This window comes from Pezoporus flaviventris, unplaced genomic scaffold (genome assembly GCF_033815535.1).
Source record: "Pezoporus flaviventris isolate CSIRO_AGI_PZ_B2104156 unplaced genomic scaffold, CSIRO_AGI_Pfla_v1 ptg000029l, whole genome shotgun sequence".
NCBI lineage: Eukaryota > Metazoa > Chordata > Aves > Psittaciformes > Psittacidae > Pezoporus > Pezoporus flaviventris.
The window spans coordinates 280591-424769 of NW_026892577.1; the positions used below are offsets into that span (position 1 = coordinate 280591).

General features: G+C 40.2%; 2 protein-coding genes across 4 annotated transcripts; one reads left to right on the forward strand and one right to left on the reverse strand.

Annotated features, from left to right (window-relative positions):
- The first annotated feature begins 2938 nt into the window (after positions 1 to 2938).
- Positions 2939 to 81202, forward strand: CPXM2 (carboxypeptidase X, M14 family member 2). 2 transcript variants are annotated; one of them, XM_061458557.1, is made up of 13 exons: positions 2939 to 3483; positions 30067 to 30176; positions 36730 to 36869; positions 51778 to 51862; positions 52376 to 52526; positions 60012 to 60100; positions 65301 to 65424; positions 66740 to 66936; positions 67726 to 67905; positions 68842 to 69139; positions 73410 to 73549; positions 74054 to 74153; positions 79613 to 81202. In XM_061458557.1, exons 1-13 carry the CDS (start codon positions 3156 to 3158, stop codon positions 79864 to 79866), a joined length of 2196 nt encoding a protein of 731 aa, XP_061314541.1. In that variant the 5' UTR covers positions 2939 to 3155; the 3' UTR covers positions 79867 to 81202. The 2 variants fall into 2 exon arrangements, with proteins under 2 accessions (XP_061314541.1, XP_061314542.1); XM_061458558.1 differs by lacking the exons at positions 2939 to 3483; positions 30067 to 30176 and adding an exon at positions 34936 to 35048.
- Positions 81203 to 109112: 27910 nt separating this feature from the next.
- GPR26 (G protein-coupled receptor 26) lies at positions 109113 to 122991 on the reverse strand. Of its 2 annotated transcripts, XM_061458549.1 has the most exons (3): positions 121895 to 122991; positions 117031 to 117144; positions 109113 to 109620 (listed from the first exon to the last, which is right to left on the reverse strand). In XM_061458549.1, exons 1-3 carry the CDS (start codon positions 122560 to 122562, stop codon positions 109389 to 109391), a joined length of 1014 nt encoding a protein of 337 aa, XP_061314533.1. In that variant the 5' UTR covers positions 122563 to 122991; the 3' UTR covers positions 109113 to 109388. The 2 variants fall into 2 exon arrangements, with proteins under 2 accessions (XP_061314533.1, XP_061314534.1); XM_061458550.1 differs by lacking the exon at positions 117031 to 117144.
- Between the last annotated feature and the right edge of the window lie 21188 nt (positions 122992 to 144179).

A 144179-nucleotide genomic window follows, 5' to 3' on the forward strand; every position in this document is an offset into this window, starting at 1 on the left:
CCTGTTCTCAGCATGCTGATGTGCTGGCCTTTCACTTGGTGAGGAAGCCCTTGCAGGGACTCCCAGCTATCTGCAATGCATGGAAACTTCATTGGGATCTTCAGTGTTTTGTAATATGCCAGAAAAATCCAAAATCATTAGGGGTGAGATGACAGAATGAGGCAAAATGCTGCCTGTAGGTGGCTTGGCCCCTAATTTAACTACCAACACCTCACTTAAATGACATGAACATAGAACAATGAGTTACTGGATACAGGAATGATGAGGCATTGTGATGGGTGAGCTGGGTAACATTTGGGTGGGTATTTGTGTCACTTAAATATATTTTTTTATATACATGAAATAAGTACATGTCTGTTACTGCCGGAATGCTTTGCTGCTATACTTTATACATACAGCTAACTATGCATACTCACCTTCTAAAGAGGTCCAAATCCAATATAGCACATTGTATACGAATATATAGAATAAATTAAAATATATGGAATAAATTAAAAAAATAAAGCCCACACAGTTGTCTCTTTATAGATAGAAAAGTTAACATATGGGAGAGAAAAGACATAATGTTTACACACATAAATTACTGAAATCTATACATTTAAAGTTGCCAGAAGCAGATAAAGTAAAATTCCCCCTAATCACAATCCTCATTCTTTTTTATTAATGTACTTTTGACTTGATATTTTATGAAAACACTTCTTGTTATGTTTGGAAATGTAAATCCTCTCCTGCTTCTACACGTCCTTCGACTACTGCAATGAGTCAAATACTAATTTGTAGCTAAAGCTCCTTTAGTTACTGGAAAAATAGATCATTAATGACGCCATGGAAAAGTCTATTTTTCTATTACTTCTCTAGGTATGTGAATGTCCACAATACTTGCAAAAGAGTGACTGTGCTGCAAACGGTAACAGAATTATGCCTATTTTGTGTAGCTTGTGCTCTGCCCTTAGAAGTTAGGACCAAAGGAAGAGAGGACCGGGTAATTTGGAAAGGGCAAACAGAGTAAGAACTCTGTGAAGTCACTAAGATGGGATATACAGGATATTCAGCATGCCACCGGATACAGGGAACAAGCAGTCTGTTGCACACACCATATCCAGTGGGTCTTAGCTCCCACATTGCACCCACTCACTGCACGCTCTGTGCCAAAGGGGACAATGCTATTTCAGATGAAGCTATCTGAAAAGTTTGATGGGAAGCAGTTTTTCATCAAATGAAATCAAAATAAAATACATAATTCAGTAAAGCAGTGAAAAAGCAAAGTGTGTTTTATTGTAGTTTTAGAAAATGAAAATTTCTATATTTAAAATAGAAAAAGTCATAGTTTCCAGATGTTAAAACATGTAAAACTGAAGGATGACAATAGAATTGCTGGGGAAAACATATTTTCATTTGTCTTTTTAGAAAACAGACATCATATAATCACAAAATTGCTTTTAGAACTAGTGATTAGAAAGGAGGGACCATCATTAAATATATGGGACTGGATCACCACAGTCTAACACCAAATACACCAAAAGATATAGGAAGCAAGGTATGAAATTGTGATAATTACAGTATTAAAGTTATGAGAAACACACATGAAATGTGATTGCAAAGGCAGAATAAAGAGTGGGGTAACAGATGTAATGCTGTCTCTCAGATGACTGGACAATGGCAAGATATACAATATACATGATGAAAATATAAGCTGGTGTTTTCAACACAGGAGTAAGGATTCATATTTCATGTGAGCCAAGTGCTGCACGTTTCTTTCAGCAGAGAAGGTTGTTTTTAGAAGTATGAAAAAGATGAAAGATAAGATTTTTATCTTCAAACAAATTGATTCTATTGAAGACACAGGGTTGCATGCGTGCAGCTGCTAGCACAATACATCCTAATCTGTTTAGAAGATGTTCCAGAGTGAATAAAAGTCAAGATCATTCAAAAAGAGTGAGAAAAGGGGCCAATGATGAAGCATGTCCTTGTTTTTCAGGTGGGCTGAGTCCAGAGAGCTCCCATATACCCTAGGAGAAGCATCTTAAATAGGCACACGTTGAGATTTATTAGTTATAGAATCACAGAATCCCAGACTGGTTTGTGTTGGAAAGGACCTTAAAGCTCATCCAGCTCCAATCCCTGCACGGGCAGGGACACCTTCCACTAGAGCAGCTTGCTCCAAGCCCCTGTGTCCAACCTGGCCTTGAACACTGCCAGGGATGGGGCAGCCACAGCTTCTCTGGGCACCCTGTGCCAGCGCCTCAGCACCCTCAAAGGGAAGAATTTCTTACTAATATCTATATAGATAGACTTGTATATTACTTATATTTTTATGTATATTGATAAAAAATAACATCTAAATTTTCTATAATACACTTTTTATAGAAAGTATGTCATATATACATAACATATATATATAATATATAGACAAGTGAGGCTGAGATGAGTGCTAGAGAGGGATCCCACATTTGTTAAAGCTAAAAAGAAAAGAATGTAATACAATGAAAGGGAATACAGCACAACATACATGGAATGAAGCTCATCTGCCACAGACCCACATCTTCATGTGCACCCAGGGTCAAAGCACAGGCGGATGAACCCTGCCAGCCACAGGCAGGGCTCATCCTAGGCTCTGTGTGCCCACCCCATCTGCACAGCACCTCCTGGGGTGGGGGGGGGAACACTGTGAAGACAGGCTGGGAGGCAAAGGCTGGCTGCCAAGTTTACTGTTCTCTGAATAAGTGCTCTGAGATCAGCTCCGTGCGGGAAGGCTGCAGAAACCGTTGGGGGATTCAGCTGGAACTCTCTCGTAACTCTTACTTTGGAAAGAAAGCAGCCACAGCGACACAAAAGGCATGAGAGGGCAAGCAGGAAGCTAGCCGTGCTGGTGATCCCACCTGCCAAAAGCCGGCGCAGCGCAGCGCTGGTCCGTCCGCCTGGCTGGGGAGCCCGACGATCACATGCATCCCCGTCCTGCCTCCTCCCTCCGCAGCCCCGTCCCGCTGCGCTCCTCGCAACTCCTGCTAAACTATCCCAAAGCGGAGGCGCTTTTCACAGGCAGGATCCTGTAGCCCTCTGCGTCCCCTTCGGAGGGGGTTTGGTGCCGAGGCTGTTTTCTCCCTTTCCATATAAAGTTCTGGGGCTTGCAGAGATTGCTGCACAAGCAAAGGGTAATGATTGCCCTTAGCAAGAAAGGCTCATGCTCTTCTCAACTCTGCCTCGCTCTCTGCGCCTTTGGGGTGGCATTGCTGAGGGACGTGTCCCAGGCGGTACCCATGGACGATCAGGATTATTACCTGCAGGAGATTAGCAACAGGGATCACTATTATTCCTTTCCATATCCCGGTGAAGAGTTTTTCCCTTTCACGGAGCAGCCCGGAGAGGAAGAACCTATCCGTGCTGCAGATACAGAGGAGCACCCCCAGTTCAAACCCAGCAGGAAAGAGTTAAAAGCGAAGAAAAGCAACAAAAAAGGAAAAGCCATTCTTGAAACTCCACCAGGTAACTTTCCACCTCCTCCTCCAGAGCTTGGAGTCTGCTAATCTCATGCTGACTGTGACTTTTAGCATTAATGAATATCCAGTTAATAGCAGTCTTGGTAATAATAACAGTAACCATGGTCGTGGCAATGATGATGACAACACATTATCCCACAGAACAGAACTTTTATAGGCTTTTTAACCCTTTCTTCATCAAGTAAAGACATTTTAGAGTGGTGATTATTACTTATGCTGCGCTCTAGCTAGTATATGGATTTTAACTTCTTACTTACACTTGACAACTGGGTTGCTGTTAAAGCTGTTGTTCTATAAGCGAAGGAGGAGATGGATCCTGTAAAAGCTGATTGTATATGGTGCCACCTTACTTTGTTCTTTGGCTTTCTTTTTTTAATTTATGAGAGGTTCCTGAATTACTTTACTTGTAAACCTGTGAATTGCTTTCAGATTTCACTTTAAAGGCCTCCAGAGGGAGATCTGTAAACAAAGATCTTCCTGTAAAAGGCTAAGTCATAACAAGTTCAATTTAATTACTGACCTGCAAAAATAAAGAAATTAAACAGCAACAAAAATGACTTACACTAAAAAAGTCTACCGTTAATCCCATTCTCTATTTTCTCTGTTTGATGGGATGAAAATATGCAGCTATTAAAGTCTGCAGAAACTTGATCAGCTTTTACCATTCAGTTGTTCCTGGAAGAAGAGTAATTTCTTTCTGTGCTTCCCACACATATGGTTGGTGCTTTAACGGTTTGGGATACCAGTAGGTTTAGGAGTGAGTTTCACCCATGACCTTTTGACTTATAAATCCCTATAGCTACACTCTGCTTTACTTCAGAAGGAAACTTATAATGTCAACAGCTGGAGCATAAGGAGCAAAGTTTGCAATGCAGAGCCATTAATACATGGAGTACAGGAAAACAGCGGATCCAGGGTTGTAGAGTGGCTTTAGCTTTTGCCAGTTACATCTGGGAGATAGTAAACAAAATACTTTCCATTTAATATTAACGCTAACAAATTCATTACCTTTTGATAAGCAAATAGATGAGCTCTTGTAATAATAAATACTGATAAGAAAATACCATTTCTGAAGTATGGAAAACTGTGGGGCAGGCAGTTTGAATTGCCACTGAAAATACTGCCTGGACCATGACAAGGACTAGTTTATTGGCTTTATTATCTAACTATGTGCAACACATGGATTTTAAAGCTACCTACTTAGGTACCAGGCTTACTCTTCTTCAGTGTGGTGCAGACAATACAGATTTCCAGCCTGCAATGGGATGTTCTCCAGTTCAGCTCTGCTTTCACCTTCCCTGTTGGCATTTCCCTGATTTCCTCAACCCCATGGCTTCACATACTCCACCAAACATGACACCATTAAGGACAGCAACCAGTCTGCAAGAGCAGGGTTCATTTCTCTTTACAGATGGGCATCTTCCTTGTTCTCCACCCATGGCAATGAGCACCTTACAAGTGCAAAGAAGGCAGCAGCAGTACCAACAACCACCTCCATCATTGTGGAACACTCATCCCTTCCAAGCCTGATTTAGTTTATGCACTGCAGGTACAGCAGTACAAAATTCAAACTGTGTAACACTGATGACCTACTAGGGGAGCATACTGAGGTCTTGCATGTAGTCTGAATTTGGCCATGGTATCACATTTTTGTATATAGGAAAATACGGAATTAGAAAAAGAAAAATAGACCTCCTTAAGCCTTCTCTAGAAAACACTTCATTTTGTGCCAACCAATTGACATGTGAAGAATTCTTCTAATTTACTCGTTTTTACCTTTCACCCTACCTGGCTCTCTGAGTCCAGGGAATCATTTTATTTCTGCATTCCATCAGGTAAGGTCCTTCCTCAGCCTCCTCCTGTTCCACAGCATGGCCAAGCAGAAAGTCAAGGGGATCCTGGCAAGGGCTTGTGATGCACCACCAAAAGCACCTGGAAAGAGCTCAGTCCCTCCTGGCTGATGCTCTTTTGAACCAACTGAGCTACCAAGCTTTCACCAGCCATATGTAATAAGAGGTTTTAAAGCCTATGAGCTTATGAGCGCTGGAACAGGTTGCCCAAATAAGTGATAAATGCTCCATCCCTGGCATTGTTCAAGGCCAGGTTGGACAGAGTTTTGGGTTACATGGTCTGCTGTGAGGTGTCCCTGCCCATGGCAGCGGGTTGGAACTGGATGATCTTAAGGTCCTTTCCAACCCAGACTAGTCTGGGATTCTATGATTCTAATAAAAACAACAGCCAGAGGTATAACAAGCCACTAATTCCCTCCACCAAACTCACTTCTTGCTCCAGCACAGGAGGGCTTGACACCAGCTCAGCAATCTGCCTGTTAGACTTACTTCAATATGGGAAAATGCTGTATTTCGTTGGGAGCAGCTGAACTATTTTAACTGCAATAGCCATAATAAGCCCTCAGGCAAACACACAGCAAGAGGATGGTTACCATTTGTTAAAGATATAAGTGAAAACAGGAGGTTTTTAGCAGGAAGTGTCTGGCATTTTTAAATGCAGCGTTAAAAGGTCTAGCTATAATACTTGAAATGTTTCCTTTTAACTCTCCCAAATGCAGGTGAGGGTCAGGTCCTGCCAGAGCAGTGACCCCAATGCTTAATGCCATGTCACTGTGTCACCAGGAATTGGTTTGAAATGAAGATCTGATAATCCCAGGTGTCTAAATAATGATACATGACTATAATTTCTCACATCTGACCTGTTAAGAGGACAGCTAAAAGTAATAATAGCAGCTATCAAACAGATATCCATGACTAGTAACTCTAAATCTGGCTGTGTAAATATGGGTGTTGTGTGTATGTGTATACTTTAATGTGTTAATAAATATATCCAGAACTGGAATTAATGTATTAGACACGCAATAAATACAAAAATGTGGGGTTTGTGAGCTTCCCTGGCAGCCAGGGCATGAGGGATTAATTAGTTACAACAAACAATAGTCTGGCTGGGAGCTGGGATGAAGAAAGAGGAGAAACAAGAAATGTGTGATCTGCCCTTTGGCTGAGCAGCTGGTACTGATCAGCCCTAGCTTTGAATCAAAGTTGGAATCGAACATAGCAGTCTGAAGGACACGGCACAGAACAGATGACACCGACTCCATTTATTTAACCTTATTACTGAAGGTAGAGAGAACATATATATTTTATCTGTGAAAGATCAATGTAGAGAGAAGTCCTATTGATGATAGTGGGGTTGCAATGTGGGGGGGGGGTTCAAATAATTATTAGGATCAATATTTGCAAATACTTGATCCAGGTAACAGTTCAAAATATCAATCAGTTTCTTTGCCCTTTAAACAGCTTATAAATGAAGTGGTATCAGGTCATCCTTGGGTTGGATTGACAGGTTTCTGTATATACATATTTCCATTTTCTAATTCCATCCTTGTTTATGTAGGCTTCTATCCAAAGCCTATTCAAATCACTGGAAAGAGTCTTGTTAACATCAATATTTTTCTTTTATGAGGCCTTTTAATAGATTTAATATATGCCTTCTTGGTTATGAGCTGTGGGGCAGACCCATATAAATGGTTTGAGAGGTCTGCCTGCATACAGGCAAAAATCTGTCACTAGGAGGTTTATGGGGTTGAGATCCCTATGAACACTGCTCAGTGCTGCACGTTGCTGTGGGTTGTGACTGAAAGGTTCCCCCTTTTAATTTCTGTTGCACCTAAATCTACCACAGTTATATCTATAATTATTTTTATTTGATTTATAAAACTAATACTTTTTAGAGTAGTTCTTGTTCTGGCCATGCCTCCATTCTTAATGCCCTCAAAAAATAAAGGAGTAATGTTTATTTATATGGCAGCATGGGGTTTACTGCACATTTATTTTGTATTTCACAAATCTCACAGTATTTTATTTCTGTGTAATCTCTGCATAATGTGTGTTTGTATGTAGTTATCATGATTTCGTAGAATCAGAGAATCCCAGAGTGGTTTGTGTTGGAAGGGACCTTAAAGCTCACCCAGCTCCAACCCCTGCCACGGGCAGGGACACCTTCCACTAGAGCAGCTTGCTCCAAGCCCCTGTGTCCAACCTGGCCTTGAACACTGCCAGGGATGGGGCAGCCACAGCTTCTCTGGGCACCCTGTGCCAGCGCCTCAGCACCCTCACAGGGAAGAGCTTCTGCCTAAGAGCTCATCTCAGTCTCCCCTCTGGCAGGTTAAAGCCATTCCCCTTGGCCTGTCCCTACAGGCCCTTGTCCCAAGCCCCTCTCCAGGTTTCCTGCAGCCCCTTTAGGCCCTGGAGCTGCTCTCAGGTCTCCCCTTCAGGAGCCTTCTCTTCTCCAGGCTCACCCAGCCCAGCTCTCTCAGCCTGGCTCCAGAGCAGAGCTGCTCCAGCCCTCGCAGCAGCTCCGTGGCCTCTCTGGGCTTGCTCAAGCAGGTTCATTTGGACAAAAAGGACTTTGCCTTGTCTCATCTGTTGCTTTCCCCAGGCTTGATGAAACTCTTTAGATGCATCCCTGTTTGCTTGCTAAATATACTTTTTTTGTGTGTAATGTTGCCAGCTGCTCAACACTGTAATTCTGAGGGGTTTTGGTTAGTTGTTTTTTTAAATTTATGTAGTGTATAGGAATTTCTTGTCTGGCTCAGGATCTCGCTGGATTTGTATCTGAGGAGGAGTTAGTAAAGGAAGGCAAAAAGAGGATAAAATGACCAGTGCAAGCAACCATGAAATTATCTTGCAGAAAGGATTTGCATGGATAAAAATAGAACTGGTGGTGCATTAATCGAGGCACTTATCAAGAGATGAGATAATGAAGGCTTGGAGAGAGACATCGATGAGTGACTGAGGAGGAAAAGCTGAATCATAGAGATGTTATTCAGGAAAAACTGGAAAGATTTGTCTGTAAAATGGTGATGAAGGCATGAAGAGGGTATGAAGTTGAAAGCATGGATGTTTGTGGTGTTGCTGGCATTTGAATGATGAATTTGTTCACTGCGATGAAGATATGAGTGATATATAAGACATTGAACAGATAGCTGAAAGTACTTAAGAAAAGGTCACCAAGACACACCAGGTTTCCAGATAGAACAGAAGGAAACACAGAAGGAAAAGGTAGCTTGTGAATCAGCAGCACTGCTTGCTAGAGTTGTGATTTTGGATGGGTTTAACTAGAGCAAAGATGGAAAAGGGAGCAAAGATGCAAAAATGGGAGAGTGAAAACACAGGCAGGCTGAAGGCTTACCTAGAGAGTCAGGAGGAAGCCTAGGAGCAAAGAGAGTCATCGAAGTCAATTTTGCAAAGACATTTGCAGTGCAGCGTGTTGAGCTTTGCTGGCACATTGAAGATATGGTAATGCCTCAGAGCTCTGGCTTGGAAGCAGCTATTAGACACAGGGTGCCTTCAAGTGAAACGCGAGGGCCACAAGCCAGATGGGGTAACTGGTATGGGTCTGTCAGGGAGCAGAGCCAGCAAAGGCTGTCAGCAATGTGTCAGGGAGCTTATGGGGATGATATGAAGGGGAATGGGGCAGGAGCTGGAAGTACAAATGAGATTCAGGGGGGACAAGAAACAGGTTTTTGGGTTAGGGAGCTGAATCAGAGGGTAAAATGAAGGTTGGGGGATGACTGCTTACATAGGCTGTTATTTAATGAAAGCTACTTAGCGATAAATGACTTGTATAGGGACTAAGAAGAAATAAGCACAGAATTACCCATATGCTGGGTAATTACCAGCACTGCTGTTTTCTAGCCCATTTGTATCACTTCTGTTAAATCCTGTAGCTGGCTCCATTCCTGAGAAGCCGAGAGAAAGTGGAGCGCTCTTGTGACCTAGAATGTAGATTTCAATTATAAAGCTTTTGCTTATAATTCTTATGCCAGCAACTTCTCAGAATGAACTCATTGGCCCTAGGTGCATATCCCATGAATTTTAATGTGGCCTGTATCACATCCTAATTGCCAGATGTGACAAGCAAAGATGAAAACATGTGGCTTTTAATGAGTGTGCTTTCATCTACAAGCTTCTATTTTTCCCTCAGCACTTCTACAAATATGTAGAATAATAAAATGTAACATAGCCATTCCATTTAAGAGCCTGTACTTTAAAGAACGCCACAACGAAAGGAGACAAAGGATGAGCAAGAATGAACAATGAGCAATGCCCTCAACACTGGCCAAATCTTTTTGATTAGCATCTTTCCTTACTCATGATTTCAATGAATAATGTAACATGAGAAAAATAAATCAGAATAAACACATTTGATTATGCTAGAGAAAACTTTCCTACAGTAATTCTCCCATCAGCCTTCTCTGAATTCAAACGTAAGGTGAGAAAAATACCTCTTTAAAAAAGGGATGGTTTCACTGAATAGATTTTAATAGCATGAACTTGAGTCTAGACTTGTTCCTGAAATTCCAGCATATTGCGAGTCACTCATTATTTGAATTCATTCTTGGTTTTTAATGTTATTCTCTGTTCAGTGAGCTGGTTAGACAGGTCAATCAGACAGCTCACAATCAAATTTCACTTATTTCCTTTGGTTTTGGAATGAACACTTCTGTCAGCTGTGTGATCATAGAATCTGTCAAAAAGATGAAGTAGTGGAAGCGGAAGACATGGTGCAGAAGAAGTAATTTATTCCTTTTTCAATGTCTGAGCCTTTTGTTCCTGGGATTTTTGAGCCTTGCCCAATTCGTTGTGTTAAAAGCAGACTACCAACAGATTTGTTATCAGTGTACAGAGCTGAGATTTGGTTCTCATATTCACACATAATTGTTGCTTGTGCTTGTGTTGTTATGATAAAAAGGCTACATTAGACTTGATCTTTTTGTCAGGCCTATGGTGAGTATGTATCTTCTAATCCTGCATGTTTTATTAAGCAGAACTTTTTGAAATGAACATGTAAATACATGCCTTTAACACTAGGGGTTTGGGTACTCAAGGAAAATGGGAACAAGCAAAGCTCTGATGTAGTCCAAATTATTTGCCTTTTACAATCCAGTGATTACACATGAAAAACATTCAGTAGCCCTAACTCAGTTCAGATATTCACCAGAGAAAATAGGGGTTGCAGGAATAGTCACTCATATTGGAAACATAAAATCACCTTTAATCTTTCTGTCCCAAGGATATACCTTAGTGGACACTTTGGTCCTATTTAATTCAGTAAGCCATTAATCAAAGAGATCATTTGAGTTTCCTTCATTTTTGCATGGGATTTCATTCAAGGATGGTCATGGCCATCATATCTGTGCAGTTACATCTCCAGTGTAGAAGTTACTTCTCAGTAACCTGCCTGAACACACTGTTCATGTGCAAACAAGAACAAAGGGCATGGACAGTGGAATAAAGGCATTTAGAGGAAACTGTGGCCAGCCCCAGATGGGTCTCTAACACTGCTGCTGTCTGATTATTTTCCTGTTGGGGACTTCTTTTCCTGAGCCACAGATGATGCTGATCACTGAGCACATCTGCCTCTTTCAGGGGCTAGCCTTGCTCCTCCAGAAGCCTTTCTCTGGCTATTTTGGTTGACTTCAAAAGGTGTTTGGTTGGGTTTTTACACATCTGATCAAGTAATGAAAACTACCACATTAAACTGTTAGCAAAATACACTGCAGTGTTAATTCATTATTTCTGATGCAAGCGCATTTCCAATTTCCTTGTAGCACAGCTAACATTTGTGAACATTTGTGATTCCATTCCCTGGCAGTTTTATCATCCCAGTGTGGGAAAGAACAGGGTGCTCTGGGTGTCTGCTGTGTGCTGGAAGGGATGGTACACCACCAAGAAGAGCAAGGAGGTTTATTTTTCATGCAATCACAGACAGTGCTAAATCGATAGGTGTAAAAGGAAAACTGCTTCTCTTTTCTACCCGTAGCTAAAAATGGCAACCTAAAAAAGGTGAGAGAAACAAGAGGGGGAATTAAGAGATGCCAGATGGTGACTCAGAGCCAGAGTGCCTATGAAGCCATCAGCGGAAGTATGTGGGGATCATTTAAAGCTTCTTTAGGGTACTTGGGTTTAGCTGTGAATCTCTCTCACCCTGTTTGAATTGAATTATGAAGGATAGTCTAGTGAATCTGTTGATAGATACCTAAGTGCCCTTTTGGACATAAAATACTTCTGGTAGGTAACGTATGGGCATTGGCGAGCAAGGATTTGTACCATTATTATAGGCTAAGTGGACACAAGGAAAGATAGGGTTTACCTTCCTTATTTCCACAGTGATCTGCATCATTTTTCTAAGCAAAAAGAGGCTTTAAAGTGACTTTCTGGTTCTGGAGGGGTGCTTAAAGGAGCTTTCTTATAGAGGGGAATCAGGCCAAATACACTGTAAAGTGTATTTTACAAGAATTTCTTAAAAATATTGCATGATATACTACTATATGTCAGAGCTGAGGAAACATATCTAAACTTGGATTAGGAAAAGTGAATGATTTCCTGTTCCAGCACATGAGTGAGCCCAAAACTGTGCTGCACGGTCTGTGTGGGACTGCATTACTCTGTGTCTGTTGGGATTTAGATAGGCAGTGCAGAAAATCACAAAAACTCTGGCAAGCTTCAGCAGACCATAATGACTTCCAGTAACTATTGCTCATGGATGAATTGAGTATCTTATTTAATAGTGGAAGCTCCCAGAATTAGGATTAATCCCCTGGTTGCTTGTGGTTATTTACAGTGTGGGAATCCTGTAAATGTACAGGTCTGCAAATAACAGTAAACCCAGTTCTGCTACTGCTTTCACACAAGCATTAGCAGGATAGTGTAGTTGCAAAAGTGCTGCTGCATCGAACAGTCCAAGCAAGGAATGTAATAGAAACATAACTCATGTACTGGGAGCTTGCATGTCTTCTTACTTCTGTCTGCTACTACATAATGCATTTACTCTGCAGTTTCTGGCTACATAAAACATATTACTCTCAAAATGAATAGTGAACCTCATTAATTGAGCACCTTTGTGGCTTTTGGTTTTTGGTTAATCACAGATTTATTTTGTGGTTTATCTTTTCCTTTGTTGTTTTTAATGAATTGCCTGACAGACTTCTTGTATAACTGTACGTCAGTCTTGAGCTGCTTGTGAATTATGTGAGGTATGTGCCTGGCAATAGTGTTGTTCTGTAATCAAAATGACTCCCAATGACCCAGTTCAACTAACAACACAAAGTAGATATTCATGAAGTCAATATTAAAGGATTAAGTGTATTTTTATAGTTATAAACTTCTAAAAAGATGAGAGTTTTGAAAGAGGTATGATTTTTGTGCTTAACAGATTGCAATCTAAGCTCCTATCCTTAGAAATACCGCCACAGGTAGTGATTGTTTTGGTGGTGGTGATGGAAACCAATTGATATTTCTCTATTTCATTCATTGAAAGCTAATACAAATACCAAAATGTACAAATACTCATCTTTGTCCTCCAGCCTCCATTCAGCTCCTTCTGATGTTCATGAGAAAAGAAGTATCTCCTGCAGCATGGGCTGATAGCACCCATGTACGTCAGTAGGTTGATGTTCAGCAACTTTCCCTATGAGATGTGTGTTCATGACAGCCATGTGGGTGCTTTAGCCATCTGGGGCGTCGTTTGAAATCAGATAAAGGGAAACATCCTGTTCCATTGCCTTGTCTGGTGGCCATGTTCCTCCCACAGCTTGTTATGTTGGTTAAGTTTACAGTGTACTGATCCATTCAGGACAGGCAAATGCTTAGTTTTGAATCCTAGTACATGGCAGACAGATCTTCACCACCCAGGAGACACTACTAGGTACAGCATTCACCTGTTCTATAATGGGACTCAATTGGCTAAAGCACCAGAGACCTGTATTTAAGTTGTTCTTTCTTTTGGACCTCAGTATCTCATCCAGACAGCGGCTGACAGAGCTTCCTAAATCTAATTTGCTTGCTTAGATCATGGAGCTTCAGTGCTTCCTGTAGATGATATCTTCCTCGCGTTCTCATGCATCACGAATTTAGTAGTTTTCTTGTCATTTCCCTTCTTTTTGGCTCTACAAGATTGATCTTCCTGGCTGGGACCTAAAAGGAAACCTGAGGGGGAACCCCAAATGTTCCTGCTTGACTTCTGTTTTTCTTTGGCCTATGGAGGGGTTCAGGAGTTCTGCAGTCTCCGTTGTCCCTAGATTTGCCTTTTACCTGTTTCCTCATAAGAACTTTAGAAAGCAAAACAGTCTCCCATTTCAAGGGGAGTTATGTTTGACATAAGAGCACAGAGCAAGGCCAAGTATCTCCTTCCTCTAACACATCCAAGATTTACTGTAAACTGCCTGAGTGCATTAATCATCACGGTGTGCTGGGAGACAGTGTTGTTTGCAATGGGAGCAACTGAAAACCATCTTTCTCATTCTTTCCCAGAAATTAGAGTATTTTTATGTTCTCTTCTTCAGAAATACATTGGTTTATGGTGACAGGTTTATGGCTCCCCTCTACTTTCAGGGTCCTCCTAAAACATCTGTCAAATGCAGGGAAAACTTCAAAGTATCTTAGAAGAGCTGATCTCAAATCTGGATGTAAGCACTCACCATTATAACCACCCTTATGCCGGATTTGCTTTCAATACACTCTTTTTTCCCCCAGGATAATTTTCTATAGTGTAATGAGTTTGCCCCATACACATGACAGAGGATGTCAGAACATGGCACCAGATCTCAACCCTCCCAGTGATCTTTCACTGACTTAGAACAGAAACTTCCATTTCAGCCAAACAGCCTTTCTTATGTGTTTGCCTAAAAACAGAACCTAAAACTTCAGCTTATAACAACATGATTTTTCTCTTTCCCCCCTTAATTGCTTATATACTGAAAAGTTACAGAAAATATTCCAGAAACAGTTAGAATAACATTTGCCACCACAAGCTGGATGGCAAGTTCCCTGTCCCAAAGGATAGACCCAGTTTTATGCCACTGAGTATTTAAACTGCACTTTTTTTACTCACTTCAAATTCTGGGCAAAAATTCCATTGAAAACTCTGCCAAAAGTATGTCTGGGTTACAGATGGCTTGTATACATGGATGGAGGGAAGGCTGGAATTTCCCATGGTAAACCTGAACTCAGATTTGCTCCAAGATACAGGTGACCCAAGAGCATGGGGACATGCATGTCCACTAAGGTAAGGTGATAATTCTTATGTTGCTAGTGCATAGAGGGCTGAGGAGACAAGTAGCCAAGGCCAGTTGTAGCCAAAGTCCAGCACACACCCAAGCTAAGACAAAGAGAAAAATGTCTTACAGCTCTTTTGGCAGACACATTCTTCCTTCGGCTCTTCTGAATGCTTTAGGATCCCAGCAGAGGACTTCAGTCCAAAACTCTTGCAGGCTCCTCAGATGAGTGTCTCACATCTGGTCCAGCTCCTTTGCATCAGGTTTTTCATTAAGTACATGCAAGTGACAAAAAGAGGCCCCCAAAAAATCTTGTTTCCATCTTGTAGTGGAACAGATGATTGGTGAGTCATAAGTAGAGGCAAGAAGCTATGAGTGTCTTTCAAAGACCTTTGGAAATACTGACAGAATGAGCCCAGGTACTGCAGAGGACAAGAGATGGGTGGGATGCATGAGCTCAGAGAAGAAAATGGATAAATTCCTCAGCTGCCAAACTTGCAGCCCAGGAGGAATGAGGGTTGAGGTATCTGGCCACTGAAATCACAAGGTATAGCATCTGTTGTCTGCCTGGACAACTGAATTCTTTACCTTAAAAGAGAAGAAAATATGAAAGATAATATATTCTTGACCCATTTCCTCTGCAAGACTACTGCCTGTTGCTTAGGACCTGAAAACACTTCTACAACAAGGAGAGTGATGTCTGTCTGCAAGCAATAGCTCAAGTCCACAATGAACAAGAAGCAAAGCTCTCAACTTGCAGCTGAAAGTATTAGTGTTATTTTAAACTATCAAGCAAAAAGGGGTGGGGAGGTAAAGTTTTACAGGTCTGCTTTCTAAATAATCCAAATCATGATGAGGACTAGTAGCATGTGGAACACAAAATACTGCAGACACATCTGAATTGTTTGATATTAGTAATACACCAACACCAAATATGTACTTTGGGGGGCTTTGATGCTTGAATGCCAGTCAAATGGCAATTGTACATGAGGAGCCCTTACACAGAAAAGGAATAGAATGGGAAAGTTTTCAGATTATGATCAAAAAGTGCTGGTATGGAGTTAGGCAGCTAAAATACCACAGAGCTCTGAAAAAGAGGAGAGAAAATAGCACTACTGTTCTGCAAAACCACTCCATAATTCTGTTCATTAATTCTGAATCAGACTTTTTCCTCCCAATTAGCAAGTTAAAGATATTCTTTTTCAATCCTCAGGGTAGCTTATCTCCAAGCTTTCTCTAGTCCACAGCTTTTCAAGTGCAGTATACCTCTGCTTAGCAAATACTTCCAGCTCCTGTGGGTGGGAAGGAGGATGGACTCTCCAGGGCAGCAGTTGAGTTAATGATAAATCCCCAATTAATGACCTGCACTTTTCACACTAGCATATTCATGTTTTGCAGTGGAGGCATGGTGACAGCATGTATTGTTGCTAGCATGACTCCTTTCTCCAGGGAAAGGATGGCAAACCTCACTGGGCAAATAACAGAGACTAGGGTTTATTTGAGTGTTCTCCTGAGCAGTCCACAGGCTGGTAAATGCATTGCCTTCGCTTTGGATCTCTGGGCTTTCAGCCTTGATCAAGCAGACATGCAATATCAAACTCTCTGATAACTCACATTTCATATCGTTTGAAGTGCCTGACACACTTAGCATTGAATCAGTGAAGCCTCCTATGTGTTAAATGTTCAGCTTCTGATTATGAGCCTTTGCTGGACCAGGGCTGAATTGTTAAACAAAGCAGAAAGGATGTTTAGACAGACTGGATTTTGGGAATCTTTTGCGGGCTGCATAAAGCTGCAAGATCGTAGGAAGCTGGAATAGGGCGGAAGGACCTCTGAACACTCACTCATTTGAGTTGGAGAGGTGCCCACCCTGCGAGATATTTGTCTGAACCTTGCTTGAACTATTTCAGTTCTGTAGCATGGAGCCGGAGCTTCATAACAGCTTCCCTGCTGAACCTCCAGTTCTTCCTTCTGATCAGCTCAGAAATAGCAAGAGCCATGTCTTTCTCATGGTATTTTTAGCACATTTCCTGCAGGCAGGAAGCTCGAGGCTTGTGACAATGGTGAATGCTCAAAATTAAAAAGATATTAAGAATAAAGCTCCTAAACCCACAGAATCCTGGTGCTCGCTTGGGCTTCAGGCATTTTTCATTTAATCTTATTCTTTAGCTCCCTAAATAGGCTCTTCCCTGAGTGGTTTGAGGGCAGGTAGAGAGGGGGAAGTGAAAAGGAGGGACTATGGTGTGTGCAAAGCGCCATCTTCACAATGGACAAGCAAAAGCTAAAACATTGTTTAGCAGCTGAAATCCTTGAGGAAGATGAGCAAAAGCTCATGGGAAGCACAGCAGGTGAAATGTGGGAAAGGGAGAGCCTGACAGCAGAGTGCGTGTGTTTTATGAGTTCCTTCAAAAACATGGATAATTCATTGCTTTTGCAAACTGGGCTCTGTCCTTAGATTTCTTCATCAATGGTGCGTTTTCCAATGGGATTCCTGTGCTGCCCTGGGGTTCGTGTCTCCACTGTGAGCCCAAATGGCAGTCACAGCCCTGTTCCCAGGCAAAGCATGCCTTCTGCATCCCTCCTTCCATCCCGGCAATTCCACTCTTGCTCTTTATGCTGTCTTTATGTTTATAGGTTTTCAATCCAGGCCTGGATTTGATTTTCTCAAATCTTAGAGATTTAATTGTTCTGTGAAGTTTTACTTCCTGATGCTTCAAACTGTTAAATACTCTGCTTTCAGGGTGCTTCTCAAGGGTACAACTGTTGGACATAGGGTGCATTAAAGGAAAGAAGAAAGCTCTGTTATGTGAATTCCCAAATCTTTTGCTTTTCAGCACTTCTGGGTATATCTGAAGAACCTCTGGTTGTTTTCTGTGTGCATTTGGCCAATTTTTGATCCCTTCACTGAAAGAGTTTTCCACTCGTTTGGGCTTTAAATGTATTAGCCACTTCTGACTCTTTAGTACTGTCTTAGAGCTAGACTTGGATCAACCATGCATTTAAGAATAAGAAAGTCCAGTGCAAAGCAAACAAGCCAACTAAACTTCCTTTTAATGTGCTCTAGGAAATACAACCTGATTTCCTTTTCAGGGATGGGAAGTTTGACTTCAGGTTAATTGTAACCACGCAACTTCCGTTTGAAATCGTTGAGCAATAGCTCCAGGCACTACGGTGGCTTCTATGCTTTATGAGAAGTGTTTGGTTTTATTCATTCCTCTTATTGTTTCATGTGAAATAATAACAATAGATGTGATGTTAGAAAAAAGGTATACATGTCTGAACTTGCTGCTGGAGCAGACACCCCAGGTCTGCATAAAACAGAGACTTGCGCTTTATAAAAGGTTTTAAAACCAAGCTGGATAGATTTTAGGTATTTCCTGTCACAGGCTCTCTATATAGGTCGAGTATTTAGCCCAGATGTGCAACCTGGACAAGGACTAGGCAGCAACTAAGGCCAGCCTGTGCAGTGTGACGGCTCACAGATAAACTCTGAAGCTCGAACAACCATTTCCACCTCCAGTGATGCTTCCTTGCAGAAGAATTACTGCTTCTAGAGGAGGAAAGATATTAATTGCAAGGGGTAGAAATACAATTAGGTGCTGGGGTATGATGGAAACCTCTGCTGAAGTGGTCAGGCCATCTTTGAGGGTCTTCTTGATTGTGCATGGAGGCGTGTTTGCAGCTATGTGTGTTTCTACATGCAGAAGAGGCAAAGTTTAATGTCACTTCTGGTCAGCAGCATATTCTTTGGGAAGATTTAAAATTGACTATTTTTCCACAGAGCAGCAGGGGAGGAATGACTTTCAGAAAGATGATCCTGTTAACCAGGTCTCACTGCAGAATATGCTGTGAATAGAATATACAGGAGAAGAGAAGACTTCTACGTTCTGTTGGTAAATGGGTATTTTTAGTTTTAATCATGAAAAAATGAAAGATGACATTCCAGCTCACAGCTAAGATGACTAATGACTGTCTGCTGCTCATACTACTTCATCACACTGGCTCTCAAGTTTGCTGGCGCACATCAAGAGCTCAGTCAGAAAGCTAAACGGGTAGAAAACAGCCTACTGTGAAATACAGAACTGAATAGAAAAGTGGTTCTATCTTCATCTCTGATTTATTTGTGTTAGACTTTGGACTGCTTCATCAAAGGAAGCTAATACAGCTGTTTCAGTATCATTTTCAGCGCATTTTCTGCCTTATAAAAAAGTGAAAGAAACATAGTTCAGACTATGCTTAACTTGATTAAAAGTTAAGTAATGTTAAGTACTACTGACCTGGAAGTGACTACATTTCTCAAGTGTAAATTTAGTACTTAGGAGTAGAGGTAACTATAGTAATGGCAAGAAAATTTAATGGCTTGTCACTACTAATGAGAACTCCTTTACAATCTCTCAAGTTTTTCTTGCTCTATGTGTGTGGGCTTCGTGTGTGTGCTTAGGAGAGTGAAAACTGGGTCATTTCATAATAGTGCCATCCATCTCAGTGAAATCAGGTGTTTTTAGAGAGCTGCTGAAGTTGTTCATGCGTATTTCACCACTGAGTCTGATATAACCTCACGTGTGCAATTCTGATCCTCCTGATGGAGCATATACAGCCCCTTTCCTGTCTTCCCACTTGGATACTTCCTTGTGCCACCTGGGATCCCTATTTTGCTCCAAAAATATGTCTCTACTCCAAAATCCTTAAAACTGGCAAAATTCTTGGTAGATGTGTATTTCCAAGGCCCAGAGTTATGGACTTTTTCCAGGTTATTTATGTGTAAGGAATTTCATGACTCTGCTGTCACTCTGTACAACTGCAAAGTGAATGTGCTATACCTCACTATGGATACATTTACTTCTGTATAAAGTTACTACTATAGCTTTCATAGAGAGGGAGGAAAATAATTGCACCATGAGCCAATTTTATACTCATATAACGGGTTTTATGCAGTTTTACTATTCTTAGTAAAATACACTCAAATGGGGCTGTTAATGTGGTTAAACTTTAGCATTTTTAAGATATCCCCTTTATTGAGACAGGGAGGGATGTACCTTAAGAAAGTAGCTATTTTCTGTCTTGATTTTGTACTTGTTAATGGCATTCTAAGTTTCAGTGCTCATTTCTAATGGCCACATTTAATTTTCTCATTGTAGAATCTTTGGTCTTGCAGAATATTGCAGTGATTTGATGTTTTAAGCTATTTCTGGCATGAAGACATTGGACAGATATGCGTTTCTAATGGTAATTTTAGTCCTACACCCAGCCATTGTGCAAGTGGTCTGTCTCAAGGTTTTTCTCCATCGTTTGGCTGAATCCACTTGTTTGGCTGTGGGAATAAAAAGGATGGTTCTCATTTTTGATGGCTGTACTCAGTTTTGTGGCTTTAGCTGGAATTACAGAAAGCCTTCATCCTGTGCTTCAGAAAAACATCAGAGGAGACGTGTTAAAATTAATAGCACAGAATTCAGCCTTAGTCAAAACTCAATAAAAAGTATCATATCGATATGATATTTTTCAGGCTGAGGGTTTTTTTGTCCATTAAAGGTAATAATATGTCTCTTTCAGAATGACTACACATACTCCTTTGTAGAGAAAGCGGAGGACTTGTCAGGTTTGGATACAGATCAGAGGGTACCTTGTATCACGAGCATCTGGAAACCTTTCCTGGAGCTATGCCTACAGTGAATTCAGACTGCACTGAATGCAGCTTGTCCTCACATTCTTTCTTCTGTTAATGGCCTGGGAACCATGGCCAGGTTTGCAATATTATTCCCATCCTCATTCTTTCCCGTATCAGGTCAGCAAGGTGATGTTCCCATGGGCAGCAAGACAGGAATACTGGGTTGCTTGCACGCACCTCCCTTTCCTCTGCCTTTCTCTTCTCATAAAAAGGCATGGGAAAAGAGAAATTAAGGCAGTTTAAGGCATACAAGAGCTATGGACAGTGTTTCCACACCTATTGACCTGGGTTCAGCTGTAACATCCCTCTACCTGGAGGAGGCTGATGCCTGAGGCATGTATGGTTGTGGTTGCTTCTTCCTCCTGAGCAGGACCACAGGCAGCAAGAAACAGAGTCAGGAGTTAAAATGGGAGATGCTTCTTGTGCCCAAGCATGCTGACTTTATCCATGTGGGATCAGGCTCCTGCATCGTCCACATCATAAATCAGATTGTCTCCTAAGCAGGCAACACAATGGCAGCAGTGGGCAGCTCAGGGAATGTGTATGGTATCTGGAGTCTGGATGAGCCTCATGAGTCTGAAAGGTTGGCCAGCAAACTCACAAAGAGCAGGCTTTCTGGAGCTTCCTGCTTCCAGCTGTGCCAGGAATAATAGAAGCTCTCCCTGCTAAGTGTGCTGTTTTGCTGTATCTAGAACCAGCCGCAACCCGGATTTGTGAGGGAGCAAAAATGTGAATAATAATGCAATAAAAAGTGCACTTTGTGAATCTCAGAAATGCTCGGTTTCATGTCAGACCTGACCTAAAGGATCAAGATAATTCTTAATTTATTCTTTATTTGCCTTTAATCCTTGCATTTTCCCTCAAACTTGGAAGGAGGAGCATAGACACTTTTACCCTTGCGTGGAGTCTGTACCCTGCAACTTTTCAAGTGATGGTTGTGCCCAGTCCTTCTCTCTGGTGCACTGTGTTTAGGTGGCATATAGACAGAGTGGAAGTGTTTGGTGTCTGCACCATGGGAGAGAGCTTTCCCTGTCCTGGACTGGCCTTTTGCCATCAGGCAGGAGCTGTTTGCAACCTCTCTGTAACTCCCTCCATTCCTAAAGATCTGGTTCAGTTTTTGAAGCATGGGTAGTACTCAAGACAAGAAAGACCATGGCAACAAATCTTCTGGTGAGAGCCTTAGCAGGGAAAGGAGTGTGTATACCTGGAAGACAAAGCAGTGCCTGGTGAGCAAGATAGGATTAAAAAGTATATCCTCACAGGCTAACAGGATATCAAAGCACAGCCCCTTGGCCCAGAAACAGCCCCGGAAAAGATGGATGCAAATAAGAGGCATATCTGATCATCAAACACAGCTCTGGATATCAAATGGGTAACATTCATGGGACTGTCACTTAGGCTTTTTCCTCACCTAGAGCCAATGAAAATGTGCCTGCTGACTCAAAGGAGCTTTGGGTCAGACCTCTGACAGAGCTGGGTTTTGTGGCTTCTAACCAAAAGTGTTTGTGGGTTTTGTTGGGGCTTTCTTCTTCAAATCTTCAACAGCAACCATAGGATAAACATATATTGTAATAAAATATTACTATAATAGAATAGTAATAATAATACTAAGATAATAGAATAGGAATAATAATATTAATATAATAGAATATTACTAATAATAGAAAAAGCGTATGTTGCAGTGTTGTGATAAATACTGCCCTTCCTTCTGAGTGAAGTCCCCGACGTCTTAAACCCCTTGCAGTATTTGCTACTTGTCCTAGAAAAATATACAGCTTTGATGCAGCATTAGAGAACAATTAATGTTGACTTAGGAGACAAAATTTTGGCATCTGTTTAATCTTTTATTTCATCTTTGATCTGAGAATATAATTCAGTATTTTGACTTCTATATAGGGGATTTGTTGTAAGTGCACATTGCTTGCTCTGTTCTTTTAGTGCCCTGGGAATGAGTTTGTAAGAAAAAGCAAATAAAAGCAAACTCTGTGTGCTTGAACAACCTTCATCTGCCTCTACTGCTTCAGTTAATCTGGGGTGCATGGGGACTGGTGGCCTGAACTCAGGCCAGAAATGAAACTAGTCTGTATTGATAGCAACACATCGGACATGAACAAAGTCAAAATACTGCTCAGACTGAAATCCATAGAGCTGTTTCCAGGGAAAAGCTGAGCCATACCACGTATGGAGTGTGACTCATGAACATCTGTGGAAATCTCACCCTTCCACAATTGCATTGTCAAAACAGCAAGTTTTAGCTAGACCGTGTTCCCCCCACAAATGTCCTAATACTGTAAATATAACAAACTATTTAGAAAATGGAGAACCTTGTTCTGTTTAATTCAGCCCCCACAAAGACTGTCACAGAACAGCAATGCAAAGGTGTTTTCAGCAAGCAGCATGTCAGCAGAAATATGCTTTTACTGTTATTTCGCCTTTCAGGTGCATTACAATATTAAAATATTTTGCATACCTGTGACCTAAGTATTACGTAAGACAAAGCAATTGGACTGATGGAGTTTCCTTTAAAAGTTTTGTTGTTGAAAAATGAATTATCAGCCACACTTTTCATAGGAAAAGCTCTAAAAATACATTTTAGGGGAGGATTTATTATATTGACCTCATTAAGAATTTTTGTCCAAGACTGTAAATGTCAAAGAATACTATGAATAGTATAAAAAGCGTTAAAATCTTCATCCACCAGAGTATACGCTTAATCGTGTATAACTTAACTTGCCTATATCAGTAGCTTCACAGATTTGCATCTTCATCGTTAGCTATACATTTGTGTTGCTTAAACAAGAGCTAAATTCTGCATCTACCCTGGGGTAACCCAGAAAAAGAAACAGGGAATCAAAACCTAAAACTAAATCTGTCTTATTACATGGGATTTTGCCAGGGGAGATATCTGACCATATTTTGTGCTGGCAGGATATGTGTTGAGTCCCCAAAGAATAAGGTCTCCAATGAAGGGACAAGTTTATAGCCAAGCCTCATGAGCAAATGGGTTTAAAGAAAAGAAACTGGTATTAATTACAGTGATAGGTTGTTACTAGAAATAGAAGTAGCTCCTAGAGGACACCATTCTGGCACCTGCTTCCCTTCCCAAGTGACAGATCACCTCTGTTGCTGTAGATGCCTGTTAGCTACCATCATCCACTGACTTGGCCAAGCTCCAGTCACGCTAAGGCCAAGATGTGCAACGTGGTTTTGACTCCCTAAACCGACCAGTGAGACATCCCTGCACATGGCAGGGGAGCTGGAACTGGATGATCTTAAGGTCCTTTCCAACCCAAACCATTCTATGATTCTATGACAATTTTTAATGAGACTTCATCGCCTGTTGCTGCTGAACGCAGTGATAACTTGAGATATGTTGTGTTACTGAAAATCATACTGGTAGTGTATAGTTTGATGGAAATGCGTTAGTTAAATTAGTTACACTGGAAGAGTGATAAGGTCTTCATATTTGTCACAGTGATGTTCTGTTAACTTTGGTGGTGCAAGCTCAAGCCCCAAATGCAAGGCTACAGATACCAACAGCAACAACAAAAAATCCTGGAACTAAGACCATTCTTTGCATAGAGAAAATTCTGTGTTACCTCACTGTCAGCTCTGCCTTGACCTCCTCTTGTCTTCTCTGAACTTCTGTATCCCTGCAGTGTAACATCCTTCCTCCCCAAAGAAATATTTTGAAGTGCAAGGGGATTCTTCTGTATTTAAAAATGACAAAGCTCTTGGAGCTAAAGCACATTTAGAATCATCAAAAATGAATAGTCAGGGTACATTCTGCCCACAAATATCAAGGAGACTGTTAGACTACACAAGGCTGATATTTCTCCGTTTCTAGATTTGAGTATCACTGTGCATGAGACAAGCACAGACTTGCAGGAATTGAGGAGGATTGTGAGTATGGCTCTTCAAAATATAACTGAAGAGGAAACATGATGCTTCTTTTCTTCTTTCCGTTTGAGAAACTAACCATATTCCTAAATTGATGACAAATATTCTTTATTATTTAAAATCATTTGTCTGCTGTGCCTCCAAAAGAACAGTACAGACTGATTTCCTAAATGCATACTTATTAGATACAAGAACTATAAAGACAATCTGTACTTATCTGACAATCTTTACTTAGACCAGATGAAAATAAAATAATTAATAAAGATGAACAGAAGTGTTTTCCTTGCCCTGCTCATACATTTGTCTTCTACCTAGAGAATTAGTATGTTTCTAAGAATGCCTGCTGATACAGCTTTATCATAAAGAACAGCTACAGAGCAGCTGTAATTACACCACAGGTGTAAGGACCACCAAGCTGGCTCTGCAGAAGGTGGGCTTTTTGACCACCATCTTCAGTGGAAGATGCTGCATCAGTAGGACACAGCCATTCTGAGGCTGAAACTGCTCCCACACCTGGGCTAATACCCTTGTACAGAGCCATGCTGAGACTGCAATTTGAGTTGATGCTGGCTTGAGAAGGGATAGCTTTAGATAGTGCTCTTAGTACAGCAAAACCGAAATTATAACTGGTAAATTCAGATTTCAGAGGTAAGATTGTGACTGAAGTAATCTCAAATGTTTGCTCTTCCTGACTTCAAGGGAGAGGTGATTGCTAACAGTGTTGATGTGTCAGAAATGCTTTGCTGTCCTTAGCTCGGATGCAATCACCAGTCTGGCTAATAGATGCATAATTGAAAATAATGGGCACTGAGATACAGCTATTTAACATAGCTAATAGGAAAGCAATTTTGAAATGGAAACCTCACAGTAACACTCTTCAAGATACAAATGTCATTAAGTCTAAATACAAGCTCTGTGTCTTTTTAGGTCTTGGAATGGATTAACTAATTTGAACCAGACATCTTATTAATGGCATGTGAATACCTATTTGTGGTTGCAAATCACATATGAAATCATGTTTGGATATGGGCCAGGATAAGAGAAATGTCCATACCTCAGGCTCTTCCCTGCATTTGCAAGCTTAATGCTTGCTTTTCAGTTGCTCTAAAACATAAATGCATTAGATGCACTATGTTAGTAAGTTTTTATGTACCTAGGATGTGGTTTGAAATGTCTTTGAAAGCCGTACTTGAATTTCCTATATTTTATAATGATTGTGTTGTCAACCAGTTAAAAAAAATAACCAAATAACTTGATCATTTCCAGTTGTATCTATGAGGCATGAACTGCCCTGATTATTTATGCTGCTTAATTTCTCTAGCTTCTGCAAGGGTTTGTCAAGCTAGCAGGGAGAATACAAAATCATTCAGGAAGTCTTACTGATTGTGTGGCAATTTTCATTGTTATAGCAAAGATTTCTTAAAGTTAAATAAAATGCATTGAAACAATACTTTATAAACGGTAGTCTTGATGAATGCCAGGAATCAGTTTCTTTTCCTGTATGCTTTTCAAAAGCAGGTTGTACTGGTTATCATAGAATCATAGGATAGTTAGGGTTGGAAAGGACCTTAAGATCATCCAGTTCCAACCCCCCTGCCATGGGCAGGGACACCGCACACTAAACCATGTCAACTAAGGCTCTGTTCAACCTGGCAATGAACACCACCAGGGATGGAGAATTCACGACTTCCCTGGGCAACCCATTCCAGTGCCTCACCACCTTCACAGTAAAGAACTTCCTCCTTATATCCAATCTAAACTTCCCTTGTTTAAGTTTTAACCCCTGTCCTGACTTGACTGATACTGCTAAACCCAGGACAACCCCCTAGTACCTTTAAGAAACAGGAGACACACACCCCAACAAAATAATTTAGCTGAAGTTAAAGTCACAGTATAACTCAGGACATTTTCTTTTCTGTAGTGAAATGACTTCAGCTGGGTTGTGTTGAGTAACTTGGAGTCAGTCAGATGAGGCTGTACTGAAAAACTTACCCCAAATATTTTTGTGCATTCCAGATTGATGTTTTGGTCTAATATGCTCCTGTTTTCATCCCTTTATAGATGCTGGAGTTCATATGCATGTGAAAAAAATAATATGCCTAATGTGTTAATAGTCAAATATTATGGCTATGAATAAAAGACATAATTTCATTTAAAAGCAAAATCAAAGGTCTTCTCTTGTGGAAAACAGCACAAATTCCATACATCAAAGCTACTGAAAACAATAGGCTGGATGACTCCAAGAATATCATTCCTGCGCGAAACTGTGCACACAGAAACATCTAAAGGTCAATGGTCTTTTATGGAGAATCCTGCTGCTCTGTTCCTGGTTTGGGATGGTCACTGGAAAAAGAGGGGCTAAGGAATGCTTTCCATTAATTTTCAGTCAAGTACTGGAGCAAAATACTTGATTTTTTCTTACCAAGTTAAAAGAAAATAAGGTCTTTGTGTGATTTGGTATGTTAGTGAAGTTCCAGCTTCAAGTCTAGTTCACTTTAAGGGAAAGCAACTTAGGTGTTCTCCTACTAGTTTATATAAATAACAGTAAAAAGTAAAATCCTGGATACCATTGAACTGATGGTAAAGATCCTAATGATTTCAGCTAACGTATTGCAAGGCTTGACCACACTGAGAAAAGACAGCATGTTGTTAACAATGCATTGCACAGTTTTCATCAAAGGTATCTATACTCCGTATCATAGGGCTCTTGCTTAATCTTAAAGCTCAATCTTCCTTTCATTGAAACTTCTGGTTAAATTGAGCATTTCATAATATTGGCCTGTTAATCTGATGCGTTCATAGACAATACAAATAATTCATTCTTGAAAAATAAAGAGCAGTCAGGCGTGTTTATCTGAGACCCATAGAACATTTTTGAGTCTATTATTAGGCTTCAGTTTCTCTAGAAACAGAGATAATACACACAAATACATGCAGGCAGACTTTCCAGCCTGTAAATACTCATCTTGCAGTCTAAGACACCCTCCCTGAAATCCACAGGCAGCCCAAGAATATGCCAGTTTTATAGTCAATTAGTAACATTTCAGCCTGAATAAAACCAAACCCGCTTCTCGTACATAGACTGCCAGGTGTAAGTCACTGCAGGTCACTTTGGACAGGAAGCTGGCAGGCTCACAAATGGTGCATGAAAACAGGTCTCCATGCTGGAGAGAGCAATGGAGCAGTGATGTGCTGGCTGTCCCCAGGGCAGCTCCACAGCCATTGCTTCTGTTCAATAGCAGAGAACGGGGTGTGAAAAACAATGTGGAAGAGACAGAGCTTTAGGGGATCCATTGCAAATGGATCTGCCTGTTCTCTTTGTTTCTACTCTTACTGACTCCTAGCAGTACCTATGGATCGCTCCTCAGCCTTGTTAGGCACAGTATAAAGATGGCATTAAATGATATTTTATGAGCTGAGTATATAAAAGCAGCTTGTTTTTCTTGCTTGGTGCAAGTACTTCTGAATAGCTTTTGAGTGCCTGGGAATGCTACACTGTTCACAGAGCAAAATACACCAAAGTGCAAAAGTGTTTGCGGGATTACACCATGAGATTGATTTCCAAACCTGTCTTGAGGTTCTTGTTAAAGAAAGGCAGGCGGTTCCCAGCTATGCAATATATTCCCAGTAGAGATCTGTCAGAGCCTGAAACTTCTTCCACTTGGAGTATGATGAAAGATGAAACACTCTCTAAGGAAATGCAATTAAAACAATCAGCCAATGAAACAAAAATCCAACAAATTATTCCTTCCTCTGGCTTCCCTTATACATCCTGTCTCTTCTCTGTTTTGGATAATTAGATTGAAAGCTCTTCAAAATGAGGAACTGTCTACATTTTGTCTCCTGTGTAAGGCTAAGATCATTGTTGGTACTTTAGAAGATACTTAAATGTTTAACATTTATCTTTACTGGCTCTGATGGAGACAGTTGGCCCTGGATTTATGCAACAATTCTCCTATAGATGAACAAAGAAATACCAGGGTGAAATGACAACACTTAATATTTTTCCTGAGGGATTTTAGGTTGTTATGTGCTAAGGAGGAACATATGAAATACCATACATTTTTGCCAGTTTGTACGTCGCGATGCAAAACTACACCTGACAGACACAGCCAGGATGAGATTCTCAGGTACATATCCTCATGACATTTTGGTGAGTGATTAAACATATATATGTAAGTGACACACAAGCATAGAGCGCAGGATTGGGCTCTTTACAAGCAGTCTTCCAGTACCTAAAGAGGCCCACAAGAAAACTAGAAAGGGATTTATTATAAGAGCAAGTAGAGGTAGCACAAGGGGGAGTGGCTTCAGGGGTTTTAGATGGGATCTTGGGCAGAAGCTCTTCCCTGTGAGGGTGCTGAGGCGCTGGCACAGGGTGCCCAGAGAAGCTGTGGCTGCCCCATCCCTGGCAGTGTTCAAGGCCAGGTTGGACACAGGGGCTTGGAGCAAGCTGCTCTAGTGGAAGGTGTCCCTGCCAGTGGCAGGGGTTGGAGCTGGATGAGCTTTAAGGTCCCTTCCAGCACAAACCAGGCTGGAATTGTGTGGTGTTATCCTATGAATTCTCCAGCAACTGCAGCACAAAAGAGATTTCAATCCCAGCTGTCAGGCAGGCAGTGAGAAGGGATGGATAGGGAGGGGTGGCCTGGGGATTGGAAATGTGGCCTGGGATCCATTGCTGGTGTTCAGCTTCTGTCTCTGTCACAGCCTGTTGTGCAAGTTACAATAATCCTCCCACATTTAACTGCAGAAAAAAATCTGTCCTCTATCCAAGCCCAGAAGTGGTAAAGCCAGAGCAGTGCAAATCCTAGTCTAACCTAACCAGTACCTGGTCTAAATAGTAAGTATGACGCTGCTTTCCACCTCTGCCCCACACAGACTTTCCTGTTCCAGCTCATGCTGATTTCAGTCACTAAATCGTGCCCTGTTGTCCCACTGAGGTGCTCCCAAAGTGTTTCTCTGTGGTTTTATTCACCTCCTGTGAAACCCTGAGATGGGTCTTCCCCACCTCACCATGCTGTTTTGAGGATAAATATACTAAGCACTATGAATCATAGAATCATAGAATAGTTAGGGTTGGAAAGGACCTTAAGATCATTTAGTTCCAACCCCTATGAGGGACTTACTTAAATCCTGTGGTACTGGGGTCATTTTAGAGCAGGGGATATTTTTCTGATAATCATGAAGCAGACTCTTTCCAACTTCTTGTCTTCCAAAACCAGAGCTCCAGCTGCTGGAGTAACATCTGCTTTTCTTTCTTCAAAGCTTTGCACAATTTGGAGCTGAGGTGGCCCCTGTTTCATAATTGCCCTCTTTGTCCTTAGTCAAGCAAGAGCGTGGCTGTCCCCAGTCCCAGACCTCTGGACCAGATGCTGTTGTGCAACATGTACTTGAAGTTTCCAAAACAGATTTTAATTGGAAACATAACTTCATACAGTAGCTTGGAATGAGTACGGGGGAGAATAATCAAAACAAGAGATGAAAAAGTAAATGCCAAAAGGGAAGAAAAATAAAAGGCCATTTTACTGGCATTTTGTACTGAGAGGCACTAGGCAGGAAATACTGTGCATATCCATGAAAACTGGAAGCATGTAGCAAGCAGTAATAACTGAGACCCTCAAAAAGCCAGATCCTCACCTGGTGTAAATCAGTAGAATCATAGAACCATAGAATAGGTAGGGTTGGAAAGGACCATCCAGTTCCAACTCCCTGCCCTGGGCAGGGACACCTCACACTAAACCATGGCACCCAACACAAGGGTATTCCTTCATTGATTTTGTAAGACTTGCCATTCCTCGTTGACTTCAGTGATGCTGTGCTTATTTGTACCAGTCAAGGACCCCAGCCAGTTTGGCACAATTGAAATCCAGAAACTTTGAATACTTGTTCTGTTTCTTTTTTAACTAAGTTTTAATCAATCTTTTGTTTTGTAGATTGCCCTCCACTTGGACTAGAGACATTAAAAATTACTGACTTCCAGCTCCATGCCTCTACAGCAAAGCGGTATGGCCTTGGGGCCCACAGAGGAAGGCTTAATATTCAGGTAACATCCATTTTTTTTCTCCTAAGTGGGAGAATGGCTTAAGGTTGTACTGTTGTATAAAGAGAACCAATGGATGATTATTGGTTCTGACTACTTTGTCAGCTCATGTAATTCAAATGAAGGGGAAACACTGGAATTATAGGAGTGAATAAGGTTGATGGATAACCTGCAGATTCATGGGGCTTAGTTAGAAAAACTCCAACCTTAGTGTGCTGAGGGTGCAAATCCAAACAGACCTCTATGAGCAAGCAAAGGTGAAGGCAGCCCAGAGCTGCTCCCTTAGCAATCAGCCTGGAAGGAAGCTTACACAGCAAATTGCTTTTTTTGTTGTTTGCTAATGACAGTGGTTAATTAGAACCGTGGTTTCAAGTGAAGCACTTGCCCCAAGGCAGTTTTTCAAAGGCAGTGATTGTACTACCAAAAATTGCTTCAGTTCAGAAGTCACTAGCAAGCAATCTAGTTTAGCTCCTTTTATTTAATATGAAAGATGTGCTTAGCTGCTTTGCAGGACCAAATTCTATTTCCCCCATTTCTTGTTTCTGTTTTCCACTCTATTAGGGCTGTTTTCGGAATTACAGTCTTTTCCAATGAGAAAAAGCTACTTTGCATAGTAAAACACAACATTTAAGGCTCAGAGTCATAAACAGGATACTAACACCAAATCAACAACAAAAAAAGTCTCTAAAGCTTTCTTAATCTATTACTTACCTGTTATTAGACCCTCCATTAGACTGTTTTGTTCTCCAGCTGAAAGGGTTTGCTAGTTAATGAACTAGGGCAGTTAGGCTGGGACTAGGAAGGATGAGCTCTAATCAGTAGAACAATTTCACGTGGTGCCTACTGCCATGTAATGGGGGGCAGCTGCTGGAAGGTGGGACTACTGTTGGTTAAAATCCCATTATGCAAGTGTTTCCCTTTGCTTCAGCATCTTCTAGTGCCTCTGCTATGTGAGTTTGTCTATGGGGAATGGGGAACCTCTTCTTTTCTTCACTGCTGTTTTAATCAGTTAATGTTAGTCAGAAAGCTGTTTTGCTATGCAGTTGCCTGAGAAACAGCCAGCTGGAGGACTTCATATGGAACTTCTTTTGAGATCTGTGCAAGGTAGTTTGTGTCTTTACGTCATATTGTTTGCTAGGAATTAAACCTCATGGGCACAAATCATGGTATGCAAATGATATTCAGGTTGGCTCTATAGGAAAGTTTAATTATATTATTATTGTTTTTTGTTATATAGTGGCATAAGACCAAGGGCAGTGATGTGAGTCTCTGATTGTGGTCCCTTATTTTTCATGCTGGTGTTAAAGTTCAATTTACTTAAAGACAAGAATGACCCTACTGGTTCAGATCAGGAGTCCATCTAGTTGTGTGTCATGTCATCACCAGTAATGCTGCATTAAAATAAAGATGGGTAAAAGTCTTAACCATGAATGGTGTTTCCCCCAAAGATAGTCCAGAGCCTCCAGTGAAGCCGGGGTACAGTGTTTTGCAAACTGGGTTTTTACTCTTCTCCATTCAAAATTCATGGGTCTTTTTTCCTGTGAACAAAGGCTTCGCAATGTCACGCTTCTGCTTCATATAGATTTTGTGTCGTCATTTTCCTGAGCTGTACAAATTCTGCATGGATTGATCCTTATTATTATCCAAAAGCTGCTTTTGCTCTTTCCTGGTATAGGGACTTTTTCTGGTATAGTCCTGATCCCAGGACTGTGTGAGGCTCACCTACAATGAACCCAACCACCTGGCTTATAGTCAAGTGACTTCTCTGGCTTACTTTTTTTGTTTAAATGTAGCCCTTTTTATTTGCTGTGTCTTTAATAAAGATACTTAGCAATGCTTGAGTCAAAATCTTTTACCCTTACTGAAAACTTATCTGTATGCTATCCATACAGTAATTCCCCCAAGCCCCTTGACCACTTAGTGTTACGATGACTTGCAGTGTTAAAAGTATGGGCTTGCGTTTATTTCTCTTTAGATAGTATTTCCTTCGGGGTCAGGTTAAAATTAGTAGGTAAAATCTGTTCAAAGCCACTTTGGATTCTCAGATTTCTTCCCCGTCACTTGGATTTTAGGGCTTAATTTTATTTTGTGTGAAGAGTTCTGAATTTCAGTCTCAACATTTTTACATTTAGAATTTAAGTATTTAGAATTCTAGTGTTTAAAAAGATATATGCTTATAACTGAGAATAAGTGCTATGGAGGACTGATGCGTCAGGTGTGCGACCAGGTCCCTGGTGGTTTCTGTTTGTTGTTTAGAAGGGTGGTTGCGGTGTGCTGGGCAAAGACAAAAGGCACTGGTATTTAGGCAGCTGTGTTTTCATGCTCTTTAATACTACACATGAAGTAAACACTCTGCCCAAGTCAGACTCAGAGAGGCTGATGTGCCTCTGAAGTTTCATCAGAGCGCTATGCTATGTGTCTGGTGATCAGCAGTTTTATGGGCTGGTGGCCTGCTCTGGGTATAACCACGGAGCCATCCCAGTATTCATATGTCTGGAAGAAACCGTTGTGCTTCTTCCTGAAATAAGACAAAATCTGCTGTCTGCCCAGCGTTATCATCTGCTGCAAAGTCAGCTGAGGAGCTTAGGGCTCACCCCAGGTAACTGGCACTACCCCAATGCACAGGGAATTTGTAGAATAATGAAATTTTTCAAAGGCTTTTGAGGGTTAGTTTTTTCTGATTAGACTATTTGAAGTGTATAACATTAATCAGTCAGTTTACGCTTTATTCCAAAGAAGGACAAGCTTATCAAGGCTGGATAAGACCTTCTGGGATCTGTACCTCTTGTGACCTCACGTTGTGTGGGACCTGATTTTGCTTCTGGCCCTGTGTGAGTGTGGTGATTAAGCTGGGAGCTCTGGCAGGCAGGAGCAATGAGATCCAGCCTGCAACTGCAGTAGTACCACGAGTAGTAATTTAACATCATGAGGAAAAATCATAGCATAGAATAATATTCATTGAGGCCCTCTGCCTTCAGGGATAAAAGTCATTAGTATTTGTCACTTGCCCAATAATTAGCAGTGGTTAAATCTGAAATAATTAGTAGAATGATATTTCTTCCCCTTCCTCATTTTCCTGATTGGAGAAATCCAACAGCAGTGAAGATTGAGCAAGTAATACAATTGCGTGTATGCAGATAAGCAGAATGTATTGCTTTTTGTCTTTTCTTTGTTTCATGAGTTCCTTTTGAAAAGCTCCATTCTCAAAACATAAGCAAAAGGCACAATTACTGAAGTTACACTTCCAGCCTCCGTGCTTTACCTCTCCTCTACTGACAGTGCTTGCTATAAATACCTGTGATGAGTAACGCTTTTCTATTTCTTATTTTCCTTCTAAACTTCCTTTGGTAAAATAATTTTTCTGATCATCCTTCTGGGAAACAGGAGAAGAATTTAAACAGACGTGGTTTGATATTATGTGTTCCTGCTGCTTCTCTAGCTGACTTATGGCAGCAGACTGAAATTGCTTTCTTCGTTTGAATACATTTAGGCAGTAACATCTTTGTGTTATAGAATAAGGCTTTTGGAACAGTGATAATGTGAGCAAGTGTTTGTTCTGTTTTGCACGTATCTAACTCTAAAGAGGAACATGAATTAAAACCACAAGTCATCATTTGTAAGGGAATCATAACCTTTTGATTTCCCTTCATCTTAGCTTCTGGATACATAATAAGTAGTTGGTTTGTTTTACTTGATTTGTGATTTTCAACAGTCATATTTATAGAGAACTTATTTAGGAGTGACATAAAAGAAGTCCCTTATTCTATATCAAAAAGGTATTTTTTCATACAATACGGCATATTCAGGAATGTTTTAGCATTTATGAAATCTGGGTTAATTTTGAGTTATTATTGAAAATTGAGTGATGGAAACAAGGATTTGCTTAAGACTTAGTCCTTACTTTCATTTTTAATTAGCTGCTGCACTCCTTATAAAGACAACTTAGGTGTTTAAAATGTATAGCTTGGGTGTGTCATAACTTCTAATTCATAAAACTATAATTTTGTCATAAATTTAGTTATCCCTTTAATTCATTATATACAAATTATACAGATTATAATTTAATTCATATCTCCTTTAATTCAATATACAACTTTTAAATTCAAGTCACCATCTTACTGAGCCAAGGCATCTGGTTCTATATCTTTGATTGAATATTTGATGATGGCCATTCTCATCCTTCAGGAATTAACGTTTTTCCCAAAGAAATTTAAATATCTACTAAATATTTGATTGCATTTATAAGGTGGGTTTTTTTGTTTTAGAAACAGTATTTTGAAGTGGCTGTAGGGCAAATTCAAAACTTCAAGCACCTTAAGAAAAAACACAGACTGAAAGCTTGAAAAGAGAAGTTTTAACGTGTTTATTTCTATTCTTTTCCCTCAGAAATATTTCTAACAAGAACATCTCATTGATTAAAGTCCTCTTTTTCACATAGTGCTCTGTGCTAGTTATACACAGATACCTGCTTCTTTCTGCTTAGTAAAAATACTTTTTGCTTCAGAGAAGCTAATAGCAAGAAATAAAGCAGGAACAAGAAGCAGCATCGTTTCTTTTCTTTAATGCTCTCTTTGCCACTTTTTAAGGCCATATTACTTTAAGATGTGCATAACCGTAAGCATGTTCTTTAGACTCCCCATATTTGATGTGCAATTTAAACATATGCTTAAATCCAATTGAAACCATGGAGATTTTAGTAAGTAAATTAGAATTGGGATTTTTTTTGCATATAAGTTTTTCTTTCTGTCCTCTGTTTCCCACCTCTCACAGTAACGTAGAGGAGAGGTTTACACCCTGATGATCATCACACCAATGGGAAATATCCTCAGTCTGAATGAGGGCCAAGGATCTCAGCTGATGCAGCGAGAGATGCAGGTGTTTGGTGCAGAGAAATTGGTCAAATTTCATCACTGTGAATGGGATTAGCATAATGCTGGTTCAAGGTGCTCTGCAGATCTTAATGCTTCCTGGCAAGCACTGGTTTTAAACCCGAAGGCTACTTCAAATTTCATCTTATTCTAAAATGCATTGAAACTTTTCCTTGTGAAAGGTTATTACTCAGGTCAGTGATCACATTTGTATTCTCCTGTTTTCCCATTGTTCAGTTCTCCTTGAAAAATGTAACCTCCATTGTTAATAGAGGTTTTTCCCTTTATCTCCAACCCTTAAGCAAACTCCATTTTAAAATATCGAGTTAATACATAGAAGTAGGTGGCTTAAGGTAATTTTGGAATTTAGGAAAACAAGTTGTTTTTAAGCTGCTCTTACTCAGATTTGAGTACCTGAGAAAATAAGAAGTTTTAGGAATTGAATCTGTGTCTGTTTTGCAGCTCTTCCTTCAGATGCCACCAGGCTTGTAGTTAATCTCTCTTCCCACTGCGTCTTCACTTTGAGTTAGACCCACACAATGCCCATTTTGATGGAAATGGTCCTTAAAAATGTCGGATCGCTGCCATTGTAACCCCGCTATGACTGTAACATCTGCTAATGCTGCTCAGAGGGAAGCTGAGGCATAATTCAGGGAAATTTGACACTTGTGCTCTTGGATACTTCATTTATGTTTTAAATATACACACACACCAGCTGAAAGTTTACCACTGAATAGGCAGTAGCTTTATATCAGAGCTTTAAGATACGTCTCTAATATAACAAAGTTTTCCAGACCCTTCATTTATATCTGGGACATGTTTAAGGATATGTTTTCTTAGAATTCCATGGATGGCAACAATAAATCCATATTCAACACAAATGGGTTATCATAAAACTACATGTAGCCTCAGAGAACCATATGGAAAAGCTTCTGTGCTCTCTATGGCAGTAGCTGCTTGGTGCCAAAAATTTCCTGGGCTTTAGTAATAAGATAAATATCTAAAGACTTCAGATGCGATGTTTCCTTAAATATTTCAGCTGTATTTGGAATACAGTTTACTCAAAATACCTTGCAGCTATTTCTCTGAAAATATTGAGAGGGCTTTTTGAGCTGGTTTTGCCAGAAGAAACTGGCATAAAGACTGGTGTACAAGTTGAAGGACAGCTGGGCACTCCTGAATTTTTAACCTTTGACACCCTTGTGATGAAAATTAATAAATCTGGGACTAAAAATTGATGGGAAATAGTAATATTATCTCCATATGCCCTACTCTCTCCTTTGCCAAGGGAAATGACATTGCTCCAGCACTGACCATTATTTACATGGATTGGAGCTGACTTTTTAAGACTTTCATAACTGAAGACCATGGGGATCATTTCTTCTGGATAAAGGCTCTCTCAGGCCACAGACTGGTACAGTGAACTGAAGCCCTATTTATGCTTTCTAACCCTAACTTGACTTTATATGTAATGGTTCTTAGTTTTGAAAAGGACTTTGCAGAATTTCCCTCCCTGCTTTGAGTAAGGAAATATTTTGGTGAGAATGACTGTCCCAGGGGTTTTAAAAGTGGTGCCAGAGGAGGAAGTGGAATGAGTGATGACTTTGTGTGTTATTTTCGTTTTTCCCATGAAAGACCTTTGGTTTCTTGGTTCTGATTTATAAAGACAGTTTTCTCCTTCTTTTCAGGCAGGTGTTAACGAAAATGATTTTTATGATGGTGCTTGGTGTGCAGGAAGAAATGACCCATATCAGTGGATTGAAGTAGATGCTCGAAGGCTAACAAAATTCACTGGAGTCATCACACAGGGGAGAAACTCCCTCTGGTCGTAAGTACAGGCTTACTTTTCTCCATGAGTTTCTGAGCTTTCAGACCAAGGAATTCATGCTGTGTTGTGTGTTGTTTCTTCAAGGGGAAAAAAAGAAAGAATGGAAATGCTGTGTGGCATCAAATAATTGCATAGAGAAACAGTAAAAGGCAAAGTGATTATATGATTATATATGGCATAAAATATGTGTTTATAGGAAGAAAACTTCTATAGGCACTATTTACACCTGGCAAAGGAATCAACATGATTCCGTCAGATTGTGCCTTTGGATTCACCTTTCAAATTTGTTTGACTTAAAGGTCCTAATTCTTTCCCAGCATTTAAATTGGTTAGTTTAGATACTAGGTTTGTTAGATATTGGTTTAGAATAACCACTCATCTTTGAGATTGCCCATTGCATAGGCAACCAACAAATCATTGGTAAAATGTCAAAATAATGTGGTTTCTAAATGAGCTGTTACCAAATGTTATAGCTGAATTGCTTTTTTTCTAAAGAAGAACTTCTAATATAACCAAAACCCTGCAGTGTGTGTGGATCAGGACTGCAGTGTTTGGTAGCAGGCCTGTTGTGCTGTGCTTATGAATGCAAGCAAGACTCCATGCAGTTCAAGCCAGCTTTCCAAGAAAGCTTTGAGGAAGGAACGTTTGCTATGAAAGCTGCCTTGCTGCATTGGTCTGAGGAGGAAGTGCAGGCACACCTAGCTCAGGACCTTAGCTTTGTACTGAAAGTGCTGCCCACTTCCAACACTGAAAACATTTGTGACCTTTCTGGTTACTGCTTGTGTGACAGGATGAGTATATGGCACTGGGAAATGACTTGTGAGCAGGCTTGGTTGCATTCACTCTTTTGGCACCAGCTTCTGAGTGTAGGTGAACATATCACTCTATAACCCAGCCAAGTGTGAATGAGGTGAGAATTGTCTATGAGGAATAGAGCAATCGGCTAGCCCAAACAGGAACTGAAGGCAACGGTTTGTTTTGTTCCTGATCTTTACAGTGCTTGTTCAGTACCTTAATTTCTTGTGGAGTCTCATTGCCTTATGTAAGCAAATACTCCCACTTGCACTACTGGACCTTTTGACCAAGTATTCGGGAGATGCACAGGCTTAGATCCATTCTGGTCAGAAATCTCCCTTAAGAAAAGGAATGTGCCATAGAACAAAAGGTAAACCAGAAAAATACAAGCATATTTAAAAAAAAAAAGGTAGTCTTTATTTTTCTTCTATCATTTAATTTTCTGGAGCTTTTCATCTCTTTGAGCACCGCTGTGGGAGTAGGAGCCTTTTTGGCAATAAAATTTCTATATTTATTCCACATTGTTCTGTGTTAGGTAGATAATTACTGTAGAAAAGTCTTATTCTTTTCTATATTCATACTCTTGACATTGCTGTTTCTCAACACCAGTGCTGCATGGCTTCGTCTTCTCATATTGCTATTTTCAGTTCAGCTCTACTGCAGGTACACAGCAGCACTTGATGCTCTATTTATAGTTGACATTCACAGTCATCTTCAGTTTGTTTGGTTTTCAAATTACTAAGTCTTGCTTTTGCCCTCTTTCCCCCACAAAGAGTTGGTGGGCAGAGCCCTAAAGGTCTGCAGAAAGAGCAGGGCTGATGCTGGGAGAGGAGGCCCAGGCTCCTTCTGGGTCTTTACTCAGATGTATGGAGAAACAGGCACGTTGCTGCATCATAGGAGCAAAGATGATTTCAACTGGATCAGCTTTGCTAATGTCTCCTGGTAAATACATCTTGTAAGACTAATATCTGCCCTATAGAAGGGCCAGAGGTGTGGGAAAAAATAGTCCCAGGAGGGGGTGTCCTCTTTCCCTATCTCCAGTTTGCATACAATGAACTGTCGAGGAGGTGGCTTTTCTTGTCAGCGTGTGATGGCCTCCATCCTACTTGCCATCTCTTGATACAGCTTTGGCTGTGGGACTGGCTTTCCTGGAGTCCACCTCCAGAAATCTCTCCCTTCATCAGATTGAACAGATAAAACCAATGTGTTTGACGTTTGTGTGCTCTGCTTCTGCATGTGTAACTTCTTGGATATTTCTAAAAGCAAGTTGGTACTCCTCAAAGTGCTTTAGAAAGAGTTTAGGCTGATGTATGCAATCCTGTTCTGGGCCAAGATGGGTGTCCTAGGGTTTCCAGAGTCTGAGCATCTGGGAACATCATACCCAGGAAGATGGCAGATGCTGCTTTCTGAATTCTTCATGTCGTTGTGTCTGAAAGATGATCTCAGTATGACTTTCTACCCCAATTCTTCAGTCAAGAAAGGAAAGAACCATGAAGTCCTGGTGTGGAGGAGAGCTACACAAAGCAAAACTGAATCCAAAGAACAGCAGAAACCCTGAGCTTGGAGCAGAATCTGTCTTAGGCTGGGTTTCAGAGGCACTGGTAGATGTTTTGGTGCTTGTGGTAAACTCGGGAGACGATGACCTGACTGTAATCACAGAGGTTGCATGCAGTGAATTGGCTTTAGAAGCCAGCTCAGCATAAACACATCAATAGTACTTTTATTTGTGTGGCTGGTTCTTTTGAGACTGTTTTGCTATAATAGGAATTAGAAACAAAGCGGATACATTATCCTTCTCTTACACTTAGCTACTGACAGTGATAGTATCATAAAAGATCTGTATAGGATATGAAAGTTTGCACAGGAAGATGCCATTCTGTTACCTGAGGCACTTTCCCAACTTGATGAAATTGTGACAAATAATATAGTGCTTTCATAACTAATATAATCATATGTTGGAGAATAAGCTGTTTCAGGCATGAGTGCCAAAAAAACACCCCTCTGATCTGTGTTGTATTAGAAGCAAAAGCCTGCCAAGGTAAGATTTTTATTTAAGCCTTGGAGACTTTCCCACTGTTATATTAAAAATAAAAATCAAGGCAGTAGGGTGTATGCAAAGTTCACCAAAGCTATTGTGTGAGAGGGATAAAGAACCAGAAAAGCAACCTTTTTTCCCTCCTCTTTTTATTGAACAAGAATCTTCAACAAAGTGGAACAATGTACTTAACCAAAAGTACCCCCCGAGCTTCTGCCTTGATCAGTTTTGAACCTGTCCTGGTCCCTTTAGCTTCCTCCTTTTGACTTAATGAGGACATGTAAAATGAGCATTGGGAGGGCAGACAAGGAGACCCTGCTGAATCCTGCATCAAATAGCTTTGCCCCTCACTGTAGGGTTGCACCGTTTGAGTTATTAACAGTCTGGCCTTTGATTCTGCTTGTATGTCTGAAGCTATAGCCAGAGCTAGTATACTGGTGGTGGAAGCAACCCTTTGCTCCTTTACAGCAGCACTGGCAACTGTAGTCTGGTTTTGCTGATGCCCTACTCTGTTGAAAGACGGTCTATTCGCATCCAGCCTTGCTTGTTGAGGCTTTTTTGAGCTTTATAGGCAATGATGAGTTGAAGATTAATCTTGACACAATGCAAACAACACACAAATGTGCGGGGTTGTCACTTTGTGCTGGCAGGAATTGTTTCACCTCGGATATTTCTCTCCTAATCTCATGGGAAGTTGCTGTTTCTTGTCTGTCTTCTGCTGTGTGTTGTGGCTCTGCTTCACAGTCCAGGGCTCTTTGGCTTGAGGCATGAGAGCCTTGAGGAGGAAGAGGCTTAGGTACAGAAACAGCTATTTGGAAGCGCAGATGAGCTGACTAGAGAAAGAAGGAAGCCATCCTTGGTTAGTAATGAATACTTGAATTATTTAATCATTTCCTTTTAAAGGAAAAACACTTCTGAGTCAAACCGTGTGCTCAGGCTGCCTGGCTGTGAATTCCATAATAGTCATGTGGAATCAAATCTTTCTGCTTTTCTTTTTAACTCCTGTAACAAGCAAAGCCAGGTTTTGAGCAAAACGTGCCTAAATTGAGGAGGTTTTTTTACCAGTCAAAGCAAGCGCATAAGCTCAAGGGCTGTTGCTGTTCAGCTACCTCAGTCATTCTTGGGACACCTGAAATCATGGCAAAGCACTCTTTTACCATTGTAAATGGTAAGCCGTGCTTATATTATTGAGAAGATCTGCAGGCTTGAAATTTCATGTATAAAGTGGGGTCCAGCTGCTAAAACCAGGACTCTTTTTGATTTTTACACTGAAGATATCCAGATCTTGGGAGTGCCACAAGTGTTAGTTGATTCAAATAAAAGCTAACACCTTGAGAGTGGGCAGAACATCAGTTCCTTTGTATGAACTGAGAACATCGGGAGGTTGTTGTCTCTGGACAGTCACTACACTGTTTCACTGTGTGCTTGATAGATGTCAGTGGCATCTTTCTGCAGAGCTGTTTTGTTTGACTTCTCAAACTAGACAAAGTTGTGTGAATGATGTGGCCTTTTAGAAAGGTATGTGACATCCACCTCTGAGAGGTGGATGGTGCCATAGCTGGGCTACAGGAGGGTTTATGGCTGCATATTTTGGGGAGAAACGCAGTATGCAATTCTTTGTATTGCTGCCGGTACATCTTTCAGTTTTAAGAACCAAGTATCTTCAAACAACTGTTCAAGGGTGTTGAGTGGGGGACACTGGAAGCATCACCATGGAATCTTGCCATATATTTGAAGCAATGATGTGATACTTTAAAATATGCACTCCCTTGACAGAGGGAAAAGATATTAATCACTCTTAGCAGTTTGGCAAGAATCTAAGACACACAGGAAACATGTTTCCCACAACCCAAACTGTCTTTTGATAATTTAACACCACCTTTTGTATCAAGAGAAAACCCACACATCTAAATATATTACAGTACTGACTGTAATATAAAGCTGTAGACGGTTTCAATGCAAAAGCTGTTTTGATTTTTAGAAGAGGATGCAATATGTCACTGAGTAAAGTGTGTTTGATTTGATGCATTTTCTTAAAATTAACCTTTCAACCATGTTAAATTATGCACTATTGCTGCATGTCATGAAATAACATGACAACAACAATCAAAACATGTGCAGAATGCTCAAATTCCTAGGGGAAAATCTGAAATTTTTAGAAAAGTCAAAATAAACTTATTTCCATGTATATCTTTATGACTTTTCAGAGTCATGGAAATATTGAGGATTTTCTTACTTTCATGTAAGATCATAGAATCATAGCATAGTTAGGGTTGGAAAGGACCTTAAGATCATTTAGTTCCAACCCTCCTGCTGTGGGCAGGGACACCCCCTACTAAACCATGATGCCCAAGATCATAGAATCAGACTCCTAGAATGGGTACAGTTGGAAAGGAACTTAAGATTATCCAGTTCCAGCCCCCTGCCATGTGTAGGGACACCTTCAACTAGAACAAGTTTCTCCAAGCCTCATCCAGCCTGGCCTTGAACATTACCAGGGATGGGACAATGTCTTGAAGAAGGAGCAAAAAAAGAATAAGGGGGGATGTGGTCATTTTCAAGTCTGATTTACGTAGAGATCTGTCTGCATGCAACAACACTTTAAAGGTTAGTTGTTTTGAGGAGACAACAAATCAATGGTGTTGCTGGCTGGAAGGAATAATTACAATGACTTGCACATATTGCTTCTAAACTGACACTTTTAAAACTTGTGGCTTTTGTTCATTGCTGTTGAAGCTAAGTTTTATCTAGAAACTGTGTAGTCACCATTACACGTTCCCTACTGGGTCACTTGTTTGATTTCCTTGTGCTACTCTGTAGGGATAGCACATAATGAATATCCAGAGCATCAGGTTTTTTCTGATTCTGCTTTTGTTAAAGGCAGTTTATTTGTAAATGAATAGGGGAATGAGTTTGCAAGCTTTTTTTCTTGCAGTACACCGTCATCCTTCTCTGTGTGCAGTGTAGCCCTTCATGATCTCCCAAAATCCCTTTTGACAAACTGTCCTTAGGGAATTGTAGCTCTGGAGCAAGTTGGGTACCTTCCAGAGATATAGTTCAGGATAGATTTAGGTCAGTGCGGTTTGCTTCTAATTTTGGTGGTGCAGTACAGAAAGAAGTACAGTTCTTTAGTAACAAAATGAATGTGTTGCCCCAGATTTTAACTTATTGCTGTACTCATTGGCAGTTCCTCAAGAGCCGAGATTTGTTTTTATGGACAGTCTGTGTGTGAGGATTGCAAGGTGGTAAACTTCCTCGCTTGCAAGAGGCCGAAAATCCTTGCTTCCTTCCCAGTTTATCACTCGTTCATGGTATGAAGTTCATGATCTCAGCAGTAAGATTGGCCTCATGAAGTGATAATCACATCAGCATCTTCAGTATTCCAATAACAAGAGAATAAAGAGCAGTGATAATCCTTTCAGTGTACCTGCATTGGCATGTGGGACAGTGTAGTGATTACTCACAGGTATTTGTATTGTTTCTACGTATACCTAAGTAAAAGAATTTTTCACTGCAGATATGAAGGGGCAAAATACAACAGCAGTGCAGTACTGCTTTGGAAGCATAATAGAATAAACTGTAGAATAAATCCTGTCCAGCTCACAAGGACAGAAGTGGTACTTGGTGTTGACTTTCAAAGTAGTACCTATGAAAACCTACCCCGATGAAACTTCAGCAAATCCAGTGAAAATGTCTCTATGTTTTATCCAAATTACATAATAAAATAAGCAGCTGCTGTGTACAGACTTGAATTGTTATGGTGCATTAAATCAGTGCAAACTGTTATTTGCCCTGACTGGATGACAGGACTGCAGAGGTTATTACAGCTTCCCTGAAGTCAGGCTCTGGTAGAGTGAATTGCTCCAAATCCACTGAAATCATATCAAGTATATTGATGTGACTTATAAAACAACCTGAGTTCAGTATAGGAAAAGCTCCCCTGATATATTAATGTCACTAGTTACATATTATACTAGTGTTTATAATTGACATTTTTAAGTTATATTTTTCATTAAAATGGTGGAGCCATCTCAGGGGCTTTCAGTGGCTGAAGCTCTGAGAGTTAGCCTTTGGCAGCTTCAGCCTTCAGTGCTCTCCACTTACTTGCTTAATTTCAGTCCCTGTGCCATGTTCATCTTCCACCTTGGTTCTTGTACTTTATGCAGGACTTTGGTAGAGCATTTCTCACTGCTGATGAGTAGTCCTCAATGAGGAGCTGGCTTTGTGACCAGCTCAGATGATCCCATGTAGGTGGGATTCTGACAGCACACTCAGAAATGTGCTTATATTTTCACAAGATTGTCAAGAATGTCAAAACTCATTCTGTTATGGGTATGTTTTGTCGTGGTGCTCTTGCTCCAGTTATGACTCATGTACACCAAAGACTTGGTGACTCATGGTGAAGCACTGGAAGGGAGCAGGTTTGAATCATAAATTCACAAAATACTTAGTGTTGGAAAAAGACCTTAAGATCATCCAGTTCCAACCCTGCTGCTGTGGGCAGGGACACCTCACACTAGACCATGTCTCCTGAGGCTCTGTCCAACCTGGCTTTGAACAATGCCAGGGGTGGAGCATTCACAACACTCTTGGGCACCCTGTTCCAGTTCCTCACCATCCTCATAGTAAAGGACCTCTTCCTTATATCTAACCTGAACTTCGCCTGTTTCAGTTTGAACCCCTTACCTCTTGTCCTATCACTGCAATCATAGAATCTTAGAGTATGAGATTGGAAGGGACCTCAAGAGTCATCTGGTCCAACCTTTCAAAGGGTGGTGCTGTGTGGAGAGAGTCTGCTTTGCAAAGTGAGGCTCACAGGATGCTCAGAAGAGGAAGGAAAGCTTCTTAACCTCCTTGGAAGGGCCTACAATGGGTAGTTAGAAATCAAATGAGCCAAAGCCTTTAGGAAGAGGATACATCAAATGAATACAGGCATCTACTTGCACTTATTAATCACAGCCTTGATCTGTATATTTTGCATGTGTATTATGACTTGTTGCAATGAGAATGATTGTGTATGGGGTTAGCTGGGGGACATGAGGCAGCTGTTCTTTTCCCCTCCATCCATGCCCTTCATCACTTCTGCATGCACCAAGGGATACTTGGCCGCATTTTTGTGTGATCTTGGTAGATCTGAGCTCTTTCAGCATTACTTTAAATATGCTCACGGCTGTGCACACAAATGGCAGTATTTGCTGTTTACTGTCAGAGCTTTTCATTTTCCATTACTTTAATATTCACAGGGAAGGAGACAAAAGGACATGGTGAGGCAGTGCCTGTATAGCTGAGATTTTTCTCCTCAGACACATGACTGATTTACAAAGGTGTAATAGGCACAAAAAAAGAATGGTAAATTAAAAACTTCACAAAAGGAAGTTTATAAGGAAAGGAATCACAGCTTGGTTGTGTTTAGCAGATGCAGGAGACCTGAAAGGGGAGGATCAGGTATAGGAATAATTTCAAGCACAAGCAGGTCTCTTTGCATAGAGTGGCTTTAAATGATAGATGCTAAGACCACAGAATCTTTGGGGCAGAGGATGTCTTTGACCCCACAAAGACACCTTCAGATGTTACTGTCTGACTGTATAAGAGCAAAAGGGAATACCCACAGCTAGCACTGGACTTTCTAGAAAGTCAGAGACCAGAATCTTGTCAAAACCTGGCTGTAAGTGACAACCGTCAGGTGGGGAACACTTTTGCAACCCCAACTCCTCCTCGCTGAGAAGAGCGCTATAAAAATCATTGCTGAATTCATTCTACGCAAGTCAGATTCTGGCCCTGAGCTTTTCTTCGAGGCCCTCTGCAGGGTCTGGTTTCAGTGTATTCATTTAAGTCAGACAGAAGCAATTTTAAAACTTAAACTTTCAAAATTTCAGCTATTTAAAAGAATTACCCTTGCTTGCTAGTCAAGCTCCAGCTCTTAAATCACACTGATTGAATTAGTTTGTGAAGCTTGCTGTGCTACCTGTGGCAAGCCTGAGCAGTTTTTGATTTGGCTTCCTTTTGAAACTGTTTGGTAATGGGTGATTTAAAATTTTATCAGTATAAATATTATTATAGAATATTAATGTTAATGGCTTTGCATTTAATTGCATGAGACTACAAATTACTTCTCAAGCAGAAAGCCATTTAATTGTCAGCATGCTGATTCTGTTGCATGAGTAGTTTAAAGCTTAACTAACATGTTGGTTTTTGTGTAGGTGTTTTGGCTTGTTGATTTATATATTATTGATGGATGCATATCTATGTGCTTGTCTGGTTCTGTTTTCTATTAATTTTAGGATTTTGTAATGCAGAGAGATGAGACTCTCATAACAGCAGAATAAGATGGTCAGCTGGAGCCACATCCATTGCAGATGATGCTAACATGAACTCTGCCAATGTTTGCTAGTCGCATCCCCAACATCTCTTCCACTGTTGCCTTTGGCTTCTGCTGACCAGCACCTGACAGCTTTCCTTATTTATCTCAATACGCGTGGGGTTTTAGTGATGCGGAAAAGCATCCTTGGAGACTAGGATAAGAGTATCAGATTTACTTCACTTGTTGCTTATTCAGCTTTCCATAATTGAGGAGATTGGCCTTAAGGTATTACATGCAGCAAGCACAGTTCAAACAATATAAACCCAAACACAAATAGTCAGATGTCTCAGCTGATGTACTTACCTGCTGGAAGCTGGGCAGCCAAAAGCCTGGTGTCCCTCCACTGCTTCTCATTTAGCACTCACTATGTGCTGTGCTGGGTTGAGAGTCTTCTAGGTGTCCAATACACATAAAGAAAAGTAAGCAAGTTATACTGGGAAAGGCAAGGCAGAAGGATGTTTTGTTGTTCTGGTGGCGGCATGGTATCTTTCCCTACACACTGCAGCCTGATGCTACTGTGGTTCGGTAAGAAAAAGCTGATTCTCTAGGCGGGAAGCTGCTAAGGCTGTGGGAGATCTGTTTTTAATTCTCCGCTTTGATTCAGGTTTCCTCCGTGTCCCTGGACAAGTCACTCAATCCCTCAGTTTGTCTTTTCCTTTTTTTTTAAAATGAGAGTGGCCAGGCTGGATATTTCCTTGCATCTCAAGAAACTTAAAGTCAAAGATGTTCAAATAAGCCTTGTCTAAAGCTAATGCGTTACAGATAAACCCAACTAATTAATAATAGTTAAATTCGCCGCAGTGATTTTGAATCTGGTTTTGATTTTTGCGTCTAATTTCTGTGAAATGAATTGATTAATGTTGGCAATAGATACTGAGATTTTCCTGGTGGGTTTCTCCTGAGGAGATAAGGCTGGCATAAATTTTAAGAAGGATTATTAATGGGAAGCACCTGAACCCAAATGGTTCCTGCCAAATCTGTATCTCATGATCCTTTTCTAACATTGGTGAATTAAATGAGGCAGTCATGTAAGTAGCACTTTGTTAGAGCATGATGAACTAGAGGTAACCTGAAACACTTCAGAAGGTACTGTCATGCAATAACTTCTCTATTGCCTAGCTTCCTGCCAAGAAAGGGCTTAATAACTAACGCACTCTTCTCTGAATGTTGGCATAGGACTTCCCTGAATGGTGTCTCCCTGTCTCTATGAAACCAATCAGTATATGTATTTTCTGAGGCATACAATGGTGGGTCCAAGAAGATTTCATGGAGTGAATTTAGAAGAGCTTCTCAATGGTAATTGTAGGGACATCCAAAGTACTGGAAAGCATTGCAGCTTTCTTTCAGTTTTCCTTAGATAGCTTCATTGTTCAGTGCTGATAGGTCCCAAAAAGTTTCCATGTGGTGTGCTGAAGAAATTAATGTATAGAAATTAATGATAGATCTCCCTGTTGTCAGATAACAATACGGATGGCATGCCCCAATACTACTGCTATCAAAAGACCTTATCTCAGTGTCGTGGTTTAAACACAGTCAGCCATAAATCAGCCACGCAGTTTCTTTCTCACTCCGCTCCCTTTTCTTCTCCCTGCTCCCAGAGGGATGGGGAGGAGAACTGAAAGAATGCAACTCCCACGGGCTGAGATAAGAACAGTTTATTATCTAAGGTATAACACAAACCACTACTGCTACCACCAATAATAATAATGATAAAGGAAATAACAAGGGAAGAGAATACAATACCACCTGCCCACTGATAATATCCAGCCTGACCAAGCACCAACCAATACCTAGTCCCACCCTGCAGTGAACTAGCCCTTCTGGGTAACTCCCAGTTACATCCTGGGCATGGTATGCTGTGGTATGCAATACTTCTTTGGTCAGTTTGGGTCAGGTGTCCTGTCTCTGCTTCCTCCTGGTTTTCCCTCTTCCCTGGCAGACCATGAGGCTCAGAAAGTCCTTGGTCAGACTAAACATGTGAGCAGTAACTAAAAACATCGGTGTTATCAGCGCTGTTCCCAGGCCAAAAGTCAAAACCACAGCACTGCACCAGCTACTAAGAAGGAGGAAAAAATGACTGCTACTGCTGAACCCAGGACACTTAGCTATCATGTTTCTGTGGTGGATTTCCCCCAAAACCTTTAGATTTCTGTGTCTACATGAATGAACAGAGCACTGTATAGATATTAAGCTCTTCAATTCTAGGAAGAGCTGTACTTAATGTAAACAGACTGGTTGTTGATTTGAGCATGTGTAACATATCCATCTGCTTCCTAGAAGACCTCCTGTGCTGCACATGTGTAGAAAATCTGCAGCTTCTCAGAAGATTTAGTACGTTGAATGCTATTCTTCTGGTCTGTACCTGTAGAAATATGTGGGAATTAAAAACACTCGGCTCCCTGGTCAGAAGCTTCTGCCAGTTTTCCAGATACTCCGAATGCATGAATGCATGCAGAATTCCCCTTCCCCACCATGGGGAACATGACTTTTAAGCAGAAGATGCCCTTTCTGAGGCAAATCTGAATTTACAGTAGCCTCCTTAATATTGACAAAAAAAACATTTTTCTTATGATGTTCGGAAAAAAGGGGGAAGAATTTAGGTCCCTAGAGGCAGTTTTGGATTTGGTGCCGCTGGGAGAAGGATCTAGTCGCCCATGAGGGTTTTATTCTGCATCTCACTAAATACAAAGTGGATGTTTAATCCTTATAGGCAAGCACAGTTAACAGGATGTGGTGTGTGATCTAATACATTATGCTAATTTATCTTGTTCCATGGCCCTCTGTAGTCCTCCTATACTGCAAATGTAAAAGAATGGATGTAATCCATTTTGTATCTTAATTGGCAGACATCCTCTGAAAAGCACGTTGCCACTCAAGATGGTAAATGTGTACAACTGACAAGTATGCATTCTCTTTTGGGAGAAGTTTGCACCTTTGTGGGGAATGAGAAAATTAAAATGCTGGAAATAAAAGCCCTATCATGAAAATGGCAGTGCAGCAGCAACGGTTTCTCACGCCACTAAAATGAGCTGGTTCTGTTAAAAACTTTGATTCCCATTTTTCTTGGCAAAAGCCATGATTTTCTTACAAAATTCTCGATTATGAAGAAAGTCCACCGTTGTCTTGGTTTTGTGACTGTGGTATTCTCTTAGGTTTTATTTTCTAGGTGTAATGAATGTATTGCTTGCTCTTATCTTATTTGTGCAACTGAAGTGATAAAGGTTCTGGAATATTTCAGAAGCAATGATGTTGATTGATTTGTGACATTGCCATTTAGCCTAATTTTGAAAGAAGGCCAAGAATATTAATAATAATTAAAAAAAAATCCAAAACCCAACCACCAAAACAACTAAACCAAAAAAAACCTCACCATTTAATATGCATTGTATGTGTACACTACCACCACCATCCAAACCCGCGAGTTTTCCTCTTGAATTTGGGTGGTTGAGTTCAATTTCTGGGTGCTTTTTCTACTGTTGGTTGGTTTCCAATCAGAAAAAGCTATTTTTCTTCTTCCTGGAGTTTTGATGTTGGCCTCCAAAATTCCTAATTTTCATGTCTGCTAGAAGTACATCTGCCTTCCTTTAACTTACACAACGAAGCTGAAAGAAAAAAGTTGAATTCTTTACAAGAATTAGTAGAAACCTATGTAACACACTGATGTCACTGTCTATCCAGCATGTAACAGATCCCCTATAAATCCCTTACCCCAGGAGATCTTCCACTGACAGGCAGACAATTAGTATTTTCAGAGTGCTGCTAACTTGTTACAGTTGTTTAATGACCATTGAAGTAGTGTGTCCATCACAAGTCATAGTTATATTCATCTGCTCATATGATAATGAGTTCAGTCTGCTTGGCAATAGTCAAGCTTTTTCCATACAAACTAACATGAATGGCAAAAATCTATTCCTTAAAGAAGGCTGGTGGAAGATTTGCAGAGGGCTGGTTTAGTGTGTGAAACAGAGCTGGGTTTGTTCCGTCATTTTTTGAAGATCCCATGATATCTCCTCTTTGACTTTGGGGAGTATTAGTATACTTACATACAGAAGTGCTTTTCTAAATCTTACTAAACACCTAATCTCTGGGTTCAGGTGCCATTGTAAGTCTGGACATCACTTTGAATCTTTTATGTAAGTGACACCACTTTAAATTTCATTCTGCTGTTTTATTTTCTGAGTAAAATTATAGATATTTTGCTGCCATGCATTTACTTTGGCATCATCTTAAGGTCACTATTTTGTACAAGATGAAGCTGAGTGAACTTGTGCTGGTCTTATGGCTGATGATTTTGCTCTTGTTCTGCCCCTGTCCTTTTCTTGGTCTTCACCAAAAGCCTGAATCTCTCAGTGAACGCATAAAGGCTAATTTGTCCCTTTAAACGTAAACACAGTGGAGTCAATGTTGTATGTTCATAGGTAGTTTATGGGTATTTGTTGATTTTTAAAAGATCAAAAAGCAAAGAATGTTGTGTTTGCATGGGTGCGCTACAACGGAAAGTTGTTCCTACCTGTGTCTGTTCTTCCAGGTACTCCTTGATCTCTGATTCGTATGCTCTGATGCTTCTCTCATTTCTGCCCAAATTGCCCCTATTCTTCTTTCTAGTCCTAAGAGCTTTCCTTATCCTGGTTTCATTCCCAGCAATCTGACTTTGTAGCTTATCTGAGAGCCTGTGTTAAAGAAGGACTGCTCTAGAGGACTGCTGGTTACGCACAATCAGTTTATATATAATAATATAGAATTTAATCATCCTGGACTGACTTTATAGTACAAACACACCTCCAAGCCACAGTTCTCCTCCAAGTCGCTGCCTGTTGAAACCAGGAAGGTGTTAGGGGAAAAAAGAATGTGTTACTGTTGCCTTTTCAGGCCAACAAATATGAGAGGTGTTACGTTCTCCATCGCTGTATACACCTTACCGGAGGGAACATCCAGGCAGTATAAAAGCCACACAGCTTTAAATCTACTCGGAATATAAGAAGCAGCATTCTATTTATTCTACTCTTCTTTAGGTGAAAAAAAAAAATAAAGGTGAGGCACAATTTAGGTACAAATGAAGATTTTGCTTTTTTAAGTTAAAGGGTATTTTGCTGTAAATTGGTTACCAGGCCACTAGAAAGATCAGCCTACTGAAGATGGATGTAAGTATTGTAGCAGTGCATTAGTGCTGTGATCAATTGGATTCTGCTGTGCAAAGACAGAATTGTCTCTCTGTTCCTACCTATTGCTAATAAATACAGGAATGACTGCAGGCTCTAGTCATTCTTGTGTTGGAAGAAATGGAAATTTTCCTGGTTGAAATTCACAGGCTTTTCTTCCTAGAGGATTTATTACATTTTTCTATCCTCTCCAATAACAGCAGCAGAAATAATAAATGTTCTGTAGCTGAAAAGGTAAGATTTCTAAACACTGGGTGCATCTGCTCTCGATAAGCTATTTATCCCCAATTCTGCATCTAAAAAGAAAGGAGAGCAGTAATCCCTCACCTCCTGGAACCTCAGGATATTATCTCACTGTTTATTTGCTATGTGCTAGGCTGCTCTAATGAGCTGTTGAATCTAGATTTGCATGTCACTTTTTCAGCCAAGTGTTGACATGACTGTGCCACATGGGATTTCCATTGCCAGCAGTCTTACAAGCTTTATTACACTAAGCACAGCTTGCAGTCATTCTAAGTTATGAAAAAAATAACTTAGTTACTCTTTGTCTTTTTCAAGGAGTAACTGGGTGACCTCTTACAGAGTATTGGTGAGCAATGACAGTCATGCATGGACTGCTGTCAGAAACGAATCTGGAGATGTGGTGAGTATCACAAAACAAAAGTTTTATGAAGAGCAGAGGTGGGAAAGTGGGGCTGTCCACATGGAGTTTTGATTTGCCTGATTGGTCAGTTAAAGACTACAAAGCAATTTCTCTCAGTCTTCCCCCTAATTTTAAGAGCAAATCACATAATAGGGAGAGGGATCCAGAATATCCTATATAGCAAACCTGCATGTGTCTGCCTATGGATGCGAATGCCACCCTGGCAATGGTCTGGCCTATGATGTGTTTCTTGTTGCATGGCCCATGCAAGGATTAGCATCAGTCTGATGATCCCTGAGGACATCTCATGCCCATGAGGTGCCTATTGCCAGAGAGAGTGTAGAATCCCCTCTCTGAGGGGCATGGGGGGAATTTTGTTCTTTGGAGAGCAGCTCTGGCCTTATCCACTGTCATCATGGGGCTGTACCAGGTGACTTTGTTACTATTACCCCAAGTGCTAAAAGACTTTTTGAAGAGCTGATCTTCCATTTTTTGTATGTTTGGCCTGCATAGATATTTGAAGGAAACAGTGAAAAAGAGATCCCAGTTCTCAATATGTTGCCGGAGCCACTGGTTGCTCGTTATATCCGCATAAACCCACGGTCCTGGTTCCAAGAAGGTAGCATCTGTATGAGACTGGAAATCTTAGGGTGTCCTTTGCCAGGTAAGAGTCTTTCTCAAGTGATGTTGATGTGGCTGCCTATAGCAAGACTCAGAAATTTTATTTCCTTTGGATATTTTTGCTTTTGATGCAATACCTGTAAGTACAGTTATGCAGAAAGAAAAAAAAAATCTGTCCAGATACATGATCAGTATCAAGATAAATCTTCAAATGCAATCACATAGTATCTACAAATGGTTTTATTAATAAAACAGCATTGCGTGGGTGATCTAACAAGATTTTCTGTGTTGTTTGGGCTGAAGTGCAGCACAATTAATCTTACAGAGTGTGCATGTACTGGGGAGGCAATAGGATTATGTATCAGGACAGTCACTTGCAGATGTCTTGAGTTTCTCAGGCAAGGAAAAGCATTATATTATGTAGTATGATGATTATTTATTATTATGATTTCATACAAGCCATAGGACTTACCTAAATTAATTTGAAGGCAAATAATGGAACTGAACTAGTGTTTATCTTGTTAGAGGGGAAGGAGGGGAATTGGGGATGTAAAGAATTTCTAGCCAATTTCAAGTGCTATCAAATCCAGCATGATCCTTAGTAAGTCTCAGGTAAAGGTAAATGGTCCAGTCCTTGGTAAAGATTGGAAGAAGCTTTCAAATGTTTTCTCAATTGTCCACTATTCATTCCACATCTCTCATTTTCTTTGTTTTATTTTGCTCTTTGATCTTAAATTCCTGCACCTTGGGGACAGTTCTTTGTTTGGGTTCTTTATTGCCTTTCCAGAGCCCACCATTACTGCTTTATCTGTTCCTGCTGCTTCTTAGAGATTTGCTACCTCCAATTCCACTGTCCATGTAGGGTCTTCACATGCCAAGCAGAGGTAGCCTGATTTTCGTCTTTTAGGTGTTTAGATACGCAGGAAACAAAACCAGTCTGGGGCACAGAAGGGATAATTCTTTATCAAAGAGAAGTATGGGGCAAGTATTATCATGAAACTTAGTAGGTAGGTGTATTACTATGAAGCAGTAAAATTTAGCAGCGCTCAGACAACTGCTTTTCTGTAGGTAACAAATGCATCCTGGAGTTGAATGGCAGTGACCAGGGTGTCCTGTGTATGTGAATATTCATGTTTTCAATAGGATTCTGATTTCTTCCAACCATGGATTTAGAAAACTTCAACTTTGTGGGTTTCTTGTCCTCCATTATAGCTTTTACCCTGAAGGGGCAATTCCAGAGCTAGTATTTCCCCTTCTGTCTTGAAAGGACCAGTGGGCTGTCGGAAAGTAGTGATCTATCCCAAATTCCTGTGCTGGTTTGCAGAGGATCCACCCTATGACACAGGGCATGAGGCTCAAGGAAGAACATAGGTACTTGAAAAGGAAAGAGAAAAAAATGTTGATATTTGAAAAAGTGATTTTTATTAAGTGCAGCAGTTATTTACACTTGATTCTCATTTGCACATACACCCATACAAGGCCAAATTCTGCTTTGCAGTGTTAGCATTTGTCACCCTTCAGCTTCACAGGGCTGTATCAGTGGGTGAAACTGCTACCAAGGTAAGACCATAGCTGCACTTCCATCAGCACTCCAATGAGTGCTATTCCAGCTTGTTGCAGGTCTTGGATTAGCATAGAAATGTAATCAGTGCTTCTTCCTGGTATTCATTTATTGAGTTAATTCCCTGCGGTTGCTGATTCCATTTATCCCTGAAAGAAAATACCAGAATCATTCATTGAGAAATGCATTGGGAATTGGGTGTGTTTATTCAAAATGTAATTGGACTGAAAGAACTAGTAGGTTTTGATAAGCTGCCTACCCATCCTTTTAGCTCAGAAAGAACTGATGTTCCTTTCTTCTAGCTCATTTTATCCATCGCACACAAGGCTCCTAGAGCAAACCTGGTCCTCGGCTTGCAGAGGCCTGTTTTCTTCCTGTAGGACATATGTAGTTCCCTGTAACTGGATTCCTCACCCTTTATTAGTGTCTTACTTGTTCCAAGTTAGATAACTCACTGGTGTGATAGTGCTGCTCTGATACACTGTATTGCAGTGTGACTAGAAATGAAGTCTTCTTTTCTGACGGAGTTTTCCACTATAAAACTGAGCAAGTCTCCTAAGTTCAAAGTCAGGAGGTGGAGCTCTGTCAATTCAAACACCTCTGTCCTTTCCAAAGCCCAAAGACCTATGAAAGAAGTTATGTGATGCTCAGTTTCCTTGAATACCTGCTGTGGGTTTGATTATATTTGCACTCTGTGTGTGAACATACAAGAAATCACGTTGTCGAGAGCAGCAGTTTGGATGTGGTTTAGGACTCCCATGCACAGTGTCCTGAGGAAACAACAGCGACAGGCAGATATAGGGCATAGGGAAATACCCCAAGAAAAAAGAGGGTGGAAGGAAGGAAAGTAATTTTTCAGAACTGTGAATTTCTTGTGTTTTAAACTTATAATGTTAGGGTTTCTATCTTTATTAATCCCTGAGTAAATGCAGCAATTTGCATTCAGGCTGTGCTGTAGATCAGCTTTCCATCACGTAGGCTCACAAGGGAGGGTAAGAAAGGAATACCAGATAAAGGATAAACCTCAATAAGGTATTAATATTCTAGGAAAGCTTGTTTGCATCGACAGAATGAGATGGCAATGGTTAGGACCCATTCCTGTGGTTTGTGAATATACCTCCTGCCTATGCATGGTGTACCAAGAGTTGGAAAAATCATGAGAAATTACTATTTAGATAACTGGAGCAGAGGAGTTACTGATTAGATAATCTGTATTACATAAAATGATGGTAATTTCAATCAGTGAAATATACTACTTATACATTTTTGGTCTATTGTAGGCTAGTCTTGACAAACAACCTTTTTCTAACCTATTACAGGAGCTCTACAAAAAAAGCTGTGTTATCCAACTGTGTCAGCACTGTCTTTCAGATGGGAGAAGTGATTTGCTGTTTCACCAAGGGAAAAACATTTAGCTGATGCCAGAAAAGGAAAAAAAGGGAAGATGCCATAAAAGCCTACCTATAGCAGAGGATCAGAGGTGCCATTCCTCACTGGGGAAAAAGAAGACAAAAGCACCAGCATTTAATTCCCTCTCCATTTTCCCAAAATGTTGGTATTTACATAGGCATAGACTGATACACACAATCTTTTGCAGTTGCCTCAGAGGGCTGGATGTACTTTCCGTGCCTCTTCTTTCTTGAACCTAAGGAAAATCAAAAAGAAACTGCATATGATCAAAAGTACCCAGAGATAGGAGAGAGAAAATTAGCTGAGCTCTTCATGCATTTATTTATACTGTAGAGTATTCAAGGCAATGGGCAATTATTTTAATGGAATAAATTTTTTATTAGATTTAATTTTTAATAATTCTTATATAGAAAGCTATCATTGGTATCATGATTATGCCATCACTTTCAACCCATGATAAAAAATGAACTCTACTATGTAATGGAGTGAGGTGTTTTGCAGAGGATGCACCATTTGGTTTTAATTTCCTTGCTTGTCTCTTATTGCCAGGCTACCTGGTTTTCTAGTGCTCACCTTGTATAAAACGGTGACTTTCTGCAAGTATCTTTCACTATAAGTGATATTGCATAAATTCAGCTAACTGCTTGCGAGAGTAATTTGTGCTTAGAGTGACAGTCTGCACTTATGTTCTGCTTTGTCATTGCAAAGCTAAAACTTAATATTGGGCAATGTAATATTTTTTGAAGAGTTTGCTGGGTAAAAATGAGACCATATTCAATCATTCTCCTGGGAAAAGCAAATGTATTCTGGTTCTCCATACTTATCAAGACGAATGTGTAGCTACCCCCAGCAATGCAGTGGTTCTCATTAAAAGATTTTCTTTCATATTTTATTTGTAAAATGGAGTTTTGAGGAATCAGGATGCTTTGGGATGGAATGGACGGTATCACCTAATTCCAAAAGAATTCTAGTTATTATAAGAATCAAACTGTGGGAAATCATTAGAAAAATCAAATGTTGGCAGAAAAATTTAAGAAGCATACTGCAGGCTAAGAGTTTGGGTTTCCTCTCACCCATTATCATCATTCCTCATGCTTAACTGGAATTATTTGTTTGGTATTTGACTATACATGAACATATATAGAAAAGATTCCATGTATGGTTGAAGAATATGATTTCACTGCTGATTTAGTGTGTGATGTTAATGCTCATGACTGCCATGAAATAGATCATGTGGAAAAAAACTAAAAATCATCTGAGTTGTCTGACAGCAGATTTTTTTTTCAGGATTTTTTTTCATGTGTGCTGTCTGTGGCATGTTCAGTTTTGTGAAGACAAGTCAAATTTACTTGTACTAAATGGAAATGAAAATATCAGTCATTTGCAAAATGGCACGGTGAGATTATTAGGGCAGTCTAAAGGATTTAGACTAGAGTTTTATCTAAATCACTTGGATTGACTTCAGTATCTTGTCCACTTTGAGCACCATATGAGTGCCACTTGTGAGCTTGCAAGCTTCATTGATATGACAGCATACAACTTAGTGTAGGACTTCTGTAAGAAAGAAGCACATGAACAAATCATATGGGGAATGGGTGCAGGTTTTACTTAGTAAATGAATTTTGACAGTATTTTTTGTGAGTGTTAATTTCATCTTCAAGTCATTGCAAAGCCCATGTCATAACTTTCTCGTGCCAGCTCAGAGCATACTGAAAACTAAAGGAGGTAAGAAACAACCAGCACCCATTGTTGTTTTTTGAATAATAACTGGAAACCCACTGGAAGCATCAGGGCTCCTCCTCTTGAGGTGCTGTGTAGAGCTGTAATATAACAGAAAATCCATTCTATACATCCAACTGATGAGCAGTCAGTCCTCTGGTACTTTCATGGGTAGTTCCTGGAGCTCTCAGAGAGTGGTTGGGCATTTTAGAGCTTCTTAGGCACTTCTCCATACTTACAAAGAATAGAAATATGAAGGTACATTTACCTACAAACTTAGTTATCTCTAGTGTCTAGTAAAGACACATTAATGATAGAAAAAAACAGTATTCCCCTGTATAAATGGGAGTGCCACAGTTTTGCAGGATCCCTTCTCCTGAGAAGTAAAAGAGACTGAATTAGTCCTGTGAATAAATGAATGCATTTCCCTTCTAATTCTTCCATGGTTTGAGTTTCTTAATCTCTTATTCTCTGTCTTATTAAAGAAAATAATTTTTGCCAAAGTGGACCTAACCATCTGTGCACAAGACTCTACATTTTAGCTTTTAATTTTTCTGCTGCAGCAGGAATACAGTGCTCCAAGCAGACTGACAGTAGAGCCTGGCAGAAATAGGAGTGTTAATTCTCTAGGGAGCTGTCAAATTGTGCACTGTTTTTGAGGAAGGACCGAAGTTACAATCATTCTCACTGTATGATTTTTATACTTATTTTCCACCAACTCTACAGAGTTCACAGTCATTCCCATGATATTAACGTTTGATGTATGGAAAAAGTGCCAGACTTTGAAAGGAATGGGATTAAAGTATTAGGAAAAAAATATCGGCTGCTGTGTATTTTGGCTCATGGTGATAAGGAAAAGCCTTCAATATCCTGGCAGTTTTATGATGTTTATTTTTATATTGTTACAAGAGAGATTTTTACAGTGGTGAAGATATGCTGTGTGGCATTAAACACATTGCCTCCAGAAGGGGAGGGGTTTCGTGATTTACATTTCTCAGTCATCAATATATTAATGAATAATCTCTATGAATTAATATGGGTTGACCCTTTAAGCATTTGGCATTCCAGAATCATCTGCAGCATTAGTGCAGCATTATGGCTGTCAGTGGGCTTGCATCAATTTAGCCTGCAATTAGATTTGAAAGAACACCTGAAAATGCAGTTGAATTATGTGAAACTTAACCCTCTGGATTCTTTGAAACTTTCTTTTAATAAGCAAAGAAATCTTATTTCCTCACCTGATTAGGCTCTAATTTAAATCCATTTCCTGGTGGTCTTGTTACAGAATAAGTTTTCACTGGGAAGGAGAGTCTGCATTGAACAAGCAGATTTTGTTGAGGCAAGGTGGGGTTTTGACATTTTTCAGTCATGTTTTGGAGTAAAGTTCAACCTTCCATCATTTTTGCTGTAGTTTAGAGGATGAACTGGAGACAAGCATGTGAATGAAGAGTAAATAAGTGGTAGAGAACATGAGTGTTACAGTGAAGCTTAATGGAACTTTCATGTTTCATTTCATAAATAACTTAAATAGTTCAAATTTTGCTTTTTTTTCCACATAAGAAAAAAAAAAGAAAAAAACCAACAAAACCCAAACACTTTTATAATTCCATGCAAAGAAGAAATTTGAGCATTTAGAGGTTTAATGTCAAATACGAAGCTTCAAAATGTTGTTATAAGGTATTTTTAAGTTTTCCGTAAATTCATTGTGTTGTTAGAGGATAATATCTGTGTACTCTTCCTACTAAACATTACGCTTATTGTCCCCAAAACCAATCACAACTGATGGGTGATGCCGTTTAGAAAATAGCCAGCCAAACCTTTTTTCTTCTCTAGAGATAACGTCTTTTGATTGTGTCGCAATAAGGCAGGATCATATGTAGGCTTTCATATTTGGCTTTTTTTCCAACAATCTTAAATAAAGATTGTTTTCTGCAAAGAGAAAATTTTTCCTAACAGCCTGACAGCCACTGATTTCACAGACTCAAAATTCCAGACATCCCAGATACAGCAAATTAAGGAATGTGTCCAGTGTTTTCCAAATAGACTTGTTTTTTTCTAAAACCAAATCACAGTAGATTAGACTAAGGAGCACATATACAAAAATGAGCCCTGAGCAGTCTTGGCCTGGTTTGTTTTGTTTTCCAGGTGAAAGGCTTGGAAAGGCAAGGAAACAAATGTTTTTGTTCTATCCACATGTTCTCCTTTGATACTTCAAGCGCACAAATTATAACTTGTATCCACAAATTAATGAATATGCTAACTTTAAAGTAACAAAGAGATCCAACAACTGCAAAGAAATGTTTAGGAAAGTAATCAGGAATGATTAATATTCACAGTAGAGCCTTTCAGTACTTTGCAAGCAGAGCATAGACTCTGAAAATACTCATCCAGAAAGCTAAAAGATAATTCCTTCTAATAGCAAATAAATCAAGTAGACAAAAAACATTTACTGGGGCTTTTTCTTGAGTTGTGATTTCCACCCCCCACCCCTTATCTTGTGTCTAACTCATTTTGCAGTGTCTTTTGCTCTCCTCTATAGCTGAAGGATGCCCTACTGTTTTTCTCTTGACATTAAGATTTTTGTGCAGACTAGTTCTCTAGCAAGCTGATTCCTGCTGTCTCCTTCCTTCTGTTTGAATCTATGTGAGATGACTTGTGCAGTAATTAGAAATATTTCAAATTTGTTGGGTTTTTGACTTTTGCCTTTGAAAGATGTTTTAAATACATATAGGCACTTGGAATTCAGATTTCCACATTCTTTGAATGCGCTATGATGGCTAAGCATCTTTAAATCTGACATTCATAAGCGCATGAAAATCTGTTTATTTCTTTCCTCAGACCCAAATAATTATTACCACAGGAGAAACGAAATGACAACCACAGATAACCTGGACTTCAAGCATCACAACTACAAGGAAATGAGGCAGGTAGGCAAAGAAGCTGGAGTGTGATCTCTTAGATGGAGTGTGGATGGGTGCAGGTTTTTGACGTTGTGGAGTCTGAATTCTACACTGTTAAATATATTACTAAATAGTGTCTGAAATCAGACTAAAAAAATCTTTTCCCTTAATTTAATCTGTTAAAAGAAGTAATTTATTAAAATCCCAAAGTCTTAATTTGTACATCATTTAACCTAAAACATGACTACATGGCAGGGGAAGTATTTACATATCCTGTGCCATCATTTTTCTTCCATCTGTATTGGAGTGGTGAATGTTAGTGGTTACTCCTTTCTTAGTCTTAGTCATCAGAATTCTTCTGCATTTCAGTGGGTTTAGAAAATCAGAATGAACCATACAGTGTCCAATTCTGTTTTCACAGTTGTGAAAATTTATGCAAACACGCACAAAAAAAAAAAACACTACGAAAAAAATCGTGCTTCATATCACCACAGGCATAAGTGTGGGTTGTCCTAAAGAAATATTTCTGCCCACTTTGTCTTCGAATGTAAAGTTAACATGTTTGGACTTGAAGTGTGTGAATCATTTGCTGTGTGCTGAATTTTCAGTGTATTTATACTGCATGAATCACCATTCATCTTTATTGAGCAATTGTGTACTGAGTCACACAATTATTTCGGTAGAGATTTCATGGCTTATATTTCTTAGCACAAAGACTAAACAAATAGACACTCAATTGGCATAATTACTGTCAAGAACAATAAAATAAAGTGTATTTTTACATTCCTGTTGCAGAAAGACAGGTTAGTCAGGTTAGAAATACCTTCAGGAAAAAGTGGAATGTTTTTCCACTTTTCATAAAAGTAGAAAATTTGCCACTATGGCTGAGAGCTTGTCAGTTGTGAACTGGCTTTGACTGTGCTTTCCCAATTGCTGGCTCTCTTTTTGTCAAAATAATGGATTTATTTAGAGCTTATTGGATTCTACTTCAGTTCTGCTGCTGGTAGGTGGGATACTGTGGGTTGGGTTGCAACAAGTCTTGTATTCCAAAAACTATTTTTGGAACTTCATAGTTTCTGCCCTGAGAGGAAAATGGAAAAATGACTGTTGATATCTAGAGTCAACTTGATTAGTGTGTGTGCATTATTGTCAGTTTTATTAGCTACTTCACTACCAACCAACATAGAAAACCCCTGTTCTTTGAAGTTATTTGTCATGAACAGTAAAGGAAAAAGAGAGGATGTTCCCTGGGCTGTGTTTTGGAAGCATGTATTACATAGTAACATGTCATGTCTTTATGAGAGGGAGACATTTCATCAGTGCCAGATTATTTTAATAGAACTCACTGTTTAGGAAGATGGAATTTATAATAAGAGTACATCTAGTACATATAAGAGCAAGTAGTGATAGGACAAGGGGAATGGTTTAACCTTGTCTCTCTTGAGGGGAGATTGAGATGAGCTCTTAGGCAGAAGCTCTTCCCTGTGAGGGTGCTGAGGTGCTGGCACAGGGTGCCCAGAGAAGCTGTGGCTGCCCCATCCCTGGCAGTGTTCAAGGCCAGGTTGGACACAGGGGCTTGGATCAACCTTCCTGGGTTGGAACTGGATGAGCTATATAGGAAGCTGTTAAAATGGTTGATAAAGAACCCCAGAAATAGTTTGAGATGGATATTTGAGTACAACCTTGTCTTTGAACAACAAACCCAGATCATATGTTTTTTAGGAAATGGGATTGTTAATTTTTAAATACATACTAGATGTGACTTTTACCTTTGGACAAGCCACTCCAAGCACCCCTGAAGTCTTGTGTTACTTTTCATGGTCACCTGTGATTATGGACTCAAGGTAATCATAATACACAACGTCAAAGACCAGTGTGTGTGTTAACGATTGAACAGGTTTAAGTGTGAAAGAAACAAATGTAGAACATCCTAGCCTGCATGCAATGCCGGGTTGACAGTCGTCTCTATCTGATAGTCTCCAAGCTCAAGAAGGAGGTACTTTTTGTTTTGGCTGGCAGCAGAACGAGAAATACAGAGATCTTGGTAGAGCCAGGTTAACACTTGGATGTGATCTTAAGGGTCTTTTCCAACCTAAATGATGCTATGATCTCCAGAGAATAGCCCTAACCTGAAAGGCATTGACTGAGAGTCCTTTTACATCCTCTAAGTGTAGATGGCACTTAGACCTACATTTAATACACCTCTTCTGCAAAATAAAGGAATTGGGCCTTCAGAAACCAGTGTTCCAGGCTTTTTCAACAGCTGCATGCAGTCTTTTTCTAGGATCCAAATAAGGCAAATAATTGGTAGTGACAAACAAATAAGAACTGTCAAATAAGAACTGTTAGTGATCGTAATTGTGAAAGTGTTTTACAGTCCTGCTGGTTGTTAATAAAGCCCCGAGTGACTGTTATCATCAATTGTCTTTGACAGTTTGTAGAAAGCACAAAGAAAACACTGACATTTCAGGTGACCTATTGTGCTGGCTGTAGGAAAACCAGAGATGAAATATGTTAATTTTCAGTACTGTATTTACATATAAACATTCAACTACATTACTATATCCATACTGTTATCAAAAGAGCCACAGTCAAGTCTACTACAGAGGCCCTGATTCAGGAAAGATTCTTTGTTTGACTCAGAAGTAATCACATGGTTGCAATTAAAGAGGTGATGGGGAGTTTACTGAGGCCAATAGAAATATTTCCAGTAACTAATATATGAACTTGGTTCTAGGCGTTTTTCTTGCTTATAATGAACTTTTAACATACTTTGCTTTCCTAAATTGATGCTCTTGGTGTCCTCTGCACGCTGAAGTGACAGGCATGTTAGGAAAGCTTTTGATCTGCAGCTTTATTTCAGAGACATCTCTGACATGACAGGCTCAAGCTCATCTTCCTTATTTCGTATCCTGGGGAGCTGCATGGATGCAGCAATACATCAGCAAGGACGAGTTTCCAGCAGCTTGAAGAGATTGTATCGAGAGGAATTAATAAACATATGTCTAAGACAAAAACATTATTTATACGTTACAGAAAGCCATTTTTAGCTTCCTACAATAGACCTTCTTTTAATGCAGTATCTGTACTCATTGGCAGAGTGAAAAAATAATATTTATCTCTATTGGAGAAAAACATAGTATTTGATCCAATAATAATCTTTTTCATCTAGTTGCCAGAAGGACATAAGCTAATAATCCCCATGCAGCAGACCTTGGCTAAGTTTTGGTCTGTGATACTTTAGAAAGAGCTCCATAGCTCCATATCCATTGGTAGTATTTTTGGTTCATTAAGAGCAGGTTGACCCCAAAGTTTTAAGGCAGTATGTCTTGGAAAGTTAGTAAATAACTCATATCAAACACTAGAAAATGTGAGTGGCCTCCGGCTTCAGCTTTGTGTTTCAGCTGGAACAAATGATGAAATACCCACTTCTGCATGCCCAGAACGCTAAGACGAGTTCCATAGAAACAGATGGGTATTCCATCATACCAGCACACTGATGATGATGACAGTGATGAAAAAAAAACAGATATGAAACTAGACAATACACTGAAGGAGCAGAACTGACTGTATTTTTTAAACAAGTGCTGAGTTTAGATTTGCAAAAGAAATTGTTTTTCACATGTATAAACCCAACATGTGAGATGAGCAAACATACAGGAATAGCATCTTTTCAGTCTCTTTGCAACATGATTATAAATAGAAGTGAAGCCTTTTATGAGAGGAATTTTAATGATCTTCCCAGTGTGAATTGTGCTTCCGCTTAGATTTCCTAAATGTTGGCATGGGAATCAGACACATCCAATAATTGCATTTCTTTAAAATCATGGGCCCTGTGATCATCCAATATTGTTTCTAAATGAGCACTATGTGAGCAAAGAGTTTTGTTGTGCTACAGTATTTCTTCATTAATGTATGCTCCCTTGTTTATGAAAAGATTGTCTAATTAATAGTCCCTAGGGTTCCAATTTACAGTAAAGTCCTTATTTCATTAATGCCTTCCAATGAATAAAAATGGAGACAAATTCTCATCATTTACAGCTATTCACAATAACTTCTTATTATTAACACAGATATTTCTAGTCTTGTTTGTAAATTTTAACATTTACCTGAAAAGCCACAGTAAAGTTATGTGACAGTTTAGACTCCAGGTATCCTTACCTGGATGACATCTGTATTAGCTTGTTGGTTTAGGCAGAACTACCCTTAACCATGACCTCCCAAGTGCGCTTCAGTAGTGTCCTGGGTTCAGTAAGCACTAAGGCAATTTGATTCTATTTTGACTATGTCATGCAGTATCTGCAGAAAAAGTGAATAGAATAGATTTTGATGGGATGAATGCCTTCAGACAGGCTGTTGGCATTTCCATTATTACTTCTGGGTTTTTTTTCTGAAACATCATAAGCAAATTCTGAGGAATCTGTTATTTACTGAAGGAGTACATCCTTCTGTTTATGGAGTCATTCGGATTTTATCTGTTTCATTATTTTACCCATGTCAATGCTGCCTTAGTTAACAATTTTCCCACGTGAGATTTCATGTTGTAATAGAAGAAGGGTGGGCTTGGTTTCGACGTCAGTGGAGGTGGGTGTAATAAGAATTTACTGGGAAATACAGGTTTAAAATGATGTCCTTCTCTCTTCATTTGTTTTGAATTAAATCACTGCTGCTAGGGGAAAAGGAGAGAGAAACCTCCTTCACTGGGTAGTGTCTGTGGCAACCTGCAATCCTCATGCAACACCATGCCACTAAACGCTATGGGGCATCTCAAATCCCTTAACTGTATGCCCACAGAGAGCAAAGAAAGGAATGTTAAAACAGCTAATTATCCTCCTCTGCATAATGTTTTTGAAGTGTGATTTACTACTTCTTGATGGTAAAGTAGTATGTTTTCACTGGTTTTATTCCTACTGGACTTCCCTCTCACATCCTGAATTTTGTGAGAATATTACAAATACATCTGATAAGAAATAACTTGAGCATCACCTGTGCTGTGGTGTTTCAGCAGACAGGATTCAGCTTGCTCTGGCTGAAAAAGCATTATGGTGTGTTGTAGCAGAGCCATAAATTCATTAAATAAATATAAGGCTTTTGCAACTAAGAAAAAAATCAGAAAAGAAAATGAAGAGTTTTTTTTCCACAACCAATATGGAGTGAAACAATTAATGGCAGATCTATTTTGATTCGGTGTTGTCTAACTATATGTCTTTTTTTTTTTTGTTGGCAGTTGATGAAAACTGTGAATAAAATGTGCCCAAATATCACACGGATTTATAACATTGGAAAAAGCAACCAAGGACTGAAGCTGTATGCTGTCGAGATTTCTGACAACCCAGGAGAACACGAAGTTGGTTAGGATTTAGTCTAACTAAATCTGTTGAAGGGTGTTAGGATTTGGCTTTTTTTTTTCTCTCCTCATTCTCTGTATCTGCAGTAATTATCACTGATGGGATTATATTCATGGCAGCAAAGATTTCAAATGTGTGTGGGAGGAACTTCAGCGCTGTATTTCTAAATTGGGAAGAGGAGGGTGAGCACAAATAGAAAGCATTTTGAATGTGGGATCAAATTCTTTAATGATAATAAGATTTATTCTTTACAATAACAAAATAAAAGTGAGCTTTAGTACTGGAGAATGGATTTTAGTTGTGGGGGTTTATGCAGCTTTGGATAGAAATTTACCTTTTTTATATGGGGTAAATGCATTGCAAAAAAGGACAAGTCAAATCTCCCAAACCATCTTTCACTGGTCAGTGTTGGGGTACAATTTTCTACAGTGATATAATTCTTCAGAATAGGAACTCATTTGGTCTTTTGTCCTGCTGTCAAGAAAAATAAGGATCTCACTACAATTGAGCCTGAGGCATCTGGAATAAAGATGTCTTGTGCTTTGCCATGTCCATAAGTACCTGGATATGTGGTTGTCCTACGCGAGGAAGGAGCTGGTGTTAGACTGCAGCCTGTGAATCTCAGATGTTAACACCAGAATAAGTAATCTAGTTTGCCTTGTCCACTTCATTTGAGAGTCCTGCAGAAAACATGCAAGGAGTGTCTCATGGGTCCAGACAAACTGGGAGGGTGAATCCAGCCACAAGCCATAGCTTGGGCAGTTGTTGATGTTTGGGTGTGTTATTCATACAAAGGACAGCTAAAATATAGGGTTTTTATCTTAACAGCTGGTATTAGTCCTAATCACATCTGAATTATTTTGTAGTTGAGTGCAAGTATTGTTGCATTATTAGTGAAGGAAAAGGGATGTGTGAAGTTAGAGATCAATTATGTGCGGTTACTGGCTGTTATCTTTTAAGAGTCTTGACCTCTGTCCCAAAGAGCTACTGGCAGTGTAATATTCGTGCTATTTTTAGACTATCAAAACATTTAAAATCTACCTGTAAAATGGAGAAACTGTGAATGTAATTAAGAATGGAAAGTGGTCTTTGAAGTGTTTACAAATTGGCCGTAGGTATCACTGATATATAAGTCTTCTTCTAAAACAGCAACAAATAATCACTTGTTTCTGCAAAGTTATATGGTCATCTATCATTTCTTCAGTTAATACATTTCTCCAGTTCTCTATCACTGAAATGTTGCTGATTGACATCAATGAAGTCTGGTTAGATGCTTGATTTCCTGCTTTGTCTACACTTCTCCATGTGTTTTCAACAGGTGAACCAGAATTCCGGTACATTGCAGGAGCTCATGGGAATGAAGTGCTTGGACGTGAGCTAATCCTTTTGCTAATGCAGTTTATGTGCCAGGAGTACCTGGCTGGGAACCCACGCATTGTACATCTAATTGAGGATACCAGAATCCACCTCCTGCCCTCAGTCAATCCAGATGGATACGACAAGGCATATAAAGCGGTAATATGATTATTTGATGAATGAAATGTGCTCCTGTTGTCATTGTTTTCTTTTTCAAAGATCATATTTTAGAAGCAAACAAAATTAAGAAGTGATTAAATGCATCAAACATAAACCACTGAAACAGGAAAAAGAAAGCTGTGTGACATTGGGTAACAAGGTGTATATGGAAAGGATGGTCACAATGAATGCCAGGACAAACCATACTGAGGTGTATAGATCAATGGGAACACTGTTATGGAAAATGGAAAATTCATGCAGTCTGTTTCTCATGAGAAACCAAGCTAAGCACATGAAAATTTGCATTCCTCCACAGCTGAAACTTAATAGTGTGTTTAAGGAGAGCACAATGTGTTGGGCATCATAATAATTCAGTCTGGAAGAAGACAGGCACCAGGAGGAAAAGTTGCAGGGGCTGGTCGAATGCACTGGAAAATCTCCCAAGGCAGTCTGTAGAAGACTGGAATACAGAAGTCCCACTCACAACCATGGAAGGGAATATATGCTATCTCCATTGCCACCCAGTGGAAAATCAGTCTGAAATAAAAACCACAACATTTAGGCTAACCCCAAGTAATTTGTCATGGGTTTTGTTTCACTTTATACAAGATTTCATACAAAATCAAAATAAGTCAATTACTTATTTCAGTTAACTAATTAATCCTTCCATTTCTCTGTATAGGATTTTCTCTGAAACATCCCCAAACACTTGGCTGAGAGCTCACATGTTTTTGTATTCTTAAATGAATTTTTACATTGTTTTCCCCTTGTTCCTTTCTTTTATCTAAGGGTTCAGAATTAGGGGGCTGGTCTTTAGGACGATGGACTCAGGACGGCATTGATATCAACAATAATTTCCCTGATTTAAACTCTTTGCTCTGGGAGTCAGAGGATCAGAAGAAGAGTAAAAGAAAAGTTCCAAACCATCACATCCCTATCCCTGACTGGTACCTGTCTGAAAATGCCACCGTGAGTAAGGCCAGAGAGAGGGAGCACAAAGGCTGGGGCATGTTGAAAGATTGAGCTTTATGTTTCTCAGTAAATCGATAACTTTCAGGTGAAGCTACATACATGATCTAAAGTACTTGCCTAGGCTTCCTCATTAGTCAATGGAAACAAAAGTGCACCATGAAAGTATTATTCACCTCCATATTTTACAGGCAGTTAGAATGGGAAAGAAACTGCTTCCTGGAGGATTTTCTTTTCCCCCTGGTGTTGTGAGAACCTGGACGACTCAAGGCTGTGAACCAGGCTTCTCCTTAGGTTTGCAGCATAGTTGAGCTCTTTGCAAACTCAGTAGCCATAAAGAAGTCTCTTGGGGGTTTCTTATTTGTTCTTATTTGAAATGTATTCTTGTCTGAAATAACACAGTAACTGCTGAGGCATACACAAAACCAATGCAGTGGCTTAGGCTAAAGTCATTTATTGAATTGTAATGCTAAAAATTTAACTCATTTTTGCATGGCCTTTTAAACATAATGGCAACTATTTATAGTGGCTGAAATTCCCCGAGCTTGAGGGGAGCTATTGCGGTTCTGTGGGCTTTAGAAATATTTCTGGTTTAAAAATCCCTTACTTTGAAAACTGATTTCAGCTGAGAGCAGGGTGGAGAAGTGCCAGGATCTGATCACTGTTGGTTGCTGCTCTTGACCTTACTCTACATAAGTGTTCCTGCTGCATAAATTACCAATATTAAGGCTTTGATAGCTTTTATATCAGAGATTTCCAAGGCATGGCTGGCATGCACCATAATTTTAGGAAGCCTTTCTCCTTGGACACGTCTCTTGTACTGACTGCTCACTCTAAGCTAAGGAACTCAGCAGGTCTCCTGCATCTGGTTACCTTTGATAGGAGATTATCCAATATCAGAGCTTGAATCAAAGCTGCTGTTTCTTTTCCTCCCAGGTGGCAGTGGAGACAAGGGCAATAATAGCATGGATGGAAAAAATTCCTTTTGTGCTGGGTGGCAATTTGCAGGGAGGGGAGCTTGTGGTGGCATACCCCTATGACATGGTGAGATCCATGTGGAAAACCCAGGATTACACACCTACCCCAGATGACCATGTCTTTCGTTGGCTTGCATATTCCTATGCTTCCACACATCGGCTGATGACAGATGCGAGGAGGAGAGCGTGTCACACAGAGGATTTCCAAAAGGAAGATGGCACTGTTAATGGAGCATCCTGGCATACCGTGGCTGGAAGTAAGCGCCTATAGAAACAGCAATTAGCATTACCTTGCTAAATAGGATAATGCCATCACTGCCTGGTGTATGTTGCAGAGGCAATGGTGGTAAAATGTGTCCTAAGAGGAATATTGCCCTATCTGAAAGTCTGTTTACTTTATTTCATCAAGTACCAGTATTGAAGGAAACTGTGTCACTGATACCTGGCAACCAATTTCATTTACAGCTGAGGTTTCCAAATGAGCACGTGCAATACATTAGTTTTACAGATTTTGTACATTCAAGGGGGTTTGCTAGGAGAAAACCAACCCACCCCAAACCCACCAGTGGGGGAAACCTGTCAGTGTTTGCCATCTTGGGAGATGCCAACAGAAAACTGCTGCTGGACACGAAAGGTGTAACCAGTGTCAGAGCAATAGCATTGACTCCACTGAGACATTCCAGTGGTCCTCAGATGAGAAAATGATGATTTCAGCCTCCTGCTTGCTGAACTCAGCCACAGATTCAACCCGAATTGTAAAAACATGCCACAAAAAGCTGCTTTCCAATTTTTACACAATGTGGACGCCCTTACACTTAAACTTTGCATGGGCTCCATTGCTTCTGGCATTGCTTCTGCCAGAATAAAGTACAGGCTGAATTATTCACCATATGCCCAAGCCTGTCACCCTGTTAAGGAGCATGAAGGAAGAGCTGTCTCCTGCACTGCAGACAGAGCATCAGTTTTTAGGAAAGCCCAATTAGAAGCACATTTTTAGCAGCATAGGTAGGCATAGTTATCTGTATGGGTGAACACTTCAAGCAGCCTCAAAATCAGGCACTTTGTTGATTCATCACAGTCCTGCTCAAAACCTTTGTTTTATATAAACCAATCAGTTAGACAACATATTCTATGAAATTAAGAAATGATGTGCATCTCCCATCACTTGAACGAGAATAACTGCAGCAGTAATGGCAAACAGATGCAAGTATGCGTCTGTGCAGACCAGGTTTTATTGGAACTGGCTCGTGTTTGTAACTTGCAGGTAATTTCACTGCATAAACATCTCTAAATTTTGGATATGGCTTTTATGGCTCTTATGTTGGCCCCTGTAAAGTTAGTCCTGGCCAGTCTTTAAAGACTAGAGCCAGGAATTAACTTCCCAAATATTTCTTCAGGAGGTTAAAACATGTTGGGTGAATTTGCGGGGAAAGATTGGACTCTTAGATCACAATGCCAATGCCTGACAATGCATTTCTACAGCTTCCTGCTAATTCCCAAAATACCCTCTCTGCATGCTAGCTTGACTGCTCAATTATCTCATTTATAAGTTTAATTTCCCCGTTATAAGAAACATGATTGTGAATTGATCCAGAAAAGATGACATTGGCCATGTCACTAACAGCTGCCAGACTGTTTCAATAAGTAATGATGTACAATATAGATGCTCAGTAGTATCTTGATTTCTTACTAACAATTGTATATTGGATTATGTTCATCTGATTTGTTATATTGATTTATGACGTTTCTCAATATACTTTACATCCTGCTCTCTTATGTTACTGTAAGACTTCCAAGATTGTCTGTGAGAAAAATGCTGGAATGTTGCTTTTACTTTCAGTTCTTTACACCTTGGATTCCAGACTTAAACCTCAAAAGATGTGGTTTCCATTTGAACTCAGCCTCCAACCTGCAAGATAGTTTTAGACTTCTTGTCTACTTAGACAAATGTAGGAGAGTGATTTGTATTGCAGGTATATACATATATATGCATACATATATATATGTCTATATATATGTAGTGTACTGATAGGATAAGGGGTAACAGGTTAAAACTTAAACAAGGGACGTTTAGATTGGATATAAGGAAGAAATTCTTTACTGTAAGGGTGTTGAGGCACTGGAATGGGTTGCCCAAATAGGATTCCAGATTTGAAGACAAATTTAAGCTATATTTTTTTCACTGTAATTCCATGACTATACAGATGTAGTTTTATTGCTCCACTTCTACTATTTCTTTACCTTTCAGATCAACGTGTAGCACTTTCTTCTGCTAAGCTTCTGCTTGCTTAATGTCTGAGCCAAAGGTGGCACACCACTATGCCGCTTGTAGAATGCCCTTTGGTTGGGTGGCACCTTCTTGCTGTGCCACAGCTTGAAGCCACCCATCTTCTCCTCATCCACCTGCTACCTGGCCTTGCAGTGATCATGCACATAAACTTTTCACTGCTGATGACATGGGAAAACTTATAAGGGATTTTTCTAATTCCTTTTCAGCACCAGACAGTCCCTAAAGAAGTCTTTGCACCACAGATATCTTGCACGAACACCTCTGTGTTACTTTGAAACCCAGCCATGCTATTTCCTGCACGTATTTTGAACAGCAATCAATGCGAGTTCTTTAGCAATTTTACATTAACGTTTCTGCTTGGGTGAACTGCACAAAGACAAAGAACAGATGAAATTCATTTTATTTCCAGTGTTTTCAAGGCTGTATTTGCGTGTTCAGACACTTCACAGAGTTACTCTTGGCAATGTAAAGCCGTTTTCTTAAATACATGTATTTAAACTGAGCAATTACTGTGTACTGCAAAACATTTCACAACAGATTAATCAGGATGTGATACATTATGTGAGGGGAAAATAATCATATCTGTTTCTCAAACAGAGAGGAAGCATGTTTATGCAGAGTAGCATATGCCACTGTCTGATATTTAGGCTTTCCTCATCCACAAAACTGAACAACTTAACATCTGCATTATACAATCCTCTTGCTCCTTATCCAGAAGGCACTGAGGGCTCGTTAAATACCTGACTACTGCACTATGGTAACTGGATAGGACTAGGGGGTTTTTAACTCTTTTCAATCAGAACCACTTGGTGAATGCATTTGCTGCTAATCTTTGACATTTAAAATACGTTTCATGATCATAAGTAAACATGTTTTAAAATATATTTTTATTAGAAATGCAGGTGGAATAGGAAATGAATCTCACATCATTTATTCCTCTGGTGTTCATGTACTTACATTATCTGTGTGATTGTGGAGAACTAATAAATGGAATTTCCCAAGGGAAAAAAAATTGTGAGAAATGGGAGAGAAACCTGAGAATGAAAATGTTTGAGATCTGTGTCTAAAGGCAGAGTACCTTAAGTGCCCAGGACCTTTGCAAAGGTCACAGTGCTTTCTGTAACGTAGACTTAAACTGCAGCTCCTCAGAGGTCAGAGGCATTGCGATTCCTGGGTTTTGATTAGGACATACTTCTCATGGAAATCCCTGTTGCAGCACAATAGTGCAACTCCAGTCCTCTACAAAGCCGTAATATGGTGTGCTGGTTTTGGCTGGGCTGCTGTGAAGTTTCTTCACAGTAGCTGGTATGAGGCTATGGTTTGGAATTGTGCTCTAAAAAGTGTTGATCACAAGGAGTTATTGCTGAGCAGTGCTTGCAGAGAGTCAAGGACTTCTCTGTTCTTCACCCCACCAGTGAGGAGGCTGGGTGCGCTCAAGAGTTGGGGGATACAGTCAGGACAGCTGACTCCAACTGACCTAAGGGATATCTCACACCATATAGGATATGCATAGCTCAGCACATAAAGCTGGGGGAAGAAAGAGGAAGGGAGGGGGATATTCAGAGCGATGGCATTTGTACTCACAAGTTCATCAATAGAATCACTGAATGGTTTGTGTTGGTGGAAGGGACCCTAAAGCTCATCCAGTTTCAACCCCCTACCACAGGCAGGGACACCTTCAACTAGAACAGATTGCTCCAAGCCCCCGTGTCCAACCTGGCCTTGAACTCTGCCATGGATGGGGCAGCCAGAGCTTCTCTGGGCAGTCTATTCCAATATCTTATCACCATCATAGTGAAGAATATCATAGAAACTTTATCTGGAATGACTTTAATTTGTTTGTTCATTTGTTTTCTGCTAAATTTCTATTTCCTTTAAGTTTTGAGATGGCAGAAGGACGCCATTCTTTGTGGCAAAGGAATTGGGGATGTGGTGCTGGGGTGACACAGTGCCCTATGTTGTCATGGTGTAATATATTCTGTTTTGAGTGTATTGATGGGATACTGTCTTTAGAAAGTCTTCTTTTTTTTCACATATATAGCTCTGATGTTATTCTGATGCTTTGATACAGGAGATGTAGCATTTCTAAAAATCTTTTGCCCTGACATCATCTATGCAGTCTAAGTCAGCTATGTTTGTGTTTAAATAAGTTAGATTACTTTGCATAAAGAAATCAGGTCTGATCAATAGGTTAAAAGAAGATATAAAATAATTTGGTTTATACCCCCCACTGACAGGCATAAATGACTTCAGTTATCTGCACACAAACTGCTTTGAGCTGTCCATCTACGTTGGCTGTGACAAGTATCCCCATGAGAGCGAGCTGCCTGAAGAATGGGAAAACAATCGCGAGTCCCTGATTGTTTTTATGGAACAGGTATTTGACAGACGAGTAACTTCTGAGTAATTTGATGACTCCTTTCAGAACGAAAGGGAGTTTGAGGTTTCTGATATTTTTCTTACACAGCTAATTGCATGATTATTGATGTTTGTGTTGGAAACCTTACCCACAAGCAGTGTTAGTGTATCACTTCAGCCAGGCTGTTTTGACCTAGGAGAATAAGGCAATGAAGCTTGTTAAAACTTGATGTGAGTGAAAAGCTTGTTACAAAGGAGTTCTAGAAAAACCTTATGTCTGCTGCTTTATCTGCTTGTTTTATCTACCTCTTGAATTTGATATCTTGGGAATCCTACCAGAATTTGTAAGCTGATTCACAAGTGGCTAATGCCTGAAAGGGTTATATTCTGGGTTAGTAATGATACTTCAAAATTGTGTAAACCATAATATATGTAATTGACATATGGAATTATATGTCCCAACTCTTTTTAACAATAGTAGTGATTGTTGCTGTGCAATATTTCTTGTCTGTTCTTTCACTAGGTTCATCGGGGCATCAAAGGCATAGTAAAAGATGCGCATGGAAAGGGAATCCCAAATGCTGTTATTTCAGTAGAAGGTGTTAACCATGACATTCGCACAGGTAAAAAAAAACCTCAAAACATCAGTGCAAATGAACAGATTTATGGTTTTTAAACAAAATGCAGAACCTCATTGAACTTTGAACTCTTTTCTGAGAAAAGCCAGCAGATAATATTTGGTCCAAGGAGAACGTTGCAGAAGGAGTGGCAATAGGACAGAGTTTGCGTAAGGGCAGAGTCACTTCTTCCCATGAAGCAGCTGCATAAACAAGAACCAAACTATGGCTTTCTTCTCTAGCCCTCTTCCTCTTTCCACCTCTTAAAGTATTGAGAAAATAGCCTTTTATCTGCCAAAAATCAATAGCCTGAGAAAGGCTGAGTCCATATCACTCTTATTGCTCCTTTTCTCATGTAAAGGTAGTGCAAATCAGAGTAATTATAGCCCTGAAAACCAGGAGTGTATATAAGGCCTTGCTGAGTGAAAAGCATTCCTCTAGCTGTTAGCAGTTATAGGACTCTGAATGTATTGGAGATGTGATTTAGAGCTGTGTCCAGAGGAGAAAGAGCTATTGCAGGGAAAGAGGAGTTTCACAACCTAAAGTACCCTGTAAAACATCACAGCTGTATAAAAGGTCATTTAATGGGGCTCAGCAGAAACACTGCTTTGCACAGGTGAATTTCAGCCCAAAATGTGCATAGTTAAAAAAAATGCTATTTGTCATGCTAGCACAGTTTTGATCTACACCCAGACACAGGTATGTATACTCAGAGCAAACTCTAAGCCTATTTAATAGCTTGGAAAGTAGATATGGCACTAAATAGAGAACTGCTTTAAATAGACACTAGCCAATTACAAGATTAATAGTAATACCTGAAAATTGCTGTTGAGAGGCGGTGGCTGGGACAGAGCCCAGTACTCATTTTGTCTGCGTACTGTGATTTAATACACACAGTCATCAGAGATGCAGCAAAGAAGGAAGAATGAAGAAAAATAGTGAAAGATGTCAGCAGGAGTCTTTAGTGATGGCACTCAAAGTGCTGGTTGCAAAAGGTTAACAACTTTCTGTGGACTTTTATGGAAGGATCACATCATGGTAACTAATCAGAGAAATCTTGTTGGATAGTCCAGGTTTAACTCAGTATTAGAAAGAGGAACACTAGTTTTATATCATTTATATATCTGACTGGCATTCTGGGCCTTTCATTTGCTGCCACTTCCATGTGTTTTGCCACTGAAGTACAGTACATAACGCTTTGACAGGTAAATTATTGATTTCAGGTTATGGACTATCACAGAGCTTTAGATAAGAGACTTCCAAATCTTTAATGTTTGCTACATTAAATTATCTGAGCCAATAATAAAACTTGGAATATCTAACTTAGTTTATGATTAACTTTATCTCAGTGCTACTCTGTTGTAAGAGAAAACACTGAATGACAGATAGTTAATTAGGCAATTATGATTCTGCCTTAAACATTTCCAAATGGGACCACTGGGAAATATTAGCAGGAATTAAAGTAATCAGTTGTTTTTCCTCATTGTGAAAGTCTTGGCAGTCTTGAAAGATTGCCATAAATTGTAGTTTGTATTACCCTGTTAACAAAATTAATATATGCCTCTGGTTGAGGCTGAGTAAATGCAAGAGGGGATTAACCTCCAGCTTTCAGTACGTTGGATTGCCACATGGAAGAAAAACCAACAGTTTCAAGACAGCAAACATGCATACAGAAAGGAGACCCAATGACATGTGTAATAAATGTGCAAGATCCCCAAATCCACCTCATAACACTGGCAAAATCTTGCAGCTATTTACATCTAGACTTAGAGCTGAGCTCCTATGGCTCAAAGCCATCTGTGCTTGTTAGTAAAAATAGAAGTACTTATTCTTTTTAATTTTTCTTTTTAATGAGACATTTAAGCTGACACTGTTTGCAAATCACTTTGTAGATGGGAACATAAAAGGTCTATTTTGTTTTATATTACACAGATAACAATGTATGTCTCATTAGTCTTCGAAACTTCTATGTCTCATTAGTCTTTGAAACTAGAGAATTTATGTTGGAGGCAAAAAGCTAAAATGGCATGTATAACTCCAGTGAAAGAAGGCGAATTGTCAGCGGTCTGCTTTCATTTATACCTTTTAAATTGAAAAATGTATCCATTTGAACCTCTGTGTTGCCTTGATGTAAAAATAGGCCAAGCAGGAGAAAAATTATGGCTGCTATTTCTATTCATGTAAGGTTTTTTTAAAGTGAGCTAAGCTGCTATCTACTGTTTCTTTGATACATTAACATGGTCGACTACCCTGTAGAGCCAGACAAGAGTTATCTATAAAGGTCCTCTAAGAACATTTACTTGTTTGAGAAAATTTCTCTGCTTCATCCCATGGACAAAAACTTCATGGAAAGCACTCTTTATTTGTACTTTCTCTTGGATGTATGATACATTATATGGGAAGAGAGGGTTGCTGACACTAAGCTGACAGTATTAATAGCCTAAGTGATTTTGATTCTGAAGTAAGAGCTTTGTGGAAAATTATTGCATTTTCTGTTGATGCAGATGTAACTATTGATTAAGTTTGGGTGATTACATTTTGTTGCAATTAGATGTGAACTGTGCTTTGTAAGATAACCTTTGAAAAAGAATTCATCAGTCAGATGAACAAATGCACCTGAACACCCCTTTCCTCACGGTGCAAAGGCAGTTTTGTGTGCTGCTTCCTGTAATTGCATTTTGGGAATCTCACAGCATATCTTGATGAAGAAATATAAAATTTCTTTCTAGTGAGCAGAGTTCAAATACAGATGCACATTTCTGTGTGATCTTTTTTTTTGCATACTTACATAATACATATAGTTTTATTATATATATTCTTAAAATATATTTTTTCCACAATTTATAATAATAAAGCATATTTAATACAATTTCACATAGTGTGCAGATAAATTTTTATCAATATTTTGATGTTTCGTATTATTTCATAGAATCATAGAATAGTTAGGGTTGGAAAGGACCTTAAGATCATCTAGTTCCAACCCCCGTGCCATGGGGACACCTCACACTAAACCATGTTACCCAAGGCCTTGTCCAACCTGGTCTTGAACACTGCCATGAACACAGGGATGGAGCATTCACAACCTCCCTGGACAACCTATTCCAGTGCCTCACCCACCCTAACAGGAAAGAATTTCCTCCTTATACCCAATCTAAACTTCCCCTGTTTATATTATCTAACAAAACCCAAAGATTTTGAATAAGTGTTTAGTAACATTTAATAACATTACCCTAAGATAAGCATAATTCTCATAACTCCATCCTCATTCATGGCTGCCTGTTCAGTAGAGAAAAGTTAAGGCTTAGATGTTACATGCATTGGGTGTGCAGTACTATGGCTAGGTTTCTTGGAGAGTCTTTTGCAGGTAACAGAGCATTAGGATAGATTTTTATAAGGTATTTACATTAGTGAAATTGGGTACATCTAAGTGTACACATGACAACTGTAACAAAGGTCTGTCCTTCCACACTCGGAGTGTTCCTCTTAATTGACAGGTTTATGGACTCACCTGGCATATTTGAGTTATAATAATATTATAATAATATTTTTATGCATTTTTATTTTATCCAAGCAGACATGGCAATTCTTTTCCTGACCCAATAGATGGAGATAGATGTAGTCTACCTCCAACCTGCTCCCACTGGAGCCTATTCTTTTAGCAAACCTATTATTTACTACATTTATCTGTATTTTTAATTGTTTTTCTCTTGCCATCTGCTCTGAAATTTTTTATTTACTGCATTTAATCTGATTTAAAAAAAAAGACCTTTAAGCCTGGTATTAAATTCTGGGCAATGACAGCTGTCAGAAATGCTAATGGCTGCTTACTTGTAAATGGAAAGGAGGTAAAAGGCATCCTGCTAACAGCTTAATATTCAGCTTTGTAGTCATTTATCAGCGGTATGTGAACGTGTTGCTTTTTTTCTGGCCTTGTGTGGGGCTGTGGTGAAGCGCTTGTTAAATGTGTCAGAAAATGTGGGTCAGTTTTGAACACCAGGGGCTAAAGCCGGCCTCTGAGCACGGATGCATTCACGGCCACACACTGGGTGATCCGTAGCCTTTTGCCAGCCCTGTAGTATCGCCAGAGCATTTACAGCTACAGATGAGTCCTTTGGGATAAATTCAATAAACCTGGACAGCTTCATGTTTTGTCCTTTGGTTAAGGTGCCAGTGGACCCAATAGTTAAGAGAGAGCTGAATAGAAAGCTTTTTAGAGAGCTCCTCTTAAAAATGCTTGAGCCCTGAGAAGTAGAAAATCTGGATCTTCATCATCACCCCAAGTGGGGTCAAACGGGCTGAAAGAAAAACCTAAGCAAGCTGCTATGCTTATGTTCAGAGACTGCAATATCAGGATATAGTTGGTAATGCTCTTTTAATAACACTTGCAGGTTGCAAACGTGGTTTTTATTTTACCAACCCTTCACTTAAAATCCATTTTTTTTTTTGCATAGAGGTTAGTCTGCTCTTTTCCTAAATATAATATTTTTATGTAAACCATAGTTAGGTTTTTGCAACACACTGCATTGCAAGAAACCCAAAGCTGCCGGTTCGCATTAGTACTAAAGTATCTCCTCATCATCAAGAGATGGTGCATTTTTGTTTATATATAGAATTGCACATTTGAATATGCACTTTCTTTCACAGTTGGTTTTCCCAGGAAAGAGTACAAAACTGACTTTAGATATTAGTGTTTCACCTTTTTCAGTCCACAGCTAATCATATTTGTTATTTAAAATAATACTTAGAAAGAGGTCTAAAGCCATTCTTATGTATGTATGGGTAATCTGAGACCATTTATAAGGAAGAAAGGAGTAATCAAAGTCCTGATTCAATGACGTGTTAAGATATATCTTGCTTTGTCCATGACTACTTTAGTTGATTAGGGTTATTGCTGTTCATGTGCTTACAGGTAAGCAAGTGGTTAAGTACCTTGATGAATTATGCTCTGTAGGAAAATCAGTGTAGTAAAACTCAGTGTAAGATTTTATAGAGGAGGATGCTCAGATCTCTGAGTTGATATTATGCATTCATATGCTTTGCATACTAAATAGTATCAAAACATGTGTGTCAAGGCAGTCTGGCCAGGTTCATGAGAGTGATATGGGTACCTCACTGATTCCTTCAGCAGAATTAGTGTGGAAAAGATCTTTTATACCCCCTTGGGAATCACCAGCAAGGTGACCCTTTGCCTCAAGATGGTTTTGACTTCATCTGACAAAAGTCTTAAGAAAAATCAAAGTCCATTGTCATTTTTCATCATTTGGAAAACTTTTGAGGTGGGTTTTCCTGTAGAGTTGGCAGGACGAAGAACGCTATGTGTGATGGGGGACAGCATCACTGACACCCTCCTGGTGAGAGGATGCAGGCTTGCTGCTTGTGGTGTCGTCAATACGCAGGTATTTCTGTATTCCCATAAACAGCACCTTCCTCAATGCTGTCCTGAAAGCCATCTCTTTTCCTACCAGGAGCCGATGGGGACTACTGGCGCCTTCTCAACCCAGGGGAATACGTGGTGGCCGTGAAGGCAGAGGGCTACACCACCGCCACCAAGACCTGCGAAGTCGGCTACGACATGGGAGCTACCCAGTGCGATTTCACCATCTCCAAAACCAACCTGGCAAGAATCAAGGAGATCATGAAGAAGTTTGGGAAGCAGCCGGTCAGCCTGTCCATCCGGCGGCTCAGGCAAAGGGCTCGGCAGTGGCGGCAGCAGCGATAGACCTCAGCCCAGGCAGAACCACAGCATCCATGAGCTCTGCTTCTATCAGCCTGGCTCTAGTCGTAGTGAGAGTTACATAGCTCCTCTTTCATACATATTTCTCTGCACGAGGCTTTTCTGTTAGTGGAGCTGGATGAATAATGGGGGGGTTCAGTTGGAAAAAAATAAGAAACAAAATTCAAGTTGAACCAAAATAAGCCCCGGGCTGGGGAGAGAGGCAGGATGAATGTAGAAAGATGTTTTGAGTTAACCTGGAATGATTTTTTTTTTGCTTATTGGGTTATTTAATCCTTTGTAAATCTGTTTTCTTTAAAATAGAAAAGAGAGACTTATAAAGAAGTGTTGTTTTGAATGAAAAACTGTAAAACGTTGTTTCTAAAGTATAAAATTGGTATATTTTTGCCTTTCAGAAAGGATTTTACACTCTTTACGTTTTGTTCTCATGTGAGAGAAAAGGAGACAACTTCTGTTGAATATCATTAAAATTTGTGTCAAAATTTCAATTCCCTTTTCCCTGAATTTCCACCTTTTGGCAAGCACCATAATACTTGGGAGAAAAAACCTGATGCAAATAACCCAGCTTAGCTTTCCTGCTTGGGTTTTTTATATTTAAGGATGTTTTGTGGTTCCAGAGTTTAAGGCCACAAATGTTTTTTTCTTCTCTGGATTTTAAGGCTGAGTTTTTACTCAATTAAAAGTAAAAATAAAAAGGGCATGGGATGAGGACCACTTCAGCAATGTGGCATGGCACCCCTTCTCTAACCTGGGAAAGGGACTTGAAACAAAGCCTTTCTTGTCAATACAGCTGGTCATATAGTGTATGAGAGGACAGGCTTGGTCATGGATATGTGCAGAGTTCAAAAATCCACTGATATATTTTGCCTTGATTTTTGGCCTGCCTCAGTTCTTCTGTGCTCATGCACACTTTGTGCCACTGACTTCCCTGAGATGGAGAGGATTTTCTATTCCCCTGCGTGCTCTGCTCATCTTGCCACTCCAGCTGCTGCTGCTTTTCTGGCCTTACAACTCTATGGGAGCAGGATTTGGGCTTTATTATTGGCTTTTGAGTAACAAAATTATTCAGCAGGATAGAATCAAGGTTCAGGAAATATGCAGTTCAGATCTGGGAAAGACCTAAATAAACACAAAGTATCAGCTGGTGAAAATCAATTTTGTTCCATTAACTTCAAAGTTATGACCTTTATTATACCAAATGAAAGGCCAGATGCACGATTTTAGCCAGTCAAAATTCTAGGGCTAAGTAAACATCTCTTCATATGCTTGGTAGAAAGACTGTGGCATACATTTCCAAATAAAATTGTTTAAAGCATTTTAATTGCTATTATAGTTGCCTATTTGATCTGATTCTTGGAAAACACATTCAAAGTGTCATTAAAAACAGAGAAAATACAATGCAAGTAAAAAGCTTACTGTAAAAATACCATGTGCCATCTCTATTAAATCTTTTTTTTCTCGTCAATGGATCTTGTAAACACATAAAAGGAAAAAGATTACAGAATGAATAATATAATCATAGATAGTTTTGCTCTTAAATTTCTTAGACAATTCCAGCCCATGTTTTTTCTGCAGATGCTCTTAAGAGCAATGTATTTGGCAGCAAGGGCTCAAATAAAATAAAGAGTGCAGATGTAATTTTCTATAACTGAAATTATGGGATTCCAGCTCCCAGTCAGCATCATTTAAATTAAGTAATAGAGGTAAGCAAATAATCCAGTCATTACGTTAACATCTGGAATTATATTTTACTTATTTCATTTTATTTACCACCCTTACAGCATTCTATACACCATATGTCATTGTATAGGAAATATAACAGCAACTTGTTGAGAAGGGGCTTTTTTTTGGCAGCTGGGAAGGATTAATGATGTCATTGTGCAGATAGTGATGGGAAATGATTTTGGAATAAGGAGTAACGACAGTAGACAATTTGTTAGCATTTGGCTTGTTCATTGGCATATGTGGATTTTATTATCACCACAATAGATCAGGGTCATACATGATTTTTTGTATTATAGGCTGAGTTTCTGAGGTGGCTTCTTCTTCCCTCCCATGGCTACTCAGTCAATGGGGTGATTGGCATGCACAGGCAAACAAGGAACTAACTAGACAAATTTAAATCACTCTGATAATCAGATTGAGGGTACAAACCGCTATCTTATTCCTGACAGGCGAGTTCTTTCTACCTTGTTCCAGACTGGTTTGAGATTTAATTTACAAACCTAGAGGTCCCTATGCTTTGTTCTCAGGTATGAGGTTGTCTCCATGAGAAGTTAGTTTGGTTTATTTGATAGCAACAAGTGGATTTGATGGGAAATTCTTTGATGTCTATTGGCTAAATTAGATGAACTCTGGTTGAAGACCTCAGTAACATCAGATGCTGAAGGCTCGGTGCTCTTTACTGGCCACGGCTAGTGCTTACACATACTTTGGCACAGCAGAACTATGACTCATGCAGGTGACCTTACTCCATTTTAGCCCAGGCATTGCTAAATAAATGGCCTAATAGTTGCCAAGAGTACTTGTCTCTGCAATTATTTTTTGACAGTCCAGCACCTTTACACTGGGAAACACTCAAGTTCAAAGGAATTTTACTGGCAACTTCAGGTATATCAATGTTTTATATTGAGATAAGATGCGTATGCCTGCCCTGAGTATAACAATACTGAACAAATGTGTGCCTTATTTAGTGCTCTGGTTATGCACTTGGGAGTTAAAATGTTTAATTTCTTTGCAATACCTAGTACAGCTATTTAACCTTTAAATAGATCCCAACCACAATATATTAAATCTGGTACCAATGTTTTCTATTTATTTACCTTTTTCATGTTTTTTGAATAGTTTTTTTTTATTAATTTTGTGCTTTTAATCTCTTCTCCTTTCAGTGTTGTAGGAAAATGAGCAACCCTGCAGAAACAGCAGGAGATAAGATTTGAAGATGGATATGATCTTTTTATAATTACAGACCCATTTTAATAGCTGCTTACATGAAGAATTTGCTGAATTTTGACCATCCCTGATAGGAAAGAATAAAAAAACACAATCTCTTCCAGTAATAAGAAATTCAGCTGCACAATCTCACCTACACCTTAAAGGTTAAACAAATAAAAGGTTAAAACAGGACACATTCTACTCTTCTTGATAATACCAACCATCAGTCATCTGCTCCCATGCAGAGCCCTGACAATCATAAAATACAGTGGGAGTTGCTGGCTTCTCCTTGACTACCCATGCCATGCTATCCAGTTATTAATTTTTTATCTGTTTAATTATGATAATTTTCACCACCCTGTATCTCAGTTTTTCTCATTCATTTTAGTAGTTACAAGAACATAACCTCTCAGAGACAGATCTCGGTGTTTGCATATCAGCTTGGGAATGTTGAAGCCAATAAAACTGTATCTACTAAAACTATTTCCATTTACACATGTTGGTGTAAGTGTAGAGAATCTTGGTAATCTCTAACCCAAATTTAATCTATTGGCAGTAGAAGACTGTTAAAGGTATCTGAGTATTGCTTTTACCAGGATTTTGACCTCTGTGGGTAAAACACACTGATAAAATTGAATGTAAATGAAGTTGTTGACTATGCTGGTGAAGAAATTAAATAGATATTTTAAGCCTCTCACATACTTTCATTTTCTGTCACCATCTACTTTCTTTTCTTTTACTCGTGTATAATTGTGTTTTTTTCCTCTGTCTTCAGCTCATTATTTTCAATGAATCTGGGACACCTTCCAAAGTGTGGACTTCGGCAGTTAGTGACAAAGTTTTATAGTCAGATTCACTCTTTTATCATGGTGTGGTAGGTGGCTGACCTTTGCGAAAAGCACCAGAACAGAGATGCGTTAGCTTGAAATAGAGTAAAAGTGGCATCCCCGAGAGTGGTCAAGGCCAGATTTGATGGGCTTTGGCGACCTGGTCTAGTGGAAGGTGTCCCTGTCCATGGTAGAATGTTGGAACTGGATGAGCTTTACTGCCTCTTCCAACCCAAACCATTCTATGATTCTATGATTAACCTTTAAAAATTGGCATGTGATGTGTTTTTTATTGGTCTGAAAATGCATGAGTTTGGAGGCAGAGTGCCTCTTTACCATTTATTTTTTCGATCATTTTCTGTATTAATTTAGTCAGGTTGTAACCACAAGCCTCAGGGATGAAGTGTAAACTCACATACAAGTTGTACAAATTGTGGTAGCATCACCTCCTGTTGCAATACACTGCTACAGCATTACAGAAACACCGTGGGAGAAAGAGCTCTGTGCCCACCTACTAACTATCCAGCAGGAACCCAAAGAAGCCCTATTTCATATTCATTAAGAGTATACAATTTTTCAAATGTCATTTTCCTTTCTTACTGGAGCGGTTGCATATATTGAGAGAGGGACAGTGATTTTTGCAGTTGATTTTATGGGTAATTTTAGTATCACTTTTGCCTGTGCTTCTTTGTGCTATCATAGTGGCAAGCAATTTTTTCAGTCCTTTCCAGCCCTTAATGAGCAGCTATTAATGCTGTGTGGCTTCAGGTGTTTAATATAGTAGTTTTAGGTCTTTATTCTGGTATTTCCTTAATTTTCCAAATTTAACTGGCATTTATACCTTTAGTCTATTGTGCTTGTTTTAATTTCTTTTTGAAGGTCATTTAGCTTGAGATTACTTTTGTATTTCATGGTAACGCTCTAATATGATTCTTTAGCAGCAAAATTTATGTTCAATGAAGCCATCCCGGTGAATGCAGTTTTGTGCCTGGAACAGTAAGTCACCAAATAACCATTCTCTGCCATCTTGCACTGGTATAACCACAATTTTACAGCCTGCATAGTCAGTTTATACCTTGCTGAGACTTAGAAACCCACCAATTCCATATTCAGATTTGCAGGACAATGTGTCACTCAGTTGTTGTGGTGGCTTCTCTGTCCTCTTAACCTGACAAGTGACTCATATTTATTTTCATGGAGATTTGAATTACGGCTTCAAAGAAAACTTTCAGCAGTGCTCTCATGCTCATTATCTGCTCCTTGCTCATTAGGCAGAAAAATGACATTTTAAAGCCTTTCATAAATATCAGAGGGACTGTATTGACTCGACATTTTTTGGTATAACATTTCTGCTCATAACTACATGAAATGAATACATTTACTAGCAAAAATGCCAAGAGTAGGATTTTGGAAATCCTGTGAAAAACTTTTAGGCAGTGGACGTAAAGGTACTTTATAGCTGCATGTTTACATACTTAATCTGCCTTTTCAGTTATATGAGTGCCTTTATTCATCTGCTGGATTGCCAGGCTCAGAGGTTAAATCCATCTTCCCCTCCCCTGTGTCTGGTGGTTTGCACAGGCTGGATTAAACAATTTCCCACAGTTTTCTGCTTAGATAGCTTTGCTTGTCTCTCTTTACTAAACTGATCTTCAGAGACCTTTCAAACAGGGGCTCCCAGATGAAGAGCAAATCTTCATCTGGGAAGGTCATCAGAGCATAGCTGGAGCGCCAGCATTGCATCTGGAGGCAATACCGAGGCTCTTGAAGGTACATCAGCACTTCTGAAAGTAGGGGTTTTTCAGCAAAATACTACAAAGGAGCATTGCACTGCTCTGCAAATGCCTACTTTTTTAGCTTAATGCTTATCTAAGAGAAGGTGTGGGCAAATTAGAGCGCTTTGTTGTCCTGATCAGGATATAAGTAAAGAAAAAGTTGATGGACTAATGAATAGAGGATGTTTAAAAAAGCAAGATTAAATTATAGCTCCATAAGGAATTCTTTGCATTCAAATGTTACCATTTCTGCAAGACTTTATGACTTTATAGATGTATTTAAAGTTGTCTTGCAACACCAATGAATACCATGTTAAAACAAATACTTTTCCCCGGTGGCTTAAATAAATCATTCTGCCCTTCACTCCACACTGAGGAATTTCAATATTCAGTGTAGACTGGGGCTTAAAGCACCTGAAAGATACTGTCTTAGAGGGTAAAGCATCAGCCTGTACAGTAGGTTTCCAGGCCAGAAAAGGGTAAATGGAAAATGAAATACACAGATCAAAGAAATATATAAATATAGAGACCCAGTATGCAGCTTGAAGCATGGCAACTTGATAAGTACCTATATGGAAAGAGCCCAACCAGGCTTGTAGTTGAAAATATATATACAGAATGAGATGAAAACCCCCACCCATTCCCCCCTACACCTTCAAAACTATAAACAAGCAAACAAACAAGCACAAAAAACCCCAACCCAAAACAACATTTTGATTTTTGCAAGCAAATTAAGCAAGTAAAAAATCCTCTTTTGCATGTTTGAAACAATACTTATGAATAGTAATATCAAATCACAATTAGGAACAGAAAGCTTTTTCTTTTGAGTCCTTTTCCATTCCAAATTAGTACTGTATATTCTGAAATTCCAATGTTGTTTAGAGAAAGCAGTTACTAATGATTCCCACTATTATTATATGAAGTTATATCAACCACCTCATATTTTAATCATTCTAACCATTAGCTCTCACTTAATTTGCAGCAGCTGCTTTCTAGAATTCAATACACCACTTATGTCAACAGCACAAATGATTCTTATTAACTCCTTACAATCCCAAGAGCAACAAAAAGAGCATTCAGAATAAACGATTATTTAAAGATTTAAGAAAATTCAGCCAGCCCTATTGTCAGCAAGTAAAAATATGAAAAATGGAATTACTCTTTGGTTTGATGTGACAGAAATTCAATACGTGGTTTAATAAGGATCATTGGCAGTATAATCTCACTTGAATGGAGCAGGGGGATTGAAATTTGAGATCTACTTCTCACCACAAGAATCTGGATCTGATTATATAGCTTCAATGTAAAAAGTGTTAAAATCACATTATTATTTACTACAGTTTTCTGAGCTGTTTAACTCACAGGTGAGTGGAATCATTAATTTGGTTAGCAGCATGCCCCAGCTCTAACCCAGCTGACAAATCTGCTTCTGGTGACTCTGAAGTGAGATCAAGTTTGCACAAGCAAAACCACGAGCTTTACAATATAATCTGGAAAGGAGTGGAAGACTAACAGTAGGACAAGGGGTAATGGGTTCAAACTAAAACAGGGGAAGTTCAGGCTGGATATAAGGAAGAAGTTCTTTACTGTGAGGGTGGTGAGGCACTGGCAGAGGTTACCCAAAGAAGTGATAAATGCTCCACACCTGGCAGCGTTCAAGCCCAGGTTGGATGAAGCCTTGGGTGATACGGTTTAGTGTGAGGTGTCCCTGCCTGTGGCAGGAGGGTTGGAACTGGATGATCTTAAGGTCCTCGCCAACCCTAAATATTCTGATTCTATGACTGTTAGAACTTTGAGAGTTATTCTTCAGAGACATGTGGTATCTGGTTTTACTGACATTTCACAGCAGTGTTTCCTTGCATACTTTTGCCCTAAGAGGGCCAAGGATCAGTTTAATGACTGCATCACTGTAAATTTGAGTACTATGGTACTATACTGTCAATAATCATGCATTAAGCATTAAATGGTGTGCAGAACATACGTGATTTGGAGAAAATCCAACATTACAGGATCGGTTTCTCACTAATGAAGGTGTTCGTACAAACAAATTGATTCATTTCCATCTTGACTTTGGAAGCAATCTATCATTCTTAAAGCAGTATGAGTCTCCTGAGAGTACTTTTCAGATTATCGCATTTCTTAGATTTATTATTAATTCCTTGTCTGCTGGATGATTTGTGGTTAGCAGGCTGAGAATCAAATGCAGTAAGGACTTGAGAATGAGGGGGTTTCACCCTGCTGCTTGCTTGGTGGCTTGCTGGTACTAACTCTGGGGACAAAAACTTTCCATGCTCTTGAAAATGCACCATTAATACAGATTAAGAAGAAACATTATGGACCAGATCTGCACAAAATATAGAGCTTCCCTGTAACTCATCCTTGTAATCTACAGGGAAGCCGTTAACTTCTTAGGTATAGTGTCTGGGAAAAGAGATCAGAAAAAGGATGAGATTGGGGTGGGAGAGGGAGAACCAATTTTTCAGAGAAAAACTGAGGGATGGGAAAGAGGATTCAAGTTGAAAGCATCTGCTCCTCTTTCTGTCCTGAATAATCTTCCCTGAACTTGCCTTTTCCTGAATTTTCAAATAGTCCTTAGTTTTGGAGCAGTCAGTGAGATGACTAACAAAGAACAACAGTCAATGAGCTGACTAACAAAGAACAGCAGTCAGTGAGTTGATTAGCAAAGGGCAGCCTAAGTATTGGCATTTCAAGATTTCCAGTCAAACCTAGAGAATTTGGATGTAGATGTTGGCATATTTTTTTTCCTCAAATGTTGATAACTGTAGTTTTTCAAATAACAGAAAATTACTCTGAAATTTGGGATCTGGAAGGAAGAAGACTGAGTAGTTTTCACACCAACGGAAGAGGAAGAAAGCTGGTAAAAGCTCGGGGTAGGAAACGGAATGGTCAAAGAAGCATTCCTTAAAACAGTTTGTGATGCGACACAAATTTCATGTTTGTTGTGAAGGAGAAAATAGTGTTATATCCTTTTCATGGTAGGAGGGTGGAGCATGTGTGAAATAAGCCAAGCCAGGGCTCTGTTTACCACCCCTTGTCCAGAGCATTTGTCCCATAGCAGGCACAAGCACAGCTCTGTCATCACTGTCCCAAAACACACAATCTGGAAAGAGCGGTTGAATACCTAAAAAGGTATTATGAAATTGTCATGAACTGCTGAGGATGTTGAAATTGTCCATTCCCAATTTAATATAAATTAAATGTCAGTCATTAGAAGGAAGAAAATAAACTTTGGACAGGGAGGAAGGGGCAAATAAGGATATTAAAAATGAATAGAAATAGAATAGAAATGAATCTTTGTCACCCACTACAATACCAGTGTGTGTGTCTATGTGCCTTGTGTGGGGGTATGTTGTATACACTTCATAGGTTTACTTTTAGCAGACAGAAACAATTAAGAGGACAGGCAGCCCTCAGGGGGCATCAACACTGCAGAGCTGCCAATTGTTTGACATTAGAAAACCAAACAGTCCGAATGTGGCTTTATTACAGTAAAAATCAGAGCAGAATGTCGGAGTCTGTAGCATTTGTCAGCTTTCCTGATTATATCTCATTTAATTAGTTTCAGTGGTGAAGCTGCAGCCTTGGAACCGAAATCTGAAAATGCTACTTTGAAATATTTAGGAACTTGGCTATATTTTCATATGGCAGGTTGTAAAGAGGCTTTAGAAAGGAAACAAGAACAAACTCTCATCTGTTGAAGCCATACAAAACCTACTGCCATGAAGATAAAATTGCCCAGCCACTTTGACACTGCATTTGATGGAATTCCTTATCAGTAATTCAAAGGCAGGTTATGGCTCACCAAGAGTTAATATATATTTGATTCCTACTATGAAAGTATGATGATTTTCTACATCAAACTTTATGACTCATCCACACTTGAATGTTTAGGAAGGGTCTAGCACATTGTGAGTGCTGCTGTAAACGGTACTAATAAAAAGATGTCATTTGAGCTCTGGCAAAATGCTGCCAACACTGGGATTTATACAGATGTCCCTGGAAGAAATTCAGCTTTTGGCTGCTTTTATTTTAAAGCCTTCAGAGTTTTAAAGAAAGCCAAAAATCAGAAGTTTGTAAGCATCTGGAGAAAACATGGTTAAATAGAATCATAGAATCATAGTCCGAGTTGGAAAGGACCTTAAGATCACCCAGTTCCAACCCCCCTGCCATGGGCAGGGACACCTCCCACTAAAACATACCACCCAAAATATCAATGTCCTCAATTGTATTTTCTATTAATTTCATTATTTTTAAGCTAAATTCATTACTTTGCGTGAGCCAGACTAAAAATGTTTGAGATATTGAATGGGTACTATGATGAAGATATTTTGATTTTCATTTGTTGCTTCTGTAGACTGCAGTTCTCAGGAATTTGTGATACACATTAGCACTGAACTTATAACAACATTTTCAGTACTTACAAGGTCACTTTAATCATGGTATGCATGGTACCCTATTGCCTTTGCCCCTTCTTCTGTCTCTAAGTTGTATGAACAGAATTTTAATCAAAAAGCATTAGTCTCCCAGAGACAGGCCGCAGCCCAAGTCACTGCTGCTATTTTCACCACAGTGAAAATCACCCTGTTTTGGTGAAAATAAGCTTTGCAATGCTGTTCTGCTGGCAAAGGGAAGAAATAGAGAACAGCAACCATCCCAATAGAGACAGGCTTTGCAGCAAGGAGACGTGGGGACTGATGTGGATAACTGGCACATCCAGCATTGTACATTAGGGTTTGTACAGAAAACTCCCTGAAATTCAGCTGTAGCTGCCTCTCTTCCTCAGCTAGTTATTTCCCAGAAGCTGTTTGTGATTGTGTAGGTGACTGTAAGAGAAACTGTGTAAGGGGCAAGAAAATAACAAGAGAAAGCCTGAAACACGCTGACAGTATGTTCATGCAGAGCATCCCAGAGGGAGAAGGAGGTGAGAGAGAAGAGTCTTGGGAGCAAGGAAATGCTTTTCTTGTTTTCTGTTCCTCCTGTGCTCAAGCAAACAGTACTTCATGTACAAATAAACTGAGTAGCATCATCAGTGCTTGTCTCTATAACACAAAGAGGGAGGGGAGGGGATGGTGGCAGCAGTAGTCACAGTAGTGTTTGGTACTTCTCAATTCACTGATATGTTGTTCCAAAAGCAAAAGCACAATTTTCAAACTTCTGCAAGTTCAGTTAGCTTTAACAATGCACATATACATATGTTATAAGCAAATTCATGTTGGAGAAGCAAAGAGACTCATTCAAGAGCAGGACTGCATTTCTGGAGTAGGAGTTCATAGAAAGCATTTCTAAATAGGAGACATCTTCTTAAACATATAGAGCCTTTCAAAGCATAGAATCATAATTATTTAGGCTGGAAAGACCTTTAAGATTGTTGAGTCCAACTGTTCATCCAGCACTGCCAAGTCCACCACTAAATCATGTCCGTAAGTGGCACATTTACAGGTCTTCTAAATACCCCCAGTGATGGTGACCCTATCACTGTCCTGGGCAGCCTGTTCCAGTGATTGACAACACTTTAAGTGAAGAACTGTTTCCTAATATCCAATCTAAACCTGTCCTGGTGCAACTTGAAGCCATTCTTCTTGTCCTGTTATAGAGACCATTCCCCACCTCACTACAACCTCCTTTCAGGTAGTTTTAGAGAGCGATAAACTCTTCCCTCAGCCTCCTCTGTCCAGGCTGAACACCCCCAGGTCACTCAGCCATTCCTCATAAGACTTGTGCTTCAGACCCTTCACCAGCTCTGCTGCCCTTCTCTGGACCCTCTCCAGCACCTCAAAGTCTTTCTTGTAGTGAGAGACCCAAAATTGAGCACATGATTCGAGTAGAGGGAGACAATCACTGCCGGACCCTGCTGGCCACACTGTTGCTGATACAAGCCAGGTATCATATTCTTGGCCACCTGGGCGTGCTGCTGGCTCAGCACATTTCTTTCTGCAAGTCAAAACTCCCCAAATTTATTGAAACTCTGATATAAAAACATGTTAATTTTAAAAAGAGAGGTCTTCACGGTCGGCATGGTAACTTTTTTTCTTATTGTTGATTCTTGAGAAGTACCAGAAGGTATCTGAGTTTGTCATCTTTATCCCTTTGCTCCAGGCAGGGGCAATGGACATGTATATCTATTCTGTCCACGCAAGAAAGATATTTAAAGCAAGCAGTTACACCACATCAAATGACAATAAGCTGCTGCCTGGAAGATCCCTTGTTTTATGTATGTCAGCAGGTAAGATCAGAAGACTAAAAATGTAGTATGGAAAGGCAAAAATGTACAGGCTCTACATAAACAGGACATATATCTATTTTGAAGGCTTAATGCTTCACTGTTCTATCCATAGAGGCTGCTGCTGCCAACTTAGCAATGAGGCTATTTTTGTTATGCTGCTGCTGTAGGAAGACTCTGTGCAACATGCATTAATGATGAGAAAAACTGTGATAACCTACTGAAGACCAGGCATGTCACTGGGTTATGTGTTAGCCTGCAAGGTGCCCCATGGCATTTTAGAAGCAGTAAGCTCAGATCATCTCAGTATCAACAATAGTGCTCATGCCCTCCCAGCTCAAAGTATCTGAAATCTCAAGAGCAGCTTCAAATTGAAATGGAAGGAAACAGCAGCCTTGTAAAAATTAACATATCATGACTTTGTATGTATTAAAAACTTTAAATGACTGTCTTCTATTCTCATAAGGAGTGACTCAGCAGCTCCCTATAACTGTGAACAGGCAGTGGACAATGGGTAAACAAACAGAGCTCAACTCAACCAGCTGCTCACAACACATAATTTGACCAACTTTATGTGTGCAGATTATTTTAATGTGAAAATTATGGCAAATGCAAAGTCACTTCAATAGGATGATTAAAGAGCTGCGGGCTCCTGGGGAAAGCATTTCAGCAGTGTGTGCACCTGCATCTATTAAAAGAAGCAAAATAAAATAACAAGCAATAACTTGTCAGATGGTAGGAACTGAGATAGAAAGAGAAAATATATTGTTAGGCAGCCTGGGACAAGGACGATGTAATGATGGTCGTGAGCACAATGCAATGATGGTCCTCAGCACAATGCAAAACATAAAGGGGTGTTGCTGGTTCAGGCCATGTTATGGAAGCTCTTGCACGGTGAAGATGAGCCAAGCAAGTTGCACAAGATTGGGAAGTCATAGGGACACACTGGGTACTTGCCTCTCCTTGGGACACTCTTTAAAATTGGCAGGTATTTTGGAACACACATGGAATTTGGGTTATGGAGGAGGAAATAGTAAACTTAGAAAGGCACAGCTAGTACCTTGGCCACCTAATAAACCCAATGTAATCTGCTTGGTTTTACTACAAGGAAGAATATGCCTCCATCCCTAGAAGAAGCCTGAGCGAGTCCTCCAAAAAATAGAGGAAGCAATCTAAAGTAACCATAAGCTCTTCTGAGATGATGAGCTCACTGCCCATGTGTGTTTATGTTTTGGTGGCAGGCAGCAATATTCTTTGTGTCCTCTTGACACAGGAGAATTAAAAAGAATCATAATTTCATAATAGTGATATTTTTAATTTAAAATTTAATATTTTTATCAAATAATAGATTTTTTTGGTTTTGTACTATTCCTTTGGATGAATATATTGTAAAACATATGTATCTATATGCAATATAAATATAGAAGTATGTAAATATGGAAGAAGCATAGATATATATTCCCTTCCTCTTCTCTCTTTTGCATTGCAAAGGAGGAACAAAGTATGAGTACAAATATCTTTAGACAAATGCTGCCTAGCTCTACAGTGTGTTCACACATTGCTCGCTCCAGAATTATAACAATATGAGCAAAACAAGGCCAGAGGAACTTATTAACTGTGTTTATACTCACCCAATTATTCTCTAAAGCTGACACATAACTTTTCACTGATGAGACATTTGGACTGCACACATGCCCTGCTTTGTAACATCCTTGAAAAAACCTCATTTGTAAGTCAGCACTTTGCTGGCCAGACCTGCTCCATGAACTGAGCTGGCCTTTCATGTTCTATTGGAAACATGGAAAACGGGGGAGGCCTGATTTTTCCATTGCACTCGTTCACATGACACTGGCATTAGGCAGCTGAGCAGCCTCCCTGGGAGCACGTCCTAAAATGTTGATGATACTTTTTGTTGACTTTTAGTGTTATGTTGATTTTTTTCCCATCGAATTAGAGGCCAGTTACTACTGACTCAGACTTCATTGCAAATAACCGTGTTAAGGATACCAAGGTCACAAAAGGTGATGTTCTGTGTGATTACAAGTGATAAATATAACATCTAATGTAAATTTATTGATAAGCAGAGTCGTAGCCATGGCCAGGAAAGTGAGGTAAAGGCCCTTCAGTACCTAGAAATTGATAAAGTGATTTCTCATCCAAATAAAGGTGGCTTCTACATCCCTTCTATATTGGATGTATGCCCTTGAATTATCAGGCAGTTTTGGTGCAACATCTTCCTGCAGCTAAATACACCATCTAAATAAGAGACTTTAATACACCTCTAACGAAGAGAATGGTCTGAGTTCAGCATCATTTACATTTTCCTTCAGATTTAGATACCATCTGCTGCTCTGTTTTCTTTGCCTACTGTCACAGTCGTAAGCACGTAATTACCATACTCCTACTCATTTTTTTTTTCTTGTTCTTTTGCATTACAAGCTTAATTTCAGTCAGGTTTTGTCTTCAGCTTTCTTCAAATATGCAATTATTAGAACACAATGAGATCAACAGCAGTGTTTCATGCTTCACAGATATTTTTGAAATGCATTAAATGAGGACATGTAATAAAGCACTAGAAGCAATCTTTATACCAGAAAATTGAAGGAAACAGCAGCCTTTTAAAAATTAACATATCATGACCTTGTATGTATTAAAACCTTCAAATATTTTCTTCTATTCTCATAGTGGTAAAACGAGGATTTACAATCCTGAGGAAGTGATCTTTATATGTAATCAGTGTAGCAAAGTGCCATGCTGATTCTTGCTTTTGCGTCCAAGTTCAGAAAAGACACAGCTTGGACCAGACCTCAGAGTACTGGAGGTTTGCTGTTAGCTTCTGATTTATTCTGCTGTTGGCATTTGTATGAGGTTGACTGTTGACTTTTGCGGCATGCTCTCTCTCGGAATCCACAGGGTACAGGTGGATCTTTTCCCAGCAAAAGCACCTTGTGATACTGATTTCAAAAAACCATCAGATTTTTGAATTTTTAAAAAACACTTGCTTCTCATAATAGCTATTTTTGATCTCCAGAATAGTCTGGAATTTTTAGCATCTCAAACTGCCGAGAGGCCAATCTGACAAGCAAAGCCAGCATGAGGACTGTGCTTTGCTAAGAGCAGGGATTGACTGAATTTGGATTGAACATAAAGAAATAGCTACTTAGAGGGTGATTCTGCAACGGCTCCGTCCCTGGGACTGTGGCATGCAGGGCTGGCCTGAGGGAGCAGGAGCCTTGTTCCTATTCCCCGTAAAGGGATGTGGGGTAGAGCCCAGCAGGCACATGCCTCTTGTAGGACTTTGGGTTGGGTGTATAGGAAATGGTTTCTATTTGAAGGCTTGTGTTGCTCACACGTCTTTTAAAACAAAGGGGATAGAGATGTTTTAAAAGCACGTGGAGGAAAGAGGAAGAGATCCCTTTAGGCTATGTTCATTCCATTTAGACAGGAGTATTCACCTAAGAGCATCATGGGAGCACTCGTGATGACATTCAGAGAAAGGAAAAGGATATTGATTAAAAAATTGAAAGGCATATAGATGATATATCTAGTGATATGCAGTGTTTCAGGACCAGCCTGCTGGCCCTGGTATCTGGCACTGTTTAAGGAATCTGAGGCTTGGTCCTAATGCTGGGAATTGCAGAGGAGCACCCACCTCATGGCAGATGAGATATTTAGGTTGTCTGTTCCCTGCCTGCCTCACTTTGGCAGTAGGTATTTGTGTGTGTGATGGAATGTCTTGGAGGCATTCCAGAAGGGAGTGAGGCAAGGAGGAACCTGCCAGTGCTGCCCCTGTGTGTGTCTCATCAGGGTTTACATATAACATAGAATCACAGAGTCACAGAATGGCTTGGGTTGAAAAGGACCTTAGGATCATCTAGTTTCAACCCCCTACCATGTATGTTGTAGGTTATGTGCATTTTATATATAAAATACCATCAAAGCCTTTCATCTTCAGGACATTGACCAGCAAAAAGCTCCGATTTTGACTAGTTTTAGTGATCAAAATTCTGAAAATATGGGGTTTGGGTTGTTGGGGTTTTTTTCCAATTTTTTCATTTCCTGAGTCTTTTCAAAAATACCATGTGAGAGTGTTACTGTTGACTCATTAGCAGCCTGGAAATAATGCAACCGAACAGTGCCAGCATCCCATCCATCTGCCTGGAGAGTCTTATTGTGCAAGTGTTTATCCACTTCAAAGGGATTCTGTGGGAGAAAAAAGCTGGGGAATTTTATGGGGCTTTTTTCTGATATTTTCCTTTATAGTTTTAGTCTCTTGTAAATAGATATTGAACCCCTCAGATTCTCACTTCCTAAAAAAGACTCCTCCTGTAACTGCAGCTGAATAAAATCGATTAAGACCTATACATTTTGCATCAAAGTTTGCAACAGTAAGTTCAAATGTTATAGAGAATAAGCTAACTACAGGAACAGTAAAACTCTAAAATAATCTAGAGAGGATAGGGAAGTTATTGATAACCATCACTGGGTGTTTTAAAAAAGAGATAAGGCTATCTTTTGCTGGAGATGAATTGGTTATAACTAAGCCTACCTGGCGGCAGGGAGCCCCAGATGTCTGATTCACTATAATATTTTCTTTAACAACTATTTTATTATGCTCCAGTCCAAAGCATTGCAGCTGGAAGTGATTCTGTTAGTGTACACATGAGAGATGAGCCGTGATTGTAAATCTAGTGTTTATGCTTTCCTGTTTGCAAATAGAGAATTTGATAGTCAAATTCTTTCAGATTTAGGACTTTACTCCAAGGCCTTCTAGTTTTTACAATATCCTAGCAGGTCACTTCGGGCTATCTTTTAAGACATTTCTGCTATCATTTCTGATAACATTTTATTATTTCCTTGTATTCCTTATATTATAAATATTTCCTTAAGGGCCTATAAGAATTTTAGCTGTTTGGCATTACTAATAGTTATAATAGAAATGTTTTGTTAAAAGTGTGCAGGGCTCATACAGTAGGAATTTAGTGATTATAAGCAAATTTCAGATTAGAAGTCTTCAGCAAATTTATTGGAAGAAAGACTACACATTTCAGCTGCTGGCCCTCTCACCTTACTGAGGTGCCTTCCTGTGCTCAGCAAGGACTTTCTGAATTACTCTCTTAAAACACCTGTCTCAGTTGATTGGAATAGTGGTCCTATTCACAAGGCAAGACACCACCGTATCAGCTGGCATGAAAGTCTCCCTGCACAGAGGCAAGGCCACAGAAGCAAAGCTTGCTGCCAAAAAGCTAGTCTAGAGCATAGACTCTTCTAAATAGCAGTGAAGGCTCCCATGCACAGGCATGCTTAATAGAACAGATTACATTATTTTATTGAGACATATTAAATTTCCTAAAGGTAAAAGGAAATTTGACTTCCTATGTTATCAAGTCATTGGACTTCCTAAAGGTGTCTGATATGCTCAATTGGCAGCTTTTACACTGCATAAGAAGATGAAAATGCATTTACTATTAATATACCTAGTGCTCTCTCCTGTCCATTTGAACAATGATGACTTTGGAGTGGTGGCTTCAGGACTTGATGATGTAGATGATAATGTGGAAATACGTTCTTTGCAAAACAGGCATGCCAAGGGAAGCCTAACCTGGAGACCAGATGCACATGGACATCAAGAATGCTGGGTCCTCGCTTAGATGCTGTGCCCTACCCAGGCCCTGGGACACAATGTGAGCAGTCCTGGAGCAAGTGTGGGAACATAGGGGATGACTGACAGCCCTTGAGGGAGAAAATGTGTGTTCACTTTCTGAAATGCAAGACCTTAAGTATACTTTGTCTGAAAGGTGATAACTGATGGGAGTAGTGTGAGTTCAGATGCTATTGCTTTGCATGTATGGCTGCTCATATCACATTTATTTTTCATATGAAGCTGTATGGATTCCAGAGAAACCTGTTTTTCAATGAAACCATTGGATTTTGACAGTTTGCCTGTTGGGAGTGGAAGCTTTACAATACAAAGAAGTAGGAACTATAAGATAATAAAACTATTTTTGGCTGGATTCTTCCCCAGTGGGTCTATTCATCAAACATTAGCACAATGAGAGGTTTATTGCAAGAAGTTAGTGAAATCTGTGATGGTAAATCTGAACAAATGGTAAATTTAATATCTGGGGAGTATTAGGTTCAGAGTAAATCAAGCCAACATTATCCCTTTCCATATGTCATGAAAATCAAGATATTTAATATACATCAAAAGGAATTATGGGCTGTAGAAAAGGTACATAATAATTTATTTTACAGTTTAAGAAGCTTTCTGATGAAAGCAAAAATAGCATCACATATAGGGAGATATAGCAAAATTATATGTAGCTTCAGTTGTTAAAACGTGATACCTGGACAGCAAAGGTGAAGAATGAATTTTTAAATCATTACATCAGATGTAATGATGAAACCATTATGAAAGATGTCAGAACATCACTTTTCATCTTGGAAACAGGCTTTTTAAAGCACTTTCAGGAAATGCTGGAAAGAAAAAAGAAATTTGAAAAGAAACTTTTGCAATTTTAAAGTGTTAATACCAAAACCCAAAGTCAAATAGCATTAGCTATGCCCAGCCCCAGCTGGAAAGCTGAGTCATTTAGGTTGCTTTAGATTGCTGATATGCAGTGTTTCCTTTTAGTGCTTCTTTCAACTGAAGCCTCTGTGCATGTTCAAAAGTGCCATCAAACTTAATTGATCCTGATGATCATATATAATGGTTCAGTACATGCATACTCAAATATGGGGCTTGAAGGTTAATAATTAATTGGAAAATACTGTGCTGCAATGATCTAAATTTGCAGTTTAATCAAAGTGAGGGCCTCCAGAGCTACACACGTGCTAGGCAGAATACAGGGAAGGCAGGAATGGCTGGAGCTCTTTTCCTTTTCTTAACTGCAAAAGCATCTCCAGAGCTCTGTCTCCTTCCAAAAGAACTTTTCCTACATTGAAGAGCAGTTGTTTAATCTTCTTTTCCTCTGGAACACTTTTTGTTTCTGCTGACACAACACTAAACATGAATAGCCACTTATTTACTGCCCAATATTTGTGTTGGCTTGCTTTCTTCAATTTTATCTTTCATTAGAGTCTTTCTGTCAATGAATACATTGGGAATACATTGGGAGCGACACTAACACAAATCATTTGAGTAAATGGCACAGATATGGGTATTTCTGCATTGTTTGCATGGCATATCTGCTCAAGCCCATTGGAAATGGTCTGTACAGCCACGCATGGAGATACAATATCAGTTTGGCTCAGCCTGTTGTTATCTAATGGCCCATAAACCACTAAATGTCTCACAACCTTTTCCCTTCAGAGGCCTCTTGGCCTTCTGGTGATGTGTTGAGATTTACCTCCTCATGTTATGCTCCTGTGTGTGGGGCCAGACTGACCAAAGAGATGGACTCTGATGGCTTGGCTGGGCTCCTTTTGTACATTGTACATGCAACTAAATACAAATAAAGAAATAAAGAGTTTTATTCCAGCCATGCTGGATGCATGTCCGCTGTGGTATTGACATTACAGCTTGTTTCCTTCAAATTCTGGATAGGAAAAGTTGACATGAGGCTTCTAACTGGGTTCTAGCACAATGCTGGCAGAAGAACCAAGTTTTATAACCATGTGGATGGCAAGTCCTTTGAAATTATATTTCCTTGCGTTTTCCAGGGTAATTATTCTCTCTGCTAAATATCCAGGCAAAACTTTCCAGGAATTACTATTCCTTTGCATCAGCCTTTGTCATGTGAAAGGCAATATTTAGGTCCTTCCACGGGGATAAAAAGAAGCAGTTGTAATGGAGACCAGAGCAAAATAAAACCTCCCACAGATTCAGAGGGAACAGACTCCCAGAATCTCTCACATTGTGTTAGCAGGTTTCCTTTGAGTATTCATCTGAGCCTGGAGACCAGGACAGATCCGTGATGCTGGCAAATGTCTTCCTCTTGTGCGAGGACGTTATTGTGGCATTGAGGGTTTGCAGAGCCGGAATGTCTTCAGCTTCTCCTTCCAAAAACAACAGCAAATCTGTGCACTTGGAGCCTGTTCATTGCCCTCAGTGCAAAGTGAAAGTGGCTATGAGCTGAACATGAATAAATCATTTACTTCATGCAGCCCTGCCAGCCTTTCTGAGAGCATGGTGTTAATCTGCAGAAACCATCTATGTGTGTGTGTGACAAGAAGGGAGAGCATACACAAAGAAGGACATTTTTTTGCTGAGCTGCTTAAAATAAAAGGTGGAAATAGAGGGTGGAAATAAAGGGTGGAAAGATAAAGATGTATCACAAAGTAATCATCTTGGTTAAATCAGAAAGTATTCTATGTCTGAGAATTGTGAGCTCTTCTGGCGTCTCCTTCTTTTCTGAAATAGAGATTTAACACGTGTAAGGGAAGCAAAAGAGCCCTTAAGAGGCCTAATCTGTGCACTGGAGTGGAATTTAAACTTCAATTCAAATCTCTGACTAGAGATTACAGGAAAAAGACTGGAGATCTCGCTGTTTTCACCAATCAAATACCCACCTCTATTGAAGCTGTGATGTTTCCCATTGACACCAAGCTGTGAGGCGAGGTTGATGTGCTGGAGAGAAGGGATGCCATCGAAAGGCACCTTGACAGGCTGGAGAGCTGGGGCTGTGTGAACCTCATGCAGTTCAACAGGGCTGAGTGCAAGGTCCTGCCTCTGAATCAGGGCAATCCCAAACCCAATTACAGGCTGGCATAAAAGGGATGGAGCAGCCATGATGGGAAGGACTCAGCAGTGTTGGTTGACAAGAAGCTGCCCATGATCCGGCTTTAGTGTGCGCTTAAGCCCAGAACCCCCCTGTGTGCTGGGCTGCACCCCCAGAGTGTGAGCAGCAGCTCAGGGAGGGGATCCTGCCCCTCTGCTGTGCTCTGGGGAGACCCCCCTGCAGTCCTGATCCAGCTCTGGGGCAGCAGCACAAGAGGGACCTGGAGCTGTTGGAGTGAGGCCAGAGGAGACCACGGAGATGCTGCGAGGGCTGGAGCAGCTCTGCTCTGGAGCCAGGCTGAGAGAGCTGGGCTGGGTCAGCCTGGAGAAGAGAAGGCTCCTGAAGGGGAGACCTGAGAGCAGCTCCAGTGCCTAAAGGGGCTGCAGGAAATCTGGAGAGGGGCTTGGGACAAGGGATGTAGGGACAGGCCAAGGGGAATGGCTTTAACCTGCCCGAGGGGAGACTGAGATGAGCTCTTAGGCAGAAGCTCTTCCTTCTGAGGGTGCTGAGGCGCTGGCACAGGGTGCCCAGAGAAGCTGTGGCTGCCCCATCCCTGGCAGTGTTCAAGGCCAGGTTGGACACAGGGGCTTGGAGCAACCTGGTCAAAAAAACAGGTGAGCAAAAGAACATTTGGGACCAAGTGTTTTGACTTCACATTGTCAATGAAAGACCTCTGCTCTGTGAGGACTACTGTCTATTCCCTCTGCAGGGTGTGATTCTTGAGTGGTGTCCAGAATTAGTCTGAAACACCCAGAGACCTTTCTGTGGGACCTCTGCTTCGGCAGCGACGCTCAGGGAGCAGGAATAGGGAGCTCCACACTGCAAATAACTCTCTCCCCCAAACCTTGGTTTCACACGAATGTGTGTCAAGGAACAGGTAAATTTAAGTCGCGTTGTGTGTATTAAGACTAGATGTATGTTTTATGTTTTAAGGTTCTCCAATTATTTCACTTGTGTTGCTCATATAACAGAGGAGTAATATTCTATTGCAATTGAGTTAGTACTTGTTTCCCAAAAAGGAGCAGGACTGAGCAGGTCACATCATTGCAATGACATTACTTGACTTTTGCAACAATGAAGTGAAACGGACTTTTGGAAACATTAACTTTTATATGAAAAAATAGTTCACACCAAGTCATTGATCATAACCACGTTTCATTAACAGCAACTTTAACAAAATCACAGCATACATATATAGTTTGTATTTATTTATATATGTCGCTTTGTATTAGCCATTAACTCTATGTAATAAAAATATATTACAACATCTGATATGTATTCACAAAGCACAAGCCATTGTAAACAGCATAGACACCACAGGCCCCTTTATTCAGAAATTGGAAGTCAGGATTAAGATTTCTTGTATACTATTTCTTTACATTGTAGGTAATAGCACAGCAGAACTTTATGTTTCTGCCTTTACATGAGTGACTCTTTTGAGAGAGTAATGCAATTTAGCTTACATGGGACCCTGGAATCCATGTTAATCCATGGCACTCTTGAGCATGTTGCCATTACGAATCGGTCTGTGCATCTCTATCCATGCAATTTGGAAAGGTTTTCTTTATATTGCCATTTTTCCCCTACATAAATAGCCCCTGCAATTAGATCTCATTTTTATACACAAAAAAAAAGTAAAATGCAATAAATTATAGTGGTATATTTATAATAATATAATCAAAACATGCCCTATGTACAGCAGCTGTTACTAATGTTATTTCAGAACTGTCTTCAGACTGGATAAGTGCTTTTAGAAATAGAAATCATCTATTTTCATTATTTGCAAAGCAAAACAGAATTTTACATACATAGGGCTAGACCTTTTATTCCTCTCATTATATGAATGGTCCTTACTTAGCCAAGCAACCTCATTGTCCTTATAGTGAGGATTTATAAAACCAGCCCCTAACATTTTTTACAAGCAAATAATCATCTAATAATCTAATCTAGGGAAAAATGTTTACATCTAACTGCATCTGGAGACTGACAATATGTTACATTCCTGCAAGAATTCAGAAGGGAATAATTAAATGCCCCATCCCTGGCAGCGTTCAAGGCCAGGTTGGACACAGGGGCTTGGAGCAAGCTGCTCTAGTGGAAGGTGTCCCTGCCCGTGGCAGGGGTTGGAACTGGATGATCTTGAGGTCCTTTCCAACCCAAACCAGTCTGGCATTCTACGATTCTATGAATTAAAGTGATTACCAAATGTATGAGATCTTTCATCCTACTATGACCTTAAGAAAATAAAAACACTGAAAAAAAATCTAAGGTTTAGAAAAATGTCCTGTGTATAAATAAAGGTAAATCAAGGCACCTTTTAGTTATCTATTACTATTTTCCAAGGCAATCTGTGATAATGTTTTTCCAAACATCTTCTCTGGGAAGCCCTATGGTTTCTGTTATCAAAAGACCCATTCTTTACTCTGGCTGATGCAGGTAGCTTTGTTTTACTCAAATGAGGCTGGGCTGGATGGCAGAGCACAGAGAACTTGCCCCAGCCTTGTCACTGACTTCTTTTTTCCTAACAAAAATCCTTCAATTAATGAGATTTGGAGTTTTTTTTCCTCTGTAGCTCATTGATCACATTAGTAAAGCGAAAGGAGTAGAAACTGCTTATCTTTGCATACGGATTTTGTGGTCAGCAGATAATGTAAAACCCTGATACCCAACAGGGCTTTTTAAATTTCTGTTCAAGAACTCAAGGTACTGTAAGTGCAATATGACTGAATAGGACTGCCTGTGATGGACAGCAGAGGAAAGCTACAGCTGACTTTATACCCTAGGCCGTGTTGCATTCCCACTAATGTCTCACTAGGATGCACTGGCATTTCCTTGGTAAAGCACTGCTTTTCTTTTTCACTAGGTACTCTTGCCGGATCCAAATCCCAGGAGGACTGAGGCTTTCAACTTTTTGCTGTTTGCATGATTCTTTAAAAGGTTTTGCTTTAAAGCTCTGTACAACTATGGTGACTCAAATCCCAGTATTCAGCAATATCTCCAAATGAAGATCTTTATCGTAATGTATCTTTGTAGACTCATGCCTTTGGGTACATTGAAACCATGTGCAATAGTATTTCTTTAACAAAAAGAATCATATTTTACTACACAGTTACCGCACATGCATGCTGTCATACATCTGATGCATTTGCCTCTCAATACACACATTTCTGAAGTGCACTTACAGTCTATAGGGCTAAGCATCTTTCTTATAAATATAGACATATATGATAAACTATAGCAACATTTCTATTTCATTAGATCAGCATTATTTGCTTAAAAACCAACAATCTTAAATACATATTTACATGATACACACCAGGACTATAGGTAAGTAGACAATTTACAAAGACTGCAGCAGCTCTTTTCTCCATGTAAACTTTTATATCCCCCCACCAACAGGAACAGCTGCCTTTTGAGCAGGATGGTTTTCATAAAGAAACTTCACCCATCAAAGATTTTTCATATACTGAATGCTGAAAGCATAAAAAGCAAATTAAAAACAAAATTAGACTTAAGGCTAAAATTGTTCTCATTTATTTGGGCTTGGTTAGGTTACAAAGATTTAATCCCTGATTCTGCAAATAGATAAATCTATGCTTAGCCCTAACTATCCAGGGCTACCAGCTGGAACAGACAGGTAATGACTATAGGATCAAAATCTAACTGAGCTTTCTGTGCTGAATGTGATGTGCTGAAGCATTTTGTGATTTTTAGGGTCAAGTAACAATGAGTTGACATAGGTGTGAAGCCTCTGGATTTGCTTTTAAGCTTCATTTATTCACAAGAACGTTTAACATGGGGAGAAAACATCTCCAACTGTAGTGAAAAACAATCAGTTTCCCAAAGGACATTTCAAAGGTATTCACTGCGTGTGTAAAAATGTATAGGACAAGATATTCAGATCCCTTAGTGCCTTCTTCATTTAGGATTAAGAGGGGTGAGGGAACTATAAAACCTTAGGCATGCAGGTACAAAAAAGCATTATTTTCTCCAAGCTACCTAAACCTCTAAGGTAAGGCTCATCCAGATGTAGGTGATTTCTGGTCCTTCAAGCAGTGTGAGTAATTTCCAAATAGCCCACCTGAAAAGCATTAGAGTTTTCCTAACACATGGAAGCTAAGCCTTAGCTCCTTCTATGGCAGCTGCTGAGCTTTGATGGAAATTTTACTTTTCTCTTTGGGGTAAGTGGGTATCTGAGAGATCTGGAGAGCTCTCCGTGTGGAAACAGGTCACTAGGAAAAGCCTACCGCAGCCAGGGTAACGCATACTGCAGCAGCAAAACCAGTTGATAGCTTCTCAGCCTCCCATTCAGACCCATTTCTGCCTCAGTTTTGTAACCTCTGAAGTTGTTATTTTGCAGCTGTTTCTTGGAGTTAAATTTGTCTTCCCAAAGTTATTTTTTTTTTTAATCAATTCTGTCAAGGATGATTTCATTGTTGACCAGAAGCAAACTAAGACCAATTCCCAGCAGTACTGCAGAATGAACAGATGCGTTGGTGGAATTTAGAAGGTAAAGTACAGCAAGAGACAGGGACATGTGTTTTGGGGGCTGAACAAGATGACCTCTGGCGGTCCATGGTGCTGTGATACACGTGGCTACTGCTGCAGGCTTAATAAGGGTTTGCCTGGAACTTTTTTAATGTCTAGATTTGATCTTTTTCACACATAAGGGATGTTAGAAAGTAGTCTGATTATGGGTCACTGAAAAGAGGTTGTTGAAGTCTTTCACTCAGAGTAAGAACAGGAACAGAACTTGTTTAGAGAACAGTCATGCAGTCACCTGACATTACAAGTGGGCACAAACGCACATGAGGAGCTCACTAAATCCTGCTGACATCTTTCCATTTGCAAAACCACGAAAACAGGGCTCTACACATTTAGAAGACGGATCTATAAAACACGGAAATAGTTATCTAATGGGACCTGATCCTCAGGTGAAACAAGCAGCTATGATGTCGATTTATGTTAGGAGAGAACCTGGCGCTTGGTATTTTATTCAGTAAAGTCTTATCAGTCTCTCATATTTTTTGGTAAATGCAATTACCCAGATCTTCACATTTAAACTGCTTTAAAAAGAATGACATAAAACTGGATATTAGTTCACAGTTAGGGCTTTGAAATTATATAAATAACTGTAAAATGAATGGAGGAAAAAGCTCAGAATTTGCAAAATGACACAGTGGACTGAACTGTCTTCCTCATCTGCCAATGTTCCGCCTGCCAAATTTACAAGGTATGAAGAAAATGTTAGTTGGACATGCATGTGAGGAATAGCTATTGCATATGGAACGCAGCTACCAACAAACAACGCTGCATATTGCTGAAGCAGCTGCGCAGGTTTTGCACATGCAGTTCCACATTTTGGGCACACATTGCAGCCATACTTCACGTCTTCAGAAATATTTAAATAACAAACGGAAAATCCAATCCCCCCCTCCCCTGCACGCACACATGTTTTTGTTAGATGAGAGAACAATTCTGCTTCATGATCGGAGATAATAAAGTACTGTGCATTACATTTATCGTTATTCTAACTCACTTGAGTCAGTGTTGTATAGTACATATATACTCAGCAGACAGATAGTTATATCTACATTCATCACTTAGACATACATTTTAGATTTGTGCCAGTCGCCTATAAGAATTCAGCTGACTGGCACCAAACGAGCCACAGAATCATATTTCTAGTATCTTACAAAACGTCATGAGGAAATGTTAGGTATTACTTTTATTTTGTATACTGAGTCAGTTTGTCAAGCCACCAGCCTTTGCAACTCCTGCCTGCTTCAGATGGTAGAAATATGACAATGTGTCAAAGAGCTGATGTAAGTAAGGGGAAATTATATTTATTCTCTAAGATTAAGTCTAGAAGAAAGGCACCATGAAAGAAAGATGAATTTTTAAACACATACAAAGGGAGAGATTTATTGCTCGTGGTGACACGTAAATCGACCAGTGACTGACTGTGATATACAAGGATAATGAGACAAGTCCAATGCTGTATTCTTCTCCATGTTTAACTAGCCATCCTAAACATACAGTGGGTTTTATTTTGTTTCCAGGGAATTTAGCTTACTCTGTGTGAATAATTGATCTGAAATTCAAAATCCTTCTGGGACTATCTTCATTGACATACAAAAGTCCCATTGACTTTGGCAGCAGCCCTATGTATAAGTTGACAACAGCTGTGGACTTTAAAAATCATCCTGTTGTAGTTTACTCAGGTAAAAGTGGTCTCAGTAAAACATATAACAATCCTATATAGAGTTTTTATCTTTCTAAACTCACTAATAATTTTCTAATATCCGGCATTCTGATACAAATGAATTTCTTAAGAAACAAGTATTGAACTGGGTGTTGTTACCTATTGCACCTGAGAAAATTAGGTTATGCCTAAGAAGTAAAATGATTAAGATGAGGTAGACCATTTAATCTGGAGAAAGACTAATTTTGAAGAAAGTGTTGTGAAAACTTACTTAAAGTATGTCTCTATATTTGTGGGTATATGTTATTGTAATTATGTTATATTTTTATAACTAAAAGTAATAGTGAAGCTTCTTTTTTTAATTTACATTGTAGTTGATGATCTTCATTATATTAATTCTTCCATTTATAAATCGTGACAATTTATATATTGTTATGGTTCCTTGTAGCTGTAGGACTATGTTAAGGGCTAAAGAAAGGATCTCCAGACTAACAGCTGAGGTATGGCGCCACGTTCGCTGATGATGGGGTGTAGCCTCTCACTGAGTTACTTGTCTGGGCTTTGAATCACAAGACAGAAACCTCAGCAGACAACACTTTTTACAAGGTATGAAAGAATACATAATGTCTGTTCTATCAAAGACTTCTATTCATGGTAGAGTTTGCCAAATGGAGCATGTTAATGTTTGCAAACTGACTGATATTGATAATTTGAAATGAGTGACAGGGAAAGTACAATTTTATCTCATTAACCTTTGCTGTCAGGGATTGTGCAGAGCTGTAGGCATCAAACAGTGCCCTTTGCCTGGGGGACACGGGAGGTAATAACTAAAATGTAATCCCGTGTTTTTTAGTACTGAGGTCCTTATTTTCTCAATATGATGCAGATCATCTTTTCTTAACATGAAAATTATAAGCAAGAATATTCAGTTATATCAGCTATTATTTAAGCTGTCATTGCATGCATGAAGCCTGATTGACCAAGACTATTCAAAATCTGGGTATGTATTTACCCTCACTGAAGAAACTCTTTTTTTTTATGGCCACTGGACAGCAGCTTTCTTGACCTATTCATCAAAAATTCATTTGATTTCTGATGTTAACTTGCTGTTGTCTTTTGGAATTTATGTCACTTTCTGTAGAAAAATGTGTGCAGAATTAAGGTCAGATTTGGTACTAAGTCTTTTGCTTATCAAAATATAAAGCATTTGAAATGAGTAGTTCTGGATCTGAAAAAAATTTTAAGAGTTTATGAGGAAAAAAACTTTGTTTCCAATTGTTTCAGAAATCAGAACAACAGAAGTAAAGCCTGAGTCATTATTGATCTTGATATTTTCCAATTTAATTAATAAGAAAACACTTCAAAAGCTGTCTCATTTCATAGTGTGCTCACTGAATTGAGAGAGAAGTCACTGAAAATTACCCAGGAAAGTAACTCTCTATTAGACACCAAAGGGTGGCTTCAGCATCGCGTCTACATGACAGTTGTGAAGCCATCTACTAGCTGTAGTTGTACTTCCAATGAACTAAATCACGTTTGCAAAAATTAAGATAACAGTGGTGATGTCTGAGGAAGGGTGACATGTAGGATTGGTCTGGTTTTCAAAATTTTACTGGTATTGAAGCCTATATTAGCTGTAGGCTGAACTGGAGGTATAGTAAACATTAGTAACATTACTGTGCATAGCTGTAGTCTACAGCTATAAAGGTCTATACTGAAAACTTCTGAGATTTGCATATTGAGATGTAGATTCAGATTGGCTGCACTCATGGGGGGGGGGGTGTCTATTATTTTTACTCTATTTGGTTTAGAAATTATACTTTTAAACTCAGCTTTAGGCTCATCTTTCCTTTAAGTAACATATCTGTAGGTAAAATAACCATGATTAATGATATTAGAAAAAGCAATTTTGGGGGTATTTTGGTAGGTTTGTTGTTTGGTGGGTGGTTCTGAGAGGATTGGTGCTTTGGGGTATTTTTTCCCTTGGGCCCAGGGCCCCATTCTCCAGCATCAAGCAAAATCCATCTCTTTGTAGCTCAGATATACTAGAAGGTATGCAGGAGGCATCGTGACCTTTCCATCCTGTCTACCATTTCTATTTTGCTGTAATTTAATAGGGAGAAAACTAACGGTATTCTGTGGAAATTACTTGAAAAACTTAGAGAAGACAGGGCTGAATCCAGCCATAGAGTACTTCAAAGTGATTTTTTTCTTCCTTCAATTCTACAGGATTGTTCAAAAACTGTGTATTAGAAGAGTTTGAAAGATGCTTTGGGCACAATGAGTATCTAGGTAAAGGTATTTCTATTAAGCTTTTCCTGTTAAGAGGTTTTCTATACACAACCTACTCAAAGAACCAGGTTGGGGTGGTTTTTGTAAAGGCAGGTTGGCAACCCCATTGGAGGGAGTGTTACCTGCAGCCAGTGAAAAATGCAGCACATATATCCCTCTGTGGCTTTTTAGAATAAACTTATGATGGCATCAGTTTGCTCCCATTACTGTCATGAGTCCTTCTGTTGAAGACTATATGTATGTGTAACTGCTGATGGAGATCAATGGGAGATTTGTATTAGTGAAGCCTGCAGGACCACAGATCAATAACACTCTTTTAGTCGGAGGCAGGAGGTCCAAAGCAGCCTGCCTCCCTTAGATGCTACATGGGCTTCTCGACAAACATGGGCTGGGCTTCAACCTGTCCAGGACTGCCTTCCGAAACCTTGACAGCTGAGGATACTAGGGATAGGCCAGTTACTTTTGTTTCCTATATATCATTTTATGTGTCTTGTAGGTCCCATACCAGGCTCCTCATTCGTTCAGCTGCAATATATTCCTATTGTGCGATTCGCTCGTGAGGGCAGAGGAATTGATGGAGCTTCTTTTGAGGATCTTGTTTATGATGTCTTTCCATGTCTTCTTGTACTGATGCCGTAGCAAAGAGTACACAAAAGGGTCTGAAACAGCTTTGCTGTAAGCTAAGCACTTGGAAATGATTCCCCAGTGGGAGTTGATGTGGACCACAGAGGATAATTCAACAAGTCTGTGGAAACAGGAAGGTTAAAAGAGTGAATGTTCACATTAAAAATGTGGAACAACAGCACAACTGTAAGGCAAAGACACCCCCCCCCCAAACACCAATTTATTCCTGGAAAGCTGCAAGAAAACAAAAGAATGGCATACTCATGAAAATGAAAATGTAGTCCTTCACTTATACATTTCTAAGACTGCAAATGTAAACTTGAAGTCTATTTCCTATGGATGGGACTACACACCTCCTATCAGAGTGTCTTGGCCTCCAAACTTCAAGACATCCTTGGCTGTATGTTTAACTGTACCTTTACTGAGCCTGGAAGCAGACCTTGGATGTGTTACCTCCTACCAGGTTCTCTTACTCATTTTCCTCAATAAATGTTGAATTCTTGAAAGAATTTAGTGCAAAATGGAATAACTCCATCAGGATATGAAACAGTCTTCAAAAGATCCCATTTATTTGCTATTAGAATATGCCTTTTGGAGTGTAAAACGAGTACAGATCTCTGATGTAGAGCTGGGTTTTCAACTCGTCTGTCTCACTCCGGCCATCAAGGTATTTGATAAAGGAGCACCCTTCTCTGCAGGCTACTGTACCCTAGCCCTATTTGTACTGCCTGGTGAACACCACTGTGGGGATCATAAATACTCTGAGATAAGCTGGTCAACACTTCACAGAAAGTTTACTGCTGATGAAATAGGTCACACAGCATCTACTCAAAATCATTTCCTCCATAACATATCCTCAACCATTACACTTTTAGGCTCTGTGCCAAATTTATCCATACAGACAATGTGTGTTACTTTCTGTAGTGACTCCGTGGTTTTCAGTCCTAAAAAGATTTCTTGTTAGACAGTAACATTTCACTTCATTATATATTTACTGTATTATTTTACTTTACTTTTTGTGTATTTTTCTAGTGTGTGTCATAAGATCACATTTCTGGCAGCTGAAGTTCATCACAGACTTAATATAGCTCTAAAGGGAATGACAGGAATATCATCTCCCCAGATATGCTTCCTGATGACTTTCACACTTAGTGTCACCACTGAATCCATCATGCACACCAAATTTAACCACAAGTATTTTATAAAGTTATTTCTGTATAACCTAACATGATTTTTGAAATACTGATGCAAAACCACACTTTGACGGCCTAAGTCTGAGGTCAGGACACCAAGTGCCATTGCTTGGTCTTATGGGAGTCATATTCTCCTTCCATTAGCTGTCTAAAAATCAAGTATTTAGTCTGAACTTGTGGTTCTAGGTCCCCACGTCAGCATTCGAGAAACACCATCACCAGTGCTCTCTGGCTTTCTTAGCCAGTCCAGCTCCTAGAGAGAGAGTTTGATCCTTTAAACAGTTTGTCTGGGTCATAGGAAAAGCACACAAGGAAGGAAAATGCATCTTTGAGAGATGGCATAATAGATCTTGAATTTAAAAAATACTTTTAAAGGCCAAACATTTACATTTGCAACAAATACAGCAAGGCAAAACTTTTAACTCATTAGGGGATGGAGGGAGAGAAGGAAGAGCTTTATGTATTCCTCATACTGCTCTAACACAGAGAGATCACTTTGTACTAGGATAGAGTATATTTAACAGTGAAATATTGATATCTCCACAAGGTTTTCTCTCTCCATGTCTTTGAGCAACACTGAAGGGCAGTTCTGTTCAATATGCCTCTACAGCTGCTGAGAAACTATTGATTCTTCTAGAGGACAAACAGCTGCATGTGCTGCTATAGAGCCCCACTATGCAAGGGCAAATAAGACCTTTGCTGAAACTGTCTCCAGCAGAAGGTGCTGTCAAACCAGCCTGGAAAATACTTCAATTGCTAATGTATCTTCAGACAAAGCACCATATCCAAGGTGCATTCTGCAGCACGGTTCCTGCAGCAGCAATGGCAATAGTGTTGGTACTTCAAGCAGTTTAGGGATGAGGATTTTTTCCTTAGTCATTTTGTTCCCGTTCCATAAACTTTCACTATGTCATGTTGTTTAAAATAGCACTGGCAGATGGCATGGTCTGCCATCTGAGCAGATGGCATTTGAGCATGAGACCATTTGACCATCATTTGAGCATGAAAGTGGGACTAAGGAGCCTTAATTTGTTACAGCACTGACTCCAAGATTCTGTCTTCTCTCCCCATTCTAGTTTGCCTAGACTGCAAACTCCAAGGCAAAAGCTCTGTATCTCCCTAGATATGTGTGTTGGGCTTAGCACCATGGTCTGCATCTAGTGCTGGGGCTTAAGCCACTGTCACAGTATTGGTAATTCTAATACTGAGCATAGTTGTGCGCATTTTGTGCTAGCAATTTATTCACATTGTGTATCACTTTCATTGGAAATGAGGTGCACCTGTAAGATGATGCTTTTAGGGGTGGTGACATTAGCCAAAACACTCTTTGGAATCACAGATGTGTGAAACATCTGAGGTGATGAGGTTATGTTACATGAAAACAGTTGGGAATTTTGCCCCTCCACTAGTACCACTTGTGTCAGCTTCTCACCGTAAGCAGCTTTGAGATACCAATGAATGTCCATCTGTCCATTTATCTCTCTTTTCATCTACACCAAAAAAATGATGTCGTTCTTTCAACCTTTCCTTGCATCTCCTGGCTGATATCTTTCTTGCAAAGTAGGATCGAAACCCAGACGTAATTGTCATTTGCTCACACTGCCAGGTGGTCTCGTTTGGTGTGTTCTCTCTTGTTTAATAAAATGTACCCTCTGACACCCACATTGTTATGCTTGAAAATGAGAATTTACTATTTGGAAATTAATCATCTACTGAGTCATATTTACTTTGTAATCTACCATGAGCCATCTTTGTGATTCTTCACTTCATATATTCAATGCCTTCTTTGTATTTTGAGTTTCGTTGTGTTAAATTTCATCGGGTTGATTTACTTTTTACTGAACGTTTTATAGATGTGAATTTGATCAAATTCAATTAAATCCAGTGGATGCCTCAAATGACCAAAATATGACAGATTTATGTCTGAGTCTCTGTCAGTCAGCTCTACAAGATGTTAACAATCTCCATTTAAAGCATATCAAATACAGTTGCAAGCCTAGACTTACTAATTTTACCTTCACTGAGTGATCAGCTAAGCCTACACTTTAACCAAAAGACTTTGAAATATTTTCCTTGATTGCGTTCCTAAAGTATCCTTGATATTTACACATTTCACAATTCTTGTGTATTATTTTTGATGGTAAATTACGTTTGCAGATATCAAGAAGCAAATACAGAATTTGTGCAATTCTATTTTCTGTACAAACAATTAAATTTCAGTCTTTCAAGGCACGTCCCTTACTTTATTGCCTCTGAAAGAAGGTTTTGTTTCTCATTTATGAAGGAAATTACATGCATAGCTTCAATATTCTTGAAATGTTTCAGCTAGAAAGAAGACATTTTCAGTGAAGGAGCATTAATATTTCAGTGCTACCTGTAAATTAAATTCTAGAGTATCAGCTACATCAGTTCCTATCTTGCTTCCATAAGCCACTCTTCTACCTTCTGGTCTTCAATATCTTTTTATTTCAAAACTAGAAGATGTTTTGCTGTGATATTTGATACTTTGATCTCTGATGCAGATAATACACACTGAAAACCCTTTATATACATGTGAAGTTAATCACTACAGTAAAATGTTTTCATGACCATGTACGTGTCCAGCTTGAAGGCTCCTACAACTGCAAGATATCTGTTATGTATTACATAAACCTGAGAACTTAACTGAGTTACAGAGAAAACTATGGATAAACCAGTCTTAAGCTAAAATACTTGTTGTTCAGGAGCGAAACAAAGCTGGCAGCGTATTCGGAGCTGGTAGATGATGTAGTTCTCACAAGAAAAAACACAGTCTTTTCCTTAAGGATTTGTATCAGCTCTTGCATTCCTAATATTTCTGTCATATTTCAGATTTTTTTTGTCTCCACACAAGTCCCATAGTATCAGGATTATACTTTTATTTGTTTCTATTGTGCTATTGTTATGAATAAGCTGAGCATGAGTTCTATCTTGATGTTTATTTTACTTTATTTTCACTTTATTGCTTGGTAGGCTGAATTCTTTGTATGCTGTCTTGCTAGTGAAAAAGCCCTATTTTAGTAATTGTTTCCTAATACAAAAAATGGCATCACAATTATCATTACCTCATTTACTCTTAGCCAGTTTCGTGTCTGAAGTGATGCATGTATTACAACCAGACAGCTTCTGGGAGGAAGCAGTACCAGTTTTGGACTCCTGTAGTTAGAACTGCAAATTCTGCAAACCATTGCTTTCAGTCGTTCCTGTTCCCCACAGCTGCAAGAGCCATCTCCCAGCACAGAGATATGAGGGTAGCAAACAGGACTGGCCAGCTTGTACCAAAAGATTTTTCCACCCAGGAGGAAAATTACCTAACATCAGCTGAAGCTTTTGACCAGAAGGCCTCTTTCTTCAGATGTGTCAACCTAAGATGATTGCATAGGAAAATCATGCATTTATATGCACAGACAGGCAGGAACAAAACTTGCAGAAGAATTCTTAAGCCTGAGCAAGATCTGCATGCAGAAGGCAGGCAATCAGTTTAAAAGCATAGTTGCAGTTTGCTTATCCTTGTCTCCCAGAGATGATAAAGAGAACATTAATCTTCTGCCTGTTCCACCATCCTCCTCTGTAACCTGAGGACTGGGGTTATGAATGTCTTTCTGCTATTACTTCAGGATTTTTAATTCAAGGCCCATTTCCTCACACATTGACGGCACTTATTAACTTCCATATGCAAAGTTCTGTATTTCAATATGAAATACCTGGTGTTGGAAATGAATATTAGAAATTGGTATGACTTACTTTAAGTTTTCTTATGCAAAAGCTCCTTGCAGAAAGTGTTTTGAACAACGCTATTGAATTGCATAATGATAAATATAGCAAAAGAAGAGATGTGTGCTAATAGAATATTTACAAACCAAGAAACAAGCTATGCCTAAAAATATTTACTATGGGATAATACAACTGTCATATAGGTACAGTGGAAACACTGAAGCAAAAAGAATCAGCTACTGAACTAATTAGAAGGGCATTTTCTTGATAAAAGAGGAGCTTAAACTGATTTTTACCTTAATGTAATCTGAAAAACTCTGGTTTATCTAGAGAAGAATTTATCTGATTAGGGTTATTAGCACAACTCTGTGACTGGTTCATGGAACTGCTAGAGACAACTATAAGTTTTTAGTGTGGAAGCAGAAAGATGTTTTATAATAAAAGCTTTGATTTGCTGCTTTCACACCTCAGTACACAAGGTACTTAACAGCACATTTAATTTAAGATTATTGCTGTCCAAATGAGAAGCTGAGCAACAGACTTCATTAACTGTCTTCTGTTCACTGCCTTGAACTGATTGACTGCCTCCATCTCTGCCTCTACCTACAAAGCACTGGACTTGGTCCAGAAGATAATACTTGCTTACATAATTAAGCTCAAAAGCCTCCTAGTCCTTCAGCACCCTCAGCCATACTTGTGAGGCATAGGGAAGTCCTAGAACAGTATAATGTCCAGCAAAGTCTCTCAAGTAGCTAAAGAGGGAATTCCCACCTCTGACAGTGTTCAAGGCCAGGCTGGACAGGGCTTGGAGCAAGCTGCTCTAGTGGAAGGTGTCCCTGCCCGTGGCAGGGGTTGGGACTGGACAAGCTTCAAGGTCCATTTCAACCAAAACCATTCTAGAATTGTATGATTCCATAATTCCCTGTAGCTTGTTAAGCAGAATCCCCCTGATGTTTCAGAACTGAAAAGTTCAGGGACATGATAGCCTTTACCCTGCCTGACAAGTGTCCAAGTCTATCCCTGTGCAGGCAAGCGTCTTCATGCGTTCAGAAAGCTATATTTTGACTCTTCTCATCATTGCTGTCTCTGGCAAAGCTATCAGTCCTCAACAGACTGAAGGGGAATATTTAAACGGCCCTTGTATGGACTAAAGGGAGGGGGCTAAGGATTTTTCTAACCCCTCTTCTGTATCTTAAGTTTACTGGGAAGCAAATTAGGATGCCACAGAGTTAAGAGAAGGTGAAGGAGGTGGTGCCTGTTTGCTGGGCTGAGATGCCTATGGAGGAGCACAAAAATACTTCTGACAGTTCTGGTTAGAGCACTCGGCGTCTCTCAGGATGAAGCTGCCAGCTATTCTGGGACTGTGACGATTCTCATTAAGTTCAGAGACCCAGCATAAAATGAAAATTAACCATTTGCAAAGCGACAAATACTTCAATATCTTATACCCTGAGAGCTAAGGTTAAGTGTCCATAATTACAAATCCTCTCCTACTCCCTTAGAGTGTGTGGTACAGTGTTTTTTTGTGACTACTAAGTGAAAGTGAAGGTAAATCTAGTAACACTGTTACAAATGTGTTTGCAACATTGTTACAAATAAACAGCATGAATCAATTACCTATTATTATCATGAACATAAAACCAATGTGACATGCAGGTTTCTGTTTTTACCAAGAGATTAAAATACCTTCTTAACAGTTTCGTTAGAAATAGAAATTCAAGATATTATGTTGAATTGGAAAGACTTGGGGTTGGCACATGCCCACTTATATGAAGTCTTAATTCAGCTTTTTTAATGATTATTTATGATGGATCTGAGTTTGGCTGAAGTCAGCCCCAATAATTTCTATTTGATAGCATTAGAATAGGAGATACTTTAAAAATATTCTTTTCTTTCTCTATTCTGCATAGCAGCATTTCAGTTTTTTCCGGAGTCTTTTAATAAGGAATTCAAGTTGTAAATTTTCTTCAACAACTAGATAACACTTTTCTGGATATATTCACTTTCCAATACTTTATGTTTCATAGGAGTAATTTTGTGTTTCCCACAGGAGCCATTCCCAAAGATAAACTAGGAGATAGATAGACATCTGACCATAAATCACAGGATTTTTCTTTAGCTGTATAACAGAACAGCTTTGATATTTGATGTTTATGGGTAATAAACTCTATCCAGCCAGACAAAACTATCATTTAAGTCTGTGGACCATGTTCTCACCTCAGTTGGATCTTGTTGACCAGAGTTTTACAGTCTGACCTACTCAGACAAGTATCTCTCCCTGAACCAGGGTGGGAATCTGAAAAAAGCCCGCAAAATCCCATGGGCTGACTTCCTAAATTAGATTACTCCCATGCAACCAACACATTGACTGGGTTGATGGGACAGAGTTTGGTCCACAGACAGCATCAGGAGTGTATCACATAAGCATTATGGCGTTTTATATAGGGCTTTTTTAGCTCAGTAAATGCAGTCTCTGTCATAAGAGTTGAAACAGTGCACAACATTTTTACAGGAGACTTGAATCATATTCTGGCTCGGAGTGCCCTACTTCTCTGAGCTAAGAGTGCATCTCAGTACTCTTTTCCAGTATGTAGGTTCACACTTACCTCGTAATTACATAAGGTGCAAAACAAAGTATGAAAGTACCAATAAAGGTACTTATTTTCTTTGTTGCTCGCTGCCTCCTCCTCTTTTGTTCTTCTAGACAACGCTCTCTTACGCTGCGTGACATTCAACACAAACAAGAACATGAATCATAATATCAGGTAGCAGATTTTAATGGCTTTACTTATGGAACGATGGAAATCACTCTTTCCAGGAACTATTGTAATCACAGAAGTCAATACCACGTGCACTGCATTTATGTGGGGCAATGCCAAGTATTAATTCATCGTATGATCATCCTACTCTCCAAAAACAATCACTGAGAAATGCATGATTATACATTCATATGCACACACCCCCGTCATATAGGTTTATATATAGTGAAAGTGGTGGAATTCAGCCTTGAATTCAGTTACAGCTTCTTTTTGAATTACTGCAAGCACTCTTTTGAACCCAGAGTTTGCCTCATGTTATTCAGAGACTTGGAAAATATCCAGAGTGGGGTAGGCAGCATGCTACTTCCCTAGAAACAGCAATTCCAACATCACTGCCTCATATAGGAGAAACCTCCCAGCAAGATAAGCAATAAAACACAATGAAATAATAACAGGGAAAAATCATGCTCTCAACATTCAGCCCAATGTTGGAGCAATCGCTGTGTCCCATAGCTGTGAACTGTGTGGCCATAAATCTTTTGTGCTCTGCCTGTGCTGAATGCTCTGCAAAGCTGGGAATCATATAACAAATCCACAGCGCTGTGATATTGTGATTGCTCACCTCAGACGAGGCTTGATTCCCAACTAAACAGGTACAAATTAGTCACCCCTTGGGATTTTTTGCTACCTGTGGCATTTTAGGACAAGAGTTTCTCTTTTGGTTTCCCCGGTGATCTCACCAGCGCATCAGAAAAGCTGGTAAGGCCTTTGGTGTGCCAGCTAGGTGATTGGAGCAGGAGCTGAGGTCACACTTTCACTGCAGGAACTCTCCTTTGTAATCAGCATATTAGCTTACTAACAGAGTAATAAGATCAAAGCCCATCCTCCATCTCTACCTGCTTGTGTAACTCCTGTGCTTTTTGTGCCTTTTGAGGGAAATGGATGAGTTACTCTCTTCATCAGATGGTTAGATTGGATGGGCAGCACTGGTTGTATCTCCCAGAGCACCAGGGCCATCTGTACCTGAACAAACCCCTTTGGGAAGGGGCAAAACCAAAGCCAGACTGAGTCCTGAAACCCCTCTCTACACGCATAACACTGCTACATGGTGACTCATTGCATAAGTCTGGTGGTAACACAATCACACCTTGGGCAAACTGAATGGTCTGGCCCATGTGCTGCATTTTGTAACTGCTTAGCATCAATCTCTCTGTTTTTATTATAAATTTTATAACTGATGAGTCATTGTCAGATTCCACACTTACATATATTAATAGCTAAGAGATTTATGGCCACACTCTTACGTTATTTGCTCTAACTACATATGTTTGATCATCTAAACATGTTATGTCCAGAGGATCTCAGTGTGCTTCAGTGATCTCTGTGGCAATGAGCCTTGTATTACTTTTTGTTTCTGGTAGCGAAAATGTGTTTCCTTTGCTCTGTTTTATATATGGTATATAATGGTATACATTGTCAGTACCCGGAGCTGTTATCATGGTATGCAAAATGAAATAAATTCTGGAGGAAAAGTTTGTTCTCCTAGAAATAGCAAATTGTCTTCCTGTCAAAGAATATGCGTAAGTAGAATGAAAACACATCTAAATGTGTTACATGTTCTGCGTCTCAGTTATTTGCAGCTAGAAATGACAGCTCAGAAGGAAAAAAAAATGCACCTTTTCCAGAGAACCTATGTACTCTCAGTTCTGCAAGAGCTAGAGAACTTGGAGTATTTTTAGGTGCAGACAGATGATCTTTGACAGCTTAACCTAAATCGTGTGTTATTAAATTCATAGTATCTCAGACACACAGTGATGTAGGAAAAGCAATCCCCAAAGTAGGTTAAACTGGGGGGGTGTTAGGGTGTAAAGGTGGCATGGTTTTTGTCTCTAACAGTTTCTCCAGTAACATCTTTTCCTTCCTGGCACATAGAAAACTGTCTTTCAGTCCTGGAGCTCACACATGACTTGGGAAGTCCTGGTACGCTTCAACCAGTTTCTTTTGTTCAGCCTTTCCAGGTGTAGCTAATAAATACCACATCATAGGGGAAGGTATTTTATCTCACTTCTTCACATAGACAATGTACGCAGATGAGTACTCTGCTTTTGCACACACTTTCATGCACTAAGATAAGAACATACATATGAGTTCCAGCAGTGACACTAGTAATAGAAGTGGATTATTGACTAAGCTTTTGTTTAAAGATCTTGATATCTTGGGAAATCTTGGAAATATCCCTTTGAAGGTTTGGTATTTTAAACAACATTTATGAGATACTGGACCTTAAAGATGCATAGAGCTGAATACACAAAAAAGATAGTGTAGATAATTTGAGTGAAGAAACACATGGGTTAAGCACTTAAGTGGGATCTTGCCCAAACTCTCACAATACCTAAGATATCTTGGTCTTAAGAGCAAAGTCAAGAAAGAAGCAGTATCCAGTAAAAACGCCTAAGCTAACTCGAAAGGGCACGTGCCCTCAACATTCACATAAATCTGTGTGGTATTTAGAGGCTTCCTTTGTACTCATCTTGAATGATCTTCAGAAGATCACTCATGTCTTTCCAAGTCACAGGTAATGAAGCCATCTGTCATAATGCCTGTCGCTGGACCCCCTTGCGGGTGGATTCTGAGTCATAGGAAGCAGAAAATTGTCTGTACACATTTCTCAGCCTTGAAACTAGACAGTGTGAAAAGCCAGAGAAGTCAGGGTAGTCTAAGGTGGGATTGCAAACTTAGTTCTCTCATGCGAATTCTCCCAGCACCCATGTCTATGCTGTTAGGTACTATGGTAAACACTGAAAATGCCTGTACATATATATATATCACTTCTGTAATTCAAATGATGCTGTTGCTCTGTCAGGGCTTTATGAACATCACTGACTTCTCCAGGAGACCTTCAGCTTTTTGTGTAGCTCTCACAGCAGGGAAGGCTATCTGAGGTCTATCCCTTTCAGTGGTGGTAGCTGTCCCAGTTAAGGCAACATCACCATAGACCATATCAGCCACCAGTTATGCAGTCTAAAAAGGAAGCTAAAACTCCTTTCTTAGAAAGAAGCATTAGAATAACCTGATGTGACAGATAAATAAGAGTTAGCACTACAGGTTATTCGCCTCCTCTGAAGAAAGGGGATATTATTCCCACAGCCCCATTGAATCCACCCCTCTGTGCAATGACTGCACACATCCTCAAGTTAACCTAGACCAGAAAAAATGCAGAGGAGGGGAAACAGCACTGGGATCTTTGTCCTTTTCCTAAACTTTGCTGTGCAGTCCAAGCATACTTTAAGCATTAGGCACAACGATTGCTATTTCAAATAGCCCTGGTAGGTTTATGGCACTGTCAGGGAGTAACCACCACATCTCACAGTGCGTGCAGGAGCTAAGACCGGTTGAGGCACAGTTTAGCAACCAGACAGCACGTAGGGCAGGAGAGTGTTTTTTCCTCTATGTGACTTGGCGAATAAGGGAAGATTTATACATGTGTTTCTCAAGAACAGTTATAGGAGTTGCCCAAAGTTCTGCTCTGCATACTTGGTCAAGAGAAAGACCAAACAGCTTAAGTGGAGAATTCTGAGTAAATGTTCCTGTTCCTCTAACAGTGTGCTGTCCTGCCCTGATCCTTTCAGATTTATTTGTCTTGGGCTTAGGAATCCCCAAATTATGACCTTTTTTTGAGGACAGCCACATTGCTTTCAGTCCTGAAGCCCTGCTCCCTGCTAATGGAGAGAGCTGCTGTTTGCCTCCAGCTTGCAGAGCAAAGGACATCGAAGGGGGATCAGGTGGGATGTCTGGCTCGGGACTGCCCTCTTTGACTACTCTCAGCTTTCCTTAGCTCCAGGCAGATTTCTGCCCCTGTATCAGACACCAAATCTGCATCCCTTCCAGATCCAGACATACCTATTCATGCAAGATTTATAGTTTGTGTCTAATCCCTGACGTGATTCTTTGCACAGTATCCAGGACACATTCATTCCCCTTTGGAGCTTGCCTTCAACCTCTTTATCCTCCCAGCCCCCAGAGACTTTTCTCCTCCTCTGTCTAGGCACAAGGGGCTTGCTTAAAGACTGTAATTTGAAATGAATTTTACTTCCCTTTGCTTGTCATATTAACATCACTACTGAAGTCTCTCACTTAGATGTAAGCATAGGCACTTGAGTGTATGCATTTTGCAGATGTTACTCCCTGACAATTCTGCCTTCAGGAAAGATAAAGTTACAGAGAGTATGGCAATAGGGAAACTGCCAGGTGAAGGAGTGGGACACAGCACCCGGCTTCCCATCAGAATTCCAACTGAAGGGACATGTGCAGCCTCTGCCTGCTCCTTCTTAGGGATCCAGCAGCGTTTTGGGCTGACAATGCCAAAAAATGCAAATCTATCAACTGCTAAATCAACTTCGGAGACAAACGGCAGTGATCTGATCACTGTCTCAAAGGGAAGTGCATGCCCAGCCAAAACTGCCTGTTTGTTTGCTCTGCCTCCCAAACAAGCCCTTAACCAGCACAAAAAAGAGTTGTTTCTGCAGCCGGTAAAACAAATACAAGTAAAGGAAACATGCAGAATAGAAACTGACAAGAAGGATGCTTGCTTTCTCCCCCTCCCCATCCCCTGCTGTGACACAAATCAGGCTGTATTTAACATCATACCGAACCCTGTCCTTGCTTCCTCTGCAGCGAAGAGTCTCATTTGCTGAACACACCGGCACCTTACCTGGGATGAATGTCCACAAGCAGCACCAGGGTCTGCATAGTGATCACGTCAATCCGCTTACAGTGAAACCGGGCCACCTTCAGCACTTTTAGATATGTGAAACACAGGACTATAAGGGAGAGGAGGAAGCTGAGGGTGTGAAAGACCCCAGTGAAAATCACAAACTGTGTCCTATCCTCTGGTCTCTTGTTGTACAGGGTGCAGGAGGCATAGAGGTGATGGAAACCCACCCAGGAGAGAGAAGCTGCCACTATCGGGAACGACACTGAGTGCAACCACGTGTAGCTCAGTATGAGAGCAGCATCTCTGTACCTCATTTTGGAGTGATAACTTAGAGGAAAGACCACAGCAATCCACCTGTCAATGCTCAAAGCTGCCATGCTCAACATGGAGTTCGTGGTGAGGAAAGTCTCCAGGAAACCCACAGCGTGGCAGATCTGATCTCCTCCTGGTTGACTCTTGTAAATGATCCCAGCCAAGGTCAGGGGCATGTTCAAAACAGTCATCAACAGGTTGCAGAAGGTGAGGTTGAGGATGAACAATCCTGGGACCTGCTTGCGGATGTCAGCGCTGTACAGGAAGCACATCAGCACCAGCACGTTGGCCAGCAGGGCCACGAGCATCAGCACCACCACCACGAAAGCCAGGATCACCTCCCAGATGCTCATGGTGCGTCCAGTCACAGGAGGGACATCTCCGAAACTGCTCCGCGCTGGCACCCGGGGAACATGGTGCAAGGTGCACCCACCTCGCCCTCCTCCCCAGCCTGCTCACACTCTTGCATGCCCTCCGTATTTTTAGAAGAGCTGCAGTTTTTGTCTCTAACCTCCCCCTCCTCGCTGCTCCTTTCCACGTCAACGCTTCCCGAGACGTGCACAAAAGCACTGGGAATGCCCATCAAACTGCGAGGAGGGCTTAAAAAATATCAGCAGGACTGAACCACTGTCTCCATTCGGTCCATTGGAAGGAGAGAGGGTTATTCTGAGAAACTGCTCTCCTGAGATCCCTAATTACCAGCCCCAAGCTCGCAAGCAATTCACCGAGTGAATTGTGCTCCCCTTCTCTCTTGCTTTCTCTCTGTCTCTGTCTCTTGCTCTTTCTCTCCCCTCCCCTCTCCTCCAACCCTCACTCCCTTCCAGGCTGAATTTAACCTGCTTTTTATGATCACAGATAAAAACCCCATTAATGGATTAAAGCATGCACACTGCTGGTGATTCGCAAACGTGATTATGTCATCCCCACCCCACAACCCCTCCCCTTCTCCTTGCGACTAGACTTTCCTCAAGAGAATCCCATGCTTTCATTTAATTGATTTAGCCATTAATTTGCAAACAGCCGTGTAACTGAATTCCTGCACTCCAGTGTGTTTCCTACGTCTCGGTGCATCACTCTCACAGTTGCTGCTTGCACTCAGCAAGGGGTTTTCGTTTCTCTTCATTAGCTGTGCTCAAAAAGATGAGGGGAAGAATAATGGATGCATTCTGCTACTTCTCTGGAGCTGTCATTAAGCTAACCAGGATGTTTATACTGCTCGAGTTTAGCACTTTGCAGTCTTATGTCTCCAAGCACAATGTGCAAGAGGAAAACGATTGCCTCCCCTCCTCCTGTAAAAACAGGGAAAACAAAGCCCCAAATGCCACTGCCACATGCCCAAGGGCACAGAGCAGGTGAGTGGCAGAGGCAGCAACGTGCTGCTTGTCTTGCTATTCAGTCAGGCTTTCTCCTCCTCAGCAGCCTTCGCATCTTCCTAATCAAAGCCTCCTTCTCTGTGAGGGTGAGCACCCTGCGAGATCAAAACCAAGCAGCAGCTTGGCAAAGGAAATAGGAATGAGCCTGTGTTGCACATAATTAAGTGTTAAAAGCAAGTTTGTTTTAAAGGGCAGAGTGGGAACTGATTTCTGCTTGCCTTTCCTGTCTCTTTAAAGCAGTTTTCACTGGGAATGCTGCAAGTTTGTGAGCAATCGGGACAGCTTTCTCATCAAGGCAGCCAAGCCTTAATCCCTGCACAATAACAAGGCAAAAGATACCCTGCAGCACAGCTATTGTGGCTTAGTAAGTGCCTCTGCACGTGTGCAAGAGCTAGATGCTGAGGTGGATTTCTCCTCCGTGTCACAGCCCTTTCCAGCACCATGCACGCTTGGTTTCCAGCGGCTATTCATTGCACTTGGGTTCAGCCACTCAGTAGCAGAGCTGTCACCCTGCACCATGTCAGAGCATTGCATGCTACAGGAAGGACCTTTCTCTTCCACTTGTGTTTTGTTTTCTTAAACCAGGCTTTAAAGGGCTAACAGAGACAGAAGACTGTCATGAAAGGCAGATGGGACTCTCTGGGACAGTGTAATGGGGTACAACTGTGAGCTCCTTGTCTCCAAAACATGTTCTCATGTGGGGTGGATGAGAAGCAGGACTCTGGTGTCTGCCAGTCTTTTCCGGAGGCAGTGGTCCAAAGCTACATGAGAATAGCCTAGAGGAAAGTCCTTTAAAGAAGAGGAGTCTTTACCCTCTTAGGAGGGGCAGGCTGAGGAGATGAGAGAGAAGATGCAGATCTTCTGTATGACATCGGTTTGAGAGAGCTGGGCTGGGTCAGCCTGGAGAAGAGAAGGCTCCTGAAGGGGAGACCTGAGAGCAGCTCCAGTGCCTAAAGGGGCTGCAGGAAACCTGGAGAGGGGCTTGGGACAAGGGCCTGTAGGGGCAGGCCAGGGGAATGGCTTTAACCTGCCAGAGGGGAGACTGAGATGAGCTCTTAGGCAGAAGCTCTTCCCTGTGAGGGTGCTGAGGCGCTGGCACAGGGTGCCCAGAGAAGCTGTGGCTGCCCCATCCCTGGCAGTGTTCAAGGGCAGGTTGGATCACAGGGGCTTGGAGCAAGCTGCTCTAGTGGAAGGTGTCCCTGCCCGTGGCAGGAAGGGCTGGAACTAGATGATTTTAAGATCCCTTCTCCTTAGATAGGAAGAAACAGTCCTGTCTGAGAAAGGCATCCCAGCATCAGCAGCCTGAGTAGGCTTTCCATGTTACAGTACCTATCCTGAGGCCAGCTCAAAGCTCAGCAAGCAAATACAACTTCCAGCCCTGGGAAGAAACCTGGGAAGAGTTCAGAGACAAGAAGAAGAATGTGGCAAGGCTTGCTACGAGACTAGGAAGGACAGTGAAAAAGGAGAAAACTTGGTGGCATACAGGAGGGAGGCAGGTACTCTGTGACAGTGGTAGAGGGGAACCTCATACCCACTCAGTGTCAGTGACTGCTCCTTCCCATGCTCAGCCTTCTCCTTGTCTCAAATCAATCCTGTGAGGCTCCCAGCTGCACAAATTGTTCAAGACCCTGCAGCACGGCATGGGGTAATTTAGCCATTTATCCTGCCCTGCAGCACACGAGGCTTTGGGTTTATCAGGATGTTTCCTGAAGCACCATGCTGGTTTCCCTTTAGTGAGCTGTGGTGCCTCATGGATTCAAAAGCTCTGCTCGAGAGTAAACCCCTGGTGTGACAGGAGGTCTGGCATCAGTGTCAAGCCTGGTTGACAGGGAGGGGGGAAATTTGTGTCTGGAGAGAAAGGATTAGGGATAACAGTCAGGAAAAGAGGATTCTCCCAAAATGATGGATAGATGTGAAATAATAGGAGGCAGAATGAGATAGCGCAGTGAAACAATGATGGAATATGAAAGGTCAGATTTGGGAGTGGTATGGGATTGACACTGCAGTGGATTTGCCATGAGGGGGCCAAAGTGGAGCTGGTGTTCTGGAGACAACGGTGGACAAGGGGTAATAGTGGACAGGGCAGGAGAAGCTGGCAGGACTGTGGACTAGCCTTATTGGATCTCTTTACCAGGGAGTGGAGAAGCTGCAGGAGTGGATAGCTGCAGAACAGTCACTGTATCCTCTGCATGGTGTCTGAGCTCCTTCTTCCAAGACCTGAAATCTCCCCTCCTTTCACCTGGACTTTTTTCCCCCATAATTTGACAGGATGCTACTGCCATTCCTATCATTGTAGGAAAGCTAAATTAAAGCATCAAGCTGGCAGGTACTTTGGTAATTGTTGGGCTAAATATATGAAGCATTCCTAGTCCTATGCTTCACAGTTTACTGATTGCTTTTCTTATCAAGCTATTCTGTGTCACACAAGTTTCTCAGGTAAAGAAAACTTTGTTTTCAGTAAGGTTAAACTCCCTGTTTACAGGGAAAACATAGCAGCTAAAAAGGGCTTAAATTAACAATCAAATGAAAGAGCTTTCTAGATTTCAGGAGAAAGCTGAAGTTGTCTATGGTTCTCTTTATGACTGATTTGAGTCTCAGTATGTATGTCTAATTTTAAAGGCCCAAGTGATTACACAATTGATTCCCCTGGTGGTAGCCCCTGCAGGAGATGATATCTGCTGAATGCCTCTGGATTTATTTATCATGCATACCTAAGAAAGCGTGATGGACCCATCAAATATGGGTGAATTTTATAATTAATTTTATCCACAAATGACTGGTTTTAGAAGGATCACACAGATCTCTTGCTATACTTTTACAACAGCCTATAGCTAATGGATTTATGGCCAACACACCACATGCATACCAGATTACCTTAACGAAGCTGTGATGTGTACTAGTATTGTACCAAACAGGAAAAATATGCAACAATATGAAACTCCTCTAGATAAGAGATTAATTTACTACTCTCCATGCAGTAATTTTCATTACATTTTTGTCTATATTTGGAAATGAATGAAGGCATAAAGCTGATTAAAGCTTCAGTATTTTGGGTTGACCTTTCAGTTTCAGAAAGGCTGTGACACGCGAATGGAAGATTTGTCTTTGCTGGAGTGTTCATGAAGGGAAAACCATTCTCAGCATGTTGTCCCACTGAGATGATGAAATAGCTATTTGGGATAAATTACATTTTCAAAGTTATGTCCTAAGTGTCCTAGATAGGAGGCTATTCTGATGACCTAACTAAAAGATCTAAGACACTCATTTCATAGGAAACTGATGTTTACGGCTTTGCACCTCTGAGAAAACTACTTGGAAATCTCACCTGAAGATGCCTTTGAGATCTAATGCATTTCCTTTGTACTGAAGCTTGCAGCTCTCCAGTTTTTCTCTGGCAAAATTAGGGAATCTCAATTTCATGCTTTCACTGTGCTTCCCTTCTCCTATGGTCTCACCTTCCTCCTTTGATCAGCAGTATACAAACTTTACAGAACTTTCATAACAAGAGTATTGACACATGGAAGAGATTGTTTCTCCCTTATCTGTGTCTTAGCCAGTTCAAAGACAATCAATTTCCTCCAGGAAACCAGTGTGCCAGCAGAAAGCCCATGGGCATTTCTTCTTGCCTCCATCAACCTTTATTTTTTGCTTCATAGCTGTTTGGAGAGCTTGTAATACATTCACAAACTGTAGAACCGGGTCATTTCACTTTATTGTCAATTAAACTAAGTTTTAGTAACAGCAGTATCTTTAGTCTGATTATTTGAAGGTCAAGTGTCACACTGGAATAGAACACAGTATTAGCCTCTTTTATGTAAGATAATGGCTCATTAAATCATCGTTTTGCTGGATCAATGGTAAAGTATCACTGGCTCCAGCTATGAGAATTTCACTGTATATGTATGGTAGAGGTAGCATGAGTAATGACTTGTGTAATGTCTACATACTTTGTCAGGACGGTAGACCAAATCAAAAGGGCAGCTGGCCCTGCTAGTTCACTGCTCCATTAACAAGGTCAGAAGCAGCAGAGAGCACTTTCTCCTCTGCTTCTGCAACACCATGACTTCTGCATGGCAATTGATCCAATCCTTTGGTCATCAGAGCAGAGGCTAAAGAAGAGAAGGCACAAGGAAGCTATTTAAGCACTCATATGAGTTGACTTTGGTCTGCCTTCAGCCCACTACCATGCAAAACCTTGGCAAGGCTGCTTGGTGGAGAGAGAAGCTGCAGTTCTCTTCCTCTCATGCCCTGGCTGACAGGGTGTCATGGTGCAGAGGCACCTGCTACACCTTCACTGAACAAAATGTGTTTTACTTCATCCCCCACTCTTCCTAGCCCCAAATAACTAGCATAGAGTCATAGAACCATATAATAGTTAGGGCTGGAAAGAATCTTAAGATCATCTAGTTCCAACCCCCCTGCCATGGACAGGGACACCTGGCCCTAGACCCTGTCACTGCATCATGCAGTGGCTTCCTGCCTGGTTCCTTGCTCTCCATCACGTGCCATGCGTTGCACCCAGCAAATGCTGTGTGCTACACTGGGACTAACTGAGGGTTACTTGTCCAGATGGTTTCTCATGGGCCACTCCTTTGAGGAACAGGGGAGAGACACCCTCCACTGCCTGGCCATGCAGCCCTGGCACTGCAAGGGCCACGACAGCTATGGTCACGCTCCTCAACCACATTGCTCCTGGTGAATTATTCATTCTCAGGTTGTCATTGTTAGTTTGCTTCATGGAATTAAAGAAACATCAGGTCCTGAGGCACATGGCTGATGCTTCTGGCACTTCTGTCTGATGGATGGATGGATTTCTAAGGGCATTTAAGGCAGCGAAGGAAATCAAACCAAGCCAGCAGCAGCAGCAAGCCATGTGAACCTCTGCATAAGGGACTTCTGTGGGTGGATGTGTGTAGGTAGAAGGCAGAGCTCTCCCTCTCTCTGGGCTGCTTCTGCACCAGGTGAGAACTTCCTTCCTGGGGACCAATTAGACGATGAGCAAGCTCAGTCACTTGGTGTGAGTAGCAGAGTAATGTGGTCTCTCTGTGTTACTCCTCCAAATGAAAGATGTTAAATGATGTATTCCAGCATGGGGTTTGGTTCACAGTTTATATTTTGGAATCACTCCATATCAGTATCATCATTAAGTTAACACTTCACCTTCATATTGAGCTGTATTAGAATATTATTCATTTAAAGGAGGGGGTGAATGGATGTACTTGCTTTATTTGGTTTACTTATAAAGACAACAAGAAGGATTCAAAGAAAAGCTTGATTGGTAGATTTAAAGTGCACTACCATTACTCACAAACAATATATTTATTAGCAAAGAATAATTATTCATAATTTATTATTTTTAAACATAAAGGAGACTTTTAGTTTTATTTTCTGATTCTTTTTTCATTTTACTCCTTGCCTCTTTTTTACATGTAAATGAATAAAAAAAACCTAACCTGAAAATTAACATAATTTTCTTTGAGGTGTTGAAAAATTCAAATCAAACACAAGAAAAGAAAACCTATTTGAATTAGAATGAAATTACTATACCCATAATATTGCAGCCTTTAGAGTAATGCCAGCACTTTCAGAGAGGGGAAGTATACTTTTCCATCAGCTTTCTCTATTCATCTTCTTGCATCTGCATCTGCAGAGGTTCAAATTAATCAGCACACCCCAACACACTTTCTGACCTAAACCTGGGAGGTATTCCTAAAAAGGCTGAATTCCGGTATCCAGGAACTGCTGAAACATTATCTAGTATGCTACTTGCATGAGCTGAATGAGAGCTGCATTTGGAATATTGAGGAAAAGGAATTCATGCATTTAAAGTCTACTTAGATGATGCTATCATTATTTGCAAGATGCATAGCTATTCTGATGATATTCACATGAAAATATGCCAATCAAATATCACCTAAATCTAATAAACTGGTATTATTGCTCTGAGTTACGCTTCTGTTTTCCTGTCAGTGTTGTCATAAGGGTGAGAGCAAACTGATGTGCATGTAAAAGGGCTCTGTGAGTACCCACGAGTGCTTCTCCCATGTGGAGACAGACCAAGAACTCTGTCAGATATTGAGACTGTCTTGACAAGAGTTCAGCTGTCACAATTGATGGTGATGTCCTTCCCTTTTCCAGACTTGCCATAGGAGGTGGCACAGCGCCTCAGAAAAGCCAAGCTGCCTTGTAAATTGATGCAGCAACCTGAGCTCAGGTAGGGCTGCATTTCAGACTCATTGCTAACAAACATCCAGCACGTGTTTATGGCTAACAGGGATGGCTTTTTCACCATGAGTGTTTAAAGCACAAGCCATGACTTTCTTTGGCTTTGTTTCTTAACTTTAGAGACCCATGGTCATCTTGCCATGTAGTTAATTTGCAGTAGGAGTATTAGAGGTCTCCAGCAAATCCAAAGGCACTTCTAAGCTACATCTACACATATGTGGGGGGAAAGCTTTGCCCTGAGAAGTCTGTGCTTATTCAGGTGACTTCAAAAGCACCTGAAAAGTTTTAGAGACCTATCTCCAAACAAGAAGACAATGTAACTGGACGAGCACTCATTCAGGGAAGGTAATTAAGCTTGGGAGTGACCTCTGGTTCGCTGCTCATAATGCTACACGAGATGTGATAGTCACTCCACAATTTAAACTGTCATGGGAAAAGCACTGAATACTTGAAATGCAGAGGAAGAAGAAAGACAATCACTAATTAAAAGACCCAAAATACCCCTGGGTGTCTGAGAACAGGTAAAACAAAGTAATTCCTTATTTTTATCTTTTTTGGATGAAAAGCATGACTGTATTTGCTAGATACTAAATTTTATGTTGCCCCCATGTTCTGATAACATGCGATACGTGCCACAGTTACTCCCTTTTCAATAGAATTTGTTCTCTTTACCCTGTGGTTCTTCAAAATGTCAGAGCAGAAATCGCTTTTGTCACACTTGCCCTTTTTAGATGTGCAGCGTTTCAGTTTCCTCTTGTTTTAAACTGGGCTGGCTCCTTCGCCTTCTCACTCAGCAGGGACAAAAATAGAGGCTTGCAACAGAAGGCTTTTTAAAAGATACGTGGATGTCAGTGCCTGTTTCTATATAAAACATCACACATGAGCAGGCACTCTCATAATCTTCCATTTAGCAATTAACTAGGTATCTTATTTTTTGTGATTGCTTCTACTATGGCAAATTTACATGGACATTCATACCTAATCACTTCTTTGCATGAAATGTCCATTATGGAAATTGTTTTCTTGTCATTTAAATTAATGAGGTTTGCATCTCGTTTTCCTATTAAGCAGAGCACCATTGCTGCTCTTTCTAATAAGTTCTGCAGGGGAGGAGGCTGTTATACATATAGGGATGATATAACCAAATACATCTGCTTTATTAATGAAGGATATTTGGATTTTGCCTCAGGCTGGGCAGCAGAGTTTGGGTTCAAAAATCTTTTTAATTTACATGATTATATGTATTTTTTATACAGCTTGCTTTTGCTTTTCCTCCCTTCCTGTGCTGGAACTGGGGACTTGGGAGCCCAACTAATTGTGTATCACCTGCAAATTCTCCACCTGACTCCTCGACTGTACTAAATATACAGGAAAGATTATTAATGCTACTCCATCTCAGGGAAGGTATCATTCAGTTCATAGGTCTTTAAGACACTAAAAGACTCATTGCAAAGTTGTCTATAAAAGGCTTAGGTTATTTCCCTGTAACAGCTTTACTGGGTTTCTGATTCCTTTGGATAATGTGGTGTGTTGATAAGGTTTTATAAGGCTTTTTTCATTGGAAGTTTTTCTACAGGTCCACTAACTTTAAGGACCTTGAAATTCCAGTTTTAATTATTGCCTTAACTAGTTTACCGTGGTAATGAAGGAATTATGCAATCCCTTCAAAAATCCCAGGCAGCCTTTTTAAAACAGATACGTTATTTCCAGGCCTGTAGTTTGGGAATCAGTATTAATGAGGTATGGCATACAAATGTTATCAGCTCAGGCTTTTGTTGTAAAGTGTTACTAGTGTAAAGGGTTTTAGTTTGAAACTGTAAAACTAAGTCAGCATTTCACAAGCAAAATGGAGGGCAAAAAGCAGATGAATACTAACCACACTTGGATTCTGTGTTAATTCAAAGCAATCATTTATCAGCCACAACCAGTAGGTTCTTAGACAGATTGTCATGTGAAATTACCACAGATGTAGCTGTACTGGTATTTCCTTTGTAATCAAAGATGGATCATTGGCCTCTGAAAAAAAAACAAACCCCCAAATCTTACTTGTTTTTATCAAATTATTAAGATCACAATAAAGTGAAGAGCTGATTCTGCGATCCTTTATTGACACCAAACAGGACTTTATAGAATCATAGAATCATAGGAATTATAGGAATCATAGGATAATTCATCCAGTTCCAATCCCCCTGCCATAGGCAGGGACACCACACACAAAACCATGTCACCCAAGACTCCAACCTGGCCTTGAACACTGCCAGGGAAGGAGACTTTATCACTTCTTTAGGCAACCTGTTATCTCAGAGATGTCCCATTTGTAGTTCTATCTGTTGCTTTATATTTCTGGGAGCACACACAGCATTCATTTTTATTGCAAATCATGTGCAATGTCTTTCCTTTGGCTTAGAGCAGGGCATGTTCCAGAAAAAATACAAATACAAAAGTAATTGACGAGTGACTGAGTCGCTGTAGCTCATATTATTCAGGTACTGCAGCCTGCCTGGAGCGGCAGGAGGTGTATCTGACCTACAAGAGCTCACAGAGGCACCAGAGTCAAGTCAGACCATGCTGCAGCACTGTAAATGAATTTAAACAAAATGAAAATGCAAGGCAATAAATGTGTTGATATCACACCATATATATCCCTGCAGAAATCCTCCTGCATTTCTGTTAGGCAAAAACGCACTGCAATGTGTGCAGATGCATGATCAGAAAGCTGATGGTCAAGCATTACTTTTAATTGCCTGGAGATTAATGTCTACTAAGATAGAGAGTAGCTGTATCAGACTGATTTCTTCAATTTCATCCTACTTAATTTCACTTAGTTCATTTAGTTCAAGTGTCATTTATTTGCATAGTCAATAGAAGGGACTGTTATTCATTGATTAATAATACCTTAGACTTTAAAAGACCTCTTCAAAATTGCCTGATAATGAAGGAAGCTTTTAATGTATTAATGTTTTTTGGAATGGCTACTCTGCACCTCAGGAAAAAATGAAACACTTGAAGAGATTTAAACGCCTTTTTCTTTCATCCAGTTCCTATCATGACCCAAAGACATAGGACTGAGCCATCCACACTGCCCTTGTAGGTTAGGCCTCAGCCATGAAAACAGAAAGTTATCTGAATCCCCTCTTACTGACATCAGCGGCAAAGCATTCATCTTGTTTTCCTGCTGGTTTTGAAGTAGGTTTACAGAAGAGAGGAATGAGAGCAAAGCAACACTACAAAACCTGGTTAACTTTTCTTCAGTTTAACATTACCAGACAAGGTGAAATAGGAGTTAAATTTCTAAGAGAGTGCTCAGTAAGTGACTTATTTCAAAACAACAACCATTTTGAAAGCTCCCACCAAAACACAGGCATCATAGCCACCTACCTGGACCTTTTACTAGCATAAGTCTCACATTAAAGATGAATCAGTTCTCTAACAGAGAACGCACAGCCAAAACGCCATACTGCCACTCTTCTCCTATGAACATGGGAAAAATCCATCAGGATTAGCTTTCCTTTCATTAAATAGCTCAACCAAAAGGATACTGAGGTCTGGTTTTGCAGCAAAGTTTCATATTTTTCCAAGCTGTCAATGAAGTCTCTGTTCAATAGAATCATAGAATCATAGAACAGTTAGGGTTGGAAAGGACCTTAAGATCATCCAGTTCCAGCCCCCCCTGCCGTGGGCAGGGACACCTTGCGCTAAATCATATCACCCAAGGCCTCGTCCAACCTGGCCTTGAACACTGCCAGGGATGGAGCATTCACAACCTCCCTGGGCAACCCATTCCAGTGCCTCACCACCCTAACAGGAAAGAATTTCCTCCTTATATAGAACCTGAACTTCCCCTGCTTAAGTTTTAACCCATTACCCCTTGTCCTGTCACTACAGTCCCTAATGAAGAGTCCCTCTCCAGCATCCCTATAGGCCCCCTTCAGATACTGGAAGGCTGCTATGAGGTCTCCACGCAGCTTCTCTTCTCCAGGCTGGACAGCCCCAACTTCCTCAGCCTGTCTGCATATGGGAGGTGCTCCAGCCCCTGTTCATCCTCGTGGCCTCCTCTGGACTTGTTCCAACAGTTCCATGTCCTTTTTATGTTGAGGACACCAGAACTGCACACAATGCTCCAGGTGAGGTCTCACAAGAGCAGAGTAGAGGGGCAGGATCACCTCCTTCGACCTGCTGGTCACGCTCCTTTTGATGCAGCCCAGGATACGGTTGCTTTCTGGGCTGCAAGTGCACACCGAAGCCGGCTCATGTTCAGTTTCTCATCAGCCAACACCCCCAAGTCCTTCTCCGCAGGGCTGCTCTGAATCTCTTCTCTGCCCAACCTGTAGCTGTGCCTGGGATTGCTTCGACCCAGGTGTAGGACCTTGCACTTGGCATGGTTAAACCTCATGAGGTTGGCATCAGCCCACCTCACAAGTGTGTCGAGGTCCCTCTGGATGGCATTCCCTCCCTCCAGGGTATCAACCAAACCACACAGCTTGGTGTCATCGGGGTGCTGAGGGCGCACTCACTCCCACTGTTCATGGCAGCGACGAAGATGTTGAACAAGACCGGTCCCGACACTGATCCCTGAGGGACACCACTCGTTACTGGTCTCCAGCTGGACACTGAGCCATTGACCACAACTCTTTGTGTGCAGCCATCCAGCCAGTTCTTTATCCACCAAGTGGTCCATCCATCAAATTGATGTCTCTCCAATGTAGAGACAAGGATGTCGTGTGGGACAGTGTCGAACGCTTTGCACAAGTCCAGGTAGATGACATCAACTGCTCTACCCCTGTCCATCAGTTCTGTAGCCCCATCATAGAAGGCCACCACATTGGTCAGGCAGGATTTCCCCTTAGTGAAGCCCTGCTGGCTGTCACCAAGCACCTTGTTGATTTTCATGTGCCTTAGCATGCCATCCAGGAGAATCTGCTCCAAGATTTTGCCAGGCACAGAGGTGAGACTGACTGCTCTGTAATTCCCCGGGTCATCCATTTTCCCCTTCTTGAAAATGGGGGTTATATTTCCCTTTTTCCAGTCATCAGGATCTTCACCTGTCTGCCATGATTTTTCAAATATGATGGCCAGCGGCTTCACAACTTCATTCACCAGCTCCTTCAGGACCCGCGGATGGATCTCATCAGGACCCATGGACTTGTGCATGTTCAGATTTTTAAGATGGTCTCGAACCAGATCCTCTCCTACAGTGGGCGCAAGGTCTTCATTCTCACAGTCCCTGCATCTGCCTTCCAAGACTTGGGTGGTTTGGTCAGAGCCTTTGTCAGTGAAGACAGAGGCAAAGAAGTCATTCAGAACCTCAGCCTTCTCCAAATCCTGTGTAGCCAGCTCTCCTGAGAGCTTCCTGAGGGGGCCTACATTCTCCCTAGTCTGTTTTTTATTTGCAGTGTCCCTGTAGAATCCCTTCCTGTTATCTTTAATACCTCTAGCTAAGTTTAATTCTAACTGGGCTTTAGCTTTCCTAACCTGGTCCCTAGCTTCCTGGACAACATCCCTGTAGTCTTACCAGGCCTCCTGTCCTTGCTTCCACTTATTATAAGCCTCTTTTTTCAATTGAATTTTCCTCAGGACCTCCTTATCCATCCAAGGAGGTCTCCTGGCCCTCCTGCTGCACTTCCTTCTGGTTGGGATGCAGCACTCCTGAGCTTGTAGCAGGTGATCCTTGAATATCAACCAACAGTCTTGGGCCCCCCTGCCCTTTAGGGCTGTATCCCATGGAACCTTCCGAAGCAGGTTCCTGAAGAGGCCAAAGTCTGCTCTTTTGAAGTCCAGGGCAGTGAGCTTGCTGCACGCTTTTCTCACTGTCCTGAGGATCGCAAATTCGAGCATCTCGTGATCGCTGCATCCAAGGCTGCCCTGGAGAGTCACATTTCCAACGAGCCCTTCCCTGTTGGTGAGCACGAGGTCAAGCATGGCACCTCTCCTTGTTGGCTCCTCTATTACTTGCAGAAGGAAGTTGTCTTCTACACAATCGAGGAACCTCCTGGATTGGTTAACAGCATCCCTCATTTCTCCACCAGCATAGAACACAAGAAAAAGCTCCTCTGAAAAAGGGCCTTTTAGTCAATTATAACTCTGCCTTGTCATCTTCTTTATGTTTTTTCAATGTAGTAAATGTTTAAAATAAACCAAAGCAATGAAATAGCAAGTATTGGCTGCTGTCTCCTGTTTCATCAGTAACGTAATCCATGTGGGTTACTGACAATGAAAGAAAAGTACCGTAAAACTCATACAGGGAGACAGAGCCAAAGTGGCATCCAAGATCAGCAAGCTTCTGATGGAACAATTTGGAAAACTACCCAGCTCACAGTAGTAGTGTGCAATTATCAGCTGTAAATGAAAAGGGACAGATTCAGTTTCTTTTTGCCAAGGACTTCTCCTGACCAGCCTCAAGTAAGTTCTTCCTGCAATGGAAAATACAAATGTAATTCACATTCATATAGTTTATTTCTAAGTCTACTAGCTAACCAATCTGTTTTAAAACACCCTTTTAATAAAGGTTCAGAGCAAGAACGAGAAAAGTAAAAAGAACCCACACAAGAAGATTCAAGATTTGTGGAAGGAACAATTGAAGACAGAGACCCTGAAGTGATCTGTTATATCCTTTATAATACTCTAGAACATCTTTGACTTTTCTTATATTAAATTTCACCTGATAGTTGAGACTCTAGCTATGAAATCTAATTATAAGGCAAAAAAGAAGAAAGTGATGAAGTTTTGTCTATGTCCTTAATCACTATTTGATTTTTATCAACCCTAGGCATAATAAACATCACCTGCAATTATCTCCCACGCAGAAAGACTACTTCCTTTTGTCATGAATACCTGTCATCTAGACCCAGGAGCCCTGGGTTGTTATTACTTGGGGCTCAAGGAACACCTGCGTTTTCTTGGCAAGCTCTGGAAATGATAATGCTTTAGCAGTATTCATGTAAGAATTTCCTCTGCATTCATGAGTATCTCATTGATCTGTAACTATAAAGAAAAATTAAAGCAGTTGCTGACTGATTTCTTTTCACAGTGTTGAGGATCTTCCAGTGTGGATGGATTCCATTACCACAGAAAGTCCCCACTTTGGGAATGCTGAATCCCCTAATGATTTGGACAGAAAGATCCAAATGTTTTACTTTCCTTTTTCTCTTATGTAAAAGAGGAAAATCTAGTTATTGGTAACAAAAGGCTTGCTCTCTTTTTGGTTTATATCAGTATAATTCAATGAGCTTCAAGGAGCTGTTCATCCTCTACCTCCAGACCCCAGGAGCTGGGGAAGCACTGCAACCAGGAGGAGCATAGGCAGTGTCCTTGCAGCTCTGCAGCTAAATGAATGCTGAAGCTTTTGTTCTCTTCTAAGTACATTTTCTTTAAACTGAAACAATATCTTCAGAAACAGATTTAAATGCAGAGAAGAAGCTGTCTTAATGCATATCCTTGGCAGTATTTCTTCACTTGCAAGGAGTGCTGTCGTTTTGGATTTCCAGATGTCATGATTTCTCTCCTCTGTACATAGGCTCCTCCTCATCTTTGATACCAGCTACATAAGGTCACAGTGGATTTTGACTTTATTTGCTTCTAGCTTTTCTTGCAATTTAATGGACGGAAGCAACCAAAACTTGAAACTGATACTTTCCCAGACCTTTTAAACTTCTGACAGTCTCTCTTTTCTTTGGTGTTATTAAGAGAAGGACAGAGCGTTGCAATGAGGTATACAGGAAAGCACACAAGGAGAAAGACAAATTCGATCCAAGTAGTATATACTACATGTCTGCTCCTCAGAAAAACCTCTAACATATATTGGCAGGGCAGAGATTCAGGTGTCAGTGACTGCTTTCAGCTAAAAGACCTTTAGAAACAGCATCTCAGATCTAGCCACCAAATTGCACACTGTCTCTTAGACAAGAGGATGTATTCACTAAGTCTTTCCTGCACTTTCTCAGCAAGGTGTCTTGTCTACAAGGCCCAGAGTAAAAGCCACCTTGCTGGCCATGCTCGGGATCTGTGGGAACCTGGCAGCAGTGATCAATGCACAGTGATGTTTGGAAACAGCTCGAAAGGAGTCAGCCAAGAGAGCTCAAGTACTCCACAAGAGAGACACACGTGGATAGGAAAGTCTGGATTTCAAGGCATTTGGCCAGAAGCAAAACTGATGGTGAAAGAGGAGCGTGTGCTGTAGGATGTTTAAGACTCTTCTGGCTCCTGGCACTGAAGGATCCACTATCAATAACAGCTAAAGGACTCATTTATGATTTCAAATAGGCCATTTTCAATAGACTCAAAAATGCCTGAAATATTATTGTTCCAGCCGTGCTCTTTTCTTTCTTTGTGACCCTAACATGTACTCCTGTATCAGTGGAGGTCAAGAGCCGCCTGCCAAAGCAGGATTTCAGGCTGCCAAAAGAGAAAAGGATCCATCCCTGGAGCAGGATACAGCGTGCGCTGCAGGAAGGCCTGGTTTTTATACACAACATGCATTTTAGTTCTCCTAATCCACATGTCAGGCCAGAAGATCATGTTTAATAATACCTGTCTGCTTAGCAGACATGGAATTAAGCCACCAGTTTAAATTCTGTTTAATAATTTAAGAACTGTGAGAGGAAAAGTGACTGTGTCTCTGTGTGTGTCAACAAACAGCAGAAACCACTGCATTGGAATAAATCCAATGACCTATATTATTTCTCTTTGCCTACCAAAACTTACATAAAAAGCTGCAGAAAAGCCTTCTCATGCATGTCTTTCTTGTGAGGGTGATATTTGTCATCATTTTTCTCCATTCCTGGGTTGTTCATAATGTTATATTTTATCAAATATCCTCTCCTTTCTGTAAGCTTTGCTCAACACCATGAAGGAAGCACTCCAGGTACCATTTGGGGACATCTTGCCTTGGTTAAGGGCACCTTGTCGATGCTTTGGGTGCAACTCTCATGCCCACACTGCCACTGTGGGGCAATGCAAGAGCAAAGAACGTGCCTGAAGCCCTCCTAGATGTCATAGCTTCTAGCCTGCTGCCACATTATAGGCACGCAGCCTGCCTCCTTAGTCGCACCTGGCATAGATCATTTGGAGAGCATGGTACCAATCTCTCTTCACATCTGCATGAATTATTTCCCTAAATATTACTCAGAGATAGTGAGGTGATTGAAAGGGCAGCAAATCTTTTACTCCAAAGCACTGGAGAATTTCTGCTTATGAATTCCATGTGATCCCTGCAATGGTTTCCAGAAGGAAATTTCATGCGAACTTGCCCATCTTAGAGGCAAGAAAAACTGCCTCAAAACCACTTGATGGGCTTTTGCAACTGGAGGAGATGATAAAGCAATGCTGAAGCAAACTCAGGGGCATTATCAACAAAGAGCTTGCTTGGTCTAATAAACTGAAAGTGTAATTCTAGAGGCAGCCCATCTCCCTTAGCAGCAGGAACATCCAAGCCATGTATTCCCAGGGTTCCCAAAGTGGGATAAAAGCTCGTATTTATCCACTGAGTCATGAATCAGCTAAAATCAATATTTTTATTTCAAAGCATGGTTTGAGATTATTTTTCTATATAAGCCTCACATGGATGAGGCTTCTACTGCAAAATCTCAGCTTTAAACTAATTTTTTCTGACAAGACATGCATCACTGAAAATATGGGTCTGTAATGAAAGTGATGGCAGAGGTTTATAGCCCTGCAAACACAAACATGCAATGACAGTATCTCGGAGTAATGGTCTAATTTTTACATACATATTCTTCAAAAGTATATTTTGCCTTAGTGAGATCCCATGAGGTCTTAACCCCCAACAAATCTGAGCAAAGGGTTTGTGTCATTTTCTGGCATTACATAAAATGGTTTAATCTGTAGTGGCAAAGGGCATTGTGTAAACCATCCCCCTGAAGAGACTCTGATGTGGGTGGCGTACCTGGCTGTAGCAATGAACATTTATTCACTGTTCCTCAGTCAGATCATAGGTGTAGCAGCTGCAGTTGGTGCAGCCCTGTCCTGCCACCACCCCAGAAAGGACTCATTACAGTTTCATCTTGCTCTCAGTCATCCACAGAGATCCCACAATGAGGAAGGCAGAAAAATAGCCTCTCTCCTCCATTCCTGAGCCAATAACAAGAAAACTGGGTTGGTAATGTTCGTTCTTATACTTCTCCCTTTCCTAATAGAAATGTGGTTATTTCTTTCCTTAGCATGATAATAACCCATGCTTCTGTAATCTTTCTTTCTAAATTGCTATAGATAGATAGACAGAGATACAGGTAGAGATTCCAGGATATTGTCTTTATCCACCAAAGAATAGGATTACTTGCAGTGCAACTTTATTAAGCAGTATGCTAGATGACTTTCACCAGAGAAAGCTGTATTATAAGGTTGGTGAAAAACTCACAGGCCCTGCAATGAGAATTCTAAAAGGCATTACATTATCCAAACTGAACTTTAAATCTTCTAAGAGATCCTGGTAACAAAGTGCTATGTCTCATTTTCTCAATTTCTTTTATTGCCCTATTGCAATAGAATTGCAAAGTGCTGTACTTTGCATATAGAAAGCCAAGGAGGCATTTTCTGATAATCCGATTTTCGGAGTAACGTAGAATATATCATACCAGTAACTCCTGGATCAGGTGTACCCTATTAACTCCAAGACAAATTAAGAGAAGGACTTTGCTTGTATGTATATTAAAGGAGCATGAATTCTAAGAGGGACTGGGTTTCTGAGAGCACCTGTGGGATGGGCTTTGAGAGGCTTTGAGAAGCAGGAATTGGGAATTGTGACAATACCTTGCAAAAACAATGACCTGCTCAGCCTTTCAGCCAGGCTAACAAAATATGTTCTAGCTACATACTTAGACCACTTAGGATCTCTCCTGGCTGCAACCAGGCTCTGCAGCTCCAGAAATCACCCTATTTATCTGTGGCTGTCTCTATCAGAGACTTTTGAAAGACAGTCCTCACTGCTCTCTCTCAGTGGTTTACTGAATGTATGTTGAAAGGGTTTGGTTGGGGTTTTTTAGCAAGAATAGTATCCTTGCTCTGTTTTCTCTAAAGCTACTCCATCTAATTTTGCTGAGTCTGTAAGCCCTGAGCATTTAAGTTTCCAGCTGAATGTGGCAGCATTACCTGCTTCCTCAATACAGCAAGATAAAAGCCACAAGCAGAATGTGATGTTTTCTAACAGGATCTGAAAAACCATGGTTTCTAGGTTAAGGCTGGGTGTTTTTTTGCAAAGAAAAATCTCATAGGTGAGAAAGACATGACAAGAAGAAAGGCTTCTCAACTAATATGCTGAAGAAACTGTTCAGGAACAGTTAATCCCCCTCAAAGATATTTCTTGAGCAATTCTGGAAAGATTAGATAGCAAAGACTATTACTTACGTGTTTTGCTGTTATGTGCAGCACGGGTAGGAGGTGGCAAGACACAAGCCTATTGAGGTTTCTATATTTTAGGTCATTCTTCCTTCTGCAATCATCATTATTTCTGATTCATGTCACTTCTATCCTCTTTTCATTATTCATTTTAGACTTCTATCCCTATGGAATACAGTATTTAAGTCCTGATCCTAAGCTTGCTAAGTTAGTAGAAAGAATTAGGGAAAAGACTAGTGAAAAGGCTGTAAGGGCTTTTAATTAACCCTAGTTAAGTTTACTAGGAAAGGCTGCTTGTGAGTAATTCCTAAGCTGTCAGACCATGCATCGAGTCATGATACTATAAGCATGGCCATTAGGTATATTTATACAAATTAAAATGAAAAATTAAACCCAACAGTTAGTTTGCAAACAGTCAATCATTCATGAAAAAAGGCTGAAAAGCTATGATTGATGCTAACCATAAAAGAGATGTTTGCATTTCAGATTTATGTCATGTGCTTTTATACAGGTAGTCTGGTATATAGTATATGATCTGTTTGATCACCACAATCACTATATTTGTTTCTTGCTAAAGTCAAAGTGCAGCAGGTCTGGATGGAGCTGAGAGTCCAATAGACTACCAATGATCTCAAGGTTGAGCATCCCATGACCTTTACTGTTATGAGGTATCACAGGGCACAGAGATATGTATGATCCCAGCCATCCTAAAGTAGATAAACCAGTAAATGGAGTAATCAGTTGTACACGGGACTGGAAAGATGTTTTGTTACTGAGTAGCCTATGATGTGATTGACTAACTAGCTAACTATAGCTGATAAAACTAATGTGCTTTGAGGGGAAATGAGGTAAAAGCCATACAAAGATCTGTTTATGTGTGCAGAGATGAGTCTCCACTGAGCTGTAAAAGCCTGAACCTTCAAAGGGTTGTCACACTTTCAAACCTGTGGAGACATTTCTCTGCACTGGACTGCTGTACCACTGTTGTTTCTTGAGGAGATTGAAAGGAAAGATGAGTGACAACCAAGCCCTGCAAGCACCTGATTTAAAGCCTTCACTAACTTCCAACATGTCTTTCTCAGCAAAGTATCTGCCAGCTTAAAGCGTTTTCTGCAGTGGATTTTTACTTCACTTGATAATTGAAAATTTTCAGTGGGTGTCCATTAAGATCCATCCAACTCTTCATTTTCCAGGGTAAAATTATGTGTACGTGTCTCAGTTCACATCTCTCGGGTCTTTGCAATCCACAGTGTATGTTGTACCTGCTCACAATAAACTGTGTCCCATTATCATGCTCCACACTGTACAAAATGTAATTAAAGCACCCTGGCCACTGGATCATCATAACCTTCTGAGATTAATCTTAATTTTTCCTGCCTATTTTAAACCACATTAGGCCACAATAGCCAAGGCTAGCCTGACTCAGAAATCCCAATGAACTCACACAGAGGGACACGATTATTTCTTTCTGGTATAACTTTACTACTCAAATAAACAATCATCACTATGTGATTGTCCAGCTGGGGATGATCTTTGTTTTGTGTCTGGAGCAGGGAAAAATTCATGCCTCTGAAGCCGGGGCAAGCAACCTGTCCTAAACCATGTCTGTCAAGAGAAGAGTGAAATGGATCTTGATAAGATAGTCTATGTCCCACATAAGTAAATGCATTCAGGGACATGAAAGTAAAGATCAGCCTGAATTTGAAGGCTAAGCTGAGACCCTTTTTAAGAGGTTAACCTCTTACTCCTAAGAAAAGCCCAAATGAAATAACATTGCTCTTATCTTCTGTGAAATATGGCTTACCACATTTTAGAAAGGAAATAGTTGTGTTCTAGTTTATTTATTGTCCCAACAGCCTGAATTGTATATAGTCACAGATTTCTGTAGTACTCAAACTCTTAAGAAGTTGCTTTCTGTTCATAAACATGAACAAGCTTCCTAACAGCAATTATTTCTTTAACAGAAAGTCTTTTGTATTTGTGTGGCCTTTGTTCTAGTCATGAGTTTAAATGCAGTAAGAAGACTCTATTAGATACATCAGTTAGTATAATTATAAATACGTGTTTTATTCAGTTTCCTCTCTGAAATTAATCAGCCTCGAGATACTCTGTAGCCAAGGTTATCATACCGTATTTAATGAACAGTTTAGGCATAGACTGCCGTTAGAATTCAATCAGAGTGGTATTTCAAAGAGCATTTTGGATGAGTATGATACACACCCAAGTGTTTTGTGCAACACAGACATAACAGGAAAGTTCTCCAGTTTTGCAGAATGAAACAGGCATGGGAAATGGTTCAAAGTGGGGTAGAAGTCCTCAGTATCATCTCCAGTGTAAAGTAGGCTTAGTGAACACCTCCAATGTAATAAAGGCTTAGGGAACAGACTAGTTTGAAAGAAACACTAGTTTCAATTCACCTCCTTCCTGCAACATTATCCTTTCCTTGTGGCTGCCATAACTTACTTGGGAGAGTAACGTTACAATACTGAGTCTTCATACGACTTATTTCCTGGAGCTGAAGAGGAGGAAAACAGTAAAGTCACCTTGGTTTCTAAGAACCATCACGAGTCTGGGGAAACAACATAGAATCATAGAATCATAGAATAGTTAGGGTTGGAAAGGACCTTAAGATCATCCAGTTCCAGCCCCCCTGCCATGGGCAGGGACACCTCACACTAAACCATATTACCCAAGGCCTCGTCGAACTGGTATTGAACACTGCCAGGGATGGAGCATTCACAACCTCCCTGGGCAGCCTATTCCAGTGCCTCACCACCCCAACAGGAAAGAATTTCCTCCTTATATCCAGCATTCAGATGTTGTGGGCATCTTGTGTCAATTCAGACTGCGACTGCAGCGAAGAGTTTTTATTTAGTTCAATGAATTCAAATTAAATGCTTTGACTTGGTCATATCCAAAGTTTTTGCTTCCATTTAAAAAGCTAAAACCAAGTGTTTTGCCATGTCCATTCTCTTTTTCAACTTTCCATACTGCAAATCACTCAGCTCGCTGACTTTTCAGCT

Bases quoted from the DNA above. Each gene is read 5' to 3' on its own strand.
- CPXM2 (XM_061458557.1), top strand. From the start codon at position 3,156: ATGATTGCCCTTAGCAAGAAAGGCTCATGCTCTTCTCAACTCTGCCTC. The intron at 51,863-52,375 runs GTGAGTATCACA...TGGCCTGCATAG, and splicing joins GAAACGAATCTGGAGATGTG to ATATTTGAAGGAAACAGTGA. The intron at 67,906-68,841 runs GTGAGTAAGGCC...TTTTCCTCCCAG, and splicing joins ACCTGTCTGAAAATGCCACC to GTGGCAGTGGAGACAAGGGC.
- GPR26 (XM_061458549.1), bottom strand. From the start codon at position 122,562: ATGAGCATCTGGGAGGTGATCCTGGCTTTCGTGGTGGTGGTGCTGATG. The intron at 117,145-121,894 runs GTAAGGTGCCGG...AATGTCACGCAG, and splicing joins CTTGTGGACATTCATCCCAG to CGTAAGAGAGCGTTGTCTAG. The intron at 109,621-117,030 runs GTAAGTGTGAAC...CTGTTTCCACAG, and splicing joins GCACCTTATGTAATTACGAG to ACTTGTTGAATTATCCTCTG.